At 37.6% G+C, this 144,179-nt stretch overlaps 3 protein-coding genes and 1 pseudogene across 3 annotated transcripts in view; all 4 read right to left on the minus strand.

Annotated features, from left to right (window-relative positions):
- Nucleotides 1-21,154: 21,154 nt before the first annotated feature.
- LOC118841852 (liver carboxylesterase 1-like) lies at nt 21,155-93,253 on the minus strand. Its single transcript, XM_036749516.1, has 14 exons — nt 92,982-93,253; nt 71,284-71,491; nt 69,789-69,933; nt 65,865-65,998; nt 59,821-59,974; nt 56,699-56,803; nt 56,277-56,381; nt 54,401-54,439; nt 40,976-41,116; nt 39,695-39,775; nt 38,385-38,532; nt 37,521-37,652; nt 32,363-32,435; nt 21,155-21,926 (listed from the first exon to the last, which is right to left on the minus strand). The coding sequence occupies exons 1-14, from the start codon at nt 93,058-93,060 to the stop codon at nt 21,749-21,751; spliced, it is 1,722 nt and encodes a 573-aa protein (XP_036605411.1). The 5' UTR covers nt 93,061-93,253; the 3' UTR covers nt 21,155-21,748.
- LOC118841199 lies at nt 88,441-89,661 on the minus strand (annotated as a pseudogene).
- A 16,432-nt stretch (nt 93,254-109,685) lies between the features above and the next one.
- LOC118842361 (liver carboxylesterase 1-like) overlaps nt 109,686-144,179 on the minus strand; it is a 146,131-nt gene continuing 111,637 nt past the window's right edge. Inside the window, exon 14 of the mRNA XM_036749903.1 lies at nt 109,686-109,857. Within this exon, the coding sequence (XP_036605798.1) occupies nt 109,686-109,857 (172 nt within the window). The remainder of the gene's footprint in view (nt 109,858-144,179) is intronic.
- LOC118842362 (fructose-bisphosphate aldolase A-like) lies at nt 136,368-137,701 on the minus strand. Its single transcript, XM_036749904.1, has one exon. It carries the CDS (start codon nt 137,664-137,666, stop codon nt 136,572-136,574), a length of 1,095 nt encoding a protein of 364 aa, XP_036605799.1. The 5' UTR covers nt 137,667-137,701; the 3' UTR covers nt 136,368-136,571.

The following is a 144,179-nucleotide window of genomic DNA, read 5'->3' on the forward strand; positions in this document are numbered from 1 at the left end:
AGCCATTCCCCAATTGATGGGCATCCCTTTGATTTCCAATTCTTGGCTACCACAAAGAGAGCTGCTATAAATATTCTTGTACATATGGGTCCTTTTCCCACTTGTGTGATCTCTTTGGGATACAACCCTAGAAGTGGTATTTCTGGGTCAAAGGGTATGAACATTTTTATAGCCCTTTGGGCATAGTTCCAAACCGCCCTCCAAAATGGCTGGATCAGCTCACAACTCCACCAGCAATGCAACAATGTTCCAATTTCCCCACATCCTTTCCAGCATTTATCATTCTCCTGATTTGTTATTTTAGACAATCTGACAGGAGAGATGTGGTATCTAAGAGTTGTTTTGATTTGCATTTCTCTAATCAGCAGCGATCCAGAGCATTTTTCCATATGCCTGTAAATAGCTTTAATTTCTTCCTCTGAAAACTGCCTGTTAATATCCTTTGACCATTTCTCAATTGGGGAATGGCTTGTATTCCTATATATTTTGCTCAGCTCCCTGTATATTTTAGAAATGAGGCCTTTATCAGAGATACTAGTTGCAAAGATTTTCTCACAATTTTCTGCTTCCCTCCTAATTCTTGTTGCATTGGCTGTTTTTGTACAAAAACATTTCAATTTGACATAATCAAAATTATCCATTTTGCATTTTGTAATGCTCTCTATCTCTTGTTGGGTCATGAATTCTTTACTTTTCCACAAATCTGATAAGTAAACTATTCCTTGCTTTCCCAAATTACTTAGAGTATCAACTTTTACTCCTAAATCATGAACCTATTTTGACTTTATTTTGGTATATGGTGTAAGATATTGGTCTATGCCCAGTTTTTGCCCTACCATTTTCCAATTTTCCCAACAGTTTTTGTGAAATAGTGAATTATTAGCCCAGAAACTTGCCTCTTTGGGTTTATCAAAGAGTAGATTGCTAAACTTGTTGATTTCACCTACTTGCGTACCTATCCTATTCCACTGATCCACACCCCTGTTTCTTAACCAGTACCAGGCAGTTTTGATGACTGCTGCTGTGTAGTACAGTTTAATATCTGGTGTGGCTAAGCCACCATCTCTAGCATGTCTTTTCATTAATATCCTAGATACTCTAGACCTCTTGTTTTTCCAAATGAATTTTGTTATTATTTTGTCCAGCTCAGTAAAAAAATTTTTTGGTAGTTCGATTGGTATGGCACTGAATAGATAGATTAATTTAGGTAGAATTGTCATTTTTATTATATTAGCTCGGCCTAACCATGAGCAACTGATACTTCTCCATTTATTTAGATCTGATTTTATTCGCGTGAAAAGTGTTTCATAGTTATGTTCATATAGGCCCTGGGTTTGTCTTGGCAAATAGACTCCCAAATATTTTATAGTGCCTTCAGTAACTTTGAATGGAATTTCTCTTTCTATCCCTTGCTGTTGGGCTTTGTCAGTAATGTATAGGAATGCTGAGGATTTATGTGGGTTTATTTTATACCCTGCAACTTTGCTAAAGTTGTTTATTATTTCAAGTAGTTTTTTACTTGATTCTCTAGGATTCTCTAGATAAATCATGATATCATCTGCAAAAAGTGATAATTTAGTTTCTTCTTTTCCTATTCTAATTCCTTCAATTTCTTTTTCTTCGCTTATTGCTACAGCTAATGCTTCTAGTACCAAATTGAATAATAGGGGTGATAATGGACATCCTTGTTTCACCCCTGATCTTATTGGGAATGCATCTAGTTTATCACCATTACAAATAATGCTTGTTGATGGTTTTAGGTAGATGCTATTTATAATTTTGAGGAAGGTTCCACTTATTCCTATGCTTTCTAGTGTTTTTAATAGGAATGGGTGTTGTACTTTGTCAAAGGCTTTTTCTGCATCTATTGAGATGATCATATGGTTTCTGCTAGTTTTGTTGTTGATATGGTCAATTATGCTAATAGTTTTCCTAATATTGAACCAGCCTTGCATTCCTGGAATAAATCCTACCTGGTCATAGTGTATTATTCTCGTAATGAGTTGCTGCAATCTTTTTGCTAATATTTTATTTAAAATTTTTGCATCAATATTCATTAGAGAAATTGGTCTATAATTTTCTTTCTCTGTTTTAACTCTACCTGGTTTGGGTATTAGTACCATATTTGTGTCATAAAAAGAATTTGGTAGGACTCCTTCTTCACCTATTTTCCCAAATAGCCTACAAAGTATTGGAATTAGTTGTTCTTTGAATGTTTGATAGAATTCACATGTAAAACCATCTGGCCCTGGAGATTTTTTCCTAGGGAGTTCGTTGATGGCCTACTCAATTTCTTTTTCTGATACGGGGTCATTAAGAAATTTCACTTCCTTCTCTGTTAGTCTGGGCAGTTTATGTTTTTGTAGATATTCATCCATATCTCTAAGGTTGTCAAATTTATGGGCATACAGTTGGGCAAAATAATTTCTAATTATTGTTTTGATTTCCTCTTCATTAGAGGTGACCTCACCCTTTTCATTTTTGATACTGGTAATTTGATTTTCTTCTTTCTTTTTTTTAATCAAATTGGCCAAAGGTTTGTCAATTTTATTGGTTTTTTCATAAAACCAGCTCTTTGTTTTACTTATTAATTCAATAGTTTTCTTGGTTTCAATTTTATTAATCTCTCCTTTGATTTTCAGTATTTCTAATTTGGTATTTAATTGGGGGTTTTCAATTTGCTCTTTTTCTAGCTTTTTCAGCTGTATGCCCAGATCATTGATCTCCTCTTTCCCTATTTTATTCATGTAGGCATTTAGAGATATAAAACTTCCCCTAAGAACTGCTTTTGCTGCATCCCATAAGTTTTGGTATGTTGTTTCATTATTGTCATTCTCTTGAATGAAATTATTAATCTCTGATTTGTTCTTTGGCCCACTCACTCTTTAGAATTAAATTATTTAGTTTCCAATTAGTTTTTAGCTTATTTTTCCATGGTACTTTATTAAAAATGATTCTTATTGCATCATGATCTGAAAAGGATGCATTGACTACTTCTGCTTTTCTGCACTGAATTGTGAGGTTTTTATGCCCTAGTACATGGTCAGTTTTTGAGTATGTGCCATGTACTTTTGAGAAGAAAGTATATTCCTTTTTATCCCCATTCAGTTTTCTCCAGAGGTCTATCATATGTGCCTTTTCTAAAATTCTGTTTACCTCCTTAACTTTTTTCTTATTTATTTTGAGGTTAGATTTATCAAGTTCAGAAAGGGGGAGCTTGAGGTCTCCCAATATTAGAGTTTTGCTGTCTATTTCTCCCTGTAACTCCCTTAACCTCTCCTCTAAGAATTTGTATGCCTTACCACTTTGTGCATATATGTTAGGCAATGATATTGCTTCATTGTTTATTGTGCCTTTTAGCAGGATATAATGTCCTTCCTTATCTCTTTTAATTAGATCTATCTTTACTTTTGCTTTGTCTGAGATTAGGATTGCTACACCTGCCTTTTTTTACTTTAGCTGAGGCACAATATATTTTACTCCAGCCTTTTACCTTAACCCTATGTGTATCCCCCTGTTTCAGATGCGTTTCTTGTAAACAGCATATTGTAGTTTAATGGTTTTTAATCCATTCTGCTATCTGCTTCTGTTTTGTGAGAATGTTCATCCCCTGCACGTTCAGGGTTTTGATTTCTATCTGTGTCTTTTTCTCCATCCTAATTCCCCCTGTTTATGCTTTTATTTCTCCCTTTCCCCTTCTCCTCCTCAACAAAGTTTTGCTTTTGACCGCCGTTTTCCTCAGTTAACCCTCCCTCTTTATTCCCCTCCCTTATCTTACCGTTACCCACTTGCTACTTCTCCTCTTCCTTCTGCCCTCCCCCCTCCCTTTTTCCCCCCTTTCCCTCCCACTTCCCGTAGGACAAGTTAGATTTCTAAATTTATCAGAGTATGTTATTCCCTTCTTGAACTAGATCAGATGACAGTAAAGCTCAAATACTGCTCTTCTCCCTCCCTTCTTTCCCTCTACTATGTTTTTTTGCCACTTCCTTTGGTGTAATTTACCCTTTTCTACTACCTCCTTACCGCTTCCCTCATAGCCCTCCCTTTATATCTCTTATTTATATTTTATATCTTTACATCAGTTAATTTATACAGGCATTCACAACCTACGTGTATCCCTTTCATTTGTCATAATAGTTGTACCATTCACAAGAATGACTTATATATGTATATGTATATATATATATATATATATATATATATATATATATATACATAAAAAACATACATAAGATGATATAATCCCACACAAAGATGTAAACAACCTAAGCTTATTGGTTAATGAGGTTTGTGGGGTTTTTCCCCCTGGTTACCTTTTTATGTCTCTCTTGAGTTTTGTATTTGGAGATCAAATTTTCCATTGAGTTCTGGCCTTTTCATCAGGAAGGTCTGGAATTCCCTCATTTCATTGAATGTCCATCTCCTTGCCTGGAAAATTATGCTTAGTTTTGCTGGGTAGTTGATCCTTGGTTGTAGTCCCAGCTCCTTTGCCCTTCGGAATATCATATTCCAATTTCTCCTGTCCTTTAATGTGGAAGCTGAGAGATCCTGCGTGATCCTTACTGTAGTTCCACGATATTTGAATTACTTCTTTTTGGCTGCTTGCAGTATTTTCTCCTTGAGTTTATAGCTCTGAAATTTGGCTATAATATTTCTTGGTGTTTTCAGTTTGGGATCTCTTTCAGGGGGTGATCGGTGAATTCTTTCAATGACTATTTTGCCCTCTGGTTCTAGGACCTCTGGGCAGTTGTCTTTGATAATTTCTTGGAAGATACTGTCAAGGCTCCTTTTTTCATCGTGGATTTCTGGTAGACCAATAACTCTCACATTGTCTCTCCTGGATCTATTTTCCAGGTCAGTTGTTTTGCCAATCAGATATTTCACATTTTTTTCTATTTTTTCATTCTTTACGTTTTGTTTTATTACTTCTTGATGCCTCATAGATTCATTAGCTTCCACTTGCTCAAGTCTAATTTTAAATGAGTTAGTGTTTACATTTTGCTTTTGAGCCTCCATTTTCAATTGGTTGATTTCACCTCTCAGGGTGTCCTTTTCTCTCTCTAGATTCTGAATCTCCGTAGCCATTTTGCCAATCTTATTCTTTAGGGATTTGATTTCATCAGTGAATTTTTTCTCCCTTTTTTCCATTTTTTCCATATTTTCTTTTAGCTCCCTAATTTGGTTTTTAAAATCCTCCTTTAGCTCTTCCAGCAGTGCTTTTTGGGCTGGAGACCAGTTCATATTAGCTTTTGAGGTATCTGATGTATCTACCGTGTCATTGCCGTTCTCCTCCATATCGATATTTTGATCCTGCCTGTCTCCATAAAAAGAATCTATTGTCCTTGGTTTTTTTGTATTCTTCTTCATGTTTGTTGTTTTCCCTTTTCCTGGCGTTACAACGAATTTCTATCTTTGGGCTCTCTGTCCCAGCTTTCTTATTCTGGGGGTTGTGAGTCTAGAATTATAACCTTCAGTTTCCTGAGGTGTGGGGAAGGGGTCTGGCTCCGTGGCGTCTCACTCCCTATGGGTGCTCTCCAGCACTTGCTTTTCAGCAATGGTCTCAGCTGTTTGTTGTTTGAGCTGATGTCTGGCACTTCCCCTGGGGGAGCAATGTTACCTCTTGGCTCCTGGCATTGACCCCTGCCGACTCTGCCCCTCTGGGACTAATGAGCTTCTAGTATTTGTCCTGTGAGGCCCCACTACTCTCTCCTCTGTTTCAGTTCTCTTTTTTTTTTTCCCGAGGAATTCTCTGGGTGAGGGGGGAAGGGATTAGAGCCTTTTACCTGGCCATTGAGTCTTCCGGAAGTTCAAGAAGCCGAGTTCCTGGGTTTTGCAAGCGTCACGAGTGGGTGTTTTCACGGCTGGTGGCGTTGCGCTGCCTCTCGTCGCTCCCACAGACTGCCGTCCTGTGTTGGGAGTCCTGGGGATCTCCGCCGGTTTCGGTCGCCCAGCTTTCTCCCAGCCCGTCTCCCACGTGGATTCACCCTTTGTTTTTCTTATGGAATATTCTGATGCCAAGAGCCTGATTTTTTTAAAGTTTCTTTTTTTTTGTTGCGGAGGGGAAAGCAGGGCAATTAGGGTCAAGTGACTTGCCCAATGTCATATAGCTAGTAAGTGTCTGAGGCTGGATTTGAACTCAGATCCTCCTGATTCCAAGGCCGGTGCTCTACTCACTGTGCCACCTAGCTGCCAGAGCCAATTTTTTTCATCCTGTTCACCACACATTTCCCAACAATCCTGCATTCTTCAGGTAGTGACAGCCCAAATATTTTTATAGGGCACTCTTTTTGGCACAAGAAAGATGAGGGGTAGAACAAAATAGTCTCCAGTTTTATTCCCTACTTCCTCACAGACCTCTGTTATCTACCCTAGCATCCATCCTCCAAAAGTTGGTTTCTTGATACCCTAGGTTTTTAATATTTTATTCCTCTTGAAATTGATATTGTTTAACATATATTTATTTAGTGCTTGCTTGCCTGCAAACATGATTCACCACTTGGGGAACCAGAATTTGAATACTAGCTCTTCTGCTGCTGCTGTTGTGATTGTTTGGCCTTCTTGAAGAGGACCGTGTCAGCAAATAACTTAACCTGTCTAGTTTCCTTATCTATAAAATGAGGACACTTGACGAGACAGCTAACGAAGATCCTGCATGCTCAAGACTGATAATTTTGTGATGATAAAACATAAAATAGTATAGCTTAATTTATATTTAAGTTCTATTAATATGTTTGTTATTGCATGGAATATGTGATATTTTTACACAATACAGCAAATTCATTGATAAAAGAAATTTTACGTGCCTTAAACAAGGAAGTAGGAGAGGCTGTGACCTTGGTAGTTTGTGCTGAGTGAGCTGTATTTGTGTTTATTTGACTATTTATTAAATGTATGTGATTATAACCAATTTTAATTTCCCAAAAGTCCTCAAAGAAATTGGAATGAAAGATACAAATATAAGCCTTTGAGAATCCAAAAATATGATATTATTGGAAATAATTGGTTTTGTGTAAGAAATCTTATGCTAACCTATAAAGAAAAATTCACTAGAATGAAGATTAAATCTGTAGACAATTTTGGATATCATTGATTAAAATGGCTAGAGGAATTAAGCAAGTAGAAGAAAGCAAGAGGCTTTTAACCCCACTGAAAAAGAAAAAAAATGAAGAATTTTTAGAGAAATGCCTCTTTGACAAGTGCTAACTATCTCTCTTCCCCAATCAATATAAGACTGCAAAAGAAAGTTAAGACTTTGAAGGATTAATTAAAGTTTGAAAAATACATATTAAACAAATGGTTCATGGAGAAAATACTTTTTTTCTTTTAGTCTGGTTTGAATAGTTATACTAAAGATCTTTTAAAGTTTAAAAACTTTTTAAAATATTTAGTAAGTGACTTTTCCTGCCAGGATTACAATCTCAAAACTCTAAGTACTGAGAGATGTACCCTCTTTCTCTCCTCTTACTAGTAGGGTTACATTAGGAAAATAAAAGGAATTGATTTGGCTCTTTCACTGATCTGGGAAAAATACCAACTACCTAAGGGGTCAAGGGAGAAAAGCTGGGATATTGACATTCTGAACTATGTCAACTTTGGTAATGAATGAACAAATAGTCACAGAGGTTTTGCAACCACTGTTAATTCCAAAAATACCGAAGAGCTCACACAAGTTAAAAGTAAAAAGCTTTCTTTATTTTGTTGGGGGAGAGAAACTAGACACATGTACCAGCATCTCCTCCACTAGGATATCCCAGGCAGTGTGGTGAAACTTTGATTCATATATTTGTGGCTAGACAAAGGATCAAACACTGTAGTGTAGTAATAATAGTGAGGTGTAACAGCAACGGTGAGGCAAGATTGTCTAGTGATAAAAAGTCCATTCATAGGAGGGCTTCATTTCTGGGCCTGTTGGTACTTGCCTGAGCTCAGGGATCAGCAGTTCTGTGATTTAGTTGCAGCAGAATTCATACAGAAGGTAACTGCAAAGGATTGGTGCTACGCCAAGCTCAGGGCACAGTTTGCTTGCTGGGCCCTACCTCTAGAACACAGGGTGGATCTTAATAGCAAAAAAAAAAAAGATAGAAGTAAAAGGGAGGGGTGGTCTTACATCCTGATACCATCAAGTATCCATTTTAAGTGTCCACATATCCTTGGCAAACTTGAGAGGCATTACAGTGGAATTCAGGTTTATATTTCTCTAAACAAGGAGACTGGATAGATCCTCTATAGCTGCTGCTTCCTGATACTTGCTGGGGGGAAAAAAAAAACAAACTTCCTACTCAGCATAGTGACTAGGGCTAGTAAAGAATAATATTTACTTAAGCTCCCTAAGTATGGATATCATTTGACGGTGGAATGTTAGAGCCTGAAGGAAACATGAAGATTGTTTAGTGCAACTTTCCCATTTTAAAGAGAAGGAAACTGAAACATGGCAAGGGAAAATGATCTCAAGACATAGGACTTCAAGATGAGAAATTGCTACAGAATAATTTATATTAGAAATGTGAATAGGATGTCTGGGTCACATGGCTAACAAGATGGAAAACTAAACACTTTTTTCTGATTCTCACAACATTTCAAACCTCTCCAAAATAAGAATTATGTTCAAAAGATAAGATAATTTCAACTATTTCCTTGGTCTAACATATCAAGAACCTTAACAGGTTAAAACTTGAGAAAATAATACCAGAGAAGGTTAATGTCTAACATGTAATATACTCCATCAACACATGTTTCCTCATTACCCATTATTTTGGAAAGGCTCCACAAGCTTACTGACAGTATTGCAACGGAACTCAACTTTGCTCTCCTACTACCTCCTCCTTGCTCTGTGGAAAAGCAAAAGCTTTCTCAGGGTGATATTAAAGCATGGTAGAATTCTATACTACAAGAGTACTCAGCTGGAGAACTGAGAGGGAACTGATGCAGGAAACCTATGAGTGTCTATGTGCATGTGTCCATATGTGTATCTGTCTGTGCACACATGAATCCAACAGGTCTGAAGCAAAGGGGACTGACATTGCAGCTGGGGACAGTTCTATCTCCCAGATTTCACTTGTAACAGAAAAAAAACAATTAAACATGAATTTATTAGCTCAATGGGAGGCTGAGAAAGGCATTAAATCTAGCCCACAGGGGAACTTTCATGAAAGGAGCAGTAAGAAAGAGAAAAATGGGGGAAAATAACTGTGGGAAACAACTGAAAAGACCAAAGTTCACAGCAGGACTTTGAGCATAAATAGATAGGCAAACAGGGAAGAAATTAAAAGCAAAGGAAACATGGCTTCCAGAGCAGCTAACTTAATCTAGGACATCTATGAATAGATGTTACAAGATAAAGGAAAATTAATAAATTCCTAATTAAGTAGACGGTCTTATGGATTCACAAGAGAGCATGGAACCACAGCAGTATGTACCTGATTTATTCAAGAGAGAAATGGGAATTGTGGAAGCAATATTCTTGGTCTTCACACAAGAAAAACAAATGTAGAATAGAAAAAAAAAACTTACACAGTAAAAAAAAAATGTTAAGGGCAGCAGGCCAGGATATCTGAGTATAGGCAGCAACCCAACTAAACCATCCCAACTTTGCTTTCCATACAACTTGAGACTAACTCCACATTTCAAATTTTGGAGCAGCAGAGCCAACAAAAGGTCACAGTAAGACATTTTTCCAGCCTGCAATTTAAGAGGCTGGCAGGAAAGGTCTATGACACCATATTGGGAGCTATTCTGGAGCACACATGGCAGCAGCAACAGTGGTGAGTCTTGGAGAGAGCTGCCATAGCAATAACAGTAGCAAAATCTTTGGGAGTGCTCAGTCCAGAGAGAGTAAGGGGATGGAACAATTAGTCAGAAAGAGATTACGAGGGGCCTGCCTAACGCTGGGTGGAGCTGTCACTGAGTGACAACTGAATTGACTATATGCAGCTCTAGGTCACATTTCCAGGACAGAGAAGAGTGCATCTTCTCAGTCATAAGAGAACAGTTCCAAAATATAAAGGAATGTTAGCCTTTGTGGCTGCAGGAGAATAGAGGACTTGGTTACAGTTCAAGGGACCAGAATACCAATAATGCTGGTAGCTGTAAGAATTCAGGGATGTTTCCTAAGTAAAGACCTGAGTGCAGACTGTGAGAGCAGTGACCATACCTTTCACTAGATCCTACCACCTGGGAAGCACAGAAAATTTACAGACATACCAGAATTAGCTCTGAAAACAGGAACACAATAAAACCTAAAGATTGAGAAAGGGTCTCCCCACCACTCAGTGAGCAGAGCAAAACTTTTTTTATTAAGATTTTTTTTATTTTTAGTTTACAATACTCAGTTCCACATGACTTTGAGTTCCAGATTTTCTTCCCCTCCTTACCCCCCTCCCCAAGATGTCAGGGAATCTGATATATCTTCTACATATAACTTCTCATTGAACTTATTTACACAATAGTCAAGTTGTAAAGAAAAATTATGACCAATGGAATGAATCATGAGAAAGAAGAAACAGAACCAAAAAAAGAAAACAAAAACAAAAGAGAAAAAGAAAAAAAAAACAGAGGGAATGAAAAAGGAGAGCAAACAGTGTTCCTCAATCTGCATTCAGACTCCATAGTTCTTTCTCTGGATGTAGATAGCTCTCTCCATCATGAGTCTTTTGGAGTTATCTTTGAACTTTGCATTGCTGAGAAGAGTGAAGTCTATCAGTGTTAGTCATCACAGAATCCATATATCTGTGGTTGTGTATAATGTTCTCCTGGTTCTGCTCCGCTCACTCAGCAATATATCATGTAGGTTTTTCCAGATTATTATGAAGTTGGTATCTTCCGCATTTCTCATAGCACAATAGTATTTCATTACATTCATATACCACAACTTGTTCAGCCATTCCCAAATTGACGGGCATCCCCTTGATTTCCAATACTTTGCTACTACAAAAAGAGCCGCTACAAACATTTTTGTACATATGGGTCCTTTTCCCACTCTGTGTGATCTCTTTGGATTACAACCCTAGAAGTGGTATTGCTGGGTCAAAGGGTATGAACATTTTTATAGCCCTTTGGGCATACTTCCAAATTGCTCTCCAAAATGGCTGGATCAGTTCACAACTCCACCAGCAATGTAACAACAATGTTCCAATTTTCCCACATCCTCTCCAGAATTTATCATTTTCCTATTTTTAGATTTTAGCCCATCTGACAGGAGAGATGTGGTACCTAAGAGTTGTTTTGATTTGCATTTCTCTAATCGGTAGTGATTTCGAGCATTTTTTTATATGCCTATAGATATCTTTAATTTCTTCCTCTGCAAACTTTCTGTTCGTATCCTTTGACCATTTCTCAATTGGGGAATGACTTGCATTCCTATATATTTGGCTCAGTTCCCTGTATATTTTAGAGATGAGGCCTTTATCAGAGACACTAGTTGTAAAGATTTTCTCCCAATTTTCTGCATCTCTCCTAATCTTTATTGCATTGGCTTTTTTATACAAAAACATTTCAATTTAATATAATCAAAATTATCCATTTTGCATTTTGTAATGCTTTCTAGCTCTTTTTGTGTCATGAATTCTTTGCTTTCCCTTAAATTTGATAGGGAAACTATTCCTTGCTCTCCCAAATTGCTTATAGTATCAGCCTTTTTACAATTGCTGGCAATACTTCTACAGCCCAATATAGGGGTTTCTATGTATAATCTAATAAGTCTACCTACATAATGGAATACAATAAGTCTAATATGTAAATATCTTATTACCTACATGATATAATATAATAAGTCTAATAATCTATCTATAATCTAAAAGTTGAGTATATCCAGAATTATATATATTATTTATTATTCAAATTTATAAGACACCACTTGTCTTTTAGATACAGTTTCACCATCAGTTTGTTGAATTACATATACTTCTTTCTGTTTCTCTTATTTTAGATCGATTGATTACTTGAGAAACATTAAAACTTAAGGATACTATTATATTACTATCTATGTTTTTTTGTAATTCAGCTATTTTTTCTTTATGAAATTAAATACTAAGGCATTTTATGCATATAAATTTTATATTGATGCTGGTTTGTGGTCTATGGTTCCTTTAATTATAATGTAGTTTCCTTGTATATGTTTTTTATGTTGTGAATTTTGGTTTTTACTTTTTCAGATATCATGACTATAATACCTGCTTTTCCATATTCATTTGATACATAGCAAATTTCATTTTAGACTTTCATTTTTATCCTCTGTAAACGTTTTTAAGTGTGATCCTTGTAAGCTTTTGATTATAGGGGTTCTTTTGTATTATCCAGTTTCTCATTCTTTTTTTTTACTGTTTAATCCATGCACATTTAAAGTTGCATGTTAACTTTATACTTTTATCCATTTTTTCTCTACTATTTTTTAAAAATTAAGATTCTCCTTTCTTCTTCTGCAAAGGACATAGTCTATTCAGTTACCTTAGTTTAATGAACTTTAAGGCAATCTGTTAACATCAACTTTGTTCCCCTCACCCTCAAGTGCTACCTGCTCCCATTTGCTGCTCTCCTAATTTTAGTGTTTTGCTTATTATTTCCTTAATCTTTCTGCCTTGTATCTAGTTCTCTAATCCTTCCTCTCTTTTCCCCTCTCATATAATTATTCAAGCAAAATACCTTTATTTCACTTGTTTAATTAGTTTTAAATTTTCATTTTCCATGCCTTTTTCTAAAACAAATTTGTTTGCCTCGTTGCCTTCATCATTTATCTTTTTTATGTCTATTCTAGGGTGACTTTTATTCTTTGAGTCATGGACTTTATAGTTATCTATAGACTATGCTTTTACTGTGTCTTCTATTATGCCATAAACCTATTGCAAGTAAGGATTATTTTATTCTTTGCATTTTTAAATTATCTCTCCTGAATCTATTTTCCAGGTCAGCGGTTTTTCCAACGAGATATTTCACTTTGTCTTCCACTTTTTCATTCCTTTGGTTCTGTTTTATAATATTGTTTTCTCATAAAGTCACTAGCTCCACTTGCTCCAATCTAATTTTTAAGGTAGTACTTACTTCAGTGGTTTTTTGGACCTCCTTTTCCATTTGGCTAATTCTGCCTTTCAAGGCATTCTTCTCCTCATTGGCTTTTTGGAGCTGTCTTACCATTTGAGTTACTCTATTTTTTAAGGTGTTATTTTCTTCAGTATTTTTTTTTGGTCTCCTTTCACTAGTCATTGATTTGTTTTTCATAGTTTTCTCACATCACTCTCATTTCTCTTCCCCACTTTTCTTCTACTTCTCTAATTTCCTTTTCCAATTCTTTTTTGAGTTCTTCTACAGCCTTAGAAAAGTTCCTGTTTTTCTTGGAGGCTTTTGATGTAGGCTCTTTGACTTTGTTGACTTCTTCTGGCTATATGTTTTGGTATTCTTTGTCACCAAAGAAAGATTCCAAAGTCTGAGTATGAATCTGAGTCCATTTTCGCAGCCTGGTCATGTTCCCAAGCCAACTTACTTGACCTTGGAGTTTTTCATCGGGATGGGACTGCTTGTAGAGTAGAGAATACTTTGTCCCAAGCTTGAAGTGTTGTGCTGTTGTTTTCAGAGCTATTTCTACATGGGAAGCTCTGTCACACCAGTGCTACTCCTCCCCCAAGAACCATCAACCTGGACAGACTCAGATCTAAGCTGGCTCTATACTCCCACTCTGATCCTCCACTTAATTCCTCCCACCAGGGGGGCCTGAGGCTGAAAGCAACTGCAACTGTAGCTCTGTAAGGAGCCTCAGAGATGCATCACTTCCACTGCCCCCAGGTGGTGGCCGAATTGTAAATTCCTTTCACTCTGTCCCAGCAGCTTTTCCCACTAACCTTCTCTGTTGTCTTTGGTGTTTTGTGGTTGAGAAGTCTTGTAAGTGCCACAGCTCAGTGATTCAGGGCACTAGGGCCTGTTCTGCCTAGCTCTTGCTCTGGTTGGTCCAGGTGCAGCTCATGCTGGGCTCTGCTCAACTCTGCTCCCAGCTTCTGCTCCCAGCTCCCACTCCCAGTGACCATCCAGGCTTTCCTGGGCTGGAGCCCTGCTTCCCTCTGCTATTTCTTGGGTTCTGCAGTTCTAGAATTTGTACAGAGCCATTTTTATAGGTGTTTGGAGGGACCTGGTGGGGAGCTCATGCAAGTCCCTGTTTTCCAGCCACCATCTTGGCTCCACCCCTCTCATCTGTTTTTTATTTCTGTCTTTTTATCACAAATATCTGAGAGTCTTTCAATTTATGAAATATCCATTGTACATTTAGGATTATAGTCAGTTTTTGTTTTTTGCAATTCTTGGTTAAAAGCCCAGCTCCTTTGCTCTTTGGAATATCATGCTCTAAGCCCTTTGGTCTTTTGAGGAAGAAGCTACTAGACCTTATATTATCTTAACTGTAGCTGCACAGTCTTTAAATTGGTTTTTGTTTCTTGTTTCTTGTGTTTTTCTTCTTAACCTGGGAGCTTCAAAACTTGACTATGATGTTCCTGTGAGTTTTTTTCTTGGAATTTTTTTCAGATGGTGATTGATTTTTTTATACTTCTATTTTGCTCTCTTCATTTAGAAATTCAGCACAATTTTCCTTAATGATTTCTTGTAATATCATTTATAGACCTCTTTTATCATAACTTTCAGATAGTCCATAAACTCTCCTACCCTCTCTCCATGATGTGTTCTCTATATAAGTTGTTTTTCTAATGAGGTGTTTCATATTCCCTTCTATTTTTTTCATTCCTTTGATTTTTTATTACTTCTTGGTACCTTATAACATCATTAACTTCCCCTTGTGCAATCTGAGTTTTTTTATTATTAATCAATGTATTTATTTCTAGTTTTTAACATTCACTTCCACAAGACTTTGTGTTCCAAATTTTCTCCCCATCTCTCCTGTCCCCTCACCCCAAGATAGTATGCATTCTGATTGCCCTTTTCCCCAATCTGCCCTTCTTTCTTTCACAGCCCACTTCTCTTATCCCCTTCCCCTCCTATATTTCTGTAGGGTAAGATATATTTCTATACTCCATTGCTTGTATATCTTATTTCCCAGTTGCATATATAAACAATTTTTAACAATAATTTTTAAAATTTTGAGGTCCACATTCTCTCCTTTCCTCTCTCCCTCCTCACACACCCTCATTGAGAAGGCAACCAATTCAATATAGGTTATTCATGTGTCATCATGCAAAACACTTCCATTATAGTCATGTTGTGAAAGGCTAACTATATTTCCCTCCATCCTACCCTGCCCCACATTTATTCTATTGTCTCCTTTGACCCTCTCCCTTCTCAAAAGTGTTTGCTTCTGATTACCCCCTCCTCTCATTTGCCTTTCCTTCTATCACCCCCCCTCTTTCTTATCCCTTTGACCCCCTACTTTCCCGTAGGGTAAGATCAACTTCCATATGTAATTAAGTGCTTATGTTATTCCCTCCTTAAGCCAAATTCTATGAGAGAAAAATCCACTCACACCCTCTCACCTCCTCCCTCTTCCCCTCTGCTATAAAAGCTTTTTCTTGCCTCTTTTATGTGAGATAATTTACCCCATTCTCCTTCTCCCTTTCTCCTTCTCCCAGTGCTGGTATGTCTTGTGCTGAGCTATGTTCCTCTCCCAATCCAATGCAATAGACCTTTCCTGTCAACTTTCCAGTTTGTCTTGGGGTGGAAATTTGTTTCTCTTTGTCATTTTGTGGGTTCTGCTGCTCTAGAATTTGTTTAGTGTCATATATTTTGAGGGGTTTGGGGGAGATCTCAAGCAAGTCCCTATTTTTACTCTGCCATCTTGGCTCTGCTCCCCAACTCCATTCTTTAAGGTGTTACTTGCATCAGTATTTTGTTCCTTTTTGTTAACAATCAAATAAATTTCTTTTTAGCAATTTTCTTTCATCATTCATTTCTTTTGAGAATTTTTTCTCTAGCACTCATCTCTCTCTCTTTCTAACTCTTTTAGGAATTCTTAGAGCTTCTACCTAATTAGCATTTTTCTTTCAAGTTCTTTTTACAGCTTTTCCACATTTTTTCCTCTGAATTTATTTATTGGTCTTCTATGCCACCATAGTACCTTATTTTTGTTGCATTATATACTTACTTATTTGTTTTTCCTTAATAATATTTTATTTTTTTCTAATTACATATAAAGATAGATTTCAACATTTATTTCTGTAAAATTTTTATTTCTAATTTTTTTCTCTCTCCCTCTTCTCACCCCTCCCTAAGACAGCAAGCAATAGGTGATATATGTACAATCATGTTAAACATATTTCCACATTAGTCATGATGTGAAAGAAAAATCAGAAAAAAAGAGGAAAACCACAATAAAGGGAAAAACAATGAAAATAGTATGCTTCAATCTGCATTCAGACTCCATAATTCTTTTCTCTGGATGTGGTTAGCGTTTTCCATCACAAGACTTTTGGAATTCTCTTGGATCATTGTATTGCTGAGCAAAGCTAAGTCTATCATAAGTTATCATGTCATGATATTGCTGTTGATCTGTACAATGTTCTCCTGGTTCTGCTCACTTCACTCAACATCAGTTCATGCAAATCTTTTCAGGTTTTTCTGAAATCTGCCTGTTCATCATTTCTTATAGTATTCCATTACATTCATATACCACAACTTCTTCAGCCATTCCCCAATGTATGGGAAATCCTCTCAGTTTCCAATTCTTGGCCACCACAAAAACAGCTTCTATAAATATTTTTGTATATGTGGGTCATTTTCCCTTGTATATGATCTCTTTGCGATACATATCTAGTAGTGGTATTACTGGATTAGAGAGTATGCACAGTTGTATAGATTTTTGGGCATAGTTCCAAATTGTTTTCCAGAATGGTTGGATGAGTTCACAACTCCATGAGCAATGCATTAGTGTTCCAATTTTCCCACATCTCCACCAACATTTATCATTTTTTTCCCTTTTCTGTCATGTTAGCCCATCTGATAGGTGTGAAATGGTATGTCAGAATTGTTTCAATTTGCATTTCTCTAATCAATAGTGATTTAGAGCATTTTTATATGATTTTAGATAGATTGAATTTCTTCTTCTGAAACCACTGCCTATTCATAATCTTCAACAATCTATCAGTTGGGAAACATAGTATCTTTTTATTACCTTTTTATTGTTTGCTGATTCTCCAGTTTACTTCTTGACTTTGAACTTTAAAGTTTTTCTCTACGGGCAGAGCCAAGATGGTGCTGTGAAAGGAACTACCGGAGCTCTCTCACAAATCCTGTCAGATATGTCTAAAAAAGTGAATCTGAGCAGATTTGAGAGAGTTAGAAGCCACTAGGAGACTGAGAACAGTAGTAGCGTCAGGCACATGAAACGGCACCTGACCAAAACAACCAGGAACAGCAGAGGAATCCAGCCAGCTTGTGGGTCTGGAAGAGCTCTGGGTGATCCAAACCAGAAAAGGAACAGGCCCAGGATGGAAGTACTGGCTATGGCCATGATCGAGCCCAGGGCCTCTCAGCCCAGGATGAGTGTCTGTCACAGCACAGAGCCTGCAGCTGCAGGAGCACTTAGACCTGAGGCCTCCAACCCACAGTCTAAAGGTTTGAAACTGGACTTCTTGAACTTCCAGGAGCCATGATGTGCAGGTAAAATGGCTTTTATCCCTCCCTTGAATAAACCCAGAGAATAATACCTCAGGAGAAACAGAGGAGCCAGAAGTGAGGCTTCAGTAAGAGGAGAAGTGGGGGAGAGGGCCCTTCCTGTGTTGGTGGAAGGAGACTAGTGCAGGAAGAGAGGTGTCCCAACAGCCTTCACCTCAGCAGAACAATGACAGTAACTGAACTCCAGGGGGTGGAGCTAAATAACATCAATGCTGGGACCCCAGATTTGGTTTTGCACAGTCAAGGGAAGTGGAAAACACCAACACAGACAACAGCTGAGACCACTCATGCTGCAGAACTGTCCTGGGGAAGAGGAGACTCCCAGCAGCCAAACCATCCCTCCCCGACACCTCACAAAACCGGAGGCCATAGTACATAAAGCTAGATCCAAACACAAGAAACTTGGGACAGAGCTCCCTGAGACCCAGAAGCAGAGATCTATTTCTCCAACTAGGAGAAAAAAAAAAACACCATGCAAAAGAATAGTAAGAAGCTTTAAAAGATGATTGATTCATATTATGGAGACAGGGAAGATCAAAATACCAATTCATAAGAGGACAGCATGGACACTACACCCACATCTGAAACCTCAAAAGGGAAAGTGAACTGGTCTCCAGACCAAAAAGCTTTCCTGGAAGAACTAAAGGAGGACAGTTCTTGGCAAAAAAAAAAAAAAAGTAATCTTTCAATAAATCTTTGTTGACTAAGTAAATGGTTCATTGAAACTAAAATGATCATGGACACTGTTACTTGATTTAATTTCTCAGAAGCAATTCCTCTGATACATCCTGCCCTTGGGGCATATGTACATTAGTAATTAAGGTGGAACTATTTTCTCTTTTAGCACTTATTTAATCAAGTGCCCTTGAAGAGTGTGGCCTTTGTTTCTTTGATTAAATTAGGAGTCTTAGATGACCTCCTCCCTGAAGTGTAAGCCTGGTTTGCCTGACATGTTTGTGATGCCAGAGGCTTTTAGGCCACATGGATTTGAGTCCCACATTGTGATGCGCTTTGAACCTGAATAAGATATATAAATCAAGAGGTTGCCATTCTCCATTGGGGCTCTCAGTCACTGGAAGAGTGGCATGGAACTCTGTGCAGCCATTTTAAGAGCCCCCAGCTTGTAAACCCAGATGTTGATGCTTTCCTGGTAATTATGAATTTTGATTTGGTGTGTTTATATTGTGTATGTATATTTGTTTGTATTTGCTTTGAAGTTCAGGGTTCTGGCTTTACCTACATGAATAATATTTGTATGTTGGATTAAAGTAAGATTGTTAACTCCTTAACATTGCTTTCCTTAGTAAAGCATTTCAAAAGAACCTGTGCTGGCCCCTCTTGTTGCTGCTCTTTTTGAGTCTTATACCCCTACAGCTGCTGTTAGCCAAATTTTTGTTACAGGGTACCACTGGGCCAGAAAATAAATGTTACATTACCAAGACAAAACAATGTCTGAAGTTGCACATACACTTGTGCTGTATTATTAGTACAGACTTCTTTGGGTTAGATACGGCCAGTCTTGCCATATCCATGTATAAATGAATTTTAAAATGAATAGAATTTTTTTCCTAGGGGTTTCTACCGTGAGAATATCTAATAAAGAAAATATAGAAAATCTAAAATATTCTTAGCAAAATATTTTGGGATATCAAAAACTTGAAGAGTAGAAGCCCAATTAAGCAGTTATTAAACTAATTATGATACAATAATTTAGCAGATTGTTGTTGTTATGCAGTCATTTCAGGGTTTTCTTTGCAAAGATACTGGAGTGGTTTCTCATTTCTCTCCCCAGCTCATTTTATACATGAGGAAACTGAGCAAACAGGGTAAAGTTACTTCCCCAGGGTCACAAAGCTAGTAAGTATCTAAGTGTCTAAGACTGTATTTGAATTTGGGTCTTTTTGACTCTAGTCTCAGTGCTCTATCCACTGCACCATCTAGCTGCCCATATAAAATGTAACTATATCATAAAAAAAATATGAAGTCAGAGAAGCACTTGTAAGAACTAACAGATAGTGAAATTAGCAAAAGTAGAAAAAAAAACATTATACACAGTGAGGACATCAATATAAATGATAAGACTAAATTAAATGCTTTGTAATTTAATTACCAAAGTTGGCCAGGAGAAGAAATGAGTTATTGCACTTCTCTTCCTTTATTGCAAACGTGAGACACTATAAGTCTGGCATATTGCATATATATCCTAAGATTCAGTTGATGCATTGTATAGCTTAATTAATTGAACCATTGTTTTTTCTTCTTTCTTTTCAACTTGCAAGAAGGGATAGCCCTCTGTGTAGGAGGAATTGACTTATTTGGCAATTTAGATAAGGTAAAAACAAAAGATATCATTTACAATTCTAAGATTGGGGGGATGACTTGTTTAACATATGAGGAATCAGAAAAAAAAAAACAAAGCAAAAAAATGTCATTCAGGTTAAGGTGTAAAGGGCAGAGAAAGTAGTGGAGATGCAAATTAAAAAGAAGAAATTGTACTACTTGTCTTGGGAAGGGGTGAAGGCAGATAAATTTGAAATGTCACACTAAGATGATATCCTGGAAAGGAAGGAAGCAACTGAAGAAATCAAAATCATTGAAGGTAATGCAATGTGGAAGAAAGCCAAAAATAGAATATTTCTGGCAAGCTTTTTGGCTTTAAGATCTCTGAAATGACAACATTCAAGATTACAAGTAACCATAATTTAAACCTTCAAATACCACCCTCTCCCCATTTGTGAAGAGGTACTGGTTTGATCTGTTACAGAGTATGAGAAAAATTACCCTAGTATTTTACCTTTTGGAGTAGTGATAAAGCTTAGGAAAAGGAGGAAGTGAGATCAAAGAGGTAAATCTGAAAAGAAGGAAAGGAAGGAGAAGAAGAGAAAAAAAGAAAGTGAAGAAGAGGAAAAAGAAATAGGCTTAGTTAGTGAAAACTCACTTTGACCAACTATATATAGAGACCTTCAGGCCATGCTTTGCATTCCTTCCAACCTTATACCTTGAAACCAGGGCTTATCCAATGCATTACCAAAAAACTTCTCTCCTACACACACACACACACACACACACACACACACACACACACACACACATATACACACATAAACCCCTTTAATTGCCTCTTATACTAGGAACATAATAAAGTTAATGCCACCATTACTACCAGAAATCACATGAAAACCTACTGCTGGCTAAGATTCCACTCCCAATCCCTAGAAGGAAACTTTCTTCTCTATCCATCACTCTCCCTTATCTATCATTAGAATACAGGTCCATTTGGAGCAAGGACTGTGTCGGTATCCACAGCAGTCCACACACTGAATAATAATAAATGTTGTTGATTGGCAAAAAAGGGAAGAAAACCAGGAATAACAGAAGCAGAAGCAAAAAGAAGAGAGGTTAGGAAGAAAAAGATTAGGTAAAGTGGAAAAAGAGGACTAAAAGAAGAGGACAATAAAATGAAAAAGAAAAAGATAAAGCTGGAATATAAAATGTACCATAGTGGCTTTCCATATAAGGGCCTTCAAAATGTGGGAGAGAGAAAAATGACACAGGAAGATGTAAGAGATCCTTGGTATTTCTGTTGTGACTGCCCGTGTTGATTAGCAAAAAGATATGAAAAAATAAAGCTTCTTAGATACAACTTGGAAAATTTCAATCTGTAGAGTACACTCCAAACCCCAAACCTCTAAATGTTGTAGAAGAAAGCTGTACAATTACATCAATGTGATTCAGATGTGAGGGCTAAGAGTGTGTTATTTCAAAGATGAGTATATTTATTCCCATAACTAAGACTAAAACTGAAATAGGTGATACAAGTATATTTTTTTAAAGTAGATAATATTTAATATGACCCAAGTCAACCCCATACACAAAAACCAACTGATTCTTTGAAGCACTATGAAAAGAAGGAAATCCTATAGAATCCTCTTGGCCACTAAAGTAAAAGAATCAGAGATCTTCACCCCCAGTCCAAATGTGCTAATTTGCAATTGTCGGCATCATTTCATGATTCTGAACTGCCCCATTCATCTCTATATTGAGAAGATCTTTCATGATCAGAGTCCTGTATACCAATGCAAAAGAGAAAGATGTCTTCTCATCCAGTTCCACTGAGGCTTCTTATGAAGGAGAGCTAACAAATCCATCCAGCTCATAATTCAGTATGCTCTATCTTCACTTCAGCTGATTTCTTTGCCAAGAGTTCAGTCAAAAATGCCATATCCTTTTCTTTCTGTTTCTTGGCTGCTTTGGGGGTGATGTTAATGTGGAGGTACTCTTCTTTATGATCATATCTAGGCCATTTTAGTAGCCCTTCACCATTGGGGTTTCTGGAAATGTAAGCAAGATTTTCTTTTAAATCATGATCATTTAATCACAGGTACTGGTAGTGGTTAAAAAAAGAAGGGGCTGAGGAACACACTAAATATGTAGAGACAAATACCCTAATATTCAGACAATATTAAATTTTCCCCTTCTGATAACCTTTCAAGTCCTCATAAAATAAAATAAAGCAGTAAACATTTAAACAATGATTTTTACCAGCAAAAAAAAAATAATTTAAATGTGTAGATAAGAATCAGAAACAAAAGAATTCAGTAACCTAGTGTTTGATAAACCCAAGAAAAATAGGTTATTTGGGAGAAGAATCCCATTTTTGACAGTGAAGGGGATAAAGATGAGTGCATTTAGTTCTTTCTGCTACTCTTTCCTCAAATAATTCAAATATAAGCTTTAATGACAGATAACAAGGTGTTAATGCATTAATAAAATGATAACACTTGGTAATCCCTTTGCCAAAGAGCAGACAACTATCTCTGATTGAACTGGAAGTGGCAATCATTGCTAGGCAAAAACTGGAATGGGTTTTAGGGTCCTTAAAGGCTAAATGACCAGTTTTGCAGTCCTTCAAGGAAAAATCAAAACTTTGAAAGAAAATTACTGAGGGTTATTTCTTTTTTTCCTTTCTTCCATTCAACATGGCATTTACCAGAACATGTATGTGCCCAGAGGAAGAAATACATGCATTAGTTTTAGGGTCACTTCAAGAAATGAGGAGATATACAATCGTCAGACCAACATGGATACAGAAAAACAGTCAATCAAGTGATAGAGCCTCTGGCAATCCAAAAAAAATATAGTCTGTGGATTCAAGAGTAAGCAAGTTCTGGCTGCCTCAGTCTAGCAACATATTTTGGAAGACTTATGGAGTTTAGGCTAGAAACTTTGTGAGGATTCCAAATAAGAGAAAGCATGTTGAGAACTGGTAGTACTAACATGATAAGTAGCTGTGAGCCTATGTGTTACTTTCATATACACTATAGCACTCTAAATATGAGTCTACCTTTAATATAAATGTCATATATTTCTGTAAGAGTTTGCTTGAGGTTTATGAGAGTAATATTTTGTAACCATCATGGTAAGTACTGCCTTTGCTAAAAGCTAATTTTGACTACTGGCTAAGTGTTAATGGTAAACACACTGGTGGGGGCTCATAAATTGTAACTTTTGTGATAAGGTAAATTTTTGATTACAGAGAGTACACCCCAATAGAAGTAAGTAAGTAATCCAGAGAAATTTCTACATCTTTAGCTATATACCTCAGCAAGCTCAAAATGATTGTGACCTATTTTTTTAAAAACACTATTAAAATTAGAAGATATTAATTTGTAGATATGGCTAAGAGGAAAACACTTTACCAAGCAATGGCTAGAAACAATCACAAAAGATACTTTCAATTACATGAAATTATAATTGATCTTTAAACTTTTTATCATGTTTTTCATGAACAATATAACTAGGATACAACTAGGATAATACAATTAGCATTATAAGGGAATTAATACATGGGGGCAATGTTTGCATCACTATCTCTACTAAATGTTTGAAACCCACGCTACACTGGAATTTAACACAAATATAGAATACTACATCATTCTCCCGTAAAAGAGTGGCAAAAAATATGAAGTTTTCAAAAGAAACTGCAAACAATTAGCATCTATATAAAAGTGCTCTAAACAGCTAATTATAAGAGAAATAAAAGAAGATGGTAGAGTTGTAGGAAGAAGTATAATCTAGCTATCCCACCACACTTCCTCCACAAAGATCTAAAAAAATGTACTAGTTCAAATTCAGACTAAGAAATCCAAGAAAGAGTCAGTTGCTTTTGTTTTGTTTGGTCATGACCCTGTGAGACTTAGACTTATTGTCTAAGAGGTTTTCTTGGTAAAGATACTGGAATTCTTTGCCATTTCCATCTCCATTGGATTAAGGCAAAGATAGTTAAATGACTTACCCAGGGTCACACAGCTAGTAAATATATGAGTCTGAATTTGAACTCAGGTCTTCCTGACCAAGCCCAGTGATGTATCTACCAAGCCACCTGCCTGAGGCTGATTTTGATTTCAGGTTTTCCTGACTCCAGGCTCAGTGCTCTACCCACTGAACTGTCTTGTCACAGGGACTCATTTTTCCATCCCCAAGTGGCTTAGGGAGACAGAGAGGTTGTCAGATCTGGGGTCAGAGTATATCTAGGATCCTATTGGACACAAAGCACTCCGTGACCCAGGAGAAAAGGGTCTACTAAGGGACCCAGGAGAAAAGGCAACTACTAAGTATGATGGCATGAAGTCCTGGGCAGCAAATTTCCGGGTGACTTCTGAACTATTGCAGGCTATAGGAGCAGGGACTATCTGGAAAGTCTGTCACCTGGTACTGGGTTCCAGGTCACAGGGCCAGGGTGAAATAAAAAAAGCAACTTGTCCTAGGGGTAGCAGAGAGGACCTGGTAATGGGCCTTAGCTGTGTACTCTGAGGAATAAGTTTAGAATATATGTAGCTATATGGCTGTCCTTCCAGGATTGGAGCAGAAATTCATTTTTAGCTTCCAGGGCAGACTGAAACATGTAGCATAATAACCAGTGAAGAAATCTTAGATCAAAGAGAAGCCTGCAATTCAATTGCTCTGAAATTGCATAACTGCCAATTGGTTGATCCAGACAACTGTCTAATGACATTTCCAACCACAGGGATAAGATATCAGACCCAAACCTGGGTCAGGAATTGGTATAGCTCATGGGAATTTAGTGAGCAGACATCACCTTAGATCACATCACTGTGGGGGACCTAAATGTTTTCTCCACCTGAACTATGAAAGCAGCAAAAAACACAACTGTGGAAGCTCAGCCCAGGTATCCTCCCGCACCTCCAATTCAACTCTAACATAAAATCAAAGTCAAGAAGTAGGATGGAAGAAGTATCAAGGGGCAGAGCCAAGATGGCAGCTGGAAAGCAGGGACTTACTTAAACTCCCCCACCCAGGGCCCTCCAAACACTTTTAAAAATTGGCTCTGAACAAATTCTAGAGCTGCAGAACACAAAAAATAGCAAAGGGAAGCAGGGTTCCAGCCTGGATGGTTGCTGGGAAGGGTCTATGGCACAGAGGCAGATGCAGAGCAGAGCAGAGCCAAGCGTGGGCTGCACCAGGACCAACCAGACCAGGAGCCGGACAGAACAAGCATAGTGCCCTGAATCAGTGAGCTGTGGCACTTACCAGACTTCTCAACCACAAAATACCAAAGACAACAGAGAAGGCTAGTGAGAAAAGCTGCTGGGACAGAGTGAAAGGACTATGTGGTAGGCTACCGCCCCGGGGACTGCAGAGGTGGTGCAACTCTGAGGCTGCTTCCAGAACTACAGCTGCAGTTGCTTCCAGTCTGATGCCCACCTGGTAGGAGGAATTAAGTGGTGGATTAGAGCAGTGTGGCAGAGCTTGCTGTGTAGAAGTAGCTCTGAAAATAGCAGCACAGGACCTCAAGCTTGGGACAAAGTACTCTCTACAAGCAGCCGTACCTGACAAAAGGATGAAGGGTCAAGTAATTGGCTGGAAACATGAACAGGCAGGGAAAATGGTTTCAGATTCAAACTCAGACTTTGGAATTTTTTTTTGTTGACAAGGAAGACAAAAAAGTACAGCCAGAAGAAGTCAACAAAGTCAAAGGGCCTACATCAAAAGCCTCCAAGAAAAATATGAATTGGTCTCAGGCCATGGAAGAGCTCAAAAAGGATTTGGAAAAGAAAGTAAGAGAAGTAGAGAAAAAATTGGGAAGAAAAATGAGAGTGATGAGAGAAAGAGATGAAAAACAAGTCGATGACTTGCTAAAGGAGACCCAAAAAAAATACTGAAGCGAATAACACCTTAAAAAATAGACTAACTCAAAGGGCAAAAGAGCTCCAAAAAGCCAATGAGGAAAAGAATGCCTTGTAAGGCAGAATTAGCCAAATGGAAAAGGAGGTCCAAAAGACAACTGAAGAAAATACTACCTTAAAATTAGATTGGAGCAAGTGGAAGTGAGGAACTTTATGAGAAAACACGATATTATAAAACAGAACCAATGGAATGAAAAAATGGAAGACAATGTGAAATACCTCATTGGAAAAACCACTGACCTGGAAAATAGATCTGGGAGAGATAATTTAAAAATTATTGGACTAAATGAAAGCCATGATCAAAAAAAAGAGCCTAGATATCATCTTTCAAGAAATTATCAAGGAGAACTGTCCTGATATTCTAGAGCCAGAGGGTAAAATAGAAATTGAAAGAATCCACCAATTGCCTCCTGAAAAAGATCCCCAAAATAAAACTCCTGGGAATATTGTGGCTGAATTCCAGAGCTCCCAGATCAAGGAGAAAATACTGAAAGCAGCCAGAAAGAAACAATTTGAGTATTGTGGAAACACAATCAGGATAACACAAGATCTAGCAGCTACTACATTAAGGGATTGAAGGGCTTGGGATATGATATTCTGGAGGTCAATGGGGCTAGGATTAAAACCAAGAAACACCTACACAGCAAAACTGAGTATGATGCTCAAAGGCAAAATATGGATTTTCAATAAAATAGATGACTTTCAACCTTTCTCAGTGAAAAGACCAGAGCTGAATGGAAAATTTGACTTTCAAACACAAGAATCAATGGAAGCATGAAAATGTAAACAAGAAAGAGAAATCATAAGGGACTGACTAAAGTTCAACTGTGTGGTTTACATTCCTACAAGGAAAGATGATGTGTGTAATTTATGAGACCTCAGTAACAGGGTAGCTGAAGGGAATATACATACACACATACACACTCAAACACATACACATATACATATACAGACAGAGGGCACAGGATGAGTTCAATATGATGGGCTGATATCTAAAAAAATGAAATCAAATTAAGGGACGAGAGAGGAATATATTGAGAGAGGGAGACAGGGAGAGATAGAATGGGGTAAGTTATCTCCCATAAAAATGGCAAGAAAAAGCAGTTCTCTGGGAGGGAAGAGGGGACAGGTAAGGGGGAATGAGTGAATCTTGCTCCCAATGGATTTGACTTCAGGAGGGAATAAAAATAAATAAATAAATAAAAATATGAATAAAGAAAGGAAGCATCGAACTACAACAACAACAAAATAACCCCACCAGAAAGAACTATTATGGTGACAGGTAAGGTCAAAACACAACAGTATAAGAGAATGACTCCATAATATCTATAAGGAAAGACTCAGAGAAAAACATCCCGGGCATAAGTGTAACAAGAATTCCTGGAGGTGATAAAGCAACAGATTTAAAATATTAAAAAAAAAGTGTGTAAAAATCAAATAAGTGAAGCAAAAGAAAAAGATGTGAAAAGAAATGAGAGCTATGGAATAAAAACATTGAAAGAGAGTTAACATCCTGGCAAAAATGTTGCAAAAACTTTCCCAAGCAAATTGCTCCTCTAAAATAAATTTCACAAAATAGAACCTAATGACTACATGAAATATCAAGAAATATTTTAAAAAGTCAAAAAAACTGAAAAATAAAGAGAATGTGAAGAATCTCTAAAGAAAACCATTTGATCAGGAAAAACATATTAAGAGGGAAAAAATAAGAATCATTTGATTACCTACAAGCCATGGCAAAAATGAGTCCTTGCCATCATATATGACAAAATAATAAGAATGCCTAGATCTTTTATAACCTGAGGGAAAAGTACAAACTGAAAGAATTCGCCAGTCATGTCCTTAAATAAACCCCCAAATGAAAACTTCCAAGAATACCATAGATAAAATCCAAAATATCTAAGTGAAAGAAAGAATATAGCAAACAACAATAAAGTAAGAAAGAAGACAGCAAGCAACAATAAAGAAAGATTTCAAGCACTGAAAAGCCTCTGTCAGTGTCACAAATTGTTTACCAGCTACAAATAGAGGCAGAGAACCTGGAATATGATAATCCAGAAGAAAAAAAATTCAATATTTATAACCAAGAATAAATTAACAGGCTAAACTGAATATAATATTACAACAAGGAGATGAACATTTAGTGACATTATATTTGTAAAGTTTTTCACACATTGCCTGGCATGTATGTGAGTAGTAAATGCTGCTTCTCTTTCCTTTCTTCTAATGAAATAGATTTTTAAGCATTCCTGATGATCAATACAAGAAACAAGCAGAAAATTTAACAAACTTGGGAGTCAAAGAAAGCATTAATAGGTAAACATGAGCAAGCAAGCATAAGGTAATAAATGAGTTTAAAGAATTAGCAATTTATACATTTCCATGTGCCCCTTTGGAATTCTATCATTGTGATGGATCATAGAATCTAAATAGAGAGAGGGCCTGAAAGTGATTCTGTTATGTTTTGATGGTCTCTAAAGAAAAAAAGAATAGAAAAAGAGGGAAAGATAAATATGTAAATAAATAAAGAAGAAGAATATATCACATAACTGGGTTTCACATATAGAAATCTATACAAGAAAGAGATTGAGGTGAGGGGTGACAGTTGATCCCTTCTCATCTGAATTGGTCAAAGGACAGAAAAATGCACATATACACAGTTGAGTATAGAAATTCAGTTCATCTAACAGGGAAACAAGAGGGAAATTGATTATGGAAAAAGTGAAATGCCAGGGAGAACAGGCAGGATAAATTAAGGAAAGGGTTAATGTGAAGCAAAATAATCTCTTAAAGTGGGGCTGGGAAACAAACAAGAGAAAAGTATTAGTGAATGAGATGGAAAGAGTTACGTAATAAAAAATAATATTAACTCATTAATAAAATGGAATAGACTAGCAGTATGGATTAGAAAACAGAATCCAACAATATATTGTTTACAGAAAATACACTTGAAACAATGATATATACAGGCTTAAAATAAAAGGCTGGAGCAAGATCAATTATGCTTCAGCTGCATTAAAAAAAAGGCAGGGCTGGCAATCACGATCTTGTACCCAAGAGGAACAGCAAACACACACACACACACACACACACACACACACACACACACACATACACATACACACACACATATACATATATATACATATATGTGTGTGCATGTGTATATATATATATGTATATATATATATATAAAATCTATATTTAGCTGAAGGTACCATAGGCAACAAATTAATATCAATGTCAAAAATATAGTCACCAAAATATATTCACGTCTAAATTCCTTAAAGAAAAGTTAAATTAGTTTCAGAGAGAAGTTGATGGTAAAACGATTAAGGTGGAAAAACTGAATTTATCCTGCCTAAGATTACATGATCTAATCAAAAATAAACAAAAAAAGAAATAAAGTACCTGAATAGAATTTTAGGAAATTTAGTTATCATAGCTTTCTGGAGAATGCTGAAATGTCAAGAAACATAGGGACTACATGAAAACAATTATAAAGGACTTTACACAAAGATAGCTAAATTATTGAAGAAGCGTTAACTGATCATGGGCAGAGTGAATCAATATAATAAAAACACCAATACTACCTAAATTAGTTTATTTATTCAGCACCACATGAAACTACTAACAAATTACTTTAGAGAGCTAGAAAAAGTAGCAAAATTTATGTGGAAAAATAAGAGGTCAAATACCAAAGGAACTCATAGGAAAAAAAACTGGGAAAAAAGGCGCCTAGCAATACCAGATCTCAAACTGTATGACAAAGCAGTGGTGGTCAAAATAATCTGATCCTGAGTAATAGGTAGCAAGGTGACTCACTGGACAATATTAGGTGCAGAATATACAGAAACAAATGAGCAAGATAAACATGGGTTTGATAAAAGCAACGGTCCAAGATATTGGGATAAGACCTCACTATTTTACCAAACCTGCTGGGAAAACTAGAAAGTAGTTTAACAGAAATTATGTATAGAAGAGAATCTCATACCATATATCAAGACAAAATCCAAATGAGTATATAATTTAGACATAAAGAGTAACATTATCAAAAATTTAGAGAATACTAAAAGAAAATAATTGTCAGATTTATGGATAAAGAGTTTTTGACCAAACATGAGATACAGAAGTTCACATGTAATAAAATGGATAATTTTGATGAAATGGAATATAAAAATTTTTGCAAAAAGTAAAATGCATGAAGCTAAAATGAGAAGAGAATCAGAGAACTGAGGGGAAAATCTGCATTAGCTTTCTCTGGTAAAGGTCTCACTGAGTCAAATTTATAAGAGCCTTTTCTCAGTTGATAAATGGTAAAAAGATATAAAGAGGCTTTTTTTTCCAAGAGGAAGAAATCCATGAAAATCCATGAAAAAATGTTTTAAATCACTAGTAATTGGAGAAATGCAAATTAAACTAACTGTAAGATATTACCTCACAGCCATCAGATGGGCTGAGATGACAAAAAGAGAAAGTGACAAATGCTGGGGAGGTGTATGGGAGGGTTATAGAAAAGCAGATATACTAATGCACTGGATTTATGCACTGGTCCAGTCATTCTAGAAAGCAATTTGAAACAATAATGAATAAGTCATTATGGTGTGCTTTAACCAACAATAACACATAACTAAGTTTGTTGAACCAACAATAACACTATGAAGTCTATACCCCAAAGACTTTTTTTAAAGAAGAAAATTACCCATTGTAATAGTAATTGAGGTGGGACTTTTTGCTGTTGACCTTTAATTGTTCTGGCCTTTGTTTGAATGGGGCAGATAAAGTGGGATGTTTTTGTATTTCTCAGCACTGAGACAAATGGGAGTCATTGATTGATTTGTATCTGATGTGATATTTGGCATGGGGAACTTTCCCATGCCCAGCCTAGGTGAGGTCTGGGCCCTCAGGGCCCTGAAAAGGATATATAAGTGCAGAGGTTGGCATTCTCTCTCGGAGCTCTGTGCCACAGGAGGAATGGTGTGTGACTCTGGGCCAGCTGTTGTAATGAACTCCCAGGCTGAACACTCAGGCATTGATAACTATGAATTGTACTTGGTCTGTAATTCAAGGTGCTGGTTTTTTCCCCTGAATTAGGTAAATGATATTTGTATGCTGGATTAAAGTAAGATTGTTAACCCTTTAATGTTGCTTTCCTTAAATAAAGCAGATCAAAAGGACCTGGGCTTGCAGCATTCTGTGAGCTGGTTGTTGTTGGTTTTACACCCTCACAGCAGCTGCTACCTGAATTGTTGATACGCCAATTTGCACAAAAATGTTTATATCAACTCTTTTGCTGTTGGTCAAATGTGGCAACTGAGGGAATGCCCTTAATTGGAGAATAGTGAAAAAGTTATGGTACATGAATGTGATGACATAATATTGTGCTACAAAAAAATGCTGAAAACAGTTTCAAAAAGCATGAGAAGACTTGTATAAACAAATACAAAGTAAATTGAGTAAAACCTTGAGAAAAAAAATTTATAATAATAATAGTGTAAAGACAAATAGCTTTGAAGACTTAGGAACTCTTATTAACACAAGAACTAAACATAATTCTAGAGGATACATGATGAAACATGCTACCCACCTCCAGATAAAGAGGTGATGAACTCAGACTGCAATCTTAGTCATCATTTTCTGGGATAGGGTGAATGCAGGATTTTGTTTACCTAATTCTACATGTTGTAATGAGTTTTGGGATTTTTGATTTCTCCATGTTTGAAAGGGGTAAGGTGGAAAAGAAAATTAGGAAATTAATATAAAATAAAATTGAATAAAAAAGAGAAATACAATCAAATAACTCTGATATTTCACCTGATACCCAGCAAACATGAAATATAACAAAAGATGAAAACAGTAAATGATGGACTAATAAAAGTTGTGGAAAGATAGGTGAACTAATTCATTATTAATCAAATACTGATTAGTTCATCCATCCTGGAAACACAAATAACAAGAGTTAAGTGTCCATATCCTTTGATGGAGACCTTATTCTTAGGCATGTGAACTAAGAATGTCAATGACAAAGATAAGTGTCTTGCTGACACCAAAGTATTCACAGAAGTACTTTTGTAGTAGAAAGAAACTCCATATTATGAAATCAATTGGATAATAGTTGAATATATTTTACTGTTTGAATGGAATGAAATATTAATGAGCTATAAGAAATAAAAATATAAATGCACATAAAATGGGAAGACATACGAAATGATGCAAAATTGTACACACAATAACTTCAACAATATAAATGGAAAGAATAATGACCATATGAACAATATGAAGCTGAATCCTTAGTCCAAAGAATAAATGAGAATATGCCTTTCTCCCTTTTTTGTAGAAGTGAGGGAACAGGAGTATGAAATTCTGCATCTTATGTCAGATATGGTTAATATGTTTGCTAGTTTTGCTAATAATATTTACTCTTCTTTTTGATTCTTTGTTATAAAAGAGGATATTTGGAAGAGAGAAGAAGGAGTGATTAATTGGGAAACACAGATGATGTAAAACCAAAATGTGTCAATATATTTTTAAAATCCTTCCCTCTTTGTTACTAGTCTTACCCATTCCGAGCAAAGTTGGCCCAATATTTCATCACCATCCTGCTAAGTTGCTTTTCCTCTTCTGGGGAACCATCTGCAAATGAGAATTACAGATATCAGAATGTGAATAGTAGATGTGAAAGAGCAAAACTATGAAATTTTTCTTTGGTGCCATTACACTTTGCTTTTACAGCTTGTTTCCTTTTATTTTTTTTTTTATTTTTAGTTTTCAACATTCACTTCCACAAGATTTTGAGTTCCAAATTTTTCTCCCCATATCTCCCCTCTCCCCACCCCAAGATGCATGCATTCTGATTACCCATTTTCCAATTCACCCTCCTTTCTATCAGGACCCCCTTCTCTTATCCCTTTCTCTTCTATTTTCCTTCAAGGCAACATAGATTTCTATACTCCATTGCCTACATATCTTATTTCCCAGTTTCATTTAAAAACCATTTTTAACATTTGTTTTTAAAACATTGAGTTCCACATTCTCTCTCCCTCCCCACACACCCTCATTGAGAAGGAAAGCAATTCCATATATGTTATGTGTGTGTAGTCATGGAAAACACTTCCATAACAGTCATGTTGTGAAAGACTAACTATATTTTCCTCCATCCAATCCTGCCACGCATTTATTCTGTTCTCTCCTTTCACCCTGTCCCTCCTCAAAAGTGTTTGCTTCTGACTATCCCCTCCTCTCATTTGCCCTCCCTTCTATCATCACGCCACTCTCTAATCCCCCCCCCACTTTCCTGTAGGGTAAGATAGAATTTCATACACAATTGAGTGTGTATGTTATTCTATTATTCTCTCCTTAAGCCTAATCTGGCGAGAGTAAGATTCATTCAATCCTTCTCACTTCCTCCCTCTTCTCCTCCAATATCAAAACTTTTTTCTTGACTCTTTTATGTGAGATAATTTACCCACATCTACCTCTATCATTCTCCTTCTCCTAGTACATTCGTCTCTCACTCTTTAATTTTATTTTGTGGATAACATCCCTTAATATTCAACTCACCCTGTGCTCTCTGTCTGTCTGTCTGTCTGTCTCTCTATCTCTCTCTTTCTGTCTCTCTCTCTCTCTCTCTCTCTCTCTCTCTCTCTCTCTCTCCAAATCTATACATATATGTATATGTATATTGATACACATACATACATACGCATACATACATACATACATATGTGTGTGTGTGCATTCCCTCCATCTACCCTAATACTGAAAAGGGTCTCATGAGTTACAAATACCATCTTTCCATGTAGTAATGTTAACAGTTCAACTTTAATAAGTCTCTTATGGTTACTATTTCCTGTTTACCTTTATAAAGGCAATAAATGCTTCTCTTGAGTCTTGTATTTGAAAGCCAAATTTTTTATTCGGCTTTGGTCTTTTCATCAAAAATGTTTGAAAGAGTGGAGGGGGGTGGAGGCAAGATGGCAAAGTGAAAGCAGGGACTTGCCTGAACTCTCTCATAAATTGCTTCAGATACGTCTAAAATGCGAATCTGAACAAATTTTAGATTGGCAGAATTCACTGGGAGACAAAGTATACCAGATTTCCAGTCCAGGAGAGTGCACCAGGCTGGAAGAGCACTGGTCTACACCTGACCATAGCAAAGTGGGAGTGGGCCCTGGTGGATTGAATAACCAGCAGCAGTGGTGATTCCCAAATCACTCAGCACAGGATGGGGGTTTCTCAGAGCTGGATGAGACAGAAGTAGAGGGTATGCAGCAGCAACAGTAGCTACTACTGGGGCTATCAGCCCACAGACTAAATGTTTGAAAGTCACCTACTTAAACTTCCAGGAGCCAAGATGGCAGAGTAAACCATAAGTGCTCTTACCCCACCCCCAGCCCCCCTTGTTCACCTTGAAAATCCCAGAGAATATTGCCCCAGAAAAATTCCTGAAATAGGGGAACCAGTGGAAGAGAAAGAGCAGTTTTTTACCTCAGGAGGCTAGAGATATTAATGGGAAGGGTCCCTCTTACTGTGGCTGAAGAGAACCATGACAGGACAGGAGGCATCCAGCAAGCCCCACCCCAGCTGACCAGGAAGAGATCATGAGCACCAGGGGAGTGGAGCTGGCAATTGCCAACACCAGGACCCCAAGCATGCCTTTGCACAGCCAGGGGAATTGACAGACACCAGCGTGAATGGACCCCCACCAGCTGCTGAGCCTACCCTTGCTCTAGTGCAGTCCTAGGGGAAGAGGGGACCTCCAACAGCCAGACCATCCCTCTCCCATACCTCATGTCATGAGCTTTAGGGAAGGCCCGGGGTGTATTGACAATCAAAATGGGTTCTTAGCACTTAATTCAAACAAATGCCCTTGAAGAATTTGGCCTTTGTTTCCTTGATTAGATTGAGAGTCCTTGGTGACTTTCTTGCCTCAGGGGAGGGCCTAGTTTACACATGAGTTTGAGTGACATGTTTGGGACATCAGAGGCTTTTAGACCACATGGGTTTAAGTCACCTCTTTGTGATGATTTTGGGTCACATGGGTGAGTCACATGTGTGACTCACCCTGGACCCTGAAAAAGGAACAAAACCAGGGGTTTGCTTTCTCTTTTTTGGAGCTCTTACCCACAGCCATGGTGGTGTGCGTGATTCTGGGCCAGCCCTTGTTATGAGCTCCTGGGCTGAACCTAGATGTTGGTAACCATGAATTGTATTTGGTCTGTCTGTTGATGTTTGTAATTTGTTTGTATTTGCTCCGAAGTTCAGGGTGCTGGCTTTTTCTGCTGAACTAAATGAATGGTATTTGTATGCTGAATTGAAGTAAGCTTGTTAACCCCTTAATGTTGCTTTCCTTACTAAAGCAGATCAAAAGAACCTGGGCTTTGGCAGAATTCTTATTGTTGGGCTTGTGTTGGTCTTTCACCCCCACAACAGCTGCTAACCAGATTGTTGAAACACCTTAAGAATGTATGAGCTTTTATATTGGGTTCATACTTTAAATATTCAAAAGAATCATTGTATATGTTACTTTTCAGCAAAATATAGTTTTCTTCATCTCTTATGTTTTTGCTATTGCCTTATAAGAAATCATAACAGCTACCTCTGTTTTGTATGTGTGTGTATGCATTTGTGGGCATGTGTGTATATGTATGCTTGTATGTGTGGCATTCAGCTGGAAGGGGTAGGGAATCTAAGGCCTTGAGGCCTCATGTGGGCTTCTAGGTCCTTGGGTGTGGCATTTTGAATGAGTCCAAGTTTTACAGAAGAAATAATTTTATTAAGAGGATTTGTTCTGTGAAGCTTGGATTCAGTTCAAGGAGCACACTTGAGTACCTACAGGCCCACATAGCACCTTCAGGCCATAGGTTTCCCACCCCTGACTGCTGAGGCATAATGGATTTTATCCAGTGCTTTATTTTCACCATGTGAGTCTTTCTGTTTCAAATGTGTTTCTTTTAAATAACTTGGATTTTGCTTTCAGATTCATGATAAATTGTTGTGTTAAGGATGATTTCATCCCATTCACATTCAAAGCTATTATAGCTAATTGCTTATTCCCCCATTCTATTATCTTATGTTTTTCTTCTGTATTCTCTTCTTTTCCCCTTCATTTCAAGTTATTTCACTTTTTTCTCTTGTTTTAACTCATTCTTCACTATAACCTCTCTAAACTTAAGGTTTCTTTTGCTTATGACTAATCCTTTCCTCAATATACTATCCCTTTTTTCTTATGCTTTCTTTTCCTGTTCCTATCTGTATCCTTGTTGAATTGAATGCTTTGCTACACCAAATTCCTGTTTGTTCTTCTCACTTTTGACTATCATACAAGAAAGTGAAGTTTCAGTGGAATCTTCTGCCACCTTTTCAATTTTTCATGTAGTTCTACTTGCCAATTCTGATTGTGTGTCTCAAAAAGTTCCCTTATATTTCCAACATTTTCTCTTAATTTATTCTCTCTACCCCACTCCCTTTTGTTATTTCCAGTTGGGAGTCCTCTCTTCCTCTTGACTTTCTGTCCTTTACATTACACAGTGCACCTTTTTTGTACCCTCTCCTTGGACAACACCATACTTGGATGGAAAACTAGGGAACTATAAAAAGGCAAAAGCTCCAAGATGGAAGGAGAAGTCACATGCTCATAGCATGAAATTTGACAGCACTGATGGCTTTTCTGACTTTGAAACACAGAGATTCTTCAAAAGTATGTCATTTGCTCTCCTACCCTCATTACCAAAATCTTTGAAAGCAGAAGAGCCATCAGAGAGAATCAATCTCCTAAATCAGACCTATCAGGGATACTTGTAGCATTCTGTTCATCATAAAAGAATCTCAGAACTAGAAGAGATCTCAGATTCAGTCTAATCCAACTCATTCAGAACAGGAACATCCTTCATATTCTAACAAGTGGTCAACTAGTCTCTGGTTGAAGACTTTTGGTGATGAGTAACTCATTACCTTAAGTGATAGAACAAGAATGCTTTCAGATAGCCAATTTGTTCTGGTTATATTACCCATTGCATTTGGTTCTACCCAAGCAGAGCAACTCTAATCCCACATGATAACCTTTTACTGTGTGTTCCTTAAAGTAGCTTTCCATCACTTGCTTGCAAAGTCTTCTGCCCTACAAAGTAAACATTGGCTGATCCCTTACCTGTTCTGAAATGGCATGGTCTTAAGGGAGCTCCCCAATCTGGTTACTCTACTCTTGATGTTCTCTAAGTCATCATCGTACTCTCTAAGTGGTGTTGCCAAGAACTGAACAGAATACTACAGATGTGGTTTGACTCTGAGTGAGTAAAGCAGGACTAGCAGATCCTTTATCCTAATCACCATGTTACTGTCAATGTGGTCAAGAATCACTTCCTTTGGGAAAGAAAATATCTTGGTTTGGTTGTGACATTTGAGTTTTAGGACAATAACCTTGGTGATATGAGCATGAGGCTGAAGAATAGAGATGTTTGTTCTAGTCCCAGATCCATCATGAATCTATGATAAGTAATTTTACTCTCTGTGACACAGTAATCTACTCCTATATTTTGGAGATAATAATACATTATACTTTCGACCCCACAAAGGTGTTGTGAGAAATGAGATAAGAATAGAAAGGCACTTTGGTAACCTAAAGAAGTTGAACATTTCTAAGGACTAAAAGTTATCTTTCAGAAATGGCCAATAGGTAATATTTTGATGAAGCTTTTGTAGCAAGCAAAGATTCGTTACCTCTTAAAAATGGAGATCCAAAGACAGAAAAGATGTCATCCCCATGGTCTGACTTGACTGTTGCTGGTTTCAAGTTTCCCCAAACACTTGATCGATGCTGAAATTCATACAAGTAAGTGGGTGCCCCTGAATCTGAAAGGAAAGAAAAAGGAAGAAAATTCTAGGGTCCTTTATCACAAATGGAACATTCTGGATAACCTTTGGAAAGCTAAAAAAAAATGCCTGTGTTCTGAGATATTATTTTAAACAATTGGAAAACCTAAATCCTGTGTATATAATGTAACTAGAGGTACCAAGAGAAGTATGGAGAAAAATGGCCAAAATTAAAGGAGGTGTGTTTTTTCCCTAAGGTTACCATATATCCTGTGGTAGTTCATTAAGAGCCTAAGCCCTGACTTCCTGATCATAGAAAATTAGAGTTCATTATAAACATAGAGGTCATCTTATGCAATCTACTGTCTCATATAGAAATCCCTTTGGTGTCATGCCAAATATATAGTAATCTAGTTTTAGCTTAATAAAGGCAGCTCAATCTAGATCTTCATGCAACAAGTGCAATCATTATACTGCCCTTCCCAGCTGACTAACAAATCAATATATTGAATAATAGTATCTACTCACAATCTGTTCTTGTCTCCACCATATTTCACGTATTTGTACTGTGCATTTTTATCTAGGAAAGATTTGAGCCTTGGTCTTCAAAATTTAGTACTCTTTTCATTACACAGATAGATGTCTAATCATCATTTTGGTAGGGTCTGAACAAAGTAACTCCAGAATCATCTAATATCTTTGGCTAAAAGCTGAAAGGGATATCCCTGGCTTTATCACAACCCCTTTCCCTCATATGCCCCCAAAACTCACCCCTGTGAAGTCGACCCAAAGTCACAGTTGGGATCGAAAATATCAATTCTCCTAGCATTTCCAGAAATATGTCTTTCTTTTTGACAGGATCATCTGTCCCTCCAAGATACTCTTCAGTTATTATTGGAGTAAGGTCTTCGGGGATTTTCTGCAATGACCAATGAAACAAGAAGTGGAAGGTGACAGAACATTCATTCATTCCTTTCTTTCATTTCTTTACCTATCAATTAAAATCTATTAGTCCATCTATTATTTTATCTCTTCATTTACTTGATGCCTTATTTAAGGTTGCCACAAGTAACATATTTCACCATAACATTGTAATTGCGTTATAAACAAGTTTCAGCATGTTATAAAACCTAGCTAAAATTCAAGCATATCACCTATTCATAATATTGCTTGTTAGATTAAGTTCCTCAGAAATGTTTCATTTAAAATCATGTTTTTATCAAATAAATTACTAAAATTCAGGAAACTATGACTATTTTAAGGACTATTCCTTTGTGTTGGGTCCCTTTGCTAGACATTTGGTAGAAAACAAGGATGAATTAGACAATTTCCTTCAGCATGACACAGTAGATGGAGAGTTAGCCTAGGAAGCATAAATATCTGGGTACAAGTCCTGAAACTGTCGCACACTGGCTATGTGATTGTGCAAATTATTTAATTTCTCAGTGCTCTAGGCTCTTCTCCAAGACTATAAACTGCAGAAAAGTTGCCAACCTGAATTGGTAGAAGAATTTTCCTTATTAGGATTTTCCTCTACCAATAAATATCAATAAATAAAGTTTATAAGCTAAGAAGGAGTTAAAAAGTGACAAACACAAGCATAATGTAAAGTATACTTGGACAAATGACTAAGAAATTATAAACAATATGCTATCAAGCTGATTGCAAGGTGGGTAACAATATTCCCAAATTGTTGGAGTTGTTGGTTAGAGAAGACATGATAAATTCACTTTATGAATTCTCTTACTGGTTTTTACCTTAGAGGCAGGAGGACCACATCAAAGGTTTCCATTTTCTAACCCAAGGAGACAACTGCAAGTTAAACTCGTTTGTTCTTTGATTGCTTTGTGTCTGATCTGTGATTGAAAACATAATGGTGCAGCAGAAATTGCACTGGAATGGGCATCAGGAAATCTGGGTTTAAGTCCTACCTCTGCCACAGACTAGGTGTGTGACCTTTGGTAAACTCCTTCACTTCTCTGGGCCTTAGGCTTTCTCCAATTATCAAATGAAGACATTAAACTAGATGGGCTTTAAGATTCCCTCCTAGATCTGATATTTTATAGCTCTAGGTTTCTTACAAGAAGTGGGTAAGAACGCCATAAGAATTCCGTAGCCATTTCTTGGTCCAGTCCATCTTCTGGGATAGGATATCCCAGAATCTGCACGAAAAAAATGAAATTTTACACAACACATTAATGGAAAATGGGGAAAGAAAAGTTGCCTGAGTGATACAAATAAGCAAGATGATTTTATTCTACTTTTAGCTTTGAAGTACAGTTCTCTGATGAGTTTGATTAGTTCAATGGATTAACATGACTTACTAAATACCCCAGGAAACCACAAGAATAAAAAGATGACAAAATATCTTTCAAATACCGAAAAGAACAGGCTCCATTTCCACCAAGCAGACAGAAGCATACATTGAATCTGGGATTCCCATAGTACCCAGAGGGTTGGCCAACGGTGAGCTTCTAGATGCTTAACCACTATAGCTTACCTAGAAACCAGACCTGAAAGGGGCTAATTGAAATGGAAATCATCATATTCCTTTAGATTACTAGAATTCCCCCAGTTAGAAGGTAGATGACACTGGTAGAGGTAATCTTGAACCATTCATACACAAATAGCTATCATTTATGTCTGAATGAGTTATCTGAAAGACTCTTTAATCTAGTTCAACCAACTCATTTTATAGATAAGGAAAATGATGTTCACAGAAGAGCAATAAGTGACTTGTGCAAAGTCACATTAGTGTGAGTATCAGAGTCAGGATTCAAACCTATGTGTGCAGATCCCAGATCTGATGCTCTTCCCACAGCGCCATATTGCTTCCACATTTGTGGAGATGAGAAGAGTCAAACTCAGGATTTCATACAAAATCTCTCCAATTTAATTGAGAAGAAAACTTGAGGAAGGGATAAGGGCACTGTATAACTTATGGGGGAGGTGGTGAAACACCAACTGAGAAAACACATGAGCTCCAAGCTTTGCCCTGATATCATGGATTGTATCAACATGAGACAATCTCTTCTTTACTATGGATATTAGTTTTTTCATCTGAAAGATGAGAGGTTTGGATTTGATGCCTTTCAACTCCAAGGTCCTAAGATTCTTTGAGTGGGAGAGTTCTAGACACAAGATTTGTCTCTGCAACAATTTAACAATTGCCTAGAATAATTCCTTGGAAATGGAGTCCTGCACTGGGGGAAAGAAGTGCAGGGTTGTTAACTCAGAATCAACAGCAAAACATCTCTGCAGAGAAGGCCCAGCACACTGCAGATTTAGCTGGGGTGGGGCAATTCCTGGTTCTAAAGAGAGAAAGGGAACGCAAAATTCCAGAAGAAATACAATTCTCTCACATTTGGAAGAAACCAACCAAATTCATGGTTGGTGATACCCATGATATAGGGAATGTGCTTGAACTGCTTTTCAACCAAGAGCTCGTTGGGACTTCGGGGGAAAAATACTCCATCCACAACTGCAGGTAGGAACACAAATTTCTGGAAGAAAAAAGTAGTAATATAGTCAGTTTCTTTCTCCAACCCAGATTAATTTCATTTTTATGTTCTTTCTCTATGGGTTATGGAGGGACAGAGTCATATCATCTTTTGGTGAGGTCAGCAGGAAAAATGACCTGCAACTTTGCTTTGAGTATCCAGATTACAAGGACACTACTAGACAATGTCTTTATCTTACGAATGAATTGATTATTTCTTAGCCAATTACTTTTGACCTTTTTCAATTGATTTCAACACCATGGATCAGAATATATATAAAGTCACTTTAGTAGATAGTATGGGCAGTAGCTAGTATGTGGAGAAGGATTAGTGTACAAAAACTCATCCTTGTTAAAGTGTTATCTTAAAAAATGTTATCTTGACTCTGTATGGGGTGAAGTAATAATTCGATGAAAAGACATTGTTTCCTCTTCTTTTTAAGGTCAAGTTTTAGTGCCACTCATGGCACAAAGCCTTCTTCTATTGTTCTAGTTGATATGGATTTCTCTCTCCGTGAAAGTCACTTAAAATTTATTTGAATGTGGACAAAAAGCCCTGAACTGGAAACAAAAAGGCTAGGATTTGATCCAGAGCCCCAACATTTCCAGCCAACTCACTTGGACCCCAATTCTCTTTAAATCTCAGTTACCTCTTTTGTAAAATCAGATGATCCTTGTGTAATGTACCTTAAAGTATTGTGAGGAAATAAAAAAAATTGTACACACACAATGAAATTTGGAGTCATAACATTTATATATTACCTAAGATTTAATCAATCAACAAGTGTGCGTTGCTTTCTAATTGTTTCATCGGTCCTGTCACAAAATTATAAAATGTCAGAGGTGAGCATTTGTAATAAGAATGCAGATGTTATCTAATCCAGCTCGTACTTTAACAGGAATGTCCTTCATAACAACCCAAGAAATGCACATCCAGGCCTCACCTGAATATCTCCAATCAGGGGGAACTCATATTTACAGCCATCCAATTACACTTTTGAATACTCCTAATTATTAATTAGTTTTCTGTTATGTCAAGCCTAGAGGTGCCACTGCATATTCTTCCCACTGCTCTTAGACATGGTCTATGGGGTCAAAATAAAACAAACAAACAAACCAACAAACATAAAATTGCTCTCCCAAGGGAGCCCATAAACTACTTGAACACAGCTACCATGATTTGTCTGAGTATATGCTTTTCTAGGCTGACCAGTCCTCATTCCATAATCCAATCCTGTATGATGTAAGGTAGAGGACCTTTGCAATCCTGGATGCCCTCTTCTGAAAAATCTTGGCCTTGCTGATTTCCCTAATAAATGTTTATCCCTAGAAATGAACAAAGTGCTCTATGTCTAACCAAGGCGGAATGCAGAGAGTCTATAATCATTTCATTTTTTTAAGTTTTGCCTCTCTAAATGAAGCTTCTTGGGGTAGTCCTAATAAGAACTCCAAATTATGCGTAGAATGATTTTACATGTGTGCATGTGTACACATAATTGTGTCTAATGGTAGCTATCTCTGGGGGAGAGAGGGGAGAAAAAAGGGGGAAAAAGAAATTTGCATGATCACTTTATTATATATTTAAAAGGAATAGCAAGTTGCACATAATAAATTTGCAGTTTCACATGCAATCTTTTTTATTATATGATGTTATGGAAATGCTTGCTTTATTCCATAAATTAAAATAAAATTAAAAGAAAAAAGTAGGTAGGAACAAAAATTCTACAAGGGATCTTAGCCCACAAAGTATGGGATACCTTCAGTAATAAAATTCTGGAGAAACAAAGAGAAGCAAAACCAATGAGTAGGAAAATATTGATGTTACTTGAAGAGAAGATGAGGATACACAGAGAAATAGCAATGATAAAGGGGTTTTTAAATATCTAAAGCAGTAAAAGCAAGAGCAGGTAAGAGGAGGACTATAGTAAGTAATTTGATATGGTCTTTAAACAAAAATTGGTTTCAAAGATGATAAAACTTACAAGGAACTGAGACTAGTGAAGAAAAGTATAAATGACTAAACAGGTATTTGAAGCTATATCAGGGAAAGGAGGGATTAGAGAAAGGTTAAAACAACTGCTTGGAGTAGTTAGGAGAGTAAGAACCAAAAATACAGGGAAAGGGTATTTAATTCTTGTTTTCCATTTGTTGTCTTTTCTAAAGAGTATGATCTTTGCACTCAAAATGGTAGAAAAAATGACTAATTGTGAAAGCATACTGGAGACAAGTAAAGACACAGTAAAAGAACACTTGGTTGATGCTCCCTATGAAGTGAAAAAACCTCGTTACTATGAACTGTGACACTAGGTACTGAAAGAACTAGAATATAAGATTGCTGAGCCATTATCTGTGATATTTGGAAGTTTGGGGAGAATAGAAGAGGTATTGTAGAACTAGAGAAGGGAAAAGGTAGTCCTATTTTTTTAAATAAATAGAAAAGAAATGCAAATTATGGGATAATTAAAATAATTTCCACTCCTTGCAGCATTCTAGAATGGATCATTAAGGAGATGCTTAACAAAAGAAGAACTGATAACTGAGCTATCATGGACACATTAAGATCACCAGCCATCTTAGATTGTCAGACATTTTTCACAAGGCTTCTATATTTGAAGATGATGGGAATGCTAGGGATTGAGTTTCCTCTATTGTTGTTTAGTCCTGTTCAACTCTTTGTGACCCCTTTTGGGGTTTTCTTGGCAAAGATACTGGAATGGTTTGCCATCACCCAGCTCCAGTTCATTTCACAGATGAGGAAACTGAGGAGAGCAGGTTTAAGTGACTTGCCCAGGGTCATATATAGCTAATAAGTGTCTGAGGCCAGATTTCTTTATTTCTTTATTTATTTTTTTATAAATTTTTTTTCTTTATTTTTAGTTTACAACACATGGTTCTACATAATTTTGAGATCCAGATTTTCTCCCCTCCCTCCCCAAGACGGCATGGAATCTCATATAACTACCATGTATAACTTCGCATTGAATTAATTTATACACTAGTCAAGTTGTGGAGAAGAATTATGACCAATGGAGTGAATCATGAGAAAGAAGAGACAGAACCAAAAAAAAAAACCAAAAACAAAAACAAAAGAGAAGAAAAAAGGCGAGCATGAAGTGTGCCTCAATCTGCATTCAAACTTCACAGTTCTTTCTCTGGATGAAGATAGCATTCTCCATCGTGAGTCCCCTGGAGTTGTCCTTGCACCTTACGTTGCTGAGAAGAGCGCAGCATGTCAGGGTTGGTCCTCATAGAATCCATATATCTGTGGTTGTGTACAATGTTCTCCTGGCTCTGCTCCGCTCACTCAGCATTATATCGTGTAGGTTTTTCCAGATTGTTACGAAGTCCGTATCATCCCCATTTCTTATGGCACAATAGTATTCCATTACTTTCGTATACCACAGCTTGTTCAGCCATTCCCCAATTGATGGGCATCCCTTTGATTTCCATTTCTTGGCTACCACAAAAAGAGCCGCTATAAATATCCTTGTACATATGGGTCCTTTTCCCGCTTGTGTGATTTCTTTGGGATACAACCCTAGAAGTGGTATTGCTGGGTCAAAGGGTATGAACATTTTTATAGCCCTTTGGGCATAGTTCCAAATTGCTCTCCAAAATGGCTGGATCAGCTCACAACTCCACCAGCAATGTAACAATGTTCCAATTTTCCCACATCCTCTCCAGCATTTGTCATCCTCTTGTTTTGTTATTTTAGCCAATCTGACGGGAGAGATGTGATATCTAAGAGTTGTTCTGATTTGCATTTCTCTAATCAGTAGTGATCCAGAGCATTTTTTCATATGCCTATAGATAGCTTTAATTTCTTCCTCTGAAAACTGCCTGTTCATATCCTGTGACCATTTCTCAATTGGGGAATGGCTTGTATTCCTATATATTTGGCTCAGTTCCCTGTATATTTTAGAAATGAGGCCTTTATCAGAGAAACTAGTTGCAAAGATTTTCTCCCAATTTTCTGCTTCCCTCCTAATTCTTGTTGCATTGGCTTTTTTTTTGTACAAAAACCTTTCAATTTAACATAATCAAAATTATCTATTTTGCATTTTGTAATGCTCTCTATCTCTTGTTGGGTCATGAATTCTTTACTTTTCCATAAATCTGATAAATAAACTATTCCTTGCTTTCCCAGTGAGGCCAGATTTGAACTCAGGAAGATGAGTCTTCCTGATTCCAAGCCTGGCATTCCTTCCACTGATTTTAGCTAAACATCTGATAAGGCATCTTATACTCTTCTTTTGAGAAAGATGGAGAAATGTAGAAGAGATGATAATATAATTAGATGAACTGGGACTGATGCGATGACCAGACTCAAAGAGAATTTTTCAACAACTCAGTATAATCTTTGCAGGAAGTCTCCAGGGGAGTACTACATGCATCTGTGCCTGGCTTTGTACTGTTTATTTTATTTGTATCCATGATTTGGCTAAAAGGATTTATGACAAGGATGTCAAATTTGCAGACTACCTTAAGAAAGGAGGGAAAGCTAACTGGATGACAGTCAGGATTCAAAAATATCTTGAGATGCTAAGCTAGAGCACTGGGCTGAATTTAACAAAATCATATTTAGTATCAAGAATATTTTTTAAGATTAATTAATTTATTTTTAGTTTTCAACATTCATTTACATAAGATTTTGAGTTACAAATTTTCTCCCCATCACTCCCTGCCCCACCACCCCAACATGGCATGGATACTGATTGCCCCTTTCCCCAGTCTGCCCTTCCTTCTATTGCCCCCCTCCCCCTACCTTTATTCCTTTTCATATTACTTTCTTGTGGGGCAAGATAGATTTCTGTACCCCATTGCCTGTATATCATATTTCCCATTTGCATATAAGAACAATTTTAAAATTTATTTTTAGAACTTTAATTTCCAAATTCTCTCCCTTCTTCCCTCCCCAGTCCGCTCCTTGAGAAGGCAAGCAATTCAATATAGGTTATGCATGTATCATTATGCAAAACACTGCCATAATAGTCATGTTGTTGAAGAATAACTATATTTCCCTCCATCCTATGCCTTCCCTCCTTTACTCAATTTTGTCCTTTGACCTTGTCCTTTTAAAAAATGTTTGCTTCTGTTAACTCTACCCCAATCTACCCTCCCTTCTATCATCCCCACCCTCTTATCCCCTTCCCCCTACTTTCCTGTAGGGTAAGATACCCGGTTGAATGTGTACATTGTTCCCTCCTTAAGCCAAATTCGATGAGAGTAAGGGTCACTCATTCCCCTTCAGGCGCCCCTTTTTCCCTTCCATTATAACAGCTTTTCTTGCGTCTTTTAGGTGAGACAATTTCTCCCATTCCATCTCCCTTTCTCCTTCTCCCAATATATTCCCCTCTCACCCCTTAATATTTTTTAGATATAATTACTTCATATTCAACTCACCCTGTGCCCTCTGTCTGTATATCTATGTGTATATTCCCTTCAACTACTCTAATACTGCGAAAGGTCTCATGAATTACAAATATCATCTTTCCATGTTGGAATGTAAACAAAACAGTTCAACTTTTGTAAATCCCTTATGATTTCTCTTTCCTATTTACCTTTTTATGCTTCTCTTGATTCTTGTATTTGAAAGTCAAATTTTCCATTCAGCTCAGGTCTTTTCATCAAGAATGCTTGAAAGTCTTCTATTTCATTGAAAATACATTTTCCCCCTAGAAGTATCATACTCAATTTTGCTGGGTATGGGATTCTTGGTTTTAATCCTATTTCCTTTCACCTTCAGAATATCATATTCCAATCCCTTTTATCCCTTAATGTAGAAGCTGCTAGATATTGTGTTATCCTGATTGTGTTTCCACAGTACTTGAATTGTTTCTTTCTAGCTGCTTGCAACCTTTTCTCCTTGACCTGGTAACTGTGGAATTTGGCTAAAATATTCCCAGGAGTTTTCATTTTGGGATCTTTTTCAAGAACTGATCAGTGGATTCTTTCCATTTCTATTTTACCCTCTGGTTCTGGAATATCAGGGCAGTTTTCCTAGATAATTTCTTGAAAGAAGATGTCTAGGCTCTCTTTTTTAATAATGGCTTTCAGGTAGTCCATTAATTTTTAAATTATATCTCCTGGATCTATTTCCAGGTCAGTGGGTTTTTCCAGTGAGATATTTCACATTGTCTTCTACTTTTTTTTTTCATTCTTGTGGTTCTGTTTTATAAATTTTATGATTTCTCACAAATTCATTAGCTTTCATTTGCTCTCAAGCCAATATAATAAAAATGACAATTTTGCCAAAATTAATTTACTTATTCAGTGCCACACCAATCAAACTACCAAAAAATTATTTTACAGAGCTGGATAAAATAATAACTAAATTCATCTGGAAAAAACAAAACGTCCAGAATATCAAGAGAATCAATGAAAAAAGTGCTATGGAAAATGGCCTAGCCATGTCAGATATTAAACTGTATTATAAAAAAGCAGTCATCAAAACTACTTGATACTGGCTAAGAAACAGAGTTGTGGATCAGTGGAAGAGGTTAGGTATACAAGATGCAGTAGTCAATGACAATTTACTCTTTGATAAACCCAAAGAATCCAGGTTCTGGGTTAAGAATTCATTATTTCAAAAGCACTGCTGGGAAAATGGAAACAGTATGGCAGAAACTGGGCATAGATCAATATCTTATACCATATAGCAAAATAAAGTAAAAATGCATTCATGATTTAGGAATTAAGGCTGTTACTATAAGCAATTTGGGAGAGTAAGGAATAGTGTACCTGTCAGATTTATGGGAAAGGGAGGAATTCATGACCAAACAATTGATAGAGAGTGTTACAAAATGGAAAATGGATAATTTCAATTATGTTAAATTTAGTTTTGGTACAAACAAAGCCAATGTAACCAAGATTAGGAGGGAAGCAGAAAATTGGACAGAATCTTTACAACCAGTATCTCTGACAAAGGCCTCATATCTAAAACTTTCAGAGAACTGAGTCAAATTTATAGGAATGCTTCATTTAAATTTTTAAGGCACTATTATCTTCAGGGAGCTTTTGGACCTCCTTTTCCATTTGGTCAATTCTGTTTTTTAAAGCATTCTCCTCTTCACTGACTTTTTGGACCTCTTTTGCCATTTAGGTTAGTCTATTTTTTTTTTAAATGCAATTTATTTATTTAACATATTTGGTTTTCAGCATTGATTTTCACAACATTTTGAATTACAAATTTTCTCCCCATTTCTACCCTCCCCCCCACTCCAAGATGGCTTATATTCTGGTTGCCCTGTTCCCCAGTCAGCCCTCCCCTCTATCACCCCCCTCCCCTCTCATCCCCTTTTCCCTTCCTTTCTTGTACGGCAAGATAAATTTCTACACCCCATTGCCTGTGTATCTTATTTTTTAGTTGCATACAAAAACTTTTTTTGTTTTTGAACATCTGATTTTAAAACTTTGAGTTCCAAATTCTCTTTCCTCTTTCCTTCCCACCCACCCTCCCTAAGAAGTTGAGCAATTCAACCTAGGCCACACATGTATTATTATGTATAACCCTTCCACAATACTCATGATGTGAAAGGCTAACTACATTTTGCTCCTTCCCAACCCATCCAGCTTTATTGAATTTTCTCCCTTGACCCTGTCCCCTTTCCAAAGTGTTTGTTTTGATTACCTCCACCCCCATCTGTCCTCCCCTCCATCATCCCCCTCCCCCCCGCCTTTTATTTTTTTTTTTTTATCTTCCTCCCTCTTCTTTCCTGTGGGGTAAGATACCCAACTGAGTATGTATGGTATTCCCCCTCAGGCCAAATCTGATGACAGCAAGGTTCACTCATTCCCCCCACACCTGCCCTCTCCCCTCCTCCCATAGAACTGCTTCCTCTTGCCACCTTTATGGGAGATAATCCACCCCATCCTATCTCTCCCTATCTCCCTCTATCAGTATGTTACTCTCTCATCCCTTAATTTCATTTTATTTCTTTTAGATATCTTCCCTTCATCTTCAACTCACCTATGTCTGCTCTCTCTTTTACATATATATATATATATACATACATATAAACACACACATATATATATACATACATACACATACATACATATACACATAGATATATACATACATACACATTCACTTATATATATACATAAACATATATATATATATATATATGCATATTCCCTTCAACTACCCTAATACTGAGGTCTCATGAATCATACTCATCATCTTTCCATGTAGTAATGTAAACAAAACAGTTCAACTTTAGTAAGTCCCTTGCAATTTCCGTTTCTTGATTACCTTTTCATGCTTCTCTTGATTCTTGTGTTTGAAAGTCAAATTTTCTATTCAGTTCTGGTCTTTTCACTGAGAAAGCTTGAAAGTCCTCTATTTTATTGAAAATCCATATTTTGCCTTGGAACATGATACTCAGTTTTGCTGGGTAGGTGATTCTAGGTTTTAATCCTAGCTCCATTGACCTCCGGAATATCGCATTCCAAGCCCTTCGATCTCTTAATGTAGAAGCTGCCAGATCTTGGATTATTCTGATTGGGTTTCCACAATATTCAAATTGTTTCTTTCTGGCTGCTTGCAGTATTTTCTCCTTGATCTGGGAGCTCTGGAATTTGGCAACAATATTCCTAGGAGATTTCTTTTTGGGATCTATTTGAGGAGGCGATCAATGGATTCTTTCAATTTCTATTTTGCCCTGTGGCTCTAGAATATCAGGGCAGTTCTCCTTGATAATTTCCTGAAAGATGGTATCTAGGCTCTTTTTTTGATCATGGCTTTCAGGTAGTCCAATAATTTTTAAATTATCTCTCCTGGATCTATTTTCCAGGTCAGTGGTTTTTCCAAGGAGATATTTCACATTGTCTTCCATTTTTTCATTCCTTTGGTTCTGTTTTATAATATCCTGATTTCTCATAAAGTCACTAGCTTCCACTTGCTCCAATCTAATTTTTAAAGTAGTATTTTCTTCAGTGGTCTTTTGGACCTCCTTTTCCATTTGGCTAATTCTGCCTTTCAAGGCATTCTTCTCCTCATTGGCTTTTTGGAGCTCTTTTGCCATTTGAGTTAGTCTGTTTTTTAAGGTGTTGTTTTCTTCAGTGTATTTTTCAGTATTTTTTTGGGTCTCCTTTTGCAAGTCATTGACTTGTTTTTCATGGTTTTCTCGCATCCTTCTCATTTCTCTTCCCAATTTTTCCTCTACTTCCCTAACTTGCTTTTCCAAATCCTTTTTGAGTTCTTCTATGGCCTGGGGCCAGTTCATGTTTTTCTCGGAGGCTTTTGTTGTAGGCTCTATGACTTTGTTGTCTTCTTTAGGCTGTATGTTTTGTTCTTCTTTGTCACCAAAGAAAGAATCCAAAGTCTGAGACTGAATCTGGGCGCGTTTTCGCTGCCTGGCCATATTCCCAACCAACTAACTTGACCCTTGAGTTTTTCAGGGGGGTATGACTGCTTGTAGACTTACGAGTTCTATGTTCTACGTTTGGGGGGGAGGTGCCAGCTCTGTCAGAGCCGCACTCCTCCTTCCCCAAGGACCCCCAGTCCAGACTGGGCTTAGATCTTCAGCAGGCTGTTGCACTCCTGCTCTGATCCGCCACTTAATTCCTCCTACCAGGTGGGCCTGGAGCCGGAAGTAACAACAGCTGTAGCTGCCCCACCTCCGCTGCCCCAGGGGCTGGAAGCCAAACCTCGAACTCCTTCTACTCCCGCAGCTTTTCCCACTAACGTTCTCTGCAGTCTTTGGTGTTTGTGGGTCGAGGGGTCTGGTAACTGCCGCAGCTCACATATTTAGGGTGCTAGGGCCCCCTCCGCCTGGCTTCTGGTCTGGATCGTCCACGCCGCTCAGGCTGGGCTCTGCTCCACTCCGTTCCCAGCTCCCAGCTCCCAGCTCCCAGCTCCGTGTGGAATAGACCTCACCCGGAGACCATCCAGGCTGTCCTGGGCTGGAGCCCTGCTTCCCTCTGCTGTTCTGTGGGTTCTGCCGTTCTAGAATTGGTTCAGAGCCATTTTCATAGGTTTTCGGAAGGACTCGGGTACGGAGCTCACTCTAGTCCGTGCTTACCAGCCGCCATCTTGGCTCCGCCCCTCGGTTAGTCTATTTTTAAGGTGTTATTTTCTTCAGTATGTTTTGGGGTCTCCTTTAGCAATCTGTTGACTTGTTTTTCACAATTTTCTTGCATGCCTCTCATTTCTTTTCCCAATTTTTCCTCTATTTCTCTTACTTGATTTCTAAAATCCTTTTTGAGCACTTCCATGGCCTCTTGTGAATTCATATTTTTCTTGGAGGCTTTGGATGCAGGATCTTTGACTTTGTTGTCTTCTTCTGACAATATGTTTTGATATTCTTTGTCACGAAAGTAAGATTCTACAGTCTGAGTATTTTTATGCTGTATGCTTATTTTCTCAGCCAATTACTTGACTTTTGACCTCTTTGTCAAGGTATGACTTTGCTTCCAGAGTGGGGAATGCTCTGTCCCAACTTCAGGGATTTTGTGCTGCTGTTTTCTGAGCTGCTTGTAGGCACCTGTAAATTTTCAGTTCTTTTGAGGTGGTATGGTCCAAGGACAGGTGTTTGCTTCTCTCCTGGCCTGTGCTCTTGGGTACGAATGATTTCAAGCACTCTTTTCTGCCTTGGAAATGCTAGGAAGACTCCCTCTGCCCAGCCACCACCAGCTCTGACACACCAGTGATCCTCCTTACCACAGGACGACAAACCAGGACTATTATTCAGATCCAAGCAGGGCAAAACATGAGAATCCTACCTCAGTGACAACAAAGAGATCCCTGTACTCCCACTCTGATTAGCTGCTTGATTCCCCCCACAGTCTGTTTGTCTGGAACACAGGAAGCAGCAACTACTGTTACCCCAGAGCTGGGGCCAGACTGTTCCCTTCTCTCATCCAGGCCCAACAGAGTTTTCCCATTGGCCCACTAAGTTGTCTTTGAGAAGTCTGGAAACTGCCACAGATCATTGATTCAATGTCCTGAGGCCTGCCCTACCTAGTCTGCTCCAGCCTGATCTGTGCTGGGTACAGCCCATGCTGGGTTGTGCTCTGTTCCCAGCATGGTGCTATAGACCATTCCCAGTGACCACTCAGGCCATCCTGGGCTGGAGAATTGTTTCACTCTGTCATTTCACCATTTCTGTAACTCTAGAATATGTTTAGAGTCATTTTTACAGGTGTTCGGAGGGATTTGGGGGAGAGGTCAAGCAAGTCCCTGCTTATACTCTGCCATCTTGGCTCTACTCCCAAGAATAAATTCCGAAATAGAGTGTGGAGAAGGTATTTTCAGATAGCAGTGTATCTGAAAAAGGTCTGAGGACTTTTTCCAAGGTTGATAGAAATTGGCCAAAGGATGTGGAAATCAAAAAACCTAGTGTTATATTGTGCTGCATAAAGAGAAGCATGGTTTCCAATAACCTGGAGTTGTACATTCATTAGACCTCTTGTAGAGTATTTTGTTCAGTTGTGCATGTCATAGTTTACAAAGAACATTGTTGAGTTGAAGGGCAGCTAGGAGTATCAACAATAATTGTAAAATACTTTAAATCAATATGATATAAAAATTGGTTGAAGACACTGAACATATTTTGCTTGCAAGAGATAAGACTTTGAGGAATTCTAATGGTAACCATGCTCTAGTATATGGATAACTGTCTGGTAGAAGAGGAGAGTAAAATCAGAAACAACAATTGGACTTTGCAAACATAAATGATTTAGATGTCATGTCAGGAAAAAAAATCATAATAATTATATCTGTCAAAAATTCAAATGGGCTTCCTTGGCTGTAATAGGTTCTCCCTTAGTGGAGGTCCTCAAGAAGAGGTTATACAGCTTTTCAGATTATAGTGAGGATTCCTTTCAGGGTTGAACTAGAAGGGTGCTAAGGGCTTCCCAACTATTAAATTCTGTGATTTCATGAATCAAGGAAGAAAATTGTCCATGTTATAAGTAAATCACTTTCTCATTAACAAATCACATCAACATAGATTATTTCATTTGATTCTCACGACACTTTAGATTTAGACTCTTATACCCCATTATTTTATAGATGAGCAACGTGAGGCTCAAAGGGCTTATAGAAATCAAAGGACACAGAACAATAATGGATCTTGAAGATGATGGAGTCAAACTTTCTTGTTCACCAAACATTACATTCTATAGGTATTTATCAAGTACCTATAAATATATGCTAGTTACACATAAATGCCAGAATCAGAACTCAAACAATCTTTGCCCTTAAGAAACTTTCATTTTTATCTATAAAGTAAAAAAAAAACAACTCTGCATCTCTTTCTTTTTCAGATAAATAAATTGAGGCTCCAAGAGGAGACAGTATCATAGATTAATCCCAGTTTTCCTGATTCCTAATCCATGATACTTTCCATGATAGAATGCTGCTACCAATGTAAACCAGACTGCACAAGTACACTTTCAGTTTAATATGGCCACTGAATCAAAAAAAGAAAGAAATTACATCATGTACAAACTAGGGCTTAATACAGTCATGGAGTGAGGAGCTGGAATGATTCAGAAGTCTATACATAGAGATCATGGGCTCAAAGGAATTTATTATGATAGAGTAATTAGTCAAAGAGGACTCCATGGAACAATTGTAATTTTAGGAAGAGATTAAAGAAAAGACTGGGCCAACTAGCTTTAAAGTGATGGTGGTGTGAAAGGTAGGACTAGGGAGAACCTTGATTACTGCTGAACAAAGTGTACAAGGTTTGGATTCTCAGAGAGCCAGTCACTCTAAACACTTTCTGTTTAATAATTAGTCCAAAGCTAAGGCCTCCTATATCAGTTACAAGCATCTCCTTATAGGGTATACAAGGGAAATAGGAAACTAAGTAGATTAATATAGATCTTCATTGCCTAGATCCTTGGCCTTTAATCTGAGAGGTATGGAGGGCATCATTGGCCCAGCTTAAGTATTTTCCTAGCGCAGAATGTTTTTCAACCTTAAGCTAGTAATTTGGATACACAAAGTTACTTTTGGCTATCTTTATCTTCAGGGCTATTTTAGTAGGCAGGAAAGAAGAAGTGAGATGAAACTGTATCAACATTTCTTAACCTGTCTTCCATGAACTTTTTAAAAATACTTTGATAACTGTTTTTCAGTGTAATTGGTTTCCCATATAATCATGCACAGCTAGTAAGCATCTGAGGCCAGATTTAAACTCAGAAAGATGAATGTTCCTGACTCCAGGTCTCACACTATATCCATTGTGCCACCTAGCTGCCCTTCGTGTTTAACTAGAAATTAAAGGAGCCAAAAGTTGTGAAGTCTGCAATTAAAACAATAAGAATACCTTACCTCTGTGGGGTCTCCTAGGAAATCCAGGTGGAATAAATCCTGTGAAAGCAAACAAAAGAAGGATGGGAGAAAAGACTTCCCAGAAAGAGCTGATCTTGCTTCTTCCCTTGATAATCAGATTCATTCTCATGGTATTCTCAAGAAGATCCACAGAAAAGAAGTGCACAGGGCTTCTGGGACCCTATATAGCCTAGCAAAGCCAAGCTGTAAGAGCCATAAAAAGAGTAACAAGGAGTCTAGGAAACCAAGCTTGGAGTCAAGTGATAATCCCTCTTACCTCACCCTAGCCCATCCTTTCTGGGGTGGAGTGGGGAGGGGAAGGTAAATTGCAAGGTAAACTGTCTTAGAAATAAAAAAAAATGGTGGCACTTTTTTTTACTGTCCAATCTTTCATAGCCCATGCCTACTCTCCAGAACATACTGCCTCCATTCCAAGACAAATTGGGGAGAAAGGACAGTATCATCTATTTTAACACATCGGAAGAGTCTAAGTTCTACGTCACTACAGTCTCCAAATTCTCCAAAGTCAGGGGTGGGGAACCTGCAGCCCCAAGGCCACACGTGGTGCTCTCTAGGTCCTCAAATGTAGTTCTTTGACTGAATCCAAACTTCACAGAACAAATCCCCTTATTTAAATGATTTGTTCCACAAAACTTGCACTTAATCAAAAGGTCATACCCAAGAACCTAAGACCTAAGTTCTTCATCTGTCCCTGACAAACTGGTTTCAATATACAAAGCAGAGAATTATAGCAATTATGCAAGTCATTCTAGGTGCAACAAACTACTTTGGCTTCACTTGCCTGGGCAATCTTCCCAAATTGTTTGGGATTTCAGTGAATCTAAATAAATATCCCAAGGTTGCATTATGTTCTTCACGTATCTTAGTCCTGGGCTAGATTAACTTCATGCAGAAAGCCAGAGAAATCCCTGGGAGGATGACCCATGTGGTAAACATTCCTTTTTCTAAGGAAAGCAACAATTCATCAGGTTCTCCAAAACTTTAGGGTCCACAGGCAACTGCTCTGCCTCCTCCCTTACCTTAGTCATAATTATAAAAAAAATTCTCAGAAATACTTGATTCTATGGTATCAGTGAGTACAGAGGACCTAGACACTTGAGATCAGGGAGATGGACATAAGAAATGAAACTCAGAAAACACATCATGACTAGATGATTTTCAAATTAACTACGATGAAATAAAGTGACTTTTGTTAAAATTGGAGCTGTAAGGCTAATTGGAACTATAGTATAAGGAAATCAGGGCTTTTTCTTTTGGAGGGGTGGGCAGGGCAGGGCAATTCAGGTTAAGTGACTTGCCCAAGGTCACACAGCTAGTGTGTCAGGTGTCTGAGGCCAGGTTTGAACTCAGGTCCTCCTGACTCCAGGGTGCTGCGCCACCTAGCTGCCCCAAAATCAAGGATTTTTCAAATAATACTATAATTTATATAATGTTGACAATACTTAGCATCCTTCAAAAGAGAAACAACCAAGCCTAGCATCCAGTTAACAAAAATAAATGGGGAAAATAGGAAGCTACTAGATGGTATGCTAATTGCATTGTAGGAAGTATGCACTTTTCTAATGAGGAGCAACATTCAGCACTCCACATCTAGCCATGACATTTTCTTTCTGCACATGATATTGAGGTTTGAAGGAGGATTTTCCTCTGTTTCCACTAAGTGTCATGATTTGCCAACTATTGTCTCTAATGAAAACACCCTCCCCAACAAAATACAGCTACCTATAATTCTGGAGATTAGAGTATCTCAGCCATGGAGACAATTCATGTTCCTTTGGCGAACTTGAGAGACCAAGTAATCAAATACAATAAAAATTGTTCAAGGGAAGTACATAAGAGTTATAAGGTTACCTACCAACTTCTGAGTTATATTTACGATCTCTTCCTCTGTCTTCTGCCGCATACAGTGAACCATGATGGCTGATGTCGTTGTTTTACATCCAGCAAAAGTGGCTATTTTCTGCAACAAAATAAAACAAGGAACACTTTTTTGGCTATCAGCCTATGTGGATAGAATAGATCTATCAAAACCATGGTGTGAGTGGATGAGGAACAACTTGGTATATCAAGAATGTGATGGATCTGGACTCAAGAAGACTTGAGGTTAAATTCTGGCTTTGTTCCCTTGATTTTGACATGATGTAGGTAAGTTACTTTCCCACTCAGGGCTTCAATTGAGGTGGTTAGTTGCTCTCCAGTGTCCCTTCCAGCTTTAACTCCTCTCATTATATAAATGGAGACAAGTTTTTGTAATGGCATATAATAAAAGGAACCTACTTCAGCAGCTGGTTTGATGTTGGAACTAAAAAGAGATTCCATAAAGAGAACCCCACTCTGGGAAATGGCCCGGTGGAAGAGATTCTCAGTCAAAGGAGACAGCATCTGAGAGAAAAACAGAGGGGATATAAAATTATAATTGAAGAACAGAATTGTAATTAGGGTAGAACAACCACCTCTTTGTCCTAGGGCATTAAAGGTAAAGCTTACTGAAAAATTCTATCTTTCTTCACTAGAATAACACAGTAACAACAACAACTAAGCTTAGCACTTAGTTACTAAAAAAATAGATAAAATAGAGACAGAGAGGCCTCAGTACAGTGTAAGAAGACCAGCCTTGGAGTAAGAAAACTGTGATTCTTGTTCTTCCCCTGATACCCACTGGCTCTGTGACCCTGGACAAGGAACAACTTATTAGTACCCTCAGGGAGTTCTCAACTATAAGTTACAGAATAATTGCTGATTTGCATTTTTCTCATCAGTAGATCCCTACTCTCATGAAATTACAGAATTGACAAAAAAAGTTAAAATAAGAAACCACCAGAGGGCATACTTCCTCTTGTTGACTAGCACACCCCATTCTTGCTTCCCCACTCCTCTTAATAGAGCCCTTTTCAATAGTAGCTTCTGATGTATCTGTTTACATTTTGTTTTCTTTCACTAGAATGAAAACTTGAAAGATCAAACTGTTTCCTTTTGTCTTTGTATACCAGTACCACGCATAGTGCCTTGTACATAGGTTAAATTGAATAAGTGCTTATAGAATGAAGACATGAGTATGCCAGGATCTGCCCTTTCACAAGGAGTTTTATCCCTAGCAACTACCCTTCCCTCAAATTTTTCTAAAAATATTAATTTGAGGATACATTTTATGCTACTTAATCCAGGTGTCTTCCTGGATTTGCAAGCAACACAAAAGAAACAATTCAAGTATTGTGGAGAATCAATCAGGATAACACAAGATCTAGCAGCTTCTACTTAAAGGGATCGCGGGGCTTGGAATAGGATATTTTGGAGGTCAAGGGAGCTAGGATTAAAACCAAGAATCACCTACCAAGTAAAACTGAGTACAATACTTCTTGGGGAAAAATGGATTTTCAATGAAATACTGGACTTTCAAACATTCTTGATGAAAAAGACCAGAGGTAAATAGAAAATCTGGCTTTCAAACAGAAGAATCAAGAGAAGCATGGAAAGCTAAAGAGGGAAGAGAAATCATAAGGGACTTATTAAAACTGAACTCTTTCCATTACTACATGGAAAGATAAGATTTGTAACTCATGAGACATTTCTCAGTTTTAGGGTAGTTGCAGGGAATATATGTATATACAGAGGGGATAGGGTAAGCTGAATATTAAGTGATAGTATCTTAAAATAAAACTAAGGCATAAGAGAGGAATATATTGGGAGGAAAAAGGGAGAGATAGAATGGAGTAAATTATCTTACATAAAAGAGGCAAGAAAAAGCTATTATGATAGAAGGGAATAGAGGGGAGGGGAGAGGGAATGAATGAATCTTACTCTCATCAGATTTGACTTAAGGAGGGAAAAATACATACATTTGATTGGGTATTTTACCCTGTAGGAAAGTAGGGGAAGGGGATAAAAGGGGTAAGGATTAATAGAAGGGAGTACAGATTGGGGGAGGAGTTAGTCAGAAGCAAACACATTTGAAAAGGGACAGGGTCAAAGGAGAAAATTGAATAAATGAGGGATGGGATAGGATGGAGGGGAATACAGTTAGTCTTTCACAACATGACTATCATGGAAGTATTTTGCATAATGACACATGTATAACCTATATTGAAGTGCTTGCCTTCTCAAGGAGCATGAGTGGGGAAGGAAGAAGGGAGAGAATTTGGAACTCAAAGTTATAAAAACAAATTTAAAAAATTATTTTTACATGCAACTTGGAAATAAGATATACAGGCAATGGTTTATAGAAATCTATCTTGCTCTGCAAGAAAGTGAGGGGAAAGGGGATGGGGGGGATTGTGGTGATAGAAGGGAAGGCAGACTGGAGAAAGGGGCAATCAGAATGCAAGCCATCTTGGGATGGGGGGGGAAGGCTAAAGATGGGGAGAAAATTTGTAAATCTAAATCTTGTGGATATGAATGTTGAAAACTAAATTAAATAAATTAATCTTTAAAAAAAGCAGAAAATCAAGAGAATACTATATTATATTAATCTAGTAAGGAGAGATCAAAGAGGTCAAGAAGGATAGAGATTGAGCAAAGACCATCAGACCTGACAATTAAGATATCTTTGGGAACATGGTAGAAAGAAGCTTCAGTATAGTAATTAGGTTAGAATCCAGATTATGGAAGACCTTAGTATATAGTGAGAGGAGAGAAATCAAAAGCATCAAATAAAGAAGTTTTTCAAGCTGAGAAGAGGAAGAGATTATAGGATGATAGTTTTCGGAGATGGTGGGATCAAGTGAGAGACTTGTTTTTAGGATACAGGGTCATGTGGTAATTTTTGTAAGCAGTAAGGAAGGAGTTAGTATATAGAAACTGAAGATTAGAGAGAGAAGGCTGCTGATAGCAGGGGCAAGAAAAGGTCACTAAAAGATTGGATTACCATTCTAGACTGCTTTATTTCACCTCAAGCTGTTGCTGGCAGACATAATAGTTCTCCTGCTCGCTTTATAAGGTTAAGTTGGGATACCTTAGGGAAACATTGTGTAGATTTTCATAATACTTTCAACAATTTATTGTATGTTGCATGCATAGAAAGAGGACTGGAATTGGAATCTGGAGATGGGCTAAAGTCCAAACTAATATAATTCATGACAGTGAGATGACAGCCACTTCATCTATCTGAACCTCAGTTTCCTCATCTATAAAACTAGAACTATAATGCTTATATTACCTAATTGAGAGTGTGCTGTGAGGAAAGCAATTTTAATGAACTCTAAAAATGTGAGTTGTACTATTGTTATTATAAAAGAACATCATTTTGGAAAATGAGTACATCTGATACCCCCATTCGTTATTAGCTATGTATAATCAGAATCTTGAGTCATGGTCAATTTTGCCCATTTCTAGGGCTCCCACTCTTTGCTAAGATTCATTGGATGTACCTTCCTCAATAAAAGCCTGGCACCCTGAAAACTCACCAGTGCTGAAACACTAAAACCTCCTGCTGACTCTCCAAAGATGGTCACCAAGGTTGGGTCTCCTCCAAAGTTCCCAATGTTCTTCTGGACCCAGCGGAGTGCCGCCACTTGGTCTAAATAACCCCAGTTCCCTCGAGCATGTTCATCTCCAGTGCTACAAGAGTGGAGAGAAGAGGAGAGGAGGGGAGAAAAGGGGAGAGGAGAGAGATGGATTAAAAAAAGAGAGTGACTGTCAGAAAACGAAATAAATCCTGGAGAGGGGTCAGTTAGGATCATGAAATTGAATGCAGCATGGTATAGTGTAGTGGAAAGTGTACTGGGCTGGTGGTAGTCAGGAGAGTGCTAGGTTCAAATCTGACTTGTGATAATACATAACTATGTCATAATGGATCAAAAAACAATCTCCCTGAGCCTCATTTTCCTAATATGTAAAATGTGGATAATACTAGTACCTACATAATGAAGTTGTTGAGAGGCCCAATAGCATAGGTAAAGCACTGAAAATTCTAGCTGCTACTATGAGGAATAATTGTTAATAAGGTATAATACCAAGCCTACATATTTGTGGTGAATCCAGATCAACCTTCCACATTGTTATTTTTGTGTAGTTCCACTTGTCTCATTAGATGTAAGTATTGTGAGGGTGAGATCAAATCTTCTCTGCCTCTCTGAAAAGACCAAATTTATATCCTACCTCTTCCAAGAAGCATGGATGCCAAAACCCATAATGATTTTTCCTTCCTTTGAATTCCAACAACTAAGAATTTGTTTACTTTATGCTCTCCACTTATCAATTAGCATTTTTGTTGTTGTTGATAGTCTTTTTTGTTTACATATTTTTGTTGTCAATTCTTATTGATACTTAATGTACAGTTTTAGTAGGAAGGTAGCATGTTTAGACTTGGCAGAGGCGAACAAAATAGGATTAACTTCATTTTTGAATAAATGGAAAGAGTGCGCTCCAAGTGGTTCACATAACCTTTTGTTTTGCCTTCATATTCCATGCATATCTTTTCTTCAATCAAATAGGCTCTTCAGAGCATGGAGTTTTCATCCATCGAGCCTCCACATCAGTCCTGTGACTGTTTTGGACAGAGTCCATGAAATGGGTTGGTAAAACACAGTATCCCATTCAGGGATATAATGGAAATATATTATAGATAATTTGGTAACTTCATGGCATATTGTCTAGAATAATGGGCTGCAAAGCTGCTCCAGAAAAGATAAAGGAGGGGGGTAATTGACTCCTTGACCCATAATCAGAGAATTAATATTAGCCTGGGCATATTCTTAGTGTTTTGATTGGCTAAGTGTGGATGCTCATTGACTCAGTAGCTATATACTTAAAGAAGGTGAGTGAAAGCATCAAAAATGAAAAGGGTGAATTCATAACCAATGAAAATGAAATTAAAGAAGTTATTAGAAGCTATTTTGCCCAATTAATGCCAATAAATCTGACAATCTAGGAGAAATAGATGAAAATTTACAAGAATATGAATTGCTCAGATTAACAGAAGAAATACTTAAATAAGTATCTTTAAAAAGCGTCTTAGAAAAATAAAGTAAGCAAGCCATAAATGAGCTCCCTAAGGAAAAAAAATACTCCCAGAACCAGATGTATTCAAAGTTGAATTCTACCAAATATTTAAAGAATAATTAATTCCATTGATACATAAACTATTTGGAAAAATAGGCAAAGGAGTCCAACCAAACTTCTTTTACAACACAAATATGGTGCTGAGAACTAAACTAGGAAGAGCAAAAACAGAGAAAGAAAACTCTAGACAATTTCCCTAATGAATATTTATGATATATATATATATATATATATATATATATATATATTATATATGTATACTAGTATACTAGCAAGAAGATTACAGCAATATATCACAAAGATCAAACACTATGATGGCGGAGTGGGAGATTTATACTAGGAATGCAGGGCTGGTTCAATATTAGAAAAACTATCAGCATAATTCACCATATCAATAACAAAAAGAACAGAAATCATATAATTATCTTAGTAGATGCAGAAAAAAAAACTTTTGGCAAAATACAATATTCATTCCTATTAAAAAAGGAAAGCATAGAAATAAATGGAGCTTTCCTCATAATATAAATAGCATCTATCAAAACCTACCAGCAAATGCTATTTGTAATAGGGATAAACTAGAAGCCTTCCCAATAAAATCAGGGGTTAAGGAGATGCCCATTATTGACATCATCATTTAATATCATAGCAGAAATGCTAGCCATAGCAACTAGAGAAGAAAAATAAATTTAAAAAAATAGAATATGCACTGAGGAAACAAAACTACAATATTTTGCAGATAACATGAGAGTATACTTAGAGAATCCTAGAGAATCAACTAAAAAATTAGTTGAAATAATTACTAACAAAGTGCAGCAGGAAGAGATAGAAAGATAAAGTCCATTTAAAATAACTGCAGCCAAATACTTGTGAATCTACTTGCCAAGATAAACTTGTGGATTATATGAATGCAATTGTAAAACACTTTTCACTCAATTAAAGTCAGTTTTAAACAATTGAAGAAATTAATTATTCATGGGTAGGCTAAGCCAAAATAATCAAAATGAAAATTCTCCCCAAACTACTTTACATATTCGGTGGCATCCTAATCAAACTAACAAAAAAATAGAGAGCTAGAAAAAAATAATAAAAATGATAAAAATCATCTGGAATGATAAAAGATAAAGAATATCAAGTGAATCAATGAAAAACAATGTGAAAGAAGGTGGCCTACCAGTACCAGATCTCAAACTGTATTGTAAAGTGATAATCATGAAAACAGTCTGGTACTGGCTAACAAGTAGAATAGTGAAACAGTAGAATAGATTAGGTACACAATACGCAGTAGTAAATAACCATAGTAATGTAGTGTTTGATAAACACAAAATCCAAGTGTTTGGGAACATGGACTCACCATGTGACAAAAATGTCTAGGAAACTTTTAAAACAGTTTTTGGCAAAAATTAAATATGAACCAACATCTCACACCATTTGCCAATATAATGTCAAAAAGGATATATGATTAAGACATCAAGGTAGATACCATAAGCAAAATAGGGAAGCATGGAATATCTAACCATCAAATCCATATGTAAAGGAAGAATTTGAGACAAAGCAAGAGAGAGAGAACATTATAGGAAATAAAATGGATAATTTTGATTATATTAAATTTAAAAGGTTTTGTACAAACAAATCAAATGCAGCAATGTTTAGAAGGAAAGTAGGAAACGGGGGGCGGGGCAGGTTTTATAGCAAGTTTCTCTGATAAGTCTCATTTCTCAAATATGTAGAGAACTGAATCAAATCCCTAAGAATATGAGTCATTCCCAAATTGACAAATGGTCAAAGGATATGAACAGCCAATTTTCAGAAAAAGAAATCAAAGTTATCTATAGTCATATGAAAAAATGCTCTAAATCACTATTGATTAAAGAAATACAAATTAAAACAACTCTGAAGTACTTCCTATCAGATAGTGTAATCTGACAGAAAAAAAGAAATGAGAACTATTGGAGGGGATTGGAAAAGTAGGGACACTAATATACTGGTGGTAGTTGTGAACTGAATCAACGGTTCTGGAGAGTAAAGGGCTATAAAAACTGTACATACCCTTTGATTAAGCAATACCACTACTAGATATGTATTTCAAAGAGATCAAAGAAAAGGAAAAGGATCCATATTTATAACAGCTCTCTTTGTGGTGGCAAAGAATTGGAAATTGAGAGGATGCCCGTCAATTGGGGAATGGTTGAACAAATCATGGCATATGATTGTGCTGGAATGCCATGGTGCTCTAAGGAATGACAAGCTGGTGGGTTTCCAAAAAACCTAGAAAGACTTATGTGAACTGATACAAAGTGAAGTTAGCAGAACTAGGAGAACATCATACATAGTGATAGCAATACTGCATGATCAATTGTAAATTACTTGGCTATCCTGAGCAATACAATGATCTGACATGATTCCAAAGGACTTATGATGAAAAAGTCCGTGCACCTCCACAGAAAGAATTGACAGAGTCTGAATGAAGATAGAAGCATATTTTTTAAACTTTATTTTTTCTCTTTTTGGAGGTATGGGGGGAGTATTTTAGTCTGTGTTTTCTTTTGCAACATGGCTTATATAAAAATATATTTACCATGACTGTACACAAATAACCTATATCAAATTGCTTACCTTCTCAAGGAAGGGGAGGAGTGGGAGGAAGGGAAAGAATTTGGGACTCTTTATGTTTTTTAAGAGAATGTTAAAATTGTTTTTATGTATAATTAGAAAAACATTATTTAAAAATGTTATCTTTTAAAAAAAAATGCCCTTCTCCAGAGGAGAATTTCTTCTTGTCAGGGAGAGAACTTAGTAGTAGTAAATAGGAGCAGAGAGCCCAATGGATGGCCCTGAAGACATCGAGCCCAGCATGTGATAGCAAAGTATATACTGTCCAGCAACCACAAAAATGGTGGAGATTCTGGGAAGAGACATCATTAAGTCCAGCAAAAGGTGGAAACATGACACCCAGCAGAAAAAATGTAGTACCCAAAAGACATGCATCATCTAAGAATAAGTGTTTGTCTATTATGTACTGGGCACCAGAAACAGATAGTTCATATTCCCAAAGAAATTAAGTTGTTTTTTGGTAAAACCATATGGACACATAGAAGTACAAAATATATACAAATCAAAAAAAATTTATTTTGGAGGGGTGAAAGGGCATTAGCTGCTCAGGAGATCAAGAAATGCCCTATGCCAGATCTAGTGTGAGAGTTGAAGGAAGCAATATACTCTGTTCATTAAATTCTGGCATTTAAAACTCAAGACAAACTGATTTCAGCCTACGTGGCCAGACTTTTCTCAAATTACTATCTGGTATATATTCTCTTAGTTCAACTCAATTTTACTATGTCTAACTTTCTTATCCTGTTTTCTCCTATCTCTATGAATTTATTCATGTCATCCTCCATGCCAGGGAAAGATTTTACCACATCACTTAAATATATATTTAAGTGTCTCTTTTGCTTTAGGGCTCAAAGCAGATGCTAATTCCTCAATAAATGGTCCCTTGATACTCTTCCCTCTTAGATTAAAAGGGATCTTTTCCTGCTCAAATTTCTCATAGGATGATTATCTACACCTCTCCTTGGTATTTATCTTGTTCACCTTTGCATTATATTTGCTGCTGTTCAGTCACGTCTTCATGATTCCATTTTTGGTTTTCTTGGCAAAGATACTGGATTGTTTTGCCATTTCCTTCTCTGGCTCATTTTACAGATGAGAAAACTGAAGCAAATAGGATTAAATGACTTGCCCAGGGTGACACAACTAGTATGTGCCTGAGAATGAGTTTGAACTTAGGTCTTCCTGATTCTAGGCCAGGTACTCTATCCACTGCATCATGTAGCTGCCCATATATCATAACTATGTGTTTATTTAGTTCCACCTCCCCCACCCCAAATTAGATTCTAAATTTCTTGGAAGCAAGATGACTGCCATGCCTATCTTGTCTACTCCTCCCATCCCAAATCATGCACATATTAGGCACTTTAATAAATGTTTGTTTAGTTGAATTGCATCATTTATGTATATGAAGTACTCAATATTTAGAGAATGAGTGAATACATAAAAGGTCTTAAATCCATGCTTTTTGAATTGGTTGGATATCCATTTACATTCCTGGCTACATATGGCCAACTGTAGGGCGGCAGTGATATTCATAAAACTTACTTATATACTAATAATTAGCCACTGGACTTACTACAGTGCTTGACCTCAAAGAGATTACATTATAGAAGCATCCTGATAGGCCTATACACATGCCTGATTCTGGGAAAGCAAAGCAGGAAATATAAATATTCTCTGATAGGGTAATATCACTACATATTTTGAGAACCTCTTAAGAACAGTTGCCCTAAGAATCGGAGAATTTCAGAACTAGGGTATACCAATGATTCTAGTAGTAAAAGAAGATTCCCATTTCTTTTTTATGTTGGTTGAATTACCAGACTCCAGATCTTACCTAAAGAACCCAAGGATTCCCAAGCGGTATTGGATGCATACCACTACCACATTTTCAAGGGCTGAGAGGGCCAGTCCATCATAGGTTGAAGCCTCACCCATGTACAAACCCCCTCCATGGATCCATACCATCACCTGAGGAATGAGAGGGGGAAAAACGTTTTGGTCAAAGGAATGTAGAGTTGAAAGAAACCTTAGAAAGTGAATTTCTAAATGACCCAGGCCATATGATCAATGGTAAGCTCTTCACTCATCTCCAAGCCACATTGCTAATATCTTCATGGTACTTACTCTGCCAAGCCATATAAACTTCTCCATTCTGGAAGCTCACTCTACCCCAGGACTACTTTTCACATTGGAAGTACCCTCCTCCCTGAGCCTCTCCCACTGATTGACTTGTTTCTCCTAGGACCTCTGCTTTAAGGAGAAGATCCACACCAGTCATGCCTTCATTCTTCTCTCTGCTTCTTCATCTTCATAGTACTTCTTATACCATGCTCCTCACTGGCACCGCTCACCCCTTTCAGCTCTCTTTTATGTATTAGCATCTTCCCTTGGGATGTAAGTTTCTTGAAGGCAGGGACTTTCTTTCTGCTTGTTTTTGTATTCCCTGTGCTTAGTACAATGCTTGGCACATGGTGAACACATTTTTTCATTTGAATTTTTGATTTGGTATAGTGGAAAGAGAACCAAATGAGGAATCAGGAGTCCTGAGATATGCATCTGGCTCAACCACTAACTTCTTCTCTGACTTGAAGTAAATTAGTTCCTTTCCAAAGTTCTATCTATCTGTAAATTGAAGGATTTGGTCTAAATGATACTTATGGCCCCTTCCATCTCTGATGTTTTGATCCTATGTTTACTCTGAGAGAGGTAGACCCAGAATGAGCAAGAGGAGAAGGAAGGATAATTGAGGTACATTAAAAGGCGTCATCATATTCTCACTTCAGTCTTTATCCATCACAAATATGTCTGTTCATTATGATAGTATACAACAGATTCTCTACTGGTGTATGCACCAGAACTGGTCCTAATTGGCCCATTTAGTCAATCAATTAGCATTTATTAAGTACCACTATGTGCCAAGCACTTGAAAATCATTAGAAATGCAGATTTTGTTGTTGTTGTTGTTGCTCAGTCGTTTCAGACTTGGCTGACTCTTCATGAACGAGTTTGAGGTTTCTTGGCAAAGATACTGGAGTAGTTTGCCATTTCCTTCTCCAGTTCATTTACAGATGAGGAAACTAAGGCAAGCAGGGCTGTGTGACTTGCTCAGAGGCACACACCTAGTAAGTGCTTGAGGACAGATTTGAACTCAGGTCTTCCTGACTCCAGGCCTAGCACTCTATCTACTGTGTGACCTACCAGCTTCCCTAGGAAAGCAAATACAAGTAGAAATAAAACAGACCCTGCCTACAAGGACCTTACATTGTAATGGAGGAGTGTTCGTGCAAATACTAGACTTTTGGACTGTCAGAGTCAAGAGGGACTCCAGAAGACATTTAATGCAAATCCTGTACGTAAGCAGGAATCCTTTCTACAGTATCTCTGATAGGTGGTCACATGTGTGGGTATTGTCGGTGTGAGTATCTATGAGTGTATTTATACATACACAACTCATTGAACACCATCATCACTTAATATTGAATGCTCGTATGTGTGTACAGGCCATAACCAGAAGACGTAGTTTATAAAAATCAATACCCATCAGTCACCAGGTCACTTCTATGGCCACCCTGAAAGATCCTGAGTCTCCACTTTGAGGATGTAGTCTTTCTCCAGCCTTTCAGAGCCTTCCTCAGCAATACTTTCACAAGCCAGGGTTTTGTGTACAATAAAAACTCTTTGGCTTCTGATGTGAAGGCTAGTACTGTGGAAAAACCCAATATTTAAAAGGTTTTTCCTCAATGCTTTGTTCAAAGTACAGTTCAGTGGGGAAAAGATCCATTCCTTCTAAGAAAACCTCTTACAAAGAAGTACTTAGAAAGCATATTCATTGAAAGCAAAGGTTAATTTGGTCAGGCTTTTCATTATCCATTAACCAACAATTAGGAAGGAAAAGAGAATAGATTAAGTCAAGCATACAGACAGGACACTATGTTACTGTCAGGAATGCTGCATATGACTGTGGCCTCCATGCTGTTATTCTGACATTCATTCAGTTTTTGACTATTAGAGAGGGGGAGAGTATAACAGTGTAAACAAACACCCAAACACTAGCTTTAAAATAAGAAAACCTGGGTTTAGATGCCAGCTTGGCCATTTACTATCTGTATGACTTTGGGCAACTGACATTCTTCCTCTTGGCTTCAGTTTTCTCATGTGTAAAATGAGGGGATTAAACTAAATGTCCTCTTAAGTTCCCTTCTATATCTAGATTCTACTGTTATGTTACTAGAGCATGGACCCAGTACGAGGGTATTGGGATTTCTCAGGAAACACCATCTAGTCACTAAAGCAAAACAAATCTGTTCCCTCTTAACATAAAAAGAAGGGTAAAAAGTGGATTGGATAGGGAGAGAAAGAAAAGTACCATTTTATGATGGGGAAAGGTAGAGAAAGTCCTAAGTGCAGCATGGAAAGGAATGAGACATGGCTGGTGTGGCATCCTTAAATGAGGCTCTGGGAGGAGCCATCCATCACAGGCAGAGAACTCAGGGATAGAGGATGCTTCTGATGTATGAATTACAAGTCAACAAGGAGGCTTCAAGATGAAAAGCTGGGGCACAGTGAGGCTGCAGGATAGTAGTGGAAGCCTTGAAGGCATCCTAATTACATCCCTATGCTGATTCTTTTCCTTGATATCACCACTTAGAATGATTTAGCAGAGGTGTTAAGTGGAGGGCTGCATGTGGCCCCCAAAACTCCTGAGTATGGCCTGAACCAGATTAAAATATAATTTGGAAATGTTTAACGAAATAGCTAAATCTATAATACAACATAGATAGTGTTAGTTTGTGGTTTGCTAAATCAAGCAGCTGCAACCCATTTTTATTTGAGTTTGACTCACTGATTTAAAACATCAAAAAGAAAAAAAAAATACCACAGAACAAAGTGCTCCCTCAATCCACCTGATTGATTTGGAGAAGCCAATTTTAGTGGTTAGAAAAAGTGGTACATTTAACATCATTTAAATCAGTTGAAGCAACTAAGGATTTGAGAAGGGTAGGGTGGGACATGACAGCTGAATTTATGTATTAGAAAAGTTTTCATGGAGAAAAGGGATCAGGTTTGTTATCTTCAGTTCATAGGGCTACACTAAGAAAACTGAGAGAAGTTTGTAGAGAAATACATTCCAGATCTATGGAAGAAAAAGTTTCCTAACAAATAAAGCTGTCCCTCTGTAAAATGTCCTTGATTAGTAGAGAGAAGTCTTCAAGCAGAGGATGGATGACTATTTGTCTGGTACATTATAGAGAAGATTCCTATGTAGCTATGCATTACCTTAGATAACTTCTAAGGTCTTTCTAACTTGGAAATAATGTAGCTGGATTAAATGAGAGAAACCTGGGTGATTAGAGGACTCAATATTCTCCACATGAGGATTAACTAAAGGTATAAGATGATTAGCTTAGCTAAAGCAGGCTCAGGGGGATCATGGTCGCTGTCTTCAAATATCTGCCCACAGCTGCTTGGTCCTAGAGAACAGAACTGAACCCCAAGGAATCTTGAAAGGAGGAAGATAGAGGAAGGAATGTCCTTACTTAACAGCCTAGTGTGTACCAAGTACTGTGTTAACAGGTGCATTAGGCAAAACTAAAAGACTTTCTAAAGTCATAGAGTCTGACCACTAGGAACAGGATATCAAAGCATTGCTAGCCCCTCTAGACCAAGGGCTGCTTCCCTGTTGTCTTGTGCTGTAGATAGAAGGAATTATGACTACCAACTCCAAAGTCATAGCCAAATGTAGCACTAGGCTTCTTACCGGTAACTTGGTCTTCATTGTCAGGTCAGATGGAGTATAAATATTTAGGTACAAACAATCTTCAGAAGATGTCATTGAAAAGTTTTCGTTCCGTATGGAGAAAAGGCTAGAGAGTGTCTGTGACACAACTATATCCTGGGGGCACCTGGTCAAAAAAACATGTGAAAATCATTTCTTTTCAGCTGCATCTTAGGAAAGCTTATTTTTCGCCATAGGATCATTCAGCAGTTTTAAACCTGGTAGGGTCCTTAGAAATCACCTAGTCAAAGACTTGCATTTTAGAAATGAGGAAACTGAAGCTCGGAGAGGGAAAATATCCTATCAATGGTCACAGAGGAAATAAGCATTAGAAACAAGATTGCAACTCAGGTCCTCTGACTCCTCCACCCTGGTCACAGCTTCACTACTAGTGAAGGTTTGACCTATTTCTTTCATTTTCTTTCAGTTCCTAAATGACCCACTAACTTTCTGTTTGACTTTGGACTTATCCACACTGGGCCTCAGTTTTCTCACTTGTCAAAAATAATATTTGGAGTCTCTATCATTTCTGTGTCACTGTGAATAAAATATTCACTGGTCTTGGGAATAACAGAACAGAAAAGGGGAGATTTATATTAGGGTAGAGAGTCTAAAATTCATTCTGCCTAGTGAAACATTGGAGTATCTGCAGAGACAGTCAGATGCATAATTGGGTCCCTAGAGCTGCTCCTTCAGACCCCAATGAGAATATGCTTGGCACTCACTCTCTGTACCCTCCTCATTCTACCACAATGCATGTTTCAGATGTCCCAAACACTTTGTTATAGCTATTAGATGTGCTATAACAAGAAGTCATCGCCTCATCTCATTTACACACCAAAATTGTGGGGTAAATAGAGTAGTCATGTCATCCCCCTACAGAAATGAGAAAGCGGAGAGGTTGAGTCACAGGCCCAGGACTGCACAGCTCTGAAGTAGCAGAATCAGAGCTAGAATCCTAATTATAATTCTAAGTTTTTTGTCCTCCAAACCACTTGCTTTATATACACTGGGACATTTAAAGGCACTAAAGAGCCTGCTTTATGACTATGTGTGGCCCTGGCATGACTGAGCAATGAAGGCAGAGGGCACTTACAGTCCTGCTAGGTAATGTGTGCTCAGGGATTAATTTGAATATAAGTAAGCAAAGAAACTAGTGCAAGGAGCATCTATCCAGGTTTGGCAAATACAGCAGGTCAATTATTTACTAAAGTTGCCTGAAGTTCTCAGAATAACTGAATTACTTCATAGCTCAGGAGCAGCCCACTGTGAAAATCTGAGAGGTTCTCCAACAAACCCTCCAACCTCTGGTTGAAAACAAAAAGAAGTAGGAATATTTTCTAGGGTAGTGGGGACAAAATGAAGGATTCTGAGGGTTTGACTAGAAACTAATACAAGAACAAGAACATGCTTCTTCATGTTCTTCTCCATCTCAATCCCTCCCTTCCCAAGAAGAATCTGAAGACTGATAGCTTACAGGGGTGGGTATGTAGTGGTGTTCTTCACATACTCCCAAGGCTCAGGAGGCTGTGGTGGGGTGAATCTCAAGGGTCCAAGAGGAGGTTTGGCAAAAGGGACACCCAGAAAAAGATTGACAGGTATGTCAAATCCTTGCAGTCTCACTTGTTTGCCTTGGACTTTTCCATATTCAGTATCCACTACTGGCATTGAAGGCTGCTGTTGCCCTGTGCCACAATGAAAGAGAGATAGTTAGTTTCACTGGGGAGGCAACAGAACCAAGTAGAATCATCACTGTGCTAGGAGTCAGGAGCCCTAGGCATCTCTACTGAGCTCTGTCAAGCACTAGTGGGACCATCCTGGGCAAGTGACTTCAATTCCTTTGGCCTCAGGTTTCTCACCTATAAGCTAAGGTAATAATAGATATGATAGAAATAATAATAATAGAACCACACTGGATTTTTGTTTTGTATTTCAAAGGAGAAAATGTACATTAAAATTCCCAGCAGATATAACAGTAGTAGCAAGTAATATTACCATAAGACTTATCTGTTAACAAAATACTGTTCACAGTCCTATAAGGTGAGTAGTAGTATTATTTAATTTTACAGATGGAGAAACCTAGGCTCATAGGAGTCAATCTGCCCAAGGTCATACGGTTGATGAATGTCTTATAAAGACATATTCTGTTCATTTTACATCATTCCACAGGTACTTGCAAAAAATTAGTTTGATAGTAATACATATATTTCTCTATCCCTTCTATAGAAAACTTGTGCCCATTTAGCCAACAAGCTTTTATAAAGCACCTACTACAGGCAGTGCATTATGTTTGGTGTTGATTGACACCAGACAAATGGGACTTTGGGACAGATTTCTCTCAACTTTGGTAACATTGTATTAGGCATTCCCAATTAGAGAGATTGGTTGATGTTGTGTCATGGAGCCAAGAAACTTATCTCCTAGCTGCGTACCCAGCTGACGCCTTCATTGATAACTAAACCTGGGTAAACTGTTCTTTGTAGAATATTTTTGTTAAACTAAACTGAAGTAGAATTATATAATAGAGAAAAGGCCGTGACCAGTTCTGCTAAAGTTCATCATGACTTCATTTAGTCTGCTTTCCCAAACAGATTCCCTGAAGCACAGATTTTATTTCTTCACAGATGACTAATCTCCCATGTCACATTAGAGCCTAGGTTATTAAGGAATGTTCTGACAAGAGGAAGCAAAGTTCACAGACAGCCCAGAGTGTGGCTGTAAAGGGTGTTATAGATTGGGCTAAGAAGTTCCAGTACTTCAAGTTTTATTAGTAAACTACTTATGTCTTTCTACTGGCACTTTCCTACACACCCTGAAATTATTCAATACACAATAGCCTCCTTAGCTTCCTTTTTAAAGGTCTGAGGAAAATTTGGTAATGGGAATATTTTGGGGGTCACCATAAGGGTCCAGAATGCAGTTTCCGTGCTTTCCTTTATACCCCAAAACAGGGTGACATTGGGCCCAAATCACGAGTAAGGGTTAAATGTGGGTTGAACAGACTTGTGTCTTCCCCAGAGGGAATTTATTTCATTCTGACAAACTTAAGCAACTATAATATATAAGGTATTATTATGAACACCAGGGACATAAAGACCAAAAAAAAAAATCAACATTCCTTGCCCTCAGGACCTTGCCTTTCTATTGAGATACAACATTCTTACATATAAGTAAAGAAATGAAATTAATCTATAAAGATATTGAAAGGAAAGATGTGCTGTTGAATGAGATGAAGAAAGATCTTACTTAAACAGCAGTATCTGAATTATTTTTTGCCTAAGCAGGGATTCTACGAAGCAGGAATAATGAAGGTGTCTGTTCAAGACGCAACCTATCATCTATACACAGGGAAAGAGACCAGGACAGAATGTTATGCATGAGGAATGGATAGCAAGTCTTTAATCAGAGTGAATGAAGAGGAAGAACATAAAATAAAAACAGAAAGGTATTCAGGATCAAGATTATTTAGGAGTTTTAAAAAACAGGCTGAAAGTTTTATATTTTATCCTACTTGCAATAGGGAGCCACTAAATAATTTTGAGTGTATCACTGACTGTCAGATCTGTGTTTCAGACATATCAATTTGGCAGCTATGTGGAGGATGGATTGGAAAGGAGAGAGACTAGAAAAGGAGACCAATTAGGAGAAAATTCCTTTAGCCCAGGTGAGGGGTAAGGAGGGCCTGAACCAGGAAAGAGGCTGTATGTACAGTGAAAAGAGGTAGATGTGCAAGATATTATAAAGATAGGATAGACAAATTTGGAAATTTAGTAGACTTGAAATACAGAATAATAAAGTTAGTAAGGAATCAAGAACGTTTTCTAAGTTATATACCTGGGTGACTATAAAAAGGGTAGGGCCCTCAACAAAAATGGTGATATTTGGTAGAGGGAGAGATTTTCTGAGGGATAATCAGCTCTATTTGGAACATGCTGATTATAAATGCTTATGATATGGAATAGGTAATGGTATTATGGGACTTTGGTTTCAGAGCAAGATTAAAATGAGAGAGAGAGAGAAGGAGAGGGAGAGGGAGAGAGAGAGAGAGAGAGAGAGAGAGAGAGAGAGAGAGAGAGAGAAGAGAGGAAAGCCCCCTGGAACTCTAGGAAGGTCTCTGGGTCAGCAAATAATGAAGTGTTCCTAACTCCCCAAGTAGGAGATGTTAATTATGTTATCCAAGTGCCACACCCATTTATTTCTGTATAATAAGAGTTATTGTTCTCTTATCTCTCATTATGATTTCACGTAGGGCCATACTAACCCTTTTATGTTCATGTGGTGTACAACTCGTTCTAGATATGAGAATCAAGGTTCTGTCACGACTTTGTGTCCAATATTTCTCCTACTTTCTTTAAAGTTCTTTGTAATCTGTCAGTTCCACCTTTAAACATAAATCTCTCTCACCAAGATTACCAATCAACTCTTAATTGTGCTTTTCTCAGTCATCAGACTACTTGAGATCTATCTGAACCTTTGAAACCATTACTCCACTGCTCACAATCTCACTGATTTCTTTTGGTTTTCCCTACTATAATCCCTTTATTACAATTACAAATGCCAAAATATCCTTGAGAAGTGATCAAATAAATTACAGAAACAAGAGCTATCAGAGAAAAATCTATTGCCCAAGTTAGCCAGGACATAGCACTGATCCATAAAAAATCAAGAACAATATTTTAAGAAATGTCACTTTTTCAAATACTCATAGCCTCCAAATTGTCAAATTTAAATGTTCAAAATAGAGAAAAATATATACAGAATAAATTGAAGTCATATGGGAACATAATGAAGTACATATCATCTCTGTCACCCTGTTTGCTGCCGGGAGGTGTCGCGAAGATGCTTTCAGTGGGCCTACAGAAGATGAGCTTATATCCCAATATTTTGAAAATACACAAAGCAGTCATAATTATTCACCTTTGGGACCATCCTCATAATATTCAATATAGTTGAATAACAGTAGGATAGCAATTTTTCTTAGTACTGTTTCTATCTGAATTCCATCGGAAAAAGATGAGAATAATATAATAATATATTCCATTTAAATGTACATGTGTATATATATATATATGTGTGTGTGTGTGTGTGTGTGTATGTATACACACATACACACACACACACACACACACACACACACACACACACACATATATACATGCTGCAATTGGACTCCCAAGCAGGAGCTCCCATTCTTATCAGAACCTTGGTGTATAAAAGGATTAAATGGCCAATAAGCTCTTTTTGAGAAGCGAATTAAATACAGGCAAATCAGAAGCAGTGTTTAGCAATGGTCTAAGAAGTCCTTATTTGAAGAGAGCTTAACATGAAGGGAAAAATGTTTGAAGTATATAAATAAGCTATGTGTACTGACTGTTTGGAAGTCACATCAGTCAGATATTGTATGGGTGTATTATGGCAACAAAACAAATATAATATACAGGAAGAATAGATTTATTGCTCTCATCCAGTGTTTCAAAGGGCAGGTGATAAATGCTTGTTATTTTCAAAGGAATCAGAGTTGTTTGATATTCCATTAGGTCTTAGGGGTTCCTTCAATCCTGAGCCCCTAGATAGCTACTCCCAAGTTTCAGTAATTTTGTGGGTCATAAAAGTCCCCAAATCCCTACACATACACACACATATGTATCTATATATGCATATATATAAATACATATATATATATAGATACAAATATATAATTAGTCAAAATATATAATTAGTTGTAGGTAAAGGCTTTTAATGAAATAACAATAATGAAAAAACAGAAGAACATGTCTTCCATAAACCTGGAAGCCATTCTTACATAAATGCAACTCTTCTCCATGGAAAGAGTGAATATATTCAGAGGTATCATGCAGAGGGAAAACATGTGGCCAGGGCATGGAGCAGCAACTTATGCCTGTAGTGCTACACCTCTGCTAATGCATCTGAATGATATTGTCCCACAGCTCTGTTGAGCCTGTTCTCCATGGGAGAAAAATCTTCTCAAGTTCTAATGTTTTTCATTGATGCAAATAACTTGAGGGCCAACTGATAGTTTGCTTATTATTTACTAGGGGTGCTTGGTTTCATAATCTCTCCGTTGCAAGGGCCACGGCTCTGTCAATGAACTCTTTTAGCCACCTTGACCATCCACTCTATCTGTGAAAGTTAGTAAGCCTCTTCACTTCAGGGAAGGGCTTCAGTTCTCTTCAGTCAGTTTTAGACCATGGCCATAAAGTTCTTAGCTAGGTTGCTCACAGAAGTTAGGTAGTTGCCTAATCTGAGATCAAGTGATTTTTGTTGTTATTGTTGTTTTTTTTAACTATCCTCTTCTGTCTTAACTCATTCCTGCAGTTCAACTTTCATCTGATACAATGACAAGCCAATTTTGGTGTTTATTTCTTACACATGCCCTTGGCTAGAGCATTTATTTCTAGAACTTGCCTTCCTCAAATTGAAAAGGATATGAGTGAAATACTGCTGAGGAAACTGCTTTTGGCCTTTCTCTACCATTCTTCTCTATTTTATGCAGATAACATAGGCACAGCTATTTGAAGAAGGATGAAAACACTAGAAATCTCGATGCTACTTCCCCCAACAAGAAATCATAGCCTAGTCTTTCAATACACATACATTAAGGATAGTGATTCCCAAATGTTACTTTTCATAAAGCCCCTCCCATGAGTGATTTGTTTGGAAATCACACAGATAAGGTAAGAGGTGCTATCTTCTCTAATATTTTTGTTGATGTTCAGGAGATAACTCAGATGCAGAAGTAAATTTTATAGCTTGTTTCTAAAATCATATTAAGGAAATTTCACTTTCTAAAACCATTACACTCTTTTGTAGTTTTACTTATATTTTATTTATTGTGTAACAGTTATTTTTCAAAATGTTACTGTATTAAAAAGTTATTTTTTGACACCAAGGAAAACTTAAGTTAAATAAGCATTTATAAACAGTGACCCTTTAATTTTAATGGCAATGAGTCCAATGACAGGGGAAGTCAGTGACAAAAGATAAGATCCAGACCACTAGTAGTTGAAGCCCAGTGTGTTATGTATACTGGCTTCTGTTCACATCCTACTGGAGAGCTTTCTCCAAGGCATCACCCCTGCCACCTCATGGCAAGGTGATATCAACTCTCTCCAGACTTTTTCAGGAATGCAAGTGTACCCTCATAGTCATCAATATTAATACTAGTGATGGCTTTGCTGAACTCAATCTCCACCAATAGGGACCTTGAGTAGAAATTTATCTAACATGGGACAAATGGATTTTTGTCCTGGGACAACATTTAAGAGAGAAGTTTCCCTCTTTTCCAAAATCATTACTATCCCTAGGCCTCCTCTTCATTTGTGGTCTTTCTTATATATGAAATCACCCCTGGATTGCCAAGCCCAGAGTCCTATCACTGTGGTGCTTCTTCTGAGTATGTCTTCAATTGCAAATACATTTGAAATCAAATGTCAAACTCTTTGCCAGATGGATATCACAATTATACCCCTGGTTGGACTGTCCTTGGCATCACTGTTCCTACTCCCATTCTTTGAACAATTGTTATCTCATCAGAAATTATTTTTCTCCATGAGTGCTAGAGTGGTTTGCCTCTGTGGAAAGCATGTTCTCTTTTACCCAGGCTGTTCAGTACTGGAGCCAGGGTTTGAGCACTGTCTGGGCAAAACATTAAGTATTCTTACATCCCCCACTATGTCACTTGCTAGCCTTGTCACTTCCTGGAAGACTAGAGGTACTTGCTTCATGAAAAAGGTCTACCAATTTAGCAGGTGGCCTCTTTATGACATCAACTTTATCAATCAGCTTCAAGGTGAAAAGGATGTAAAGAAAGGCAAGGAAACAGTATAGACGGTGAAATTTAGGATTCAGCCAATATCCTTACTTGCTACCTCAAAAGAGAATGAAAAGAAGAATCTGGTGATACTCTTTTTTGAGATCTCATTCCAGGAAGTGATAAAGCAATACGATTACATTAACATGTTAGAATAACTGGAATCCTAAGACCAGGGCAAATACAATCTGATAGACACTGCATGAAGAGTCACTGCCCTAGGTGCACACCCACTGCTTTTATAAACAGATCTGGCCTAGTAGTCGAAGTTAAAGGATCATTACCCTTGGAGGAGTATTTGATTCCAATTTTGAGGACTTAATGCAATAATCCATAAGAGTGACAGTGGGAGCAAGACAGAGAGATAAGCAAAGAGCACTAGAGTACATAACTATCATATATTCTCAGGAATTGCAATATTTATGGATAGAGCCATTAATCCTTTGGAGCTTGGTTATGATTGGTATGATTACTTTTCGTCTACTATTTTTAAATGATTTAATATTTTAATTTTCCCAAATGGCATGTAAAATCAATTTTTAACATTTTTTTAAAATTTTGAGTTCTAAATCTTCTCCTTCCCCTCCCTCTCTTATACCCCCACCCCCATTGAGAAGGCAATTTGATATAGGTTAGATATGTACAGTGAGGGAAGATATTTGCACATTAGTCATGTTGTGAAAGAAAACACAGACAAAAAAAATAAAAAGAAAGTAAAGAACTTTGTAAAGTACTTTGATGCGCCTTCAGACTCCATCATTTCTTTCAATGACAATAGATAGCATTTTTCATCATGAGCATTTCATCATAGCATTTTTCATTCACAGTTGACAGTCATAAAATATTGCTGTCACTGTGTACAGTGTTCTCCAGGTTCTGCTCACTTCTCTGCATCAGTTCATTTAAGTCTTTCCCAGTTTTTTCTGAGAGTATCTTGCTTGTCATTTCTTATAGCACAGAAGTATTCCATTACAATCATAAACAAGAACACACGCACACACACACACACACACACACACACGCGCGTCCTTTTCCTTTTTGTTTTATCTTTTTGGGATTCGGACCTAGTAGTTGTGTTACCTGGTGAAAGCGTATTGTGGTTTCATAGCCCTTTGGGTATAGTTCCAAATTGCTCTACGGAATGATGGAATCAATATACAACTTCACCAATAGTGTATTAGTGCCTCAATTTTCCCACATCTACTCCAACTTTCTCATTTTCCTTTTCTTTCATATCAGCCAATCTGATAGTTGTGAGGTGGTAGCTCAGTTGTTTTAATCCACATTTCTTTAATCAATAGTGATTTAGAACATTTTTTCATATGATTATAGATAGCTTTGATTACTTTATCTGAAAACTGCCTGTTCATATCTTTTGACCGTTTATCAATAGAGGAATCACACTTATTTTTATAAAGTTCATTCACTTTATGTTTTTGAAAAATGAAGTCTTTATCAGAGAAGCTTGCTGTAATTTTTTCAGTTATAATTACTAATTGTGTATTTCTCTCCACCTTATCTTCTCTCCCTGTTTATCCTACTCTTTCTCCTTTCACTTTGTCCATCTTTAAAAGTTTTTTGATTCTGTCTTTAACCTGCCCCAATCTTCTCTCCCTTCTGTCACCTACACCCTGCTCTTATCCCCTTCACTTCCTACTTTTCTGTAGGGTGATATAGATTTCTATACTGAGCTTTGTGTATATGTTATTCCCTCTTTGAGCTAATTCTAATGAGAGTAAGGCTTAATCCCTCACCCTCATCTCCTCCTTCTTCCTCTCACTGTAAAAGCTCTTTCATGCCTCTTTGATGTGAGGTAATTTATCCTATTCTATTCTATAATTTATTCTATCCTTTCCCCTTCCACTGCCTGGTGCATTCTTCTTTCTCATTCCTTAACTGTATCTTTTAGATGATTATACCATCACATTCAGTTCACACCCACATCGTCTGTGTATACTGCTTATAACTGCCCTAGTGAGGAGAAAGATTTTAGGAATTAAAAATATCATTTACCCATGTAGGAATGTAAGCAATTTAACCTTATTGAGTCCCTTATGATTTCTCTTTCCTGTTCTCCTTTATATCCTTCTCTGGAGTTTTGTCTTTGAAAGTCAAAATTTCTATTCAGCTCTGGATTTTTCATCAGGAATGCTTGAAATTTTTCTATTTCACTGAATATTCATTTTTCCTACTAAAGATTTTAATCAATTTTGTTGGGTAGGTTATTCTTGGTTGTAATCCTACCTTCTTTACCTTCTAGAACGTGCTATTTCAAGCCCTCCAATCCTTTAATGCAGAAACTGCTAGATCTCATGTTATTTTGACTGTGACTCAATGATATTTGAATTATTTCTTTGCAATATTTTCTCCTTGACCTGAGAGCTTTGTAATTTGGCCATAATATTTCTGGGATCTTTTTCAGGAGATTGGTGGATTCTTTCAATTTCTGTTTTGCCCACTGGCTCTAGAATATCACTGCAATGTTCTTTAATAATTTCTTAAAAGATGATATCTAGGCTCTTTTTCTGAGACTTTCAGGTAGTCCAATAATTCTTAAATTATTTTTCATGGGTCTATTTTCCAGGTCAGGAATTTTTCCAATGAAATATTTCACTTTTTCTTCTTTCTCATTTTTAAAAATTTTGTTTCATTATTTTTTGACATCTTATGAAGTCATTGGTTTCCACTTTCCCATTTGCAATTTTTAAGGAATTATTTATCTTTAGTGAGCTTTAGTGCCCCCTTTTCCATTTGGCCAATTCTAATTTTTAAGACATTTTTCTCTTCAGTGAATTTTTGTACCTCTTTTTCCACTTGACCAATTTTGCTTTTTTAAGGAATTGTTTTCTTCATTGAATTTTTGTATATCTTTTTTTCTTGTTTTAACCTTCCTTATCACCATAGTAAATTCCTATAGTCAGAATTTTTCTGTTTGCTCATTTTCCAACCTATTTCTAGACTTTTAATTCTATGCTTAAGTGGGGCTCTGCTTTTTGGGTGGAGGGTACACTTTCCCAGGCTTCAGGGTTTTATGCAGCTGTTTGCAGAGGTAGTCATGGCGGTCTGTAAGCTTTCAATTCTTCCAAGATGGTATGGTCTAAGAAGACATGTGTTTACTACTCTACTGGCCTATGCTCTGGTCTGTGAATAACCATATGAATTCTTTTTTTTTCCCCAGGTACTGCAACCAGAATCCCAGTTCCCCTGTAGTTGCAAGCACTTGTGTGCTTGTACACCAACTCACCTTGTGACTGCTACCCAGGACTGCGACCTGCATCAGTGCATGGTCAATCCAACAGACTCCTTCTCCCAGTGACAACTAAGGTACCCCAGCAATCTCCTTCTGACCAGTTGCCCAAATCCCTTACCATCTGTGGGCTGAGATCTCTGGAAATAGCCACTGCAGCTGCTGATTCAGTCACTCTCAAGGCCTGTCCTGCTTTTCTGGGGCCCAATCTATGGCCTGCACTGGAGTGTGTTCCACTCTAAATCCAGTGCAACTGACCTTTCCCAATGACCTTCTAAGTTGCCTTGGACTGGAAAATTGTTTCACCCTGTCCTTTTGTGGTTTCTGCTACTCCAGAATTTCTTTTGAGGTATTATTTTAAAAGTATCTGGAGAGAAATTTTGGAAAGCACAGGCAAGTCCCTGCCTTTCCTTCATCCCCTTTGCTCTGCCTCCATGACCTATTTCTTCTATTATTCTTCACCTGTTATTGGAGATAATGTAGAAGGAATTCTTTTTCAGTAATAAGTCAAAGTAGATGGTTACTGAAGTTCCTTCCTACATATTTCTTACACAAGTGTGTCTTATTATTTTCCACTACTAACCTAAAACTCCTAGAGAACAGGAAAATTTCTTCTTTATCCAACTATCTTTCCTAGAAGCGAACATAAAGTTTTGTACAATTTGGTGTTGAATACACTCTTAATGACTGAAAGAATGTTTCAATCACCATTACCTCTAGAATCGAATATGAATTTGGCAATACTATAGAGTGTGTGGAAGGGATTATTGTATTATAATGCCAGAAAATTAGGTTGGAGCCAGAGTTTGAAAGGCTTCACATGCCAAATAAGGAATTTATATTTGATCCTAGAGTTAATAGTAATTGAATCATTCTATCAATCATTGTGTATTAAACACCAAAAATGTAAATAAAAACACAATGCTAGCTTCTAGGGATGATAGTTGGATAAACAAGACATTGTTCTTCTTTCTATTCCTCATATATATCATCTCCATGTCTTAGAACTTGTCCCCTTTCATGCCCCCAATGCATTCTTTCCTAAGCTCTGTCTCATAGAATCTCTAGTTTTCTTTATTGCTAAAATTGATTTCCTCTTTCTTTATGAAGGCTTTTATGTTCTGATCATCTTCCTCCCAAATTATCTTATATCTATTTTTTGTATATGCCTGTAAACATACATATTACCTCTGCAGGCTAGAATGTTAACTTCTTGAAGGCAAATTCTGTTATGCGTTTATATTTATGTCCCCAGAGTTTAACACAATTCTTAGCCAATAAAAGGTCTTTAATAAATGATTAGAGTTTGACTGAATCAATTAATGAATAGCTAAATAAATTAATTTTTTAAGGAAGATGGAATACCATTCAATGATCTTTTATAGCATCTAATGCAACTAAGTGATGGAGTGGATAGAGCACTGGGCCTGGAGTTCCAGATTTTGCCAAGGAAACCCCAAATAGGGTGAATAAGAATCAATCATCACTTAAACAATTCCAGAACAACAAAACAATAAATCAAATCAGTGAATAACATGTCTACTGGGTTAAATTAAAATGTTTGAAGATTGTACTTTACCATTATTCTCACATATCCTTTTTCCTCCCTTTCATTTCTGATTGGGAAAGAATGCTAGCATGTATCTAGTCTAATCCATGTCACTAAATGGAATCTTCATTGCAAATTAGGTGGATGAAAGCCATCCAGCCACTGCTGGAAGGTCAACAGAGGTTCTGAGGTAGTCAGCTTCACTTTTGGAAACTTCGTGTTTTAAGTATATTCTTCTAAAATTCTTTTTTCTGTGTTTCTGTCAAGTATATGGAAGGATCAGTGAATAGTGAGGTAGTAAAATTGGGTAGGAAAATCTTTGGGCTAGCAGATAGCATCATTGGGTTTGAGTTTTGGCTCTGCTAATAAAAGAGCAGTTTACCTATCTATCTATCCATCTATCTATCTATCTATCTATCTGTCTATCTATCTCATTCAGAAAAATTGATGACTTATCCATGGTCACTTAGCTAGTGTTAGGGGGAGGATCTGAACCCATGTGTTCTTGTCACATCCAAAATTACATCTGCTATGCAAAATATGTGTACACATATATGTATATGTATATATGTATGCGTGTACGTATATGTACACACATACATACATGTGTGTAAAGCCTGTCAACAAGTCAGTTGTGTCAATAAACACTTATGAAGTTCCTACAATGTGTCAAATCTGTGTGAAGTGTTAGCTGCAAAGAAAGTAAAAAAAAACAATCCTTACTATCAAGTAATTCATAGTTCCATGGGGGAGACAACATAAAAGCAACTACATACATACATACATACATACATATATATATATATGTGTGTGTGTGTGTGTGTATACATATATATATGTGTGTGTGTATGTGTGTATACATATATATATATACATACATACATACATACATACATATGTATCAACAGAGGTAAGATATCAATATTAAGGCAACCTGGAAAGGCTTTTTGTCGATGGTGGGATTTTGGTTGGGACTTGAGGGAAGCCAGTAGGAAGAGGTGGAGAGGGAGAGATTTCCAGGCATGGAGGACAAACACTGAAAATTCCTGGAGCTTTAAAGTGGAGTGTCTCATAGAAGGAACAGAAAAGATGCCAATATTACTGGATTGCAGAGTATATCGGGCCGGGGGTGGAGGGAAGTAAGATGTGAGAAAACAGGAAAGTCAGGTGGGGGGAGCTTACTGAATGCTTAGAATGTCAAACAAATGCTTTTACATTTGATCCTGGAGGTGATAGGGAGCAATCTGAGTATACTGAGTAAGAGAGTGATGTGATCATACCTATGCTTCAATAAGACAAATTTGGCAGCTGAGTGGGAAATAGAATGGAGTGGAAAGAAATTTGAGGGATGTAGAGCAATTAGAAGTAATATTGTTAATGGGAATGGGAAGATTTTTCCCATCCATGTGACTCATGTGACCTGCGTTGGGCCTGGGTTGCATGGAAGCCTGAGTCACATGGAGCCTATGGTGGGAGGAGCTTGCCAAATGGGTAGAACAGGAAGAGATGGAGCAGGAAGTGTGAGTGAAATGGAGCTTGGAGAGAGAGGCAGGCACAGACAGAGCAGCTAGTGTGAGTGAGAAAGGGGCATTTTGCCTAAGGGAGCTTGTTTGTGGGGAGGTCTAATGGAGGGAATACTTGGGGATGGCAGTGATCCCTGCATTGTTAATGGGTTTTAACACCTTTGTTAATGTGGTGGAGTTGGCTTTCTGGTATCTGAATAAATATCTTGGTTTTGTCTTTGAGCAAGAGAGTCTGTTTTATTTTATGATTCAAACCTGGAAATATGCTGGCATATTCATAGCAGCTGCTGTGGGTATGGCATTGGCAATATAGAAGGTCATTGCAATAGTGGATGAGGTGATGAAGATCCATACCAGGATGGTGGCAGTGTCAGAGGGAAGAAAGGGACACATAACAGAAATATTGTGAAGATATAGAAACCTGAATTTGACAACTGATCAGATATGGGGGAGGTGAGTGGGGATGAGAAGTTGAAGATGAAATGAGGTATTGAGTTGAGGAGATGGGGAGAATGGTAGTACCCTTCTCCTGAAAGGAAAGTTAGGGATAGAAGAGATCTTGGGGAAAGTTAATGAATTCTGTTTTGGACATCCTTAGTTTAAGATGTCTATGGTATACCCGATTGGAGATGCCCAGTAGGCCAATGGATATATGATACTGTAGGTCAGGAGAGAGGCTAGAGCTAGACAACTCACAGTTGGATCTGAGAATCATCACCTTAGAAATGACAATTGGATCTACTAGAATAGATGAAACCACCAAGAAAATTAGGAAAAAAAGAAGAGCTCAGGATGGAGCCTTGGGAGTCACCTACTGTCAACAGGAATAATCTGGATGAAAATTCAGCAAAGTAGAATGAGAAGCAGTCCAACATGTAGGAGAACCAGTGTCATGAAAACTTAATGAGAGCAGAATATCAAGGAAAACTAGGTGATCAACAGTGTCAGTGACTAAAAGGAAGTCAAGAAGGATGCCAATTGATAAAAGGTCATTAGATTTGGCAATTAGAGTTCATCAGACCAAACAACAAATAGGCTCATGAAAGATAAAACAAAAAAATTATGTTACTAAAATGCAATGCTGCTAAAATTAGAGATAAACAAGGAATGGGGTGAGGGACTGTAGCAACATTATCTGATAAAGGTTTTATCCCTAATATATATAGTTAACTGATTCAAATTTATAAGTGTAAGAGACATTTTTTCTTTTTTGAATATAATTAAATAATTTATTTTTAGTTTTCAGCATTCCCTTCCATAAGATTTTGAGTTTCAAATTTTCTCTGCATTCACTTCTCCCCCTCCCCAAGACAGTATCCAATCTGACATAGTCTCTACTTATATATTCATGTTAAACATACTTTCCACATTATTTATGATATAAAGAAGAATTAAAGCTAATGGGAAGAAGAAACAAATTTAGAAAGAAGAAACAAAACAAACCAACAAAAGAAAAGGAAAGCAAACAGTATGCTTCCATCTACATTCAGACTCCAAAGTTCTTTTTCTGGATGTGGATAGCATTTTCTATCATGAATCTTTTGGAGTTGTGTTAGATCACTGCATCAATGAGAGAAGCTAAGTCTATCAAAGTCAGTCATCACACAATGTGACTACTTCTGTGTACAATGTTCTCCTGGTTCTGCTCATTTCACTCAGCATTGATTCATGTAAGTCTTTCAAGTTTTTTCTGAAGTCTATCTGCTCATCATTTCTTATAGCATAGCACAATAGTATTCCACTACATTCATATACCACAACCTGTTCAGGCATTTCCCAATTAATGGACATCCACTCAATTGTCAATTTTTGGCCACCACAAAAAGGGCTGCTATAAATGATTTTGTACATGTGGTTCCTTTTTCCATTTTTATGATCTCTTTGTGATATAGACCTGGAAGTGGTATTGCTGGGTAAAAGGGAATGCACAGTTTTATAGCCCTTCAAGTATGGTTCCAAATCGCTCTCCAGAATGGTTGGATCTACATACTTATTTCATTTATTTTTGTCACATTTTGAATTCCAAATTGTTTCTCTCCCTCCCTCCCAACCACGCATTACAGAAAGCCAACATTTCATACAAATATGTATGTGAACCATACAACACATACTTCCATATATCAAATCTTTCTCTGGAGTGGGATAGCATTTTCTTTCATAAGTCACTCATCATTGATTTGAATATTTATATTTCTCAGAATACCTTAGTCATTTACAGTTATTCTTTGCACAGTATTGATGTTATTGTATATAATATCCTCTTGGTTCTGCTCATTTCACTCAGCATTATTTCATGCAAGTCTTTCCATGGTTTTTCTAGAATCAACCTGCTCATCATTTCTTATAGCACAGTAGTATTCCATCACAATTATGTACCACAATTTATTCAACCATTCCCAAAGTAATAATTTTCAATGCATAAAGGAATTCTTTTTCATATTAATTTCGAGAAAATCCCATAAATTCAAAAGGGTACAAAACCATTGCGCTGAGGATTTCTGAGAATGGGTGGGTACTTAAAGGTAGTTTACTCTCAGTGGATGACCTGAAATCGTTTCACTTACAAATAATGCCAAAATAAAGCCACCAATGAACATGTAATGACACTGTGTACATTTGCCATAAGGTGTTAAAAGTCCATGGAAGCCAGATATACTAAAAGTCACTTAGGGTGCTTGCATTATTTGATTAATCTTTACTGGAAACTGTCAGGCCCTACATCTTCAAAGCCACCCAAAACTAATCCACAAAACTCCTCTGAAAACAAAACTCTTTTTGTTAAAAACATTGTCAATATATGTATGCATTTTAAAAAGGATGAGATTTATAACCTATAAATCATTACAATACAGAATTCATAAAAAATAGCAGCTAATATACTACTTAAAATGATACATGCTGAATTTCAAGGTTGTTGTCATATTTGAAAAACAAATAAATGAACAAACATTGTGAAGTTGGTGTCTAAAATAGCTTATTGAAACTCCCTTAGAGAAGAAGGGATTTGGTGTAAATAATTTACTTACTATATATTAAGAAAAACCTTATTGAACGACAAATGAAATTAAATTCTTCATATGAGTACGTTAAGCATTCTTGAAAGAAGCAATTTTTTCTGTTTGTGGTTTTCTTATACTCTGAATTATGAGAACATCTGTACACAATGAATAAAAGTTTAACTTAAGTGCAAAGTATATTGATCCTCTTTCCATTTTTTCCTTTCCATTTAGTTTAGGAAAGGAGAATTAAAAAAAATTGAAATTTGATAATCTAACATATAAAATTACTTTAAAAAATCTTATGCCAAATCATTAGCATTTAAAAAAACATTGTTTCCATAAGAATTCTTATTAATTTTAGGAGACAGATACTTTTGAATCCCAATGAAAGATAGAGAAAAGTATCAAATCTAGTCTATTTTTAAAGGGCAGGCTGAGGGACAAAAGATAATATAAGCAATCTAACCTTGTGATGTATTTTTAAAAACTATCGTAACTCTACATTTCTATCCTAGTCAGATTGGGGATACAAAAATGTTACCAGATGTATAGAATTCTTTATTAAGATGGTTCTCTTTCACTTGCCCCATTTCCAGAAGTTGCTTAACATTTCTTTACTGTAAAAATTTTATTTTCTCTTATGCAGGGACTAATATTTATCTTTAGTCATACTCTTCTGTGAGCTACTGAGTACAAAGAGCAAGGGTTAATATAGTTCGCCTATGGAGACATTATTTGGGCCATAAACACATACATGTAATAAGCATGCTAAGAGGTCATTTGTTCCAAAGAAATAAGGCAACAAACTCACTGAACTCGTAAAGTTCCCAAAGAAGAAAAAAAAATAAGAAACTAAGGTATGTAAATTATAAAGAGGAAATATTGGGCATTCATACCTGTAGAGAAGTCAGAAGTCTTCTGTGGAGAAGATTTGTAAACAAAACACAATATTACACAAATAAAACAAAACAATAGTTTTTTTGAGACTTACAGGGAAAAATACATATAGTCCATAGGAAGATTACAAGTTTTCTTTAGAATTTTTCAGTTTGAAAAGTAAAATTCAAAACCAAATACACTAAGAACTCTTGATATTTGAAAAAAGACCACAATTTTATATCCTACAGTTGCCACAAAAAATATTTTTAGAGGGTTATAAGATCCTTCTTATGCTAGACTCTCCTTTATGTGTGCTGGCTCTGTTAATAGGAAAGCAATCTGTAGTTCATAAGATTGTTATGAAATTGCTAAAAAAAAACTTCATCAGAGAATGATTTGTAAAAACAAAACAAAACAACCTTTAGTTATTTGTTTAGAATGTTAGACTGCAATGCCAATGCTCCATTGAATGCCTTAGGTAGGAAGGTTTAAGATGGTGATGGTATCTTCTTCCAAAACAAATATGTAGGTTTCACATATGTGGACATGAAAATATACAGATGAATACTTCAACAATTCTTAAAAGAAGCATGCGTTTTTTCCTCTTCAATATGATTCATCCAAAAGGATCAGTGAGCCTGATTGGCCATCTAAAGTGAGATCATCATCACATTCTATGTTCTCTAATAAAGCATGTCTACCTTCATTGCCATATGGAGATAACTGAGCTCTTTTGGAAGTAGTTGTCAACTGACTGCAGGTAATATCAGTGTTTTTAAAAGCATGCAGAAGGAAGATGCCATTAACAACGGTGAGGAATCCATTCAGTGTCCCAATGACATCCCCAGCAGTCATACTATACCACTCTTCGAATAAGATGGCAGAACATGTCACTACTATAGATGTGAAGAATACATAATAAATAGGAGTCACTAGAGATGTGGTGAATGCATCCAATGCTTTGTTGAGATAGTTAACCAGAGTACTGACTGAGACTATTATTTTCACCAACAAAATAAAGACAAAGGGATTCTGGTAAACTGGCTTCCATTCCAATAGCTCCTTGATGATGATTCCTAAGCATTTGACAGAAGAAATTGAAAATACTCCAATTACTGAACAAATGTAGATTAATATATTGGTCTGACCTTTCTTTGGAGCAACAACCACAGTCACCACCAAACAGATCACAATTACAATCACAGCAAAGGAAACAAATGCTGGATATCTTAGTTTTATTTCCATGTGGATATGTGATTTCCTATTCTTTGGGGGAATGGATAACCATCACAGTTGACTCCAAGATACTTAACATGCAGACTATTTTCCCATGAATATTCAATCTCTCATTTTAAAAAAATGGGATGACAATACTGCACTTATAAGAACACTCAGTGCCCCAAAAGGGGTAACCAATGTTGCAGGTGCAAAAGCATATGCAGCAAAATTTGCAGCCTATCCTATTTCCCTTAAGAGCAACCCTTCCCACCAGAGCCATTCCTTCAGGTAAGAACCAGCTCTGGTTGTTCAGTTTTTAGCCAGTCCTAAGAGTCCTTTCTTTTTCAGGACAAAGCTGGAGCATATGAAAACACTGGAACTTATGGCCAGGAATAAGCCTAGACTGCATTGGTTCTCTGCATTCCAAGAAATGCTCAGGTTTTTTCCATTGGAATTCTGGTTCTCATGGGTGACATAAGAAGCCTTTATCTCTGACACATTGGTGATCTGGCACCATGCCTGGTAGGAGTTGGAACACACCAAAGAGAGCACAGAGCTTTGCAGGCAAGCCTGTTCAGGAGGCAGCAGCAGCAGCACCTGCTCTGCCATGGTCTCAGAACAGGGCTTGCTGGAGCAGACCCAAAGGTCCCTCACCAATCAGCCCATCTCCCCTGCCCCATGGCAAGATGACCAATAGCCACATTTTTTTAAAATGCTCTAAATCACTATTATTTAGATAAATACATCTGATATATCTGATCTAAATAATACATCATTTAAAGAAATATATCTGAAGTACCACTTCACATTAATCAGATAGATAAAGTTTATTTAAAAGTAAAATTACACATTCTAGAGTGACTGGGGGAAAACAGATACCTTAATGTACCACTGGTAAAGCTATGAACTAGTCCAAGCCTTCTAGAAAGCAATTTGGAATGATGCCTCAAAATGTTATTAAATTTTGCATACCCTTTGGCCCAAAGAAATCCACTACTATGTCTATACCACAAAGAGATCAAAAAAGGGCAGAAAGATCTACAGGTACAAAAAATATTTATAGCACCTGTTTTCATGGTAGCAAAGATTTGGAAATTTAGAGGGTCCTCAACAACTGGGAACAATGAGCAAATTATTGCATGTGAATGTGATGAAATACTATTGTGCTATGAGAAGTGATGAAGAATATGCTTCCAAAAGACCTGAGAAGACATATATGAGCTGATACAAAGTGAAGTCAGTAGAACCAGGAGAGCAATACTAAATAAGAATATTGTAATGATAATAAACTTTGACAGACTTAGAAATTATAATCAATACAAAAGGACCAAAGATAATTCTGGAGAACTCATGATGAAATGTGTTACCCATCTCCAGATAGAAAACAGACTCACACTGTAACAACGAGGCATTGTTGTTAGTTTGTTTTGGACATAGCTAATGCAAGAATTTATTTTGCTTGCCTATAGATTTTTGTGACAGGTTTCATTTTTCTAGCTTTTCCAGTTAAGGGTAGGTTTGGAATGTCATAGCCAAGTTTCAAAACTCTCAGGTTAATGAGAAAATATTGCAAGCAACAAGAAAAAAATAAATACTGTGGAAATACAATCAGGATTTCACAAGACCTAGCAGCTTCTAGAATGAAAGACTGTATATTTTGAAACATTATATTTTGAAGGGCAAAAGAGCTGGAGTTGTGACCAAGAATAACTTACATAGCAAAGTTGAGTATAATCCTGAAGGAAAAAAAGGACATTTGATAAACTAAAAGACTTTCAGATATTTGTGACAAAAAGACAAGTACTCAGTGGAAAATTTGATGTAAAAGATCCAGAAAAAAATACAAGGAAAATGTCCAAATTAATTATGAGAGTAATTCAGGTCAAACTGTTTAATTCTTATACATGAAAATAACAGTATTCATAAAGCTACTATCGTTAACAGGATAATTTGACAGAAAGGTCGAGGCTAGGCTATGGATGACAGAATAATTCTAAAAAAACAAAACAGAGTAGAAAAGAAGTTCTTTTTTCTCATAAAAATGAGGAATGAAACGAAGAAGCAGGAAAATACAGGAAAGAAAGAAGAAAACAGGGCCAAGGTAGAGGAAGTGCAGACAAGGAAACAAAGAAGAAAAACATTTTTTTATTTGTATATTCATTTGTTTTGTCTGCTTCATTAAAAGCTATGGGTTTTGTGTAAAATTTTGTTATTTTGTTGGTTATTAAACTTATGATTTAAAAATAAGCCTGTTCAGAGATCTTTTTTATCTAGCCCATAACTTCAACATTTCTTTGTTTCTTTATTCCCCTAAGTTCTGACTCTAGGACCATCAAAGTCATAGAATCATCACATTTCTATGTGTGAGAGACCTTTGAGATCATTTTTTCTAGTGCCTTCATGGTACAGATGATGGCACTTTGGGTCGGAGAATAGCACATTAATAGTATCAGACTTTTCTTAACTTATGCCTTTCCTTGCAAATGTTACAAGGTTTCTAGTCCTGGCCAGAAGACTTTATTATAGCTGACCTCCTTCCAGTCAACACTGCATTCTTGTCAACATTTATTCTTCCATTATCTCCTTGAGAACCTTGTGGACAGATACATCTGGAAAGGAAGAAGTTGATTGGCTGGTTCAACAACTTCCTTTCAGAGGTGCTCAGATGTCTTTATTTCCTCTTCCCCAAAGAAAGTGGCAGATAGCTTAGTTAAATTGAAGGCCAGTAGGAATGAGCCCTGTTCTACCTTACCTACCTCCAAGTCTGAATCTTTTTCCATGCATACTAATACACAAACTGAAGAAGTGAATTACATAATGGAGAGCCATAATACTCAGATAAACAAATCACAAATTTATTTTTAATATGTGTTCTATAGGCATTAACCTCAGTTTACCATTTGATTTACATCTTTGTTCTAACCAGAAAGTTTTACCTTTAGCATTTGTCTATGGTAGTGCCCTAAATTCCAAGCAACAATCTCTATCAGCAGTGTTCCTACTGTCCTCTCATTCTTTCCATCAATCAACAGTGATTCTCTCCCTTCTCTGGACTCCTTGACTTCACTCAGCAAGAGCACATGTCCTTCAGGTCCCCCACTCCTATACTAAAATTAAATGTTATAGTCCATTACACAAAAAAAGACAATTTTACATGACTTCTGTGGAGAGTCAGCATAGGATTAAAACTAAAAGTGCTATAAATTGAGCCACTTGGTTTCTAGTCCACTCTCTGCAAATGACTTGACCTTCCCATTACTCTCTCTTGGTCATAGTTCATACTGTAAAATGTGAGTGCTGAAATAGAGTATCTCTGAGGTCCTTTTCCAATCCTGACATTCCAGAATTTCAATTACCTGAGTTAAGGGAGTTTTTTATTTTGTCTTGAAAGAGCGAGAAAATTGCTGGGACCTTTCCATTTCATAGTTTCAGACTCATTGTCTTTAAGCAGAGAATATTTTGATTTTTGCTTGTTCCCTTGTTGTTTTAAGTGACTTATTCCTGACTAGACAAAAGCCAGAAATTCTTGTGGCTGCTGTAAGTGGGACATACTGGAATTCAGGAGATGGTCCACAGTGTCAGCAGGTAAAGGCCTGCTGCCAAATTCATAAAATCAGTAACTTATTCTAATGGAAAACCACAGAAAAGCCAGTTCAAGATATGAAACTATCAGAAAGACAAGTCCGTTCAAGATATGAAACTATCAGAAAGACCAGTACTTATGCAGTTGAAGTTATCAGTTTTGTACCCATTTTTAAAATATTGAAATTATTTGTGATTGTTAATAACAAAATCCTTAAAATTTTTTATTTATTTAAAAATTGACTAAGCGTTGCTGACTTTTGGGTTGAAACACCAAGAGTTCTAAGCAGCACTTTTTTTTTCTTTTTGGAAGGTAAAATAAAATAAAACAAAATAAAAAACCTTACCCTGTGTGATGAAAACAACAATAGAGCAGAGAACCAGGGAAATCAGCCATATTTTGTTGAGAGCAGTTCTTTGCCACATGTCTGGTGCAGCGATCTGTGCTGTCCTAAAGGGCTGAGATTGCTTCTGTGCTGCACAAATAAAAAGTGATTGAGTGATTAACTCCTGTGCCGAATCATAGAAATGCCAAGTCAGGGAAAAACCAAAGAGGAATTAATCTTCATATATTAACCTGGTGAGAACCAAGACTGGCGTCTTGGTCTCCACCCACAATTTACTAATCCTTTGCATTTGAGGCACTCTAATCATAATGTGCTTCCATGACAAAAGTAAATACCCACATCAGTAAACAAGACCAGTGTTACATAAGGTGTACTTTAACCCTAAAAGAAGTTTGAGTTTTCTATCTTCAGTACACACAAAGTCAGTCATGCAGCTTGGTATGATGAGAGTCAGTGGGGTCCAGTGGGCAAACTATGTACTTAAAAAGGCCTTCAGAATTGATTGTCAGGCCCACCCATTGGCTTGCTGGGTAACCTTGAAGGACCCTCATCTTTTTGTCTTTTTTGGTTTTTCATCAGTGCAAAAATCATGAAGGAATCTAGTTCTTTAGAGAAAAAAATCTTTGTGATTTGTCAAGGCTTACTGAGTACTGATTGAAGATTGAGTACAATATGAGGGTAAAGGAAGTAAACAGAATAGGAAGTGAAACTAAGATTTGTTAGGGGAAAAAACACTCAAATCAGGGAAATAAATAGAAATGATAACAGAATAAAAATAATTCACCTTTTTCAATTATTATAAAGTTTGCAAACCACTTTCCTCAAAACTCTAAGACGGGTAGGACAAGTACTATTATATCCATTTTTCAGTTGAAAAAACTGGCTATTTCAGAGGCTGCCATTTACTCAAGTTAATACAGGAAGTAGTAGATAAAGGACTTGAATTTCCAGATCTCCTGACTTGAAATCAAGTGCTCTTTCCATTATCCTGACATACAGACAACCGAAGGGAAAATTTTGAAGTAAATTTGGAGGGCAATTCAACTTCCCTTTTCTGTACCTTTAGCCTTTCTTATGGAATCTGATGATCCCAATGGACTGATTCTTTTCACGCCACTCACCTGGCCTTTTCTTACAGTCCTGTCATCCTCAGATGGTTGTGTGCCAAAGAGGTAGGACACTCTGCTAGGCTTTGAGGAGAAAATGAGTAATAAAATTCAGTCTCTATCCTTAATCTCCACAGCCCCTGGTTATCCATCCTATCTTCCTTCAAGATACAGCTCAGTTGCCATGTCCTACATCACGTACATCTTCTCTTCATCCCTCAGGTTTTTAATATTCTCATCTTCTAGAAGTTACTTGGTATTATTTTGTCATTTAATGTTTCCTTCTCTGTGTACATGATATTTCTCTGCTTTGGAGAATAATTTTTGCAGTGTTAATAGTTTTTCTTTAAAATTTTGATAAAAGTCTCCTGTGAATCCAATAGTACTAAGATCTTTTTCCCACTTACAGTTTTGTTTGTTTGTTTTGGTTTTTGGAAATCAGATTTTTAAAGATCACTATTAGATCTTTTCTTTTTTAATTGTTAATGAGTCATTTCAATTGTCTCTGACTCTTTGTGACCCCATTTGGGATTTTCTTGGCAGAGATATGGAAATGGTTTGCCATGTCCTTCTCCAGCTCATTTGACACATGAAGAAATTGAGGAAACAGCGTTAAGTAACTTGCCCAGAGTCCCACAGAAAGTAAATGTCTGAGGCCAGATTTAAGCTCAGGAACAGGGATTTTCTTAACTTCAGACTCAGAGCTCTAACCACTTTGCCACTCTACTGCTACTGATCTCCTCCTAGTTTGTGCATTTTGTATTTTTGAATATATTCTTCCATTTGTATCCTCAGTTTTGGTACCATCTAACTTTTCATATGTTTTTAATGATTATCATTTCATGTTTTTTAAAACTTTCTCTGGATCATTTGCTATTTTGATTTCATCTTCTGCCCTCTTCCTCTAAATCAGATTGATTAATTGATTATTTCTACAGTCTGTTTGGGTTCCACTTATTATTTTTCTCTATTGTCCATTTTTTCCCTTTCTGTGATTGTTTTAGGTTTGTGTGTGTTGACTTTTTAATATTTTGAAATGTACATTCAGTTACTTAATTTTCTCCTTTTTTCTTTCCTTGATGCATATTTATAGGGATATTACTTCACCCTGAAGACTGCTTAAGCTACATCCAAGAAATTTTATATATTTTTTTATTATCTTTTTCTTTCACATTAATATTGTTTACGTGATTTTTCTTTTGACCCAAAAATTATTTATAATTTTACTGTAAGATCTCCATTTGTGTCTGTAACATTTATCTGTGCTCTATGAGATAATTATTTTTTATTCCACTGAGTTTTGTAAAGTATACTATCACTATTTCTGCCTTTATACCTATGTGTATCTATTTTTATGTGATATATATATATATATATATATATATATATATATATGTAGAATATCTCTGCCTTAATACATAGTCAATTTCTCTTCAGGTTCCATAGTACTGAGAAACATAGATGTCCTAAGTATTTTAGCTACAGTTTCTCCAGAAATTTATTCAATTCTTATTTTCCATTTGTTGATTTTCTGTTAGATTTGTCCAAAACTAAATTGTCTTGCTATTGTGTATGTCTTTTTGTAAATCAGGTAATTGTTCTTTTCCTTTCCTTTCCACAATCTGGTACCATCCTATTTGCCTATATTGATTTCATATAATTCAAGTTTCTATCCTCTTTGTTCCAGCTGAACTAAACAAATTTCTATGTCTAGAATTAATATTGTACTCCTGAAGTTCTATGTTTTGTTCATGCAGTACCAAAGGACTGAAATGCACAGTTCCATGAAAAGAATGCTGGATTTAAAATCAAAGGACATGGGTTCAAATCATACATTTCAAATACATAGATTTATGTGTGTGACTGTGTGACTGTGGGCAAATTACTTAACCTCTCAGGGCTTCATCTTTAAGATAAAGGAGTTGGGCTAGATGTCCTTGGAAATCCCTTCCAGATCTACATTTACAATCTCAGTACTTTGCACACAAGTGCTTAAAAATTATATGGACAGGGGATTAACTTTTTTTAATCCTAACATACTACTGTCCTCTGCTGGACATATTAAAAACAGAGTTGTGCCTGGACGAGAAGGACTTTCCATTTTTATAGGATTGGTGGAGACAAAAATCACTCTTCAAAAATTAATCTTTTGAAAGATTAAAATGTGCTACTAAAATAAAAAAAACTAATTTGAAAAAGACTGAAAGAACTTGCTCAAGTTTAACTTCATCAATAAACTCAAAAAATGACACCAAATTCTCAAAAAAAAAACCCCTCTTCTGATTGTCCCCAAATTGTCCCTATGATTTTCTGCAGTCACAATATTGACTAAAGCTGTATCAAGTTTTAAGAAGTGGGATTTTTACCTCATAGCTCGGGCCACATCTACAGCTGAGAGGAAGGGTTGCGTATGTTGGAGTCAAAGTGGGGAGAGAACAAGGATATCATATAACTGGGGAAAAGATGATGAGGTTCCACCTTCCCTTTTTATTGTATGGCTCTGTGGGGTGAGGTAGATTTTAGACATTTGATTTCTAATACTAGCTCTAATACACTTTGGGTAACCTTGAGCAAATTTGTGTCCTTGAAACTCACTTTCTCTATATGTAAAATAGGTATAACACTTATACTTGCAATTACCTATCTCACAGAGTTATAAGGAAAAAAAAATGGGTTGTAAACTTGTAGAAATGTGACATTGCTATGTATCAGACTGTGGGTAGGGGTAGCACAGAAGCTGTACATATTGATGGCAGGGAACAACACAAAGCTATTTGGGGTTAAAAGTTCTTAATTCTAGATTTGGATTTCGTGGTTATTAGCCATGACCTTCAAAAAATAATTTGATGTTTTAGTACTTCAGTTCTTTCATATGTTAGATGAAGATTAAAAACCCTATCTTGCCTATTTTATAAAGATTTTAGGGGCATCCGTTGAGACAATGTATCTTGATAAGCTTTGAGTATTTAAAAAAAAACATTTTTACAAATTTCAATTTCAAATGAGCATCAGACACTTACCAGCTTTGTGACCTTGAGCAAATCATTTAACCCTGCAGAATTACTGCTTTGAAGGAATGAATGAATAGGTACTTATAATTAGGTATGCTATGTGGAAAATACTTTGCTGTATAAAGAGAGGGACATATACATGTTTCAGGACGGTAGAAGTTTTAGAATTTGTCAATGGAAAAAGTATCTAAGCTCCCTTCCAATTCTAATATCCCATATTTTATTTCTAACACTAATAGTTCCAAAGATTCTTCTAGTTCTAATATCCCATGTCCTAAAGTCACTTTCCCCTTCCAAGTCTCATTTTCCTCATCTGTAAAATGGGGAGGTTACACTCAATGATATCTGAGGTCTCTTCTAGCTCTAATATGCTATGTTCAATTGATATCTGTGCCCAGGCACTTAAAAGTAAGTGTTATTTCTCACAGTCTGTATTGTCTACATTAGAGAAAAATATATTCTGTTACAACCATTGAGGAGGGGCAGCTAAGGAAAAAAAAGTCAGTCCAATCTCCTTTTTTATGGGGAACATGAAACTGAAATCCATAATAATGACTCTTAGCTTTGCCAGGCAGAAATGGATGCTAGAAATGGACACTTCCTGGTCAAGATGGAAATCCTCTAGTTTTCACATTTTGATCCCTCAGAAAAATTATTATTTCTCCTGGACTGCAAAGTACACACAATAATCCTAAGGTGGGAGGATAGAAGCCATATTTGGAGTCAGCTGACATAGGATATAGGGAAGGAAAAGCACTGAGGAGAAGATTGGATGTTGGAGGAGCAAAGACCATTGTAACTGCCTTAGCATGGAAAGAAATGAAGATCCAGAAATCACTGGGACCACCAACCTCTATCAAGAGACCTGCAGACAAGAAACAGAAGGAGTGAATGCCTGGACAGCAAAACAAGAAATGTGAGACCAAGGAATGTAGGGGACACCTGAATCAAAGCCTGAGCTGCTGAATCTCTTCAGATTGCTTAGAACAGAGCTGGTAATTCTTTATTTCCCTAATCTTTCTTATATTCACTCTTTTTTCTTGGGAGAGAGATTACCCAGTCTCTGTTTCTTAAGAGTTTGTTTGCTTCATGTTTCTTTTTTGTTACATAGATGGTTTTCTCTAAAATAAATGTAGTCAACCACTGTATTGTGATCTATGTGTTTCATTACTCAAATGCAGCAGAGAAAAGGCATTAGCAATGCGAAGGTGAGGTGGAGGAGAGAAGAGAGACAGCAAGTGCAAAGGTCATTTTCCCTGGCTAAGGGTTCAAGCTGAACAAAAGAGAATTATTGATTCATTTTAGTGTAACTCCATAAAGCATTAAAAAACCAACAAACAAACGAAAAAATTAGACTCAGTTTATTCACAGGCAGTGAATCAGCATTTGAAGGATGAGGGGAATGTTGAATGACCTGGATATGTAGAAGGGACACTTTTCCAGGTACTTCCTCTTTCTAAAATTTACTTCCCACCACCCACTTAAAGGGAATCTAAACCCACTTAAGGATTGCAAACAACGGAGCTAACTAGAAAGAAATTCATGACTGAAGACCAGAGTTGGAAGGTTGTGAAACTATTTTGCCAGAGCCAGTGAATGACCTACTGCTCAGCAGCCCAATCTAACAATACGCTATATCATTGCAATGCCTGTGGGCCTCAACATGACTTTCAGCATGGTACCATCCTTCTCAGTACCTAACATTCACACCAAGCTTACGTAGTAACCCCCTTTCCATTGCACCACTGAAATTCTTTACTACCCTTTCCCTCTAGTTTCAGAGTTTAGTAGCTCCCTTTCATTATTTGGGCCTCTCTCCTTATCTCCATGTCAAAGGGGCTGATCTAGGTCAGTTTGGTCAATTTGAGGCTTTACATTGCATAAGCTTTTGCCTGGAGTCATGGAGAGAGTGAAAATTATCATTGGTTCCTTAGAGGCCACAGAAAATTCCTGATTGATTTGCAGTGACTACGATTGCCCCACAAATTACTAATGAGCTGGGACTCAGGAAAAGTGGACTCTTATCAGTGGTCTACTTTTTCTCAAGAGCCTATAAAAGTGATATGAAACAGCTTCTTAGTAATTCTGGGACTTCTGTTGACTTTCTCCTGTTCAGAAGGCAGGGCAGAATACTATAGGGCAGGACTAGGACTGAAAGGGAAGCATGGACATGTATACAAGGATTGGCAATAAACCCCTTAGGGTAAAAGCATATGAGAAGATAGAGAACATTATCAAATGTAAAATGGGTAATTTTGATTACGTTAAATTGAAAAGTTTTTGCACAAAGCCAATGCAATCAAGATGAAGAGGGAAACAGAAAGCTGGGAAATAATGATAAAGGCCTCATTTCTAAAATATATAGAGAATTGAGTCAAATTTATAAGAATACAAGTCATTCACCCCCCAATTGATAAATAGTCAAAGGATATGAACAGACAGTTTTCAGAGGAAGAAATTAAAGCTATCTATAATCGTATGAAAATGCTCTAAATCACTATTGATTAGAGAAATTCAAATCAAAATAATTCTGAGGTATCACATCACACCTATCAGACTGGCTAACCTCACAAGACAGAAAAGTGATAAATGTTGGAAAAAAGATGGGCAAGTTTGAACACAATTTCATTTTTGGTGGAGCTGTGAGCTGATACAACCATTCCGGAGAGCAATTTGGAACTATGCCCAAAGGGCTATTAAAATGTGCATACCTTTTGACCCAGCAATATCACTCCTAGGGCTGTATCCCAAAGAGATCATAAAAAAGGGGAAAAAGAACCACATGTACAAAAATATTTATAGCAGCTCTTTTTGTGGTGGCCAAGAACTAGAAATTGAGGGGATGCCCATCAATTGGGGAATGGTTGAATAAGCTGTGGTATATGAATATAATGGAATACTATTGTGCTATAAGAAATGATGAGCAGGCAGACTTTGGGAAAACCTGGACTTATATGAACTGATGCTGGGTAAAGTGAGCAGAACCAGGAGAACATTGTATACAATAATAGCCACAATATGTGAGGACTGATTTGGACAGATTTAGCTCTTCTCAGCAATTCAAGGACCTAAAACTTTTGCAAATAACTCACAATGGAGAATGTCATCCATAGCCAGAGAAAGAACTACGGAATTGGAATACAGAGTGAAGCAGACTCCTTACTCTTTTGTTTTGCTTTGTTTCTCATGGTTTCTGCTATTTATAATAACTCTTCTATGCAACATGACAAACATGAAAATGTGTTCAATAAGAATGTATGTGCAGAGGCCATATTGGATTGCATACCAACTTGGGGAGGGAGAGGGAAGCAAGTGGGAGAAAATTTAAGACTAATGGAAGTGAATGTTGAAAACTGAAAATAAATAAATTAAATATAAAACAAAACAAAAAAAAATCATCTCCAGCAAGCAGTCAACTGGCCTCTTCCTAAAGACATCCGTTGATGCAGAATCCAATCCCTCCTGAGGCAGCCCATGGATAGCTCTAATGACTAGAAAAACATGGAAAAAAACTTGCACAAAATAATGAAGAGTGAAATAATCAGAACCAAGAGAACATTGTATAAAGTAACATCAATATTGTTTTAACAATGACTGAGTGAATAAGTAATTTTGATTATTATAAATATCCTACATATATATGTATATGGGCATATATACACATATATGTATATATGTGTGTATATACATATACATACATGTATATGTATACTTATATATACATATATACACATATCTACACACACATATATATATACACATACACACACATACACACACACACATACACACACACACACACACACACACACACACACATATATATATATATATATATATATATATATATATATATATATATATACACTTGTGTCTAATGATAGCTATGTCTAGGGCAAGGGAGAGGGGGAGGAAAGAAAAAAAAAAGAAATTTACATGGTAACTTTATTGTGTATTTAAAAGGAATAGAAAGTTGTCCATAATAGATTTGCAGTTTCATGTTCAATCATCTTTTTTTTATTATACTCTTATGGAAATGCTTGTTTTATTCCACAGATAAAAATAAAATTTTTTTAAAAAGCATGTAAGAGTATGCTGGCCTATCTTTCTACACCTTTGCCTGAAGAGGACAGTCATCCTGAGAGTGACCTTTTCCAAACCAAGAGCTGAAAACCACTGTGTTATTATAAGACAGTTCAGAAGATGGCCATAGAAGAAACAGATATGTCTTGGCCCACATGGTCCAGAAGCTTAGCTCATGGACAATATTCTTGAAACAAAGTCTCCTGTGTATTTACTAGAGAATATGTTACCAGAATGTAAGATTCTAGCTGGAGAAGGAAGATTTCCTGGGTAGCAACAGCAGTGACCCTAACAGTCACCTCATGAGTAAGTTCAAGGAAAAGAGTTCCTAGGTTTGAGAGTTCAAGAACCAGAACTTCCAGAGAGGGAAAAAGACTATCCTGAGCTGTATTGCTTCTTGGAGATATAAAAATTATTTAATGGACCCTGAAAGTAGGAGAGCAGTGAAGACCTACAACTTGGGAAAACAAGAGACCTTTACCTGGCCTCTATTATAGTAGGTGATTCAAATTGTAAAAGCCCAGGGTGGAAGAGATCTTGCTTCTTCAGCAACCCCAAAATGCCGTTGCTTTCTCTAGGTATAGGCTATCTGAGTGCTTTGTATATTTTCTTTGTCTTATAGATTGCTATGAGCCCATTAAGTTACATATCTTTAGGATCTGTTTAATGACTCCTACAGGCTCCTTGCATTATCAACATTTGTCCCCTACCCAATATGTGTTTATTACTGTGAGTGCTTTTATAGGAACTAGAATCCATGCAACTTATCCTTGGAAAGCACATGGCATAAGCCACACTTAAAATTTCTTTGAGTAGTTCCAATTTCTTCCAAGAGCATATTTCTAGGCTTATAATCTCAACTGTTATCCTGTGGTCATTCTCCCTCCCACATACCCAATCACTTGCCAAATCTTATTTCTACCTCCAAATCTCTGCCACATGATCTACTTTTCTCCAGTAATACAACTATCCTCTTTCTTCAGGCCCTGTTTATATTACCAGCTATCTAGGTTATTACAATAACTTCCTTATTGGCCTCCCTGCCTCAAGTCTCTCGCCACTCCAGTCCATCCTATATACTGCTGTCAAATACTTTTCCTTGAGTGCCAATCTGAACATAAGACTCTCCTACCCAACCCCGCCTCCCCACCAAAGAGAGACTCTGGGCAAGCCATCGTTACTGCCCCCAGGCTTTGTAACCCAGATAGATGTTGGTGCTTCTCTGGTAACAATGAATTGTGATTTGAATCAGACAAAGTCTTTCTGTTGTTTGTAATTTCTGTTTATATTTGCCTTGAAGTTGGGGGGGGGCTGAACTTTCCCCCCTGAATTAAGTGATTGGAATATGTATGTTTAATTACATTGAGACTGTGAAACCCTTAAAGTTACTTTCCTTAGTAAAGCAGATCAAAGTACTTGTGTTAGCAGCTTTCTGTGTGCTGGTTGTTGTTGGTTTTACATGGCCACTGTAGCTGCTAGCAAGATTATTGCTACAAAACAGCATAGTCGTGCAGGATCTGCAGATTAAAAGGAAGTATATAGTTTTGGGATACTGAGATAGTGGTTGGATGCATCCCTGTTATTGGATTGCTCTTTATACTTTTGATGGCTATGGTTTTGTGGAGCCCCAGCGGCCTGAAGGAGAACCAGCAAGTGGCAGTGATGGGAGTGGTTTCCCAGGAGCCCAGAGCAAGGGCCCTGGGAGATTACCTCTCCTTCCCTATCCCTACCCTACTAACACTCCAGAAGAGACAGGCCAGAGTGGATGCTGTGGGAAGAGAATAAGCAGAGGCATGGGGAAGGGTTGGATGGCCAGAGCAAGGGCTTGAGTTGATAAGCCTGGCTCCGGAGGACTGTGTTGGAAGAGTGAGTATCTTGAGATTGTATTGTATGTGGAGTTTTGAAACAAGAGCAGAGAACTGCCTTTGTACAGACTCTAGAGAAAAATCAGGGAATGGCCTTCATGTAGATTTGGTGGGAGTGGCTGGTGAGGAGAGAGAAGGGATCAGTGGCTGCCAACATATTAACCCAGATGGAGCAGAAGACTGCCTGCATGATAACTTTGGAAAGGTGAGATGGGAACCTCTGAGCTGCCTTCCAGCTGACTTTGGAAAGGCGAGAGCAGTGAGCTGCCTGCACCAGGATCCTGGCAGAAGCCAAGAGCTGCTAGCTGGAGCTGGATGACCAGGAACCCAGGAGCTTGGAATTCAACCCTGGGGCAAGATGGAAACTTTGCAGCAAGGCACTGACTGTGCTCTTTTGCTGCCATCCCCTGGGACTGTTTGGGACCCAGGAAGGAGGGTTGGAGTTGACTATGGTGGATGGGGGGAAGTGCTGTAGACCCCCAGGGATCTCACCCTGTTGGCTTTGTTGTCTAGCTACCCCTCAGGACCTGGAAGCTGGGGCTTGAATAGTGTGGGGAGAACAGACCTCCAAGAGAACTTTATTTGGACTTTTTTGTTCGAGTTGGGACTTTGGGTGCCAGGAGGAAGCCTGCAGTGGCAGTGTGGGGAGAAGGACACATCCCCAAGAGAACTTTATTTGGATGTTTTTGTTTGGGACTTTGCTAATTAAAGCATGCAGGTACCTGAGTAGTCCAGGAGGAAGCCTGAAATGGCAGTGTGGCAATGATGAGGTGCTTGTGCTTGGACCCTAAATTCTAACAGCCTCTGCTTGGGTGCCTGTGCCTGAACCCCAACTCCAAAACACATCCAGTTCTCATAAACACATCTAGTTCTCAAAACATATTCTCTCTTACACATCTAATTCTCAAAACCTATTCTCTCTCAGGCTGTCTCTCTCTAGCTAAAGGGCAGTATGACCCAACTTATCCCTGCTTCTTCCTCAGTAAGCAACTATGCACAACTATAAATTGATTTCCAGATGCTGATAACTGACTGTACACTGAGTCATAACCATATTTACTATTCACTGACCTTTCTAACATGTATCTTAGAGATAGTATTTTGTCTAACAAGACCCTAAATAAGAAACCACACAGAGGTTCCCCTGTAGCCCCTACCGAGAGTGAACTTAGTGACGTTTCACAGTAAAGCCCACAGCCCCCAGCAAGCCCCTTGTGGGCTATTTCCTAGAGAACTCTGGGTAACATGCCTGTGCAATAGATACTAAATGTGCATGTTCCTTTAAGAACTAACCACTCCTTGAACACACCCTAAACCACTCCCTAATCCCACCCCCAAACACCTAACTGACATGCCCCACCCCCTTAATCCCCTATTAGCTTCTATAAAGATTCCCCCTGCACCTCTCTATGGTTGCAGATTCCCTAAGAACTCTTTGCCTGCTGAAAAAGCATAATAAATCTTTGCATCCTTGACTTAAAGAATGCTGGTGTCCGAGAATTCATTCCAGGCAGCCTCACCCTGGGAACTTTGGCTTGGGATCCCTGCATCCCTGGGTTTCTTTTCCACCTCTATGGGGAGAATGACACACCCTCAAGGAAAACTTTACTTGTACACTCTGTATTGACTAAAGAAATTGTTATTTGCTGTTACATAGGGGTGCATGGTGTTTTGTAAGCAAGTATTTTGGGAATGATAATGAATGATATTGTTTGTTATATTTCCCTGAATATAATTGGTCAGGTAATACTAACCAACAGTTGCAGGAGCAATAAAAGGAAATCAAAATTTTCCATAACACAATTTTGACACCGTATTTGTGAAAAAAATATTTTTTAAATTTTATAAAATCAATATTATCTCTTTTATCTTGTGTGACTATTTCTACCTCTTGTTTAGACATGACCTCTTCCCCTGTCCATACATATAAAAGATTCTGTCTTCTAACTCTAATTTCTTACCTATTATATCTAGGTCATGTAGCCATTAATTTCTTTTTGCATTTCTTTTTTATACTTTATTTGTTATATTTTTATACTTTATTATTTTTTTATTTTTAGTTTGTGACACTCAATTCCACAATGTTTTGGTTTACAAATTTTATCTCCCTCCTTCTCCTCCCTTCAATCCCCCCAAATGGCATGTAATCCAAAGTAGGTTCTACATATACTTTTACATTAAAATTCTTTACATAATAGATCAGTTGTTAGATTTCGCTGAATATAATTGCAATTTATAATGCTTGTATTTTGTTCCAGGATCCATGGCCATTTAATTTAGATATTGTAAAGCCTGGGATCCTGGAAAGGGGTGGACTATATAATGGTAATCAGGGCAGGGCTTTCTGCTGTTCTTCTCTTAAGTGCCTTTAATGATTCTGGCCTTTGTTTAAATGGGACGGGTAAAGTGGGATCTTTTTTTTTCTTGGAGTATTTCTCAGCCCTAAGACAATGTAATGGTGATCAGGACAGGACTTTTTGTTGTTTTGTTCTTGGGAATGATGGGTCTTGCATTTCAAATATAATGGCGAGCAAAATGTGATTGTTCCCTGTTCTTTGTTTGAATGCTTCTCAGCACTGAGGTAATCAAGTGCCCCAGGGCCATGAGACAGGTATATATGATCCAAAGCTGGGGTTTGACTATTGGGGCTCACTCATGGAAGGAGTGTGGAGACTGGCCAAGACGTTGTTAATGGCCACTGGCTTTGTAACCCAGATAGATGTTGGTGCTTCTCTCGTAAATATGAATTGCGATTTGAATCAGACAAGGTCTTTCTGTTGATGTTTGTAATTTCTGTTTGTATTTGCCTTGTAGTTCAGGGGGCTGATCTTTTCCCCCTGAGCTAAGTGATTGATATATGCATGTTTAATTAAATTCAGATTGTTAACCCCTTAAAAAAAGAGGGAAAAGAAATGAGGAAGAAAATATTGAGAAGAAGAAAGCGAGAAGAGGAATCCTGAGTACAGATCATACCACAGCTACTGCAGGACTTCATGTAGTTTGTGATATAGTGGGACTGATTCTCTAAGAAAGAGGTTTAGAGGGTAGGATAGACAAATATAATAAGGAGGGTATAGGAGTAACTACATGGACTCCAGGGATTTCAGTTAGATTGTGAGCAAATGGGATTTTCTATTCTTTTTTCTAGGCAAAGTTCCATGGAAAAATAGAGCTTCTTGGAGGCAACACTTAAAAATCTCATTTTGTATTGTAACCTCAAACTTCTCAGGTAAATTACAGAGAAAAACTATCTATTTTAAAAATTTTATTTAATATATTTAGTTTTCAGCATTGATTTTCACAAGGGTTTGAATTACAAATTTTCTCCCCATTTCTACCCTCCCCCCCACTCCAAGATGATGTATATTCTGGTTGCCCTGTTCCCCAGTCAGCCCTCCCTTCGGTCACCTCACTCCCCTCCCATCCCCTTTTCCCTTCCTTTCTCGTAGGGCAAGATAAATTTCTACCCCCCATTGCCTGTGTATCTTATTTTCTAGTTGCAAGCAAAAAATTATTTTTTTGTTTTTGTTTTTTGAACATCTATTTTTTAAAACTATGAGTTCCAAATTCTCTCCCCTCTTCCCTCCCTGCCCACCCTCCCTAAGAGGTCAAGCAATTCAACATAGGCGACATGTGTATCATTATGTATAACCCTTCCACAATACTTATGTTGTGAAAGACTAACTATATTTTGCTCCTTCCCAACCCATCCCCCTTTATTGAATTTTCTCCCTTGACCCTGTACCCTTTCGAAAGTGTTTGTTTTTGATTACCTCCACCCCCATCTGTCCTCCCGTCCATCATCCTGCCCCCCCCCCATTTTTTTATCTTCTTCCCTCTTCTTTCCTGTGGGGTAAGATACCCAATTGAGTATGTATGGTATTCCCTCCTCAGGCCAAATCTGATGAGACCAAGATTCATTCATTGCCCCACTCACCTGACCTCTCCCCTCCTCCCATAGAACTGCTTCCTCTTGCCACCTTTATGCCAGATAATCCACCCCATTCTATCTCTCCCTATCTCCCTCTCTCAATATATTCCTCTCTCATCCCTTAATTTGATTTTGTTTCTTTCAGATACCTTCCCTTCATCTTCAACTCACCCTGTGTCTGCTCTCTCTCTCTCTCTCTCTCTCTCTCTCTCTCTCTATATATATATATATATATATATATATATATATACATACACACATATACATACACAAATGCATATATATATATATATATATATATACATATACATGTGCATATTCCCTTCAGCTACACTAATACTGAGGTCTCATGAATCATACACATCATCTTTCCATGTAGGAATGTAAACAAAAGAGTTCAACTTTAGTAAGTCCCTTACAATTTCTTTTTCTTGTTCTTTTTCTTGATTACCTTTTCATGCTTCTATTGATTCTTGTGTTTGAATGTCAAATTTTCTATTCAGCTCTGGTCTTTTCACTGACAAAGCTTGAAAATCCTCTATTTTATTGAAAGTCCATATTTTGCCATGGAGCATGATACTCAGTTTTGCTGGGCAGCTGATTCTTGGATTTAATCCAAGAATCCGGAATATCGTATTCCAAGCCCTTCGATCTCTTAATGTAGAAGCTGCCAGATCTTGGATTACTCTGATTATGTTTCCACAATACTCAAATTGTTTCTTTCTGGCTGCTTGCAGCATTTTCTCCTTGATCTGGGAGCTCTGGAATTTGGCAACAATATTCCTAGGAGATTTCTTTTTGGGATCTATTTGAGGAGGCGATCGATGGATTCTTTCAATTTCTGTTTTGCCCTGTGGCTCTAAAATATCAGCACAGTTATCCTTGACAATTTCTTGAAAGATGATATCTAGGCTCTTTTTTTTGATTTTGGCTTTCAGGTAGTCCAATAATTTTTAAATTATCTCTCCTGGATCTATTTTCCAGGTCAGTGGTTTTTCCAATGAGATATTTCACATTGTCTTCCATTTTTTCATTCCTTTGGTTCTGTTTTATAATATCCTGATTTCTCATAAAGTCACTAGCTTCCACTTGCTCCAATCTAATTTTTAAGGTAGAATATTCTTCCTTGGTCTTTTGTAGCTCCTTTTCCATTTGTCTAATTCTGCCTTTCAAGGCATTCTTCTCCTCATTGGCTTTTTGGAGCTCTTTTGCCATTTGAGTTAGTCTATTTTTTAAGGTGTTGTTTTCTTCAGTATATTTTTCAGTGCTTTTTTGGGTCTCCTTTAGCAAGTCATTAACTTGTTTTTCATGGTTTTCTTGCATCCTTCTCATTTCTCTCGCCAATTTTTCCTCTTCTTCTCTAATTTGCTTTTCCAAGTCCTTTTTGAGCTCTTCCATGGCCTGAGACCAGTTCATGTTTTTCTCTGAGGCTTTTGTTGTAGGCTCTTTGACTTTGTTAACTTCTTCTGTCTGTATGTTTTGGTCTTCTTTGTCAGCGAAGAAAGAATCCAAAGTCTGAGACTGAATCTGGGTGTGTTTTCGCTGCCTGGCCATATTCCTGACCAACTAATTTGACCCTTGAGTTTTTCAGTGGGGTATGACTGCTTGTGGAGTTAAAAGAACTATGTTCCATGCTTGGGGGGAGGTGCCAGCTCTGTCACACCAGCACTCCTCCTTCCCCAAGAACCCTCAACCCGGACTGGACTGAGATCTTCAGCAGGCTCTTCACTCCTGCTCTGATCTGCCACTTAATTGCCCCCACCAGGTGGGCCTGGGGCCGGAAGCAACTGCAGCTGTACTTCTGTAGCTGCCCCACCTCGGCTGACCCTATAGCTGTCCCACCTCAGCTGACCCCGGGGCAGTAGCTGAATCATGAACTCCTTCCACTTCCACAGCTTTTCCCACTAACCTTCTCTGTTGTCTTTGGTGTTTGTGGGTTGAGAAGTCTGGTAACTGCTGCAGCTCACTGATTCAGCGCACTAGGGCACACTCCACCTGGCTTGTGGTCTGGCTGGTCCACGCAGCTCACGCTGGGCTCTGCTCTGCTCCACTCCGCTCTCTTCCCAACTCCGTGCATGATAGACCTCACCCAGAGGCCTTCCAGGCTGTCCTGGGCTGGAGCCCTGCTTCCCTCTGCTGTTTTGTGGGTTCTGCAGTTCTAGAATTAGTTCAGAGCCATTTTTATACGTTTTTGGAGGGACTCAGTGGGGAGCTCACGCTAGTCCCTGCTTTCCAGCCGCCATCTTAGCTCCATCCCCTCAGTTGCCCAGAGGAAAAGCTTTCATGTAATTCAAATGTAAGAGCCAATAATAGTTATTTCAAAGGTTTATTTATCTCTATAAAAAGACTAAAACTCTGGTATAAGTAACAAGAATCACAAAAGAAAGATTTTATTTTACACAACCCAAGCCAACTACACCCATTGAAAGCCAATTCTTCGGAGAATCATGAGAACAAGCAAATATTGCAGACTCTGGACTCCTTGTGGGTCATGGTGTCAAAGCTGTGGAGCCCCTCACCCTTGTACCCATAGTGTTGATGTATGGCTTCTTGTATTTCTCCCTAACACCATTCTGCCCCTGCATTTTCCTAATGAGAACTCCCTAGAAACAAAAACTAGACAACAATGCCGAGGCAAAAATTTCTTCTCATCCAGATCCACTGAGGCTTTTTTTTGAAAGCCAGGCAATTGATCTACCAGACAATGTCTAAATATGATCTCTGTACTCTCCATCTGGTTCATTTGCAAAGAGTTCAGTGAAAAATGCTACTTCCTTGTCCTTCAGCTTCTTGCTGATTTTGGAGGTGATGTTAATTTGTAGGTACTCTTCATTCTGATCGTACTGAGGCCACTTCAACAGCCCTTCACCGTTGGGGTTTCTGTAAATGTAACAATATTTTCTTTTTAATGATGGCCATTTAATTACTTGTAGTGGTCATGATAAAAGGAATGGAGGAGTGGGGAATCCACCAAATATGAAGAGAAAAAATTTCTAGTGTTGGGATGTTATTAAGTTTCCCCCTTGTCAATTAGCACTTCAAGAGTTCATATAATACAATAAAGCCATGATTATCAAAAGCATTTTATATGAGCCAAAAAACAACAAAAAAAAAACAAATCAGTGGAACACAATAGATAAGGAAGAATGACAAGCAAATGAACTCAGTAACCCAGTGTTTGATAAACTCAAGAATATAAACTACTTCGGTAAAAATTCCATATATGAAATATGAGGGAGTGGAGTGGAGGAGGTTTGCTCTTTTTCCCGTCTCCACTTCAGATAATTCAAGAAGATGTAACCACAGATGACAATTTGTTAACAAATTAACAAAATGGGGACAACCTGATGATCTGTATGCAAAGTGTGAACATCTGTCTTTGATAGAATTGGAAGAAGCAATAATTTACTGAGCAAATATTGTTAGGGCCCTTTAAAGGTTAAGGGGCTAATTCTGCAGTGCTTTATGGAAGAACCCAATCTTTGAGAGGAATTGATTGGGGACAGGAAGTCGATTCTGCATCCTTTCCCTTTTGAGCATAATATCTAACAGGAGGGTTACTTGCCCAGAAGTAGAAACAAATGCAGCAGTTTTAGAACTACTTGAAGAGAGTTTGAGGGTCAATTAAGGGAGCAAATGGACACAATATTTAGATACAAGCAAATGCAGAGAGAAAGTCACTAATGTGATAGTACCTCTGAGAGAAAAAAAAATGAGTTATCTGTGGATTCAAGAAAAAAACTAGACTTTGCAATCAAGAGTCACTTGTCAGGGAAGAGTAGACCCTGGGTACTCAATTTAGCAATATATCCAACATTAAATTCAGCGCCTAGGGAGGGAGACTTATGAGGACTCCAAATGAGAGGAAAAAAAACACTAAAGCTTAAACATATTGGTGTAATGATTAACCTTGAACATATATTTCTCCAGTTTTCTGTCATCATACTCTAAATTTGTGCTATCTCTCCATATAAATGTGATATGCATTTATGAGAGAATGTCACAAGTTTGTAACAATAATATTTTCTTTCTCAAATATCTCTGATAACTATTTCATACAAGGAGATCTAACACAAATATATGACTAAAATTTATTCACTAATAGATAAGTGGTCAAAGAATATGAATAGTGCTTAAAAAGGGTTATAAATTATAAATGGTCAAATGGAACGACTGTAAATCACTTATAATAAGAGAAATAGAAATCATTAAAATTCTGATGTTTCAGCTCACACCCATAAAATTGACAAATATGACAAAAGGAGAGAATAGTCAATGTTATAGTGGTGGGACAAGAACAGGCAAACTAAAGCATTATTGGTGGAACTGCATATTGCTCCAACCACTCTGGAAAACAATTTGGAATTATACAAATTAAGTGAGCAAAATATTGATACTCTATCACTCAAAGAGCCCACTATTGTTCATTTGACTCAATAGGTTAAGGACAAAAAAATAAAGATCCAAAAGTTACAAAAATATTTATTGTAAGACTTTTTGTAGTAGCAAAGAAGTGGTGGGAAAAGTCCATGTTCCAACATAGATTGAAGAATGGCTAACTATGTTGTACATGAATGTAATGGAAGAGTATTGAGCTATAAGAAATAATACATCTGATAGATGTATAGAAGCATGAGAAAATGTGAACTGATGTAAACAGAAAAAGCAAAATCATTTTAAAAAACTATGGTGACTACAAAAATGTAAATGGAAAGCATGATAATGAATCATAAAAATTAATGCTGTGACATTGTAATGGCCAAGCTTGGTCTCAAAGAAGAGATGTAAGAATTTACCACCCCCCCTTTCTTAATTGGCAGAGGTGGGGGAACACGAATAGTCAGTTCATCATTTATTGTCAGATAAGGTTCATGAGTTGATTAAATTTGGTGGATTGTTCTTTCCCTTCTATTTTGATTCTTTATTAATGGAGAAAGATCTTTGGGAGGGGAAGGAAGGAAGAATACATTGGGAAGAATAGATGATATAAAAACAAAAGATATCAATAAAAATTTTTAAATATTTTCCTTTTCTATGTTATGAATCTCACCCATTCCAAGCAAAGTTGCCCCAATATCCCATCATCCTCCTACTAAGTTGCTTATCCTCTTCTGAGAAACCATCTGAAAATGACAATTATAGGTATTAGACTGGGACGAGAAGTTTTAAATGAACAGAACTGCAAAGTTATCTTCATTGCGCACTCTACTTTCTTTTTTTTCACATCAGATTGCCTCTTCGGTGCTTTATCCTCCTCCTAAACTTCTAGGTCTCTCCTTTACACAGTGCTTCTTTCCTGTGTTCTCTTACTGGACAGCACCTTAACCATGGTTGACAAATATTAATTGAGTGATATATGCGATTTTAAAACTGGTAGAACTCATCCAGTTGACCTCTTCACTTTACAATTTGGGAAACTGAGAGCCAAAGAAGAGGTTACATAAGCTTCCCAAGATCATACAAGTAACAAAGCTAGGATTTGAACCCAAATTATAAGACTTGAAATCCATTTTCTTGCCATTATATCAAGTTCCAGGTAGGCATCTAAAACATGGGTATCAATAGTAATAACCTTCTACCTGAAGGCTATTCTCATGGCACTCATGGAAAAGTAAAATCCAAAGAATAAAGGGCTCAGCTATTTTTTCTGAGGGTGAAATACTTGTGAATCATTAGGTAGCCCCATGAAACCCATAGATCCTGTCATATTTGAACAGAAAATTGGAGAAGAGGTCAAAGCTCTAAAATGGAAGGCAATGAAACCACATGGCCACAGACTGAAACTCAGGAGCATTGATGGGTTCTTTGATTTTGAAGGACATATCTCCAGCATTTCCTAAAGTGGGGAAAGGAAATTAGATTCCTGGAGCAGAGCTGTCTTGAATGCTTATAGCATTATGCTCAAAATCAGAGAATTTGAGAGCCAGAAGGGACCTTAGATTTCCTCTAATCCAACCCATCCAAAACAAGAACATGATCCATCTTCCTCACAATTGGTCATCTACACTCTGCTTGAAGATATTTGGTGAAGAGCCAGATGTTTGTTCTAGTTCCAGTTCTTTTTTTCTAGTTCCAGTTCTAACACTAACCTTACTCAAGTCTATTCACTCTTTGCCCTTCAGTTTTCTCATCTACAATTTGGGGATAATAAATCATCCTTTCTACCCACAGGAGTTTTGTGAGGACCAAATGAGATAAAGGACAGGAAGGCATTTTGGTAACCTAAAGGAGTTGAACACATGTAAGGATTAAAGATTTTTTTTCAGAAATGGCCACTAAGTAAAATTTTTATGAAGCTTATGTAGCAAACAAATATTCATTACCTCTTAAAAATGGAGACCCAAACACAAAGAAGAGATCATCCCCATGGTCTGCCTTGACAGTAGCTGGTTTCACATTTCCCCAAATACTTGGCTGATGCTGAAATTCATACAGGAAGGTGGGTGCACCTGAATCTGAAAGGAAAGAAAGTGGTGGGAAGTTCTAGAGTATTTTATCATAGATGGAACTCCTGAAATTCCCTTTTGAAAGTTTATAAAAAAGCTTTGTTCTCTGGGACATTAAGCTATTTTAAGTAATTGGAAAGCCTACTTAGAGGAAACATAATAGAACTAGAAGTGCCAATAGAGGTATGGTGAATAATGGCCCACATTGAATAAAATCTGTTACTTCTAAAGTTGTTATTTATCCCAGAGTAATCCATTAAAAACCTAATCTCTGCCTTAATGGTAAAGAATCTTAGATTTGGCTATGAGCATTGAGGCCATCCTTTTCCAACTTCTATATCTTGTAGAAATCCCGTTGGTATCATCCCAACAAAGTCATCTAGCCAGTGCTTGATAAAGGCAGCAGGATTTAGTTTTTCAAACAACAGGTGTAATTTTGGGAAGGTCATGTAACCTCCTCTTTGGCTCTCAGCTTCCCAAATTATAAAGGGAAGGTGCTCAACTAGATCAGTTCTATAAGCTATATAATTTTATACAGTTTTCCATTCCACATCATGGAGGTTGGTGTATGACTTCCTCATGATCTAGAAAATCAGCATAAAATGTTTTGGCCTTCTCTTCCCACCAGAGAGGAAGTCTTATTTTTTTTCCTTTTTTTTTCTTTATGAGGTGTTTATAATATCTTGCTGTAAAATTTGGATTGATATTTTATATCACCATGCATATATTTATGTATTTCTGAGTTTCTAAATTTTTCTTGTGTTATCTGCAGCTTCTGCAAAACTCCCAGAAATTCCCATTGAATTTCTTATGCCAACCATATATCAAAACCACATTGGGGAAAGTTGTGATGTGGAAGACATAACTGTATACCATATAGTCAATATTTATCAACCATGGTTAAGGGTGGGATGCTTTCCATAGTGCTCCTCCTCCCAAGCTGACCAATGTCCCTAATCTAGGTTAAGCAATGCCTCTTTCTCACAATCTGTTCCTATCTCCTCCTTGATAAATTTCATGTCCTTGTCCTATGTATTTCCTTTGAGGAAATATTCAAGCAAGGATTTGAATTCAGGTCTTCAAATCCCCAAATTTCTTTTTTATTATATAAGCAAGGTCTACAACGTCTCTGGGTAGGGTCTGTCCCAAGTAGGTGTGGCGTGAGCTAAAATCTTTGACTGAAAGTTGGAAGGGATATATCATGCTGTATCACCATCCCCCTCCATATTCCTCAGAAACTTACCCCTGCAAAGCCAAGCCAAAATCACAGTTGTGATTCCAAACATCAAGTCTCCTAGCATGTCCAGAAAAATTCTTTTCTTTTCAACAGGATTATCTGTCACTCCAAGATACTCCTGAGTTACCACAGGAGTATGGTTTTTGGGGATTTCCTGAAGTGGTCAAGTAAGGAGTGAAACATGAGTAAAAATACATTCATTCATTTCTACCATTTATCCATCATTTCTTCTCTCCATTGACTTGCTATCTTAAACTTACTCCACCTCATATCTTTTGCAACATTGTGAACACATTATAAACAATTCCATTCATAATGTTAAGAAATCCTGCCATAAATTGTTCAAGCCAATAACTTAAAACATTGCTTATGTTTACTTAATCTGAAATGTTTCATCTAAAATCTTATTTTTGTGGAATACACTACTGATGTATGGAGGAAGATGCCTATTTTAAGGACTATTACTTTGTGCTTGGTCCCTGTGCTAGACAATTCTCAGAATAAAGAGATGAAAAAAGTAGGTTTCCTACTGCATGACATGGTAGATAGGGAAGTAGACTTGGGGTCAAAACCTGTCCCTGGAACAACACTGGTTTTGTGACTCTGCACAAGTCACTTGGTGTCTTCACGCTAAAGACTCTTCTCTAAAACTATAAGTTGCCAACCTGAATTGGTAGAAGAATGTTTCTCATGAGGAATTTATAATGAAATCACAGGTCACGTCCTACCCCCATCCTGCCTCCCTAAAACCTATAATCTAAGAGGGAGGTAGAACAGCTCCAAATACAAAGTATATGTGGGTAAATGCCTTAAAAAGCTACAAAAATATGCTATTTCACTGCTTGCAAGATGGCCAAGAATACTTATAAACTGAGTGTAGGTGTTCATTAGAGAAGATATGACAAATTCGCTACATGTATTCTTTCACCAGTTTTCCTCTGAAGGTAAGAGGACCACAGTTCTTTTTTTCTGTATGGGTAATAAATTTAGTTTTTGGATCTTATAGCTTAAAATATTTTACCCTCTGACACTTATGATGATAGAATATTTAACTGTCAAGATTTGCTTTAAAGATACAAAATGAAATGCAAAGATTTTAGTTTTCTAACCAAATGGGTATCTGTCAGTTAAATTACTTTGAGTAATTGGTGTCTGACTTGAGATGTGTTACAGGCTGAGTTAGAGCTGAGCCCCGCCCTCCTCGGACCTCCAAGCCCAGGGGCCTGCTGAGATAAACTCAGGGCTCTGAGATATGGGTGGAGCCAGGAGGAGGGGTCTCGCCTTTGTTGCCTCCCTAGCAATTCCAGGTCTTTGCCCGGACCTGCTTGAGCACATGGAACTTCCCGGCTCTCTGTCTGGGCTTGCCAGAGCACATGGAACTTCCGGCTCTTTGCCTGGACTGCCTGACCACAGGGAGCTTCAGGTTAGCTCGGGAAGAGAAGGGGAGGAGAGTAGGCGGAGTCGGGGCGGTCCTAGTACCCAGGTGTCTTGATTTTACCTGTTCTTTCACCCACGTAACCAAAGAATGTACCTACGTCACTAAAGATATAAAAATGCTGCTTGCTGAAATAATAAATGGAGTAATTCACCATCCTTCGGCTCCCGCCCCATTTATTGTCTGTGAGATCAGGTCCTTTGCTAGGCAAAGGCCTGGGTGTGGGGGGCTGACAACAGACCCCCACGATTTGGTTGCGAGGCCAGGGACTCGCAACAGAGATGGAAAGAATAATGGTGCTGTGGAAATTGCACTGGAATGGGCATCAAGAGTTTTAGTTTTAAAACCCAAGAACTGGGTTTTAGTCCCAGTTCTGTCACAGGCTAGGTGTATAATCTTTGGGAAACTGTTTCCCTACTCTTGGCCTCAGTTTCTCCATCTATCAAATGAGGGCTTTGTGCTTGATGGGCTTTGAGATCCCTTAAGTTCCAAAATTCTATGTTCTGAGTTTTTCTTTTAAGCTTTGGCCATTTAGGTCTTAATTTCCTCCCAGATCTTATACTCTATATTTCTAAATTCCTTACAACAAGTGGATAGAGTCCCATAATAGTACTGTTGCTATCTCTTGCTCCAATCCATCCTCTGACAGAGGATATCCCATAGCCTAAAAAAGAAAAAAAAAGATTCTCATAAAGAATTAATGGTTAAAGAGAAAAATTAAAACTGTCTCTGTGATACAAATGAGGGGAATTATTTTATTTTATCTTTAAATTTGAAGTAATGTTCTCTAATGAATAGGGTTATTTCAATGGATTAACGTAGTTCACTAAATGTCTCAGGAAATCACAAAAGTAAAAAGATAAGAAAATAAGAAAAATAGCATTTTTTGCAACTTTTCAACTTTTAAAAGCAGCATTTGCACCATTTCTTCCAGGAAGACAGAACTGGGAGTCCCATGGTGCCCAGAGGGTTGGTGAATGGGCAGCTTCTAGCTTCCTGACATAGTAATAAGCCTGAAGGGGAGCAAACTGATACTAGAACCATTAGTTTATTTGGATTCCACTGGTAGAGGTAACCTCAAACAATTTACAGGTGAATAGCTACATTTGTATCCCATCAAGTTAATTTGTCACAAGACTTAAGAGCTGAATAGCTTTATAATTTAGTACGACCAATTCATTTTACAAATATGGAAATTGAAGTTCACAGAAGAGCATTAAGTCATATACACATGGTCACAGAAAAGTTAGTGACAGATCCAGGATTCAAACCCATGTGGGCAGATCTAAAATCTGGTATTCTTCCCACAGTATCATATTGATTCCACACTGAAGGATATAGGAAGTGTCAAATCCAATATTTAATACAAAAATTTCCAATTTTAATAGGAAGGAATCTCGAGGGAGAACAAGAACATTATACATTTTATGGGTCATGGGATAGAATACAAAATGGGAGAAGATCTGGATTCTAATCCTTGTACTGACATTAACAAAATGCGGCAACCTGAGGCAATCTCTTCCCTTTTATGGCCTTACATTTCTCATCTGGGAAATGAGAGGTTTGGACTCTGTGCCTTCCAGCTCCAATGTTTTAAGATACTTTAAGTAGGAGAGTGCTCAAAACGAGTCTCATCCCAGCAACAACTTAAGAACTGTCTAAAGCAGTTCCTTAGAAATGAAGTTCTGTGTGGGGGGAGAGAAGTATAGGATTGTTAACTCAGAATCAGAAGAAGAGGAGGCTCAACACACTGAATGAAACCTTTTCTCAGCTTAACCAATGGAGAATTTCTGGTCCTGGTGAGAAAACAAGAACACAAAATTCCAGAATAAACACAATGCTCTCACAGTTGGAAGAAGCCAGCCAAATTCATGACTAATAATTCCCATCATGAAGGAAATGCTACCAAATTGCTTTTCATCAAGGAGCTCTTTAGGACTTTTGGGGAAAAATACTCCATCCACAACTGTAGGTAGGAACATATATTTCTGGAAGAAAAAAAATAACTGGGTTGTTTTTCCCCAACACAGAATGAATTCATTTTTATGTCAGTTCTATATAGCTTATTACAGGGATACCATCTCCTTATCCTTTTGTAAGGTCAGCAGGGAAAAGGACCTGAAACTTTACTCTGGGTGTCTGAATTGCAAGGACAGTTGTGAGCACTGGCTTTATCTCACCATAAAATTGCTACTTTTGAATCAATTGACTTTCTTACAACTGATTTTAGTGCAATAGATTAGAACATCAGAAAAAAAAGTTTAATGGTTGCATGGTCAAAAATATAGAAAAGCATGACTGTATAAAAAACAAGTCCATTGTAAAGGATTATCATGGGGAGAAATTATTGGATGGGAATGTGTTGCTTTCTCATTTTTTGAGGCCAAACTTAAGTGCCACTTTGTCAAGTAGTCTTCCCTAGGTTATTCTAATTTATATAGATTTCTTCTTCTTTGAAAATCACTTTGCATTAATTTAATCATAAAAGTACAGAATATGGAACCAGAAGGCCAAAATTTGATCCATGACTCTAATGTTTCTAAGCAACCTACAGGACAAATACTTTACCATCTCTAAATCTCAATTTATTTCTCTATAAGATGATATGGTCCACAGAATTATGAAGCATTCAAAAATAGATGTGTGAGCTGGTATCATAACACATGTACACAGAAATGTATAATATACACATATGTGTATAAACCCATAAATACATATAGAAATACAAACTCAAATAATATATGTAGACAGATAAACATATACATAAATATATACGTATAGAAAAATACTGGGTAATACATATATATGTATAATATACAAATGTACGTAACTATGGATATGTGCATGTTTATACATACATATATACATGCACACATATGTACATATATATATATACACACACAGATAGGTAGATAGTTATAGATAGATGGATAGATAGATAGATTAGTAAACATAGATGGATAGAAGTATACAAACATATATACATACACATACCCACACACATATATCACCTTAGATTTAGTTGCCTAGTCAGCATTCATTGTATGTTGCCTGTTTGGCTTTTTTATCCTGTCACAGAATTTCAAAATCTTAGAGTCAGAATCATGAGAGCTCAAAAGCTGTTTATTCCAATCTAAACCTCAACTAGAATTCCCTCTATAATATGCCCTCTTAGGCAACCTACTGTGTTTTTAAATAGCTCTAAATAAGGGGGGCGGAGCCAAGATGGCGGCTGGTAAGCAGGAACTAGTGTGAGCTCCGTATCAAGTCCCTCCAAAAACCTATAAAAAATGGCTCTGAACCAATTCTAGAACGGCAGAAGCCACAAAACAGCAGAGGGAAGCAGGGCTCCAGCCCAGGACAGCCTGGATGGTCTCTGGGTGAGGTCTATGCCACACGGAGCTGGGAGCTGGGAACTGGGAGCTGGGAGCTGGGAACGGAGTGGAGTAGAGCCCAGCCTGAGCGGCATGGAACAACCAAACTTGGAGTCGGGCAGATGGGGCACCTACCACCCTGAATATGTGAGCTGCGGCAGTTACCAGACCCCTCGACCCACAAACAACAAAGACTGCAGAGAAGGTTAGTGGGAAAAGCTGCAGGAGTAGAAGGAGTTCGAGGTTCAGCTTCCAGCCCCGGGGGCAGCGGAGGTGGGGCAGCTACAGCTGTTGTTACTTCCAGCTCCAGGCCCACCTGGTGGGAGGAATTAAGTGGCGGATCAGAGCAGGGGTGCACAGCCTGCCGAAGATCTAAGCCCAGTTTGGGTTGGGGGTTGGGGAAGGAGCAGTGCTGGTGTGGCAGAGCTGGCACCTCCCCCCCAAACGTGGAACATAGAACTCTCTAGTCTACAAGCAGTCATACCCCACTGAAAACCTCAAAGGTCAAGTTAGTTGGCTGGGAATATGGCCAGGCAGTGAAAATGCACCGAGATTCAGTCTCAGACTTTGCATTCTTTCTTTGCTGACAAAGAAGACCAAAACATACAGCCTAAAGAAGTCAATAAAGTGCAAAAGCCTACACAAAAACCTTCCAAGAAACACATGAACTGGTCCCAGGCCATGGAAGAGCTCAAAAAGGATTTGGAAAAGCAAGTTAGAAAAGTAGAGGGAAAATTGAGAAGAGAAATGAGAAGGATGCGAGAAAACCATGAAAAACAAGTCAATGACTTGCTAAAGGAGACCTAAAAAAATACTGAAAAATACACTGAAGAAAACAACACCTTAAAAAACAGACTAACTCAAATGGCCAAAGAGCTCCAAAAATCCAATGAGGAGAAGAATGCCTTGAAAGGCAGAATTAGCCAAATGGAAAAGGAGGTCCAAAAGATCACTGAAGAAAATACTACTTTAAAAATTAGATTGGTGCAAGTGGAAGCTAGTGATTTTATGAGAAATCAAGATATTATAAAACAGAACCAAAGGAATGAAAAAATGGAAGACAATGTGAAATATCTCATTGGGAAAACCACTGACTTGGAAAATAGATTCAGGAGAGATAATTTAAAAATTATTGGACTACCTGAAAGCCATGATCAAAAAAAGAGCCTAGATATCATTTTTCAAGAAATTATCAAGGAGAACTGCCCTGGTACTCTAGAGCCACAGGGCAAAATAGAAATTGAAAGAATCCATCGATCGCCTCCTCAAATAGATCCCAAAAAGAAATCTCCCAGGAATATTATCGCCAAATTCCAGAGCTCCCAGATCAAGGAGAAAATGCTGCAAGCAGCCAGAAAGAAACAATTTGAGTATTGTGGAAACCCAATCAGAATAACCCAAGATCTGGCAGCCTCTACATTAAGAGATCGAAAGGCTTGGAATACGATATTCCGGAGGTCAAAGGAGCTAGGATTAAAACCTAGAATCACCTACCCAGCAAAACTGAGTATCATGCTCCAAGGCAAAATACGGATTTTCAATAAAATAGAGGACTTTCAAGCTTTCTCAGTGAAAAGACCAGAACTGAATAGAAAATTTGACTTTCAAACACAAGAATCAAGAGAAGCATGAAAAGGTAATCAAGAAACGGAAATTGCAAGGGACTTACTAAAGTTGAACTGTTTTGTTTACATTCCTACATGGAAAGATGACATGTATGATTCATGAGACCTCAGTATTAGGGTAGTTGAAGGGAATATGCATATATATATATATATATATATATATATATATATATATATATATATATATACACACACACACACATATATATGTTTACGTATATATATAAGTGAATGTGTATGTATGTATATATCTATGTGTATATGTATGTATGTGTATGTATGTGTGTATATATATATGTGTTTATATATATATACACACACATATATGTAAAAGAGAGAGAGCAGACACAGGGTGAGTTGAAGATGAAGGGAAGATATCTAAAAGAAATAAAATGAAATTAAGGGATGAGAGAGCAACATACTGAGAGAGGGAGATAGGGAGAGATAGAATGGGGTAGATTATCTCGCATAAAGGTGGCAAGAGGAAGCAGTTGTGTGGGAGAAGGGGAGAGGGCAGGTGAGGGGGGAATGAGTAAACCTTGCTCTCATCACATTTGGCCTGAGGGGGAATACCATACATACTCAGTTGGGTATCTTACCCCACGGGAAAGAAGAGGGAGGAAGATAAAAAAAAATAAAAGGGGGGGGGATGATGGAGGGGAGGGCAGATGGGGGTGGAGGTAATCAAAACAAACACTTTGGAAAGGGGACAGGGTCAAGGGAGAAAATTCAATAAAGCGGGAGTGGTTGGGAAGGAGCAAAATGTAGTTAGCCTTTCACAACACGAGTATTGTGGAAGGGTTATACATAATGATACATGTGTGGTCTAGGTTGAATTGCTCAACTTCTTAGGGAGGGTGGGTGGGAAGGGAAGAGGGGAGAGAATTTGGAACTCAAAGTTTTAAAATCAGATGTTCAAAAACAAAAAAAGTTTTTGCATGCAACTAGAAAATAAGATACACAAGGCAATGGGGCGTAGAAATTTATCTTGCCCTACGGGAAAGGAAGGGAAAAGGGGATGAGAGGGGAGGGGGGTAATAGAGGGGAGGGCTGACTGGGGAACAGGGCAACCAGAATATAAGCCATCTTGGAGTGGGGGGGAGGGTAGAAATGGGGAGAAAATTTGTAATTCAAACTGTTGTGAAAATCAATGCTGAAAACCAAATATGTTAAATAAATAAATTTAAATTAAAAAAAAAGAAAGAAATTGTTCCTTATTTCAAAGTGAGGAGATAAAGTTGGCATTTCTGGAAAGCCACTTTACAAGTGGAACAACTTCCTGTTGTATTAGTTAGATAACATTTATCTAAGATTTTCCAATAGCTTGACAGAGAGTCCAGCTTTACAGAGATCAGCAACAACATATTTTGTTAGGGGCCCCACCAAGTATTATCTTCAGTACCTTGATTTTCACGGTAGGCCGTATCAGTAAGGCAATAAACACAACATCAATGATAATCGTGAATATGCCTATGTAATTCTGTATTGCAAAGTATATGAGACTCTCCACATAGAAGGTTGTTTCAACAATCCAGCTAGCAGCTGCTGTGAGGGTGTAAAATCAACAACAATCAGCTCATGGAACACTGCAAGCCCAGGGCCTTTTGATCTGCTTTATTTAAGGAAAGCAACTTTAAAGGGTTAACAATCTTACTTTAATCCAGCACACAAATATCATTTACTTAGTTCAGGGGTAAAAAACCAGTACCCTGAATTACAGACCAAATACAATTCGTAGTTATCAACATCTGAGTATTCAGCTGGGGAGCTCATTACAACAGCTGGCAGAGAGTCACATGCCACTCCTGCTGTGGCTCAGAGAGAGAAGGCTGACCTCTGAACTTATATATCCTGTTCAGGGCCCTGAGGGCCCTGACCTCACACAGACTGGGTGTGGAAAAGTTCCCCACCCCCAATATCACATCAGATGTAAATCAATGACTCCCAATTGTCTCAGTGCTGAGAAAAACAAAAATATCCCACTCTATCTGCCCTATTCAAACAAAGGCCAGAGTCATTAAACATCAACAGCAAAAAGTCCCACTTTAATCACTATTACAAAGGTAGAAAAAGTAAGCCATTTATTCAGACACCAGAGAACCTTATCCCATAACCAAATGTTCAGTTCCCCCAGCCAGTTAACCCATAACAGCAAGGACCTTAAAACATAATATCACAACAAGGAACCTTGTCGTCCCAAAACTTAACCAAAACCCTGCTGTGGCCTTCCCCAAAACAAATTCACAGTATAGCTAACTTACAGCCTGTTCAGTTCTAACAAACATGAGGGTGGCCATTATCAGACATTAGTAGACATAACTTCTCTCTCTCTCTCAGTCTCTCTCTCTCTCTCTCTCTCTCTCTCTCTCTCTCTCTCTACCCTCCCCTCTCTCTCTCTCTCTCAGCATTTCCTGTGACATAAGTTCCTTTTCTTGTCAGGAAGCTCCTCCTACCACATGTGACTTATGCTTCCTGTCACATAAGCAGGTCACATGACTTATTAATGGGTGGGAAAGACCTTTAAATCTAAATTGCTACTACTTTGGCCCCAAAATCTTTTGTATGCATTATATTGGTCAATGGGAATTCAGGGATAACTGGTGTCAACAGAACTTTACACAATAATATCACAGGGATAACACAAGATAAGCATATAAAACAATGTCATCATTCCCCCCTCGAATGAATGGGGCTCAAAATCTTGGGGTAAGCAGTGAAGATCTTATCCTCCAAAGCTTTTTCCTGCTAAAAAGGGACATAGAGGTGTCTCTGCCCCAAGAGATTAAGAGTCCTATTCGTGAAGTGAGTTCTTTAGCATGCTGGCATCTGGAACTCAGTTAATGCCATGACCAGGGATGACACATCACGGTCATGGACAGGTCCAGAGATGACATTTCACAGTTGTGGACAGGTCCAGGGGTGACATCCAAACACATCAAAGGGTGACATCTGGCTTAAGCAACCAGGCATCTGCAGGTGGATGGTACCAAGCCTTCAGGAAACAAATCTCACAAACAAATTTAATAGACAAAAATCCAAAAAGAAACAGGGACTATCATAGCCTCATTCATGATAGAATACATGAGTGAAGGGTACAATTTCATAATTATTTTCTCCTGGGTAGACTACTGTTACAGTATAGTCTTTCCCATGTGCAATGATTTCTGCAGCCTTTGGAACATTGTGCAGCTTCCATTTTACCCATACTCTACCTCCCAATTTTATTCTATCAGTAAAACCAAATCCTTCCTTTCCTCTGATAGTTATTTTGGAAGAAGGGTCAGTTTTCACAAGGGGTATTATTTCACCAGGGATAATAGACAATTGAAGAATTCTATCATTTTTACACAACTGTATAGGTTCTTCACCTAAATTCTGGAATGTTACAATAATTTCTCCTTGACAACTAGAATCTATCACTTCAGCCAATACATGTATTGAGCTGCTAATCCTGGTTTAGGTAATATCCATCTAAAATGATGCTTAGGGATTCTCGTACATATCCCAGTAGAGATTTTTCCTATCTCTTTTCTTTCCAACCAAAAGCTCTCTAAACAATGTAAATCATATCCTGCCAAACCAGGTATTCCTGGATATGGCGTGGGACATCTTCCCTCATAGTCCAATACTCAATATTTTGGATCTTATGTCTTTACTGTTTTCTAATTTGCAGATTCAGGGACATCATTCTGGCTAGAGGTGTACTTCCTCCCAATGGCTTATTATTCAAATTATATAAAGCAGTGAATAAATTATCCTTCCAATATTGATATGAATTATTAGAACTTAATTTTCTCAACTGTTCTTTCAACAATCCATTCATCCTTTGTATCAACCCAGTTGTTTGTGGATAATATGGAATATGATATAGCCACTCTACTTTGTTCAAAACATAATATTTCTTCATCTCATTGCCTTGGAAATGTGAACCATTGTCATTTTGAATCTGCATTGGGGTTCCATAATATAAATTTATAATATCTAGAATTTTACAAGTGTTTTTCTGGGTTGCATTCTTATAAGGACAAGCCACTAGTACACCTGAACAGGTGTCAACACAAGTACATATAAATTTGCATCCTTTATCTTAGGGTAGTGGTCCAATATAATCTATCTGCCAACTCTGGGCTGGAACTTTTCCCCTTGCTATTTATCCAGTCACTACCCAAGGAACAGTTTTTTCCTTTTCCAATTCACATTTTTTACATTCCTCTGTTATTTGCTTCAACAATGAATAAGATACTAAGACTGCAATCTTGTGCCCACCAGTGTGTGGCCTAGACCCCTAAATGTCCTGCCATTTGGTGGACCCATTTTGCTAGTACTGGATCAAGGGTTGTTGTTGAAGAAGGGACAGTCTTTGCAAGTCAATTGGCATGTACACTGTACTCACGTTCTGGTATAACAAGGGCCACGTGAGCATCTACGTGAAAAACTGACAAATTAGTAAGCGAAGACATGTCCCATATATCTTCCCATAATTCTTTGCCTCAAACTTGTTTGCTGTGAATTTCCCAATCTTGATTTTTACGCATTGACACCCATGTAGCTAACCCATTAGCTACTGCCCACAAATCAGTGAATATATGACACTGTCCTCCTTTCTCTGTTCTAATAGCTTAATGCACTGCCATAAGTTCAGCATATTGACTACTTCCACCTTCCCCAGTGCTTTCCAAAGTTCTTTTAGTACAGTGTCTTTTATGACCCAAATATTTTGCCATCCCATCAGTAAACCATGCATGTTTCTTCTGTTCTTCAGTCAGTCCATCATATCCATCATTCCATTTTACCAAGGATTGTACCAACTGTCGCCTTGGGTCAGAGCATGTGTCCTTTCCATCAATGTTGATGTTTGCAATGGATTCATGTAGAGCAGAAACGCCTGTTTTCGATCTATTCTGAATATTCCCTTTCCATTTAATTATGCTAGCCTCTTGCTTATGTTCAATTCTGTGAGATGCTGGAGTTCTCATTACCCAAGTCATAATCGGAATTCCAGGCCTTAATATCACTTCGTGGCCCAGAGTCAGTTGTTCAGTCTCTACCAAAACCCAATATGCAGCTAACGACTGCTTTTCAAAAGGTGTGTATTATAATCCATATGTTTCCTTGACCAAAATCCTAAGGGTACATTTTGGCTTTGTTGTTTCTGCCATAAACTCCAATTCACATACTCATCTTGTACAGTCACTTGTAATTCACAGGTCCACTTTGCATAAGCCATAAATCCAGAGCTAAATGTATAGCAGTTTTAGCTTCTTCAAAAGCTTTACTCTGTTCAAGTTTCCAATCAAATTCATATTTTTTTCCTGGTAACTTTATATAAGGGTTTCAAAATCTGTCCAAGATGTGGAATGTGGTGCCTCCAATATCCAAACAATCCTATGAACTTTTGTGCCTTCTTCTTATTGGTGAGGATAGAATAATCTTGAATCTTCTGTTTAGCTTGTGGGAGAATGTCTTGCAGTCCTTTATTCCATTGTATACCCCAAAATTTCATGGTTTAAGCTGGTCCTTGAATCATTACAGAGTTAATTTCCCATGCTTTGCTTTTATATTCTCAATTAAAAGTATCAAACTCCTCTCTACTTCTTTTGCATTTTCTCCCTGTAACTTCAATTTATCCAAATGTTCAGCCACAATCCTATGACAAATAGTTTGGCTATGCAGATATCCTTGTGGCAATCGGTTAAAAGTATATTGTCAGCCCTGCCACGTGAAGGCAAACTGGTCTCATTGTTTCAAGTCTATTGGGATTGTAAAGAAAGCATTGACCAAATCAATAACTGTGTACCAAGCCCCATCATATTTCTGGATCCTTTCTATTAAGGTAAAAGTATCTGGAACAGCAACATACAAGGGTGGAGTCATTTTATTCGATTGTCTATAATCCACTGCCATTCTCCACATTCCATCTGACTTTCATACTGGACATACAGGATTATTCCATCGAGTGGTTTTAGGGACTAACACACCTGCTTCAACATATTCCTTTATAGCATTGGCAGTTTCATTCTGCTCACCTGGCACACAATACCGCTTCAAAGCAACTACTTTAGAAGGTTCGAATAAAGTGATTAGGTCCATTTTTACTTTTCCCACTAAAACTGTATTAATGCCTATCTTTCTTACTACAAATTGATATCACCCCTCATGAAAATTCAGAATCATGCCTTTCAATATATCTGTTCCAACGATGTATTCAGGAATGGGAACAATAAGCACAGTGTATCCTTTCTTAGGCAATTGTCCAATTATTATCATCAACTTAACTTGTCTGGCTGATATTTCAGCCCCACCTAGTCCTGTGATGGTAATAGGAGTTCCATGCTTAAATTTGTCAGGGTTTCCATAAATCAATCTGGCCTATGCCCCAATGTCTATCAATGCCCTAGTTATAGTACTTGATCCATTTTTCCAATATATAGTCAGACTAATATAGAGTTTGTAATCATGTCCGTTTCTTTAGTCTGTGCTGGGGCTCAGCCTATTCCCTAGTCTCCTTGAAGGTGTGATGCACCTGGATACAAGGGTTCGAGATCTGTAGGATTTGTAGGGGCAGTTCTGACTTCTCTATTCCATTTGCTATTCATCCCCTTATCTTGGTACATTTTGTATAGGTTATAAGTTGAAATACCATCTTTTCTTCTAAAATCTACCCCTACTTTCAATAGAGCAGTAAGCATTTCTCTTCTTGTCACTCTATTCTGACATCAAATCTGCTGGTTTTGTACCCTTATCTCCTGAAAAAATTTATTATTTCCCCAGTCTCCTAAGTCACTTAACTGTGAAACCTTTTCCAGCACCTCTGAAAGAGGGTTCCCTACTTCTGCAATCGGCAGAGTCAGAATTACATGTTTATAAGTGTGGGTGTGCTGTCTTCACTATCAAATTGCTATGAGAGACTCCCAAGGGTGTTTCATAATAAACTTCAGCATTCCCTGACATAATAACAGTCTTCATTACCTCCTCCTTTAACTTTTTTATACAGTCTCTAATTGAATACCAGGGTCTGTCGGCAGTAGGCCACATAGTATAACCAAGATATTCCTCTTTACAGCCTACCATAGCCAAAGCCAACAAATTAGTTGTTTGCTTACCTCCTTGCAAATGATAATCCCTAAAGGTTTGCTGTACAAAAGAATTCTGACTAATACTTATGAATCTCATGCAATCCATAGTACCTGCAGACACTCCTGCAGCCCCATCATCACTGATTCTCACCATCTAAGGTATTAATGATTCTTCCATTCTCTGAGTGAACACAGATATCTCAAGATATCTGTGATTCCCTGCTGTGAAAAATCTTCCAAAATCTCCCTGAACTCAGTATTACAATACTGCATTTCCTGTCTCCTTCGCTGTATGGGGCACATTTCATTTTGAGAGTGTAGCAATGTCTCCTTCCCTATGTGAGAAGCACCGTGCAACAAAGTAGCACCTTGTGCCTCAGCTTCTGATGTTGTATCTTCCTGTCTAGATTCTCTGCCCCTGTTACCATGGTAACCACACTGCCTGCTAGGCTCGACCACAGCTGAATTGAGGTGCACTCTTGAGCTCCTTGGCTCCCTCTGCCTTCTAGCTGAATTTACAAAGAGGCTAGTAGTTTTCTGTTGTTCTACCACCTGAGATTCTCCATCTTGCTGTGGTATAGGAGAAGCACTTTCACTTGAATTATCAGACCTTTCAGCAACTGTCTGAGTCTGAGCTCTCTCTTGTAATAGTCTGTCCCTATTTTCACATACAATATGATAGACTGTAAGTAAAATCCAGACTCTTCTAGAGATCTCTGTTGGCCCTTCTGTTCCTGGCTCAACAGTAATCTCTATGAGGCATAACTCCAAATCTCTAGGTCCTCTACATTGTAGCTTGAGGTTCTAGTCTTCACAGAGACCACTGCCTTTAGACCATCCCTTGCTAGGGAGCAATAAGTTACGTCCTCCCATCCTGGGATAACATTTCTTCTTCTAAAGCCCTTCTTCCTCTAAATAGAGATCTTATACCTTGTGATCCCATCCTACTCGTTGCCAAATAATGTATCAGTAAGGCAATAAACACAACATCAATGATAATCGGAATATGCCTATGTAGTTCTGTATCGCAAAGTATATGAGACTCTCCACATAGACGGTAGAAAAGCAAATCATTAATTCAGACACCAGAGAACCATACCCCATAACCAAATGTTCAGCACCCACTTCATCATAACAGAGAGGACCTTAAAACACGATATCACAACTTGGAGCCTTGTCATCCCAAAACCTCTCTGACACCCTGCTGGAGTCTTCCCCAAAACAAACTCACAGTATAGCTAAGGCACAGCCTGTTCAGTTCTAACAATCATGATGGCGGCCATTAGCAACCATTAGTAGTCAAAACTGTGCGCTCTCTCTCTCTCTCTCTCTCTCTCTCTCTCTCTCTCTCTCTCTCAGCATTTCCTGTGACATAACTTCCTTTTGCTGTCAGGAAGTTCCTCCCATCACATGTTACAGGCTTCCTGTGATGTAAGCAGGTCACGTGGCCTATTAATGGGTGGGAAACATCTTCAAATATAAATTGCTACTACATAGACTTAAAACATTTATACACAGATGGGTGTTGTATGCCTTCTGGAGGGTGATTGCTTACATGATCACCATTGATATAGGAACTATTATATGGAAAAGGAGGCCCCATGAGCAGCAAGCAGTCCATTTTCTGTTTTGTCACTGATAAAAGAAGTCCTAGAGCAGTTAACCTTGGCCTTTTGAGAAGCATAATCTCACCAAATTAAGATAGTAAGTTAGTCTACAACATATATTCTCATTCAAGGATGTTGCTGAATATAACTTTCAGAAGTAGAGTTTCATAGATAGGCTACAGTGAAATAATGGAGGAGAATTACGAGAGGAATAATAGATTTCATAATAATTATTGGTCAAATAATTTACCACATAATTACACTAGTCTTATTTTAGAATTCCCGATTTCCCTTTTTTCACACATATACATTCTTGCAGCTTCTCTCACAGAGCTGATAATTCAAGCAACATTTATTAAATATCTACTTTGTGTTAGGTACTGTGCTAAGTGCTGGAGATACACATTTTAAAAAAGGAAAATAGTTTCTGCCCTCAAGAATTTTACAATGTAATGAGGAAGACAACACACAAAAAAAAGCTATAACAGAGGGAGGGGAACATAAGGGAAGACACCTGGCAGGGGACAGGATGTTCCATGAAGAAGCCAAAGAGTGTCACTTGGAAACTGGAGAGTTACCTGGAAAGTTGTGAGCTCTCTATAAAGTATGGGCAGAAGGAGGGGGTGGGGTGGAACAGCACCATGAGGGAGCAGGATGCCAGGCATGCGGGCATGCAGTTCTATGGAGTAGAAACCAAGCAGAGCTGCTGATGGAAAATGAAAGGTTATGTGGAACATTATGAGCTCTTTATAAAGGAAGGCTTTTGGAAGAGTTTATTGCTCCCCGTTCCACCTCTCCATTAAAGACAAAGATACAGAGACAGGAGATGTAATATTATGTGTAAAGAATATAGAAAAGGCTATTTTGGTTGAATTACAGAGTGCAAGAGGAAGAGTAATGTCCTTTTAGGGTAGAAACATTTGATGGGGTCAGATTGTAAATGTCTGCATAAGTAAAACAGGAGAGTTATTATTTCATTTCTAGAGGCAATAAGGAGCCACTGCAGTTGACCCAGTAGGGAACTGACCTTGTTAGATCTGCCCCAAAGGAAAATCAGTTTTAGCAACTATATGGAGCATGTATGGGAATGAGGAAAGATTTGAGATATGGAGACCAATCAGGAGGCTCTTGCAACAATCTAGGTGAAAAGTGATGAGGGCCTGAGCTGAGGTGGTAGCACTGTGAATGCAGAGAAGAGGTCTAATGGTCAAATTCCCTGTGATAGAACATGAATATTTGGCAACTATTTAAATATGTAAAGGTTAGGGAGAGTAAGGAGTCAAGGATAAAACTGAAGTTACAAATCTGAGACACTGGAAGAATGGTAGTACATTTGAGAGAAACAGGGAAGTTTGGAGGAGGTGTCATTTTGAGGATGAAAAATAATGGGTTCTCTTCTGGACATAACGAATTTGAAATTTCTTTGAGAAATTCAGCTTGAAATGTCCAACAGGCAATTGGTTATGGAGGATTGAAGTTCATGGAATAGATAGACAGAAAGAAAGAATGGAAAATAAACAAGCAAGGAAGGAAGGGAAGGAGGAAAAGAAAGACATTAAAAAACAGAACAAAACCAAAATTTCGGGAGATACATAGAAGATAATATTGTTATATTAAATTTTAAATATCAGTTTTACAAAATGATTCATGTCTGACAGAAGTTCACATTTTACATATAATCTTCTTTTAATAAGATTAGAGATTCAGAACCGTAAAGGACATTAGAGACCAACTAGTTCAAACACCATTTTCTATAGATGAGGACATTGAGACCTGAACAAAAGGAGTGACTTATCAAAGGTAATTGGCCAGATTTTACAAGGATCGTACACTTTGACCAAGTAAGATTCATACCAAGAATGTAGGTCTGGTTCAATATTAGGAAAACTATCAGCATAATTGACCATATTAATAACAAAATCAACAGCAAAAGAAATCATATGATTATCTCAATAGATGCAGAAAAATCTTCTGACAAAATAAAGCTCTCATTCCTATGAAAAACACTAGAGAGCATAGGCATAGAGGGAGCTTTCCTTAAAATGATGAGTTATATCTTTCTAAAATGATCAGCAAGCGTGATCTGTAATGGAGATGAGCTAGAAGACTTCCCAATAATATCTGGGATTAAGCAAGAATGCCCATTATCACAATTGTTATTCAACATAGTACTAGAAATGTTAGTAAGAAATAAGAGAAGAAAAAGAAAAGGAAGGAATTAGAATAGGCAATGAGGAAACAAATATATCATTCTTTGTAGATAATATGATGGTATACTTAGAGTATCCTAGAGAATCAACTAAAAAAACTACTTGAAATTATTAACAACTTTAACAAAGTTGCAGGATATACAATAAACTCACACAAATCATCAGCATTTCCAGCAAAGTCCAACAGCAAGAAACAGAAATTCTATTTAAAATAACTGTAGATAATATTGAAAGTTTGGGAGTCTACTTAATCTCAAGGAATATATGAGCACAATTACCAAACATTTTTCATGCAAATAAAATCACATCTGCACATTTGGAAAACAATTGTTCAAAAACATTTCTAGCAATATTTCTAATACATAAATTACTAAATCTACGTTAGACATTATCTTTGTTCACTTTACTGATTAGTAAACTGAGATAAAGTAGAGGTCGCAAAAGCCATAAATTTCTTAATGTCAAATAGCAATTGCAGTTTGTAGTGACTTCTAATCTACCACAATGTGCCTGACAGAGGAACACACTTAGACCACATTATGATTTATTTTCAGAATATATTTTGACCAAATCCAATCTGGATTGTATAACCACTAGTGGTAACATTTAAAATCTCAAAAATTTCAGGCAGCCTTCAAAAGTGACTGTCATTGTTATCAATTACCTAATTTTTGAAGACAGCTGGTGGCACTCCCAGTTCCCTATAACCTTTTTGCTATTTCCTTTCCCCAACATCCTGATAAAGTCCTTTTGTATCATTGATATGGTGCCCAGACTCTCTTACCTGTCTTTTCAAATAAAGAGAAGTCCTAAGTGTTAGCTATAAATTCCTATCCCCCTGCTTTGGAGACTGGGAATTTCAAGTTATCATTTTACTATAGTTTCCATATCATAAAGAATAAAACATATTCATTATTTCCAAACTGAAAGACCCTTTCTTGGCTCTTACCCTCATATATATACAGAGTGATGGTCTCTGGTTACCCACTGTTAACTAGGGCATAACATGGTACAAACACCATTTGGTCTCTGACAGGGATTGAATGACAAAGTAGATCTGAGAATTTGTTGGCAGCAAATAGTTCTGATGGATGTAGTCCTACATACTGCCCTAGCATTTTCTGCACTTGATTAGTGTTTGCTAAGTACCTGAACAATAAAAGGGGGAGTTATTCAAAGTCCCAGGAGTTTTCTTTTTGTCTCCTTAAATTGGTTTGGGGAAAGAAAGCACCTAGAGAGAGACATTCAGAACTTTTGAAACAGTTTACCACCTCCTGTTTTTAACTTGTCCTTAAAACAAATTTCTACAGAAAGCTACCCTGGAATGGACAAATTGCTCTTATGTGTGTATCTTGTCTGCCTTCTAACTTGGCCCGCATTAAAAGACAGAGGGAGACTCTTATTTGAGAAAAAAATGTACTTTTTGTCCACTTCTTGGGATGATAAGGCCCCAGGAAAGAGCTAGTTTGATTTGAAATCAGTTTGGGAGAGAGAAGCACAGAGAAACAGAGACACAAAGACACGGAGAGAAAAAAATGGGCTGTACTTTGGTTGCCCCCTTTTTGTAAACCTAGGAGCAGGAGCTTCTCTACCCTTTAATGGAAAACACCTCTCTCAATTTTTAGATTGAGATTTATCTTGAAAAAATGAATCCTTCAAGGTTTAAGAACCCTCAGTCTAAGGCTAAGACCCTCCTTTACAGGAAGGAAAATCCTCTAAGGAAACAAACCAGAAGGTTCTTCCGAACAAATAAATTTTTTGATGATTGAGATTTCCTTAAAAGAGTGGTACAATCCCCTCCTGGTAAAAAATCTAAAAGCCTGAATCTCCTCAAAGTTGAGAGCAAACCTGGAAAAATCCTTGTTCAATGTCCCATGTTCCTTAGGGAGATTTCCCCCAGCTTTATATTGCCAATTTCTTTTCTAATTTTCACACTAAATTCAGAACAGCATGCCAAGACAAATGAAGAGAGAATTTTAACTTTACCCTAATGAGGAATGCAACTCATGACTTGGAGAAGATTTTTGAGGATTCTCTAGAAAAAGTCCTCCCTTCAGGTGGAAAATTCCACTATGAGTACCCAGAAGAAAAGACAGAGAGTTTGGAGAATGAGGCTCCCTCCCCTGATCTCAGTGCAACCTCCAAACTCTCATGAGTAAATTCAATAAAGATCAACTGAAGTACATAGTAGAAGCAAAATCAGTTTTATTGACAGTGACACAAATAACTGTTAACAAAACAGGTCACACTGGCTACCTCAGGAAGCCCAGAGACCCAAATGAGAAAGAGAGGAATCCTCTTTGCTACAATTCAGGGAAAGAGAAAACTGAGGTGGTTGGGGAACATTACAATTGTCAGTACTATAATGAGAAAAGTGAGTTGGTATTCACGTATGGCTCATCACACCCCTCTCAGACAACTAAGGTATGTTATGAGATTCATCTGCTTCTTGTAATCTTTGTTAGGGATCCATAAGATCAGCTTAACTGTTGCATAGGAGGAGATAAAATCTCCCTTAATTGCAGAAGGACAGACAAGGAAAGAAAACACACCTTTTGTTGTATAGCACCAGATTAAGCCAGTTGGGGTTTACAGCCTAGGAGCAGAGAGCCTGGAGGTTAACAGTTTGAATAACTTTTCCTTTCAATCACACCTTTAAACTAAATTGGAGGAAAAACAATTCCTGAACTTAACTGAAGAATGGAGAAATGTAGCTTGGCAAAATGGGGAAGTAATACAGAATACGGTCACTTATAGATTGAATTACTAATTGATTAAAAATAATTTCAATCCCTTCCCTTTAATATTCTCCCTCCTTGATCTCTTTTGATTCTATGGACCACCAACACAACCTCTCCTCCTTGGTCTTAACACTGGTTCCTGGTTTTTCTTCTGTCTCATCACTTCTTCTCAATTCTCTTCCCTAGGTCATCATCCTCATCCCATCCTATGTAAGAATAATCCCCTAAGATTCTATTCTAAGTCTACTTCATATCCTTCTTTATATTCTCTATTTTGGTGCTTTCATTTGCTCCTACGGATTCAGACATTGCATCTATTCTGGTGACACTAAAATCCATTTATCTTAATCTTTCCCGAGAATGCCAGCCCCAGCTGTCCAGCTGTGTATTGGATATCTTCATGTAGGTATCTTGTTGTTGCTCAAATGATACACCCGAAAGGAAATTCAAACTTCCCACAAAAATCTTGGCTGGCATCATGTTTTCCTGTTTCTGTTGAGAGTACCAATTGTCCCAGTGACTGAAGTTATAAACTAGGTCCTTGACCTTGGAAACATCCTTGATTCTTCGCTTTCCTTCACCATCCATATCCAATTAGTTGAAAATCTTCCCTGTCTTCCCTAATCATCACCCTTTTTCCATTTACCTGCCTACAACCCTAACTCATTCCTTTATTCCCTCTAGTCTAGACTTTTATAATACCTTCCTTATGGATTTCTCTATTTCCAGGGAATCCTCTCATGACCACCCTCCATCCACATAGCTGCCACAATAACTTTCCTAAAGTACACATCTGAACACTTTGATTAAAAACTTTCAGTGGGTTCTTATTGCCTGTCTGATAAAATATATAGACCTAAGCCCTCCACAATCGAGCTCTAACCTATTTGTCTGGATTTTTTCATAGTGCTCGCCGTTGTTGCAGTAAAATTGGATTGGTAGCTATTCTGTCATCTCCATGCATTCATGCAAGTTGTCCCTGTGTACATGAAAAGTCTCTGAAATTTAAATTAATTAATTCCTGAGTCTTGTAGCCCTGGACAGACAACATTGCTTTAATCCCAGCCTCAGAGAAATGGAGACATTGAAGCATGTGTATGAACATAGAAAGTGGGGAGGAGACACTGGGGAGTATATTTGGAGAGTAAACACAGCAGCAACAGTGTAATGCAATTGGGAGAGAGAAGTCTCTGTAGATAATTTGTCATGTTAGTAGAGACACTGGAGTCTAAGTATTGTGGGTTTGGCTGCAGGGCTCCTAGTTTCCTGTTATTTTAAAAAAATGAATAACAAAATATTCTTTTTTCATGGAGAAAGCTGAATAAATTTAATGTATAACTTATATATCGAAATTAAGATGTCAACAGTGTGATATATTGTCATATAAACACTTTTTATTTTATTTTTAGTTTTCAACATTAATTTCCACAAGATATTGAGTGACAAATTTTCTCCCTATCTCTATGCTCCTCCCCAGCCCAAGATGGCATGTATTCTGACTGCCCCTTTCCCCAGTCTTCTCCACCTTCTATCAACCCACTCCCCCCAATTCCCTTTCCCCTTACTTTCTTATAGAGCAAGATAGATTTCTATACCCCATTGTCTGTATATCTTATTTCCCAGTTGCACGTAAAAACAATTTTTTTTTCCTTGTTAAATAGTTGTTTATTGGAAAAAGTGGGCTGAGGAGGGGTCACTAGATTCACCAGAGAGCAACAATACCACACAAGTTAGGAGTGATGGGAGAGGTCAGCACAAAGCTCTGGGATCTCAGCCTCTTCCTGGACTGTGAGGGATGGCCTGGAGTGTTAGGGCATACCCAGGTGGAAGGCCTTGACTTAAGTTAGTAGGCATGGTTAGAGACAAAGAGAGACTCGCTGGCTGCAGCTCCTGACTTTCCACTTGGAGTATACTTGCCTTGAGCAGCTTGGCTGTTAGCCGTGGCCCGCTTAATATATTCCTCTTGGGCAGCCTTGACATTTTCTTTCTTTCCACCCCAGGTCTTAAGGGCAGATGCCTGCAGGGCTCGACCATAAGAAAAGGTCAGGGCCCATGGCTTATACAAGGGGCAGGTATTAATGGCATTCAGATTGATGGAGGCATCTTCTTCACTCTGACCCCCAGAAAGAAAGGTGATACTGGTGACTGCAGGAGGCACACTCCGGCAAAGGGCAGTCACAGTTGCCATTGCGATCTCCTCATGTGAATACTTCTGGGTACAGGCATGGCCAGGGGTGACCATGTTAGGCTTCAGCAAGGTCCCTTCCAGATAGACGTGGTGGTCACTCAGAGCTTTGTAGACAGCAGCCAGGACCTTCTCAGTGACATACTGACAACGCTTCAGATCATGTTCTCCATCAGGGAGAATTTCTGGCTCCACGATGGGGACGATGCCATTCTGCTGGCAAATGCTGGCATATCGGGCCAGCACATTGGCATTCTCCATGATGGCAAGTGGAGAAGGCGTATTATCCCCAATCTTCAGTACACAACGCCACTTGGCAAAGTCAGCTCCATCCTTCTTATACTGGGCACAGTGCTCACTCAGCCCATCCAGACCTTGGGTGGTAGTCTCGCCATTGGTCCCTGCCAGGGGCACTACACCTTTGTCCACCTTGATGCCCACAATGCCACCCTTTGCCTTTATGACTTTGGGGAAAGGACGGCCATCATCGGCTTTCTGGTAGAGTGTCTCATGGAAAAGGATAACACCTCCAATACAGTTGTTCACTCGATCGTCTGCTGTCAGAAGCAACTGCCTGTAGAGGCGTCGATTTTCCTCTGTGTTCTCAGTTCCAATGGACTGCAGCCGCTTTGCAATGCTACCGGTAGACTCATCTGCTGCCAAGATTCCCTTGCCCGGAGCAACAATTCGGTGAGCTATATCAGACAGTTCTTTCTTTTGCTCCGGTGTCAACGCTGGGTGTTGGTAAGGCATGTTTTCCTTGGCTGTGCTGGTAGTTTCCTGGCCTCCCAGAGCGGGGCTGCGGGCCTCCGTGGTGGGGTAAAAACAATTTTTAAACTTTGTTTACAGAACTTTGAGTTTCAAATTCTCTCCTTTCTTCCCTCCCCACCCATCTTCCTTGAGAAGGCAAGCAATTCAATATAGGTTATACATGCATCATTATGCAAAACACTTCCATAGTAGTCATGTTTTGAAAGACTAACTATATTTCCCTCCATCCTATCCTGTCCCCCTTTATTCACCTTTCTTCTGTGACCCTGTCCGTTTTCAAAAGTATTGCTTCTGACTGTGCCCTCCCCCAATCTACCCTCCCTTCTATCAATCCCACCCTCTTATCCCCTTTTCTCCTACATTCCTATAGGGTGAGACATGCAATCGAATGTGTATGTTCTTCCCTCCTTAAACAAAATCCAATAAGAGCAAGGTTCACTCATTCCCTTTCATCTTCCCCCCTTCCCTTCCATTATAACATATATATATATATATACACACATACATACATACATGTATATATGCATATATAATACATGTATATATGCATATATGTGTGTATACATGTATACATATATGTATGTATGTATGTGTGTATGTGTATGTATGTATGTATGTATGTATATTCCCTTCAATTACCCTAATACTGAGAAAGGTCTCATGAGTTCCAAATATCATATTTCTATGTAGGAATGTAACAGTTCAAATTTAGTAAGTCCCTTATGATTTCTGTTTCCTGTTCGCGTTTTCATGCTTCTCTTGACTCTTGTATTTGAAAGTCAAATTTTCTTTTCAGCTCTGGTCATTTCATCAAAAATGCTTGAAAGTCTTCTATTTTATTGAAAATCCATATTTTTCCCTGAAGTATTATATTCAATTTTGTGGGGAGATGATTCTTGTTTTTAATCATAGCTCATTTGACTTCCAGACTATATTACAAGCCCTTCAATTCCTTAGTGTAGATTCTGCTAGATCTTGTGTTATCCTGATTGTGTTTTCATGAATTGTTTCTTTCTGACTGCTTGCAATATTTTGTTCTTGACCTGGGCACTCTAGAATTTGGCTACAATATTCCTAGGAGTTTTCTTGGGATCTTTTCAAGAGGTTTTTGGTGGATTCTTTCAATTTCTATTTTACCCTGTGGTTCTAGAATATTAGGGTAGTTTTCCTTGATAATTTCTTGAAAGGTGATATCTAGGCTCTTTTTTTGATCATGGCTTTCAGGTAGTCCAATAATTTTTAAATTATCTCTCCTGGATCAATTCTCTAAGTCAGTAGTTTTGCCAATGAGATATTTCACATTATCTTCCTTTTTTTCATTCTTTTGGTTTTGTTTTATAATATCTTGATTTCTCATAAAGTCACTAGCTTCCACTTGTTCCATTCTAATTTTTAAGGCATTCTTTTCTTCAATGATCTTTTGAATGTCTTTTTCCATTTGGCTAATTCTGCCTTTTAAGGCATTCTTCTCCTTATTGGCTTTTTGGACCTTTTTTGCCATTTTGATTAGTCTATTTTTAAGGTGTTATTTTCTTCAGTATTTTTGGAGTCCCCTATAGCAAGCTATTGACTTGTTTTTGATGATTTTCTTGCATCACTCTCATTTCTCTTCCCAATTTTTCCTCTACTTCTCTTTTTGATTTTCCAAATCCTTTATGAGCTCTTCCATGATCTGAGACCAATTCATATTTTTCTTGGAGGTTTTTGATGTAGGCTCTTTGACTTTGTTGAGTTCTTCTGGTGGTATGTTTTGATCTTCTTTGTCACCAAAGTAAGATTATATAGCCTGAGTAATTTTATGCTGCCTGCTCATTTTCCCAGGCAATTACTTGACGTTTGAGTTCTTTGTCAGGGTATGACTGCTTCCAGAGTGGAGAGTGCTCTGTCCCAAGCTTCAGGCACTTTGCTCTGCTGTTTTCAAAGCTACTTCTATTTTGAGGTGATATGATACTCCTCTCCTGGCCTGTGCTCTGGTCTTTGAGTGCAAGCACTCTTTTCTGCCCTGTAACTACCAAGAGGACTCCTTCTCCACAGCCACCATAAGCTGTGCCACCCCAGTGCTCCTCCTACCTTAAATACCACCAACCAGGAATGCAACCCAGATCCAAGAAGGGCAAAGCAAGAGAAGGCTGCCTCAGTGCCAGCCAAGAGATTCCTTCTCTCCTGCTCTAATCAGCCACTTGATTCCCGTCCCCCCGCTGCTGTCTGTGTGCCTGAAGCACCAGAATCATCTGCCACTGATGGGGCTGCCAACATTGCTGCTGCTGCTGCTGCTGTCACCACAGCTGCAGCCACCTCCACAGCCATGGTACTGCAGTCAGACCCCACCCTTCTCTCATCCGGGTCCAACAGTTTTTTCCCTCACCTGCTACATTGTTTTTGGCATTTGTGGGTTGAGAAGTCTGGAAACTGCCACAGCTGCCAGTGATTCAAAGCCCTGAGGCCTGCTCTGCCTGGTCTGTCTTGGTGCTGCCCATGCTGGGCTGTACTCCACTCCCAGAATGGTGCATTAGACCCTTCCCAGCAACCATCCAGGCCTGGACTCGAGACTTGTTTCACTCTGTCACTTTGTGGGTTCTGCAGCTATAGAATTTGTTTAGAGCAATTTTAACAGGTGTTTGGAGGAATTTGGGGGAGAGCTCAAGCAAGTCCCTGTTTTCACACAGCCATCTTGGCTTCGCATGCCCCCCTCCCTGTACTTTGGCTCCTCCCCCCATCTTGGTTCCATTTCTCAAAAATATTCTTACAAGTATGGCTATAAGTATAGTTGACAGCAGACTGAAGCTTGATGAACTATTGTCACTCCTTGACATATGCAAAAAGACTACAAATGTCTAATTACTTAAGTAAGCCTTTTCTCCAAAATTGTGCCATTTCTCTAGTCAATCTAATAGAATCTTAATAAAGCTGACCCCAGGCCCAATATTCTAACTTCCTCATTGGCCCCATTGAACAGCAGGCATGTCCTGATTAAACCATACAATCTGACTTCAACCACACCACAGGCCCCCAGACTCAATATAGCAACTGCTCCTAGCTAGCCCCTGCCCTAGATCCAATTCACATATTTGAACAGTTACATTCCTGTACCCAATCGCAATCACATCATCCATTTAGTCCAAGACAGGACCACAGTACCTACCTATCCCTCTTGACCAGATAGGCCCACAATTGCCAGCCAATCATAGGGCAGCACAAACAGGATGTTTGACCATTGAAGCATAGAAAAGAACCCTAATGCCTTAACAAATCCTTCCTGCCTTTTTAATATTTATGATTTCTGTTATATAGTCAGCATCAATATACTTTAAATTTAACTGTAAGATCTTACTAAGTTGCTAGTGCCTCTTGGAACCTAGCCTGTTTCTGATGGGTGTCTATCCTTAATAAATACCTATACTTGGATTAAAGGTGACCTGACTGAATTGTTTGATATAGTGCTACCACAATGCACCATGAAACTGTGACAAAGCTGGCATTACTGATTTTTTTTCAAATGAAACTATGACTAGTACAAATGTTCTGTGATATCTGCATGTCTTTATTTGTAAAGAACTGCATCAGAAGGAACCAATAAAGAGGCTTATGTTATGCCAGATTATAAATAAAATATCCAAGATCTTACGCATAGCCTAGAGGTTATAAACTATAATTATGAGAGAATTTTATGATTTGGATCTTATTAATAAGTTTTATAATCTCTGAAATAGCAGAAGAGATTTACCACTTGACTTGGCACCATTTGACCTAAGCGATATACTAGTCATGAATAAACAGATTTAGAAGGTATAATAGGCTTGGTAAAAATTTCTCATGGGCAAGTAGCCCCAGCATAATTGCCTCAGGCAGAGTTCACTCTTTCTGGGTTTGTTTTCTTTAGGTCTTTGTCCTTGGTGAAGCCTGGGGTAGAGGTGCAGATTAAGGGAGATTCCAGTACTAGCTGGCTAAGGGAGGAATGGAGTTAGGCATGAGAAGTGAACATACCCAAAGTCCTAAGGGAGGAAGGAGTAGTTTTTCACATAAAAATGCAAACCTCGCCAAATGGAACAATTTAATGATTATGCCTAGAACACCATTTTCTTATGTCCACCCCCATAAAACCTCCTTTCACTTTTAGTATTTTGTCCTTCCTCTTAGTACCTAGCATTCACTCATCTGGGTATATGTTGGAGTCTCTGACTCCTCTGCTCCAATAAGGTCCATGAAGGCAGGGATAGTTTCATTTTCTTTGTATTCCCAATCTTCAGTCAAGTACTGCACATAGAATAGTTGCTTAATAAATATTATTAGTATTGTTCAGTCATTTCAGTTGTGTCTGATTCTCCATGACCTTATTTTTTTCTTTAATCAGTAAACATTTATTTTTTTATTGTCAACAGTTATTTTATTTTATTTTTTTAATTTAGTATTTTATTTTTCCCCAGTTACGTTTAATAACAATTATTAACATTTGATTTTAAGACTTTAAGTTCCAAATTTTCCTGCTTTCTTCCTCTCCACCTGTCCCTTATTGAGAAGGCAAGAAATTCAAATACAAGTGTTGTCATGCAAGACATATCCCAAATAATTATGCTGTGAAAGAAAATATAGACAAAAAAGTAAAGAAAGTTGAAAAAAAAGTATGCTTCAATATGTAGTCAGACACTATTATTTCTTTGTCTGGGAATGGATAGCATTTTTCATCATAAGTCTTTCAGAGTTGTCTTGGATCATTGCTTTGCTGAGAATAGCTGAGTCATTGACAGCTGATGATCTTACAATATTGCTGTTGCTTTATACACAGTGCAATTAATTTTGAATAAGCCCATGCAAGTCTCTCCACATTTTTTTAAAAGCATCATGCTCAGCATTTCTTATAGTACAATACATTCCATCATAATCCCATGCCATAACTTGTTTAACCATTCCCCAAATAATGGCCATCTCTTCAATTTCTAATTATTTTCCCCTAGAAAAGAACTCCTATAAATATTTTTCTACATATAGCCTCTTTTCCTTTTTTAAAATCTCTTTTGATCTACAGACCTAAAAATCAAAGGGTATGCCTAGTTTTATAGCCATTTGGACACAGTTCCAAATTAATCTACAGAATTGGTGAATCAGTTCACACTCCACTAACAATGCATTAATGTCTTGTTTTTCCCACATCCCCTCCAACATTTGTCATTTGCCTTTTCTGTCCTATTAGCCAATCTGATAACATGAGGTAATACCTCAAAATTGTTTTAATTTGCATGTTTCAAATAATAGCGAGTTAGAATTTTTAATATGGTTACAGATAGGTTTGATTACTTCACCTGAAAACTGATTACATCCTTTGATCATTTCTCAATTGGGGAATGGCTCTTGGTTTTATAAATTTGACTTAGTTCTCTATATGTTTAAGAAATGAGGCTATTATCAGAGAAATTTATTTCAAAATTATTTTTCACAGTTGCTATTGCTAACTGGATTTCTCTCTATCCTATCCCCCCAAACCCCATTTATTCTATTCTCTCCTTTCACCCTGTCCCTCCTCAAATGTTTTGCTTCTGACTACCCCCTCCCTCAGTTTGCCCTTCCTTCTATCTCTCCCCATTTTCTTATCCCCTTCCCCTCCCACTTTCCTGTAGGGTAAGAGAGATTTCTATGCCCAGTCGAATGTTCATGTGATTCTTTGAACCAATTCTGATGAGCGTAAGGTTCACTCACTTTCCCTCACTTCTCCCTTGCCCCCCATCCTGCTCCACTGTAAAAGCTTTTTCTGGCATCTTTTGTGTAAGATATTTTACCCCATTATACTTCTACTTTTCTCTTTCACCCAGTACATTCCTCTCTCACCCCTTAATTTTATTTTTTGATACCATCCCTTCAAAATCAACACATACCTGTGCCCTCTGTCTATATATACTCCTTCTAACTACCTTAATAATGAGAAAGGCCTTATAAATTATAAATAGCATCTTCCCGTGTAGGAATGTAAACAGTTTAACCTTATTAAGTCTCTTATGATTTCTCTTTCCTGTTTACTTTGCTATGCTTTTCTTGAATCTTGTATTTGAAAATCAAATTTACTATTCAGCTCTGGCCTTTTTATCAAGAATGCTTAAAGTCCTCTATCTCATTGAATATCAATTTTTTACCCTGAAGGATTAACCAGTTTTGCTGGTTAGGTGATTTTTGATTTTAATCTTAGATCCTTTGCCCTCCAGAATATCATATTCTAAGCCCTTTGATCCTTTCAGGTAGAAGCTGCTAAATCTTGGGTAGTCCTGACTGTGTCTCCATAATTCTTGAATTGTTTCTTTCTGGTCACTTACAGTATTTTCTTCTTTACTTGGGAACACTGTAATTTTACTATAATATTGCTATTAGTTTTCATTTTGGGATCTCTTTCAGAAAGTGATTGGTGTATTCTTTCAATTTCTATTTCATCCCCTGGTTCTCTAATATCAGGGTATTATTTATCCCCACCCCCAGCTTTCAGGTAGTCCAATAATTCTTAAATTTTCTCTC

Source organism: Trichosurus vulpecula, chromosome 3, assembly GCF_011100635.1.
Source record: "Trichosurus vulpecula isolate mTriVul1 chromosome 3, mTriVul1.pri, whole genome shotgun sequence".
Taxonomy (NCBI): Eukaryota; Metazoa; Chordata; class Mammalia; order Diprotodontia; family Phalangeridae; genus Trichosurus; species Trichosurus vulpecula.

Excerpts from the sequence above, each read along its gene's own strand:
- LOC118842362 (XM_036749904.1), bottom strand. The coding sequence starts at position 137,666 with ATGCCTTACCAACACCCAGCGTTGACACCGGAGCAAAAGAAAGAACTG.
- LOC118841852 (XM_036749516.1), bottom strand. The coding sequence starts at position 93,060 with ATGTGGCAAAGAACTGCTCTCAACAAAATATGGCTGATTTCCCTGGTT. Across the intron at positions 69,934-71,283 it reads ACCACTACATACCCACCCCT|GTGCCCCCAGGATATAGTTG; the intron begins GTAAGCTATCAG and ends TTTTTTGACCAG. Across the intron at positions 21,927-32,362 it reads GCCAACTTTGCTCGGAATGG|AAACCCCAATGGTGAAGGGC; the intron begins GTAAGACTAGTA and ends TTACATTTCCAG.